Raw genomic sequence first — 137,144 nt, 5'->3', positions numbered from 1 at the left:
GCCCCGACCAGCCAGAGGAAATGCTGGTGAACTTGCTGCCTTCAGTGCAGGGTTGGCTGCTTGGCAGGGCTCCTGGTGCCCTTCCTCCCTCCAGGGGTGCGGGCAGATCCTAGCGAGTAGTCCAGCTCACTGCTCCTACTCAGCCCTTCACATCTCCAGCATGTGGCTGAAAGTGAGGGTGTGGAGTGTGGCGGTGCCCTGTCTATCCATAGGGAATTGCTGTGATTTGATCCCACTGTCGCTCGCATTGCTTCCCTGAGGGCAAACTGGTTCCAAAGCAGCTTTTAGTACAGAGTAGGAGACAAGAACAGACCCCATGCCAGGTCAAGGGGCCAACTAGCTGTGTGCAGCCAGGGCTAGGTGCTTCCCAGGGACGGAACAGACGTGGGCAGTTGAGTGATCCATTTTCTGGCAATCAGAGACAGGCATCCCATTGCCAGGGGGTGGACGCTGCTCAGCTTCACCACGAGCTGCTGTTCTTTCTGAATTCAGTGAGTGGTTTGTCCTTTCCACCATCTGGGGGTGAGTTCTGCTAGTTCTATGGCATGAAAGAATAATTTCTGATATTTGAAATCTGCTGCTTGATGATTCCATGAAGGATCTGGTTTTTTGTGGCACTTCCTTGCTCATTTTCTGCTCCTCTGAGGAGTTTGTGGACCTCTTTCATAGCCCCCGTTAGTCATCTCTTTTTCCAAACTCAATGATCCAGTCTTTTTCATCTTCTCTCACACACTATTCCACCCTCCGTTGGCTTCTGTTGCTCTTCTTTCTGTTTCATACCCACTTAGTTGGGTTTTGAGATGAGCGAGCAGATGATGCAAGTGTACCAGGTTTTAGGTATTGGTCTTATATTTTTGGTTTCATCTTCTCCTTTCCCGGTGGTTCCGAACGGTCAGCTTTTCTGAGATCTAGTCACGTTGACTCCATGATCTTTCCTGAGTGGTAACCTCTAAGCTAGACAGCAGCAGTGCACATGTATATTTCGGAACCCATAATCCCATGTGTGTTGCTTTGCACTTAACATGCAAATTTGTCTGCTGTTTTATTACCCAGTCACTAGTTTGGTGTGATCCATTTGTAACTTCATAGGCGGCTTTGGCCTTATCCTAGAATGCTGGACCTCGAGAGGCCATTGAGTCCTGTCCTCTGCCCCAATGGCAGGACCAAGTACTGTCTAAACTATCCCTGACAGATATTTAAGAACAAGTTAGATAAATATCTCCAGAGATGGAGATAAAACCTTTGCATGGCCAGCATGGGGCTTGAACCCATGACCTTGGCATTATGAGCACCACCCTCTAACCAGCTGAGCTCTCCAGCCTACTGTTTTGTTATAAAGTATAGGGAGATACACCTCTCATAGAGCTGGAAGGGCCCTCAGGAGGTCATTGAGTCCAGTCCCTGCCCTCTTAGCAGGACCAGGCACCATCCCTCTTTTTCCCCCAATCCCTAAATGGCTCCCTCAAGGATTGAGCTTACAACCCTGCATTTAGCAGGCCCATCCTCAAACCACTGAGCTATCCCTCCCCCAAAATATAACCACGCCCAAACCCTTGCCCAGCCTCCACAGGGTTGGGACGCACAACCCTAGATTTACAAGGCTGATGACCAAACCCCTGAGCTGTTCCTTCTCCCGAGGTCTTGGATGCCTTGACTTTTTGGGAGGGACCTTGACAAAGCTTTCTGGAGGTTTATATACACTGGCTCCTGGATCCCCTTGTCCGCATGCTTGTTGCCCCCTGAGAGATCCCTAGTACACTGGTGCCCAAGAGAGATGTAAGGAGTCACCCCAGCACCAGCCCTGATTATTCATGGAAGCTCTGGGGTGTGGTCTGCCCCAGAGCACAGCTGGTGGCTGCTGGGTCTGCAGGAGCTATCGGTGTCACTTGTGCCACGTGATTGTCCTAAGCTGCACTTTGCCTCCTTGAGCTGCCTTGCAGCCATCTGGTGCAGAGGTGGATACAAGTTACACACCACAGTTGTTCTGCAGTTTCACAGGGGAGTTTCTGCTGAACACCTCGGTGAATCCCATCCTGCCCTGCTGCCTTAGTACCATTATTCTTACCCATTTCTTTCCAAAGCACCTTTCCTGCTGCGTCAGGCGGGGACGGTTCCTTAGAGCTGTGGCAATCTCTGTCCCAGCTGCTGCAGTGAAATCCATAGAATGAATTCATTCACTTTAGCAAGAGCGATGCCTTTCAGTTAGCTGCTAGGGCCTGACTCTTGCAGAGCCCTAGCACTTCAGTGGGAGGCTGCCTGCTTCTGCTGGCTTTAAAATAAAAATTGCTGTTGGTTTCTGGGTCTCTCGTGCTCCCTGCCAATTCGTGCTCCCTGCTTGCTGGGGAATGGTGGCTGCAACTGACCTGGATCAGGTATGAGCTGGGAAAGCCCGTGGGGACCCCAGGCCTGAGTGCCTGTGGGAGCTGCTCTCCCTGGGGCTGACCTGAGAGGCAGAGACTGGGACCTTCTCTGTAGCATGTGGCGTTGCTGAGGTGCAACAGCTGCCTGCCAGCCCTAGCAGAGTGGGGTCAGTCCTTGCATCGGGTTCAAGGCCCTGCTGAGCCTGGCTCCTTTGCAGGGGCTTTGCAGACCTTACGTATTCAGGCACGACGGCTGCTGCTCAGGCTGTTGGCTCAGAGGTGGGGGCTGTCCCTGAGTGGCTGTGCTGTACTGGAGCTGGGAGTGCAGCAAAGGGCCTGGGGGCTCCCTAGCCTTTCCCTACTCCATTCGTCAAGTGGATGGCTCTTGGCTCACCCTGGGCTGTTCCTGTGCCTGGGGCATTGCCCCCATTGCTCTGAGGGGTGTAAGCCCAACCTGCAAGGGGCTGGGCCTCTTGCCCCCTTCCGTGTGACTAGGGCACTCAGCCCCAGTGCCAGCAGCTCCTTTTGTGCCCTCCTGCGACCTGTGCTGACAGTGGCAGGAGGGTGCTGTGCGGATGTGACCTGGGGGTGGGAATAGGGAACCAGAGGACCCTGCTGTCCAGGCTCCATGCTGGCAGGCCCAGGGGAGGAACAGATCAGCGAACTCCCTGGGGGCATTGGGGTGACCCGAGCAATAGGAGGAGACTGAGGGACCCTGAATGAAACACAGGGGCTGACAGGGCTTCAACCAGCAGGGGTGCAGCAGGCAAGGGTCAGCGTTTGTTACCGGGGCTCTGGTTCACCCAATGGCCGCCAGGTGGCACCAGCTCTCTGCAGGTTCTTTCCCAGGTGTCCTGGGTACCTCCAACCTTCACTCCCCCACCCCACCCTGCCACGAGAGAGAGAACCCTGGCATCCTGCCATGCTCCTTACCTGCCCCCTATCCCTCCCAGGCATCCTGCTCAGCCCCCAAGCACAAGGCCTTGCTCCTCTCCCAGGGCTGAGCTAGTATACAGGCATTCTTCGCCACCACCCTAAAACACCAGTCCCCACTGCCATCCCAGCGCTGAGGTAGAACCCAGGCATCCAGCGGGTACTGGTCAGTGGCTCAATATCTGCATGGCGGTTGGTTTCAAGCGGAGTGCCACAAGGCTGAGTTCTGGGGCTGGTGTTATTCAGTATCTTTATTAATGACGTGGATGAGGGACTGGGTTGCACCCTCAGCAAGTCTGCAGATGACACAAAACTAGTGGGAGAGGTAGATACGTTGGAGGGTAGAGAGCGAATAAATCGGAGGACTGGGCCAAAAGAAATCTGTTGCGGTTCAACAAGGAGAAGTGTAGAGTCCTGCACCTGGGGCAGAAGAATCCCAAACATTGTTACAGGCTGGGGACCCACTGGCTCAGCAGCAGTACAACGGAACGGGACCTGGAGGTTATGATGGATGAAAGGCTGGATGTAAGTGAACAGTGTGCGCTTGTAGGCAAGAAGGCTAATGTGCATTTGGAGCATTCCCAGTGGATCTAGAGAAGTGGTTGTTCCCCTCTATTTGGCACTGGTGAGGCCACATCTTGAAAATTGTGTCCAGTTTTGGGCCTCCCAGTGTAGAAAGGGTGTGGATTTGCTGGAGCAGGTTCAGTGGAGGGCAACAAAAATGATTAAGGGTCTGGAGCACAAGACCGATGAGAGGCTGAGGGATTTGGGCTTGTTTAGTTTACAGAAGAGAAGACTCAACATTGATTTAATAGCAGCCTTCAACTTCCTGAAGGGGAGCTCTAAAGAGGAGGGTGAGAAACTGTTCTCAGTGGTGACAGGCGGCAGAACAAGGAGCAATGGTCTGAAGTTGAAGAGGGAGAGGTGCAGGTTGGATATTAGGAAAAACTCCTTCCCCAGGCGGGTGGTGAAGCTCTGGAATGCGTTGCCTAGAGAGGTGGTGGATTCTCCATCCCTTGAGGTTTTTAAATCCCGGCTTGACAAGTTCCCGGCTGGGATGACTTAGTGGGGGTTGATCCTGCTTGAAGCAGGGAGCTGGACTAGAGACCTCCTGAGGTCCCTTCCAGCCCTCGGATTATGTGATTCTCCCCCTGCCCAATAGGCCCCACTCCCTTTCCAGAGCTGAGGTGGAACCTGGTGTCCTTGTCTGCTCCATCCCCTGACTAGCTGCTGCTCCCCTCCGAGAGCTGGGAGAGAACCCATCCTGCTCTGCCCTGCCCCTAGCACCCACGCTGCTCCCAGAGCTGAGATATAACTCCGGTGTCCTGCTCCATCCACCCACCAGCCTCTGCTCCCTTCCCAGAGCTGAGGTAGAACCCTGGCATCCTTCGCCGCCCCTGCAACCACTAGCCCTTGCTCCCCTCCCAGAGGTGAGAGAGAACCCAGGCGTCCTGCTCCACACACCCCCTGCATCCCCTCTGTTCCCTATTCCTCTTCCAGAGCTGAGCTGGAACCCTGGCATCTGGCTGTGCCCCCCACACCACTAGTCCCCACTTCCCTTCCAGAGCTCATACAGAACCCAGGTGTCCTCGCCTTACCCCCGCACTGTCCCCACTTTCCTCCCAGAGCTGAGGTAGAAGCTAGGTCTCCTGCTCCCTGCTCAACTCCCACTTCCTGGCTAGAGCTCAGGTAGAACCTAGGCATCCTATTCTGCTGCCCCACCAACCTCCACTCCCTTCCCAGAGTCAAACTAGAACCCAGGTGTTACATACCAGCTCTGTGTGCTCTGGTTCCCCAAACACAACCACCTGTTAGCCCTGTGCTCTTGGAGAGCGAGGGAGTAACACTCATGGGAAACAAGTCTCCTTCATGCAGGCCTCTGCTTGAATCAAAGACCTTTAAAGCACTGAAAGGGGTGGACACACCTAAATTCCCCCCAACAAGGGTGATTGGATTGAGGAAACACCCCCAGCCTTATCTGCATTGAAGATAGAACCAAGACCTCTCACTTAGCATAATGAGTGGAGAACAGCTCTTCCAAAGCAGGAACCCACTGAACTCTGGGATCCTGACAGCAGAGAAGCACTGCCTGATGGGAAATCTCAGCTCCAGGTGCAAATGAATCCAGGCCTGCTCATCCCCAAATGGGTTATCATCAGACCAATTCTAGTTGTGGATCCCATTGGTACCCAAAATACTGAAACTGCCAAGTTGCATTGTGAGCTCCTTAGGGAATATCAGCCATAGCCAGGCATGACCTGTCTCTGTTGTCTTGCTGCTGTTTACCTAAAATCCAATCCAGTCGTCTTCTTGAACTACTGTCCTGTCTCTACAAAAACACCTGCCCTTGCTCAAGAAACTGTTCTGATGCCTGGATGTAAACTCTACGTCAGTTCCACTGAGACCTCATCATCTCCTGCCTGATTGTGCTGGAGGCTTTCCTTGTCTCCTGCCCTCTGGATCTCTGGCTCCCATCACCATCTGGGACCCTGATCAGTGCAAGCTCTATGGAGTGGTGAGGTCACTCTCTTTCTCTCTCTCTAGGTATAGCCTCCTAACCTTGCCTTACCTAATTAGTTCTATGGTTTGCCAGCCCTAACATTTGCAATCAGTTTATTTACTATTGTAACTGTTAAATAGATATTCACTGGTGATAAATAAATAACTTTCATTGTTAAGCTGGTCGCTTCTCTCTCTTTTTCTTCGTCTCTGGCTCCGTCTTCCTCAGGGATGTTGTTTTGGCTTCCCCATTCACTCTGCAACAACACTTCTTGTACCTAAGCTAGAAGATCCCTGTGGTGCCCAGAATTCCTGTGGGGTTTGTCCACCCAGTGGGTCACCAGTAGAACAAATGTGCTGTGAAAGTGGGGATTGGACTGGGGTGGCATGAAGACGGCAGCTGAGAGTGCTGTTTAACCCAGAGCAGCAAGAAGTCCTGTGGCACCTTACAGACTAACATATTTTGGAGCATGAGCTTTCGTGGGCAAAGACCCATTTTGTCAGATGCATGTTTAACCCAGCCACTGAGTTCAAGGGCACATAAACGCCACACGCAGCTTGACACTGCTGTGCAACCAGCCCACTGACTACAGGGACGTATAAGGTGTCAGCTTGTGTGTGTGTGTTCGTGTTTTCACCTGAGTCCAGGCTGGGAAGAACTGAATCCTTGGGACCTGGGTTGGGCAGAAGGGAGAAGTAAAGCTCCTTGAGAACACTAGTGTCACAAGCAGCGCACTGGTAGAATTGCTAACCTGTCAGCCCACCCCCTCCCCCCATAACCCCACATAAATGACTATAGCCCAGAGTAATGGGCAACTGCTCCCGCTGCCACTAGCCCCCAGTCCTTTTCCAGAGCTGAGGTGGAGCCCAGGCCTCCTCCTCCACTGCACTTGCTAGTCACCATTCGCCTCCTGGAGCTGAGCTGGAACCCAGGCATCCTGCTCCCCGCAACCTAGCAGTCCCTGTTTCCCTCCCAGCGCTGACATAGAACAAAGGTATCCTGCCCCCCCAGCCACACTAGCTGCCACTACCTCCCAGGGCTGAGATAGACTCCAGACATCCTCTTCCCCCGCCCCCGCCCCCTGCACTAGTGTCATGTGGTTGGATTTTTATATTAGGCCTGGAAGGCCTTTTAGTGCTCAGTGTGGCTATTTGCCTGAGATATTGTGCGGGGGCCGTGTGAGGTGGCTAAGGAAAGCTGGTGATGCCTAGAAGCTCGGCATGCTACTTACCTCTGTATCATGCTTGTATGTGAAGTTACAGATGTTTAGTTCTGGAGCTGTGTGAGAAAAGTTTCAGTGCTGAGGTTCACAATGGGAGGTGGGGCTCCACCCCAGCCAGGACATTAGACTGAGAAAAGGCCAAACACCCATTTCATGAAGGTGGGGTTCTGCTCCTGGGACTGCAGCGAATGGAAACAGCACAGAGACCCACTGGGGCAGGTGGGGGGCAAGACCTATGGCAGAAAAATGGAATTTTCCCTCTGCATATGAAAAACTGGAAGATGGGCCCAGGTAGGGACTTTCTTCGTTCTTCAGTCCCCAGGAGTTGGGCCTGTCTGGACAAGGGGCCCATCTCTCAAAGGGAGAGAACAATGGTATGCACTTGGCAGGTTCTATCTTGGAGTTTTCGTCTCCAGATGTCCATGTTCCAGCGTGTGGAACCCAGCAGGCTGAATCTCCAATGCTCCAATGACTGAATCCATGTAACCTGAAAGGAATTTTCAGAGACTTTCAAGAATCAGCAAATAATATCACTGGCCTGTACCAGTAGTTATGACTGACGTATGTAACGTATTTCTTTAACAATTCTTCTCTCTAACCCTGTCCTTTCTTTTTTATTAATAAACCCGTAGGTAAGTAGATCTAAAGGATTAGAGAGCATGGTGATTTGGGTAAGGTCCTGCTATAAGATCCAGGCAGAATCTGTGCAGTGTTGGGGTGAAACGGGTTTAATAACTTCACCTTAATTTGGTGGCCGTTCGTCTGGGCTGGGAGAGCCACTGGGAAGTCTGTAGTTTTGCTTGTGTGGCTTCTGGCTGGCAGAAGTGCTGTTGCGGCTAGCTGGATTTGCCTTAGTGAGAAGGAATCCCAGCCTAGGGCTGTGAGCAGCTGGATTTTAAGCAAAGGTACCCTGGGTTGGTTTTTCTAGCTGTGCACAGAAACCCTGTGTAAGGAATGTGCCAGCAGGAGCTCAATACTGCCGCAGGATTTGGGGAATGTCCTTTAGAGCAAATCCCACAATACAGCGGACAAGAGGCTGGAGGAGCATAGTGGGCAGGTGGCTGGCAGGAGTGGGCAGCCAGCAGTGCATCTAGCAGGGGTGGCCCGCGGGCAGCTGGTAGAGCAGCCGGCAGGAGCAAACAGGTCACTGAGCCAACCCAAAGGGGCGTTGCCTCAGGCTCAGTGAGGGGATGCACCAGGCCCTGCAGGGACTGGACAGAGTTCTGAGTGGGGCATTTGAAGGGGGTGCAGAGAAAGTTTGGGTGTGTGAGTGGGACCCTTACAGAATTGGACTGGTGAGTCTGAGAAGCCCCGGATGCTGCTCAATCCATTTGAACTGGGCCGGTTACTTGGGGGCTGGTTATGAGCTCGGGGGTGGGATTTTCCCAGGCTAACGCCATGAGACTTCTGCCTCTTTCATTAAAGGTTTCTTTTCTCCACTCAGAGGCTGTGCTGGCAAGTGGGGAAGCGTTGCCTCTCCGAGGCGCCGGGGGGGTGCATTTCCCAGGCTACTGGGTTGGGGCTTGAGCCAGTTGTGTGAGGTGGATGAAAAGGAGGTGTCAGTACAGCCGGCAGAGACAGCCATTCCAATCCGTCTTGGGGCGAGGAGGCCTGAGGGGTGGCCCCAAGCCGGGGTCTAGCCCCCTCCTTTGTCCCTGTTCCCTCAGCCCAGGCTAACTGCCTTCCAACTCTCCCCACAGTGTAACCTCCAGCCTCTGATTCAAAGCCAGCCGGGCTCCTCCCTGCTCTGTGTGGGGGACAGAGGTGTCACTGCCAGCTTAGGTTGCCACCAGCTGGGGTCATCCCCAGCCCATGGGAGCGGCTCAGCCTGTCGCTCACACACATCACTCACTACGTCACAAGGTAGCACCCAGCATCCTCCTCTTCCCCCACAACACCCGCACACCCTCCCAGAGCTGAGACAGAGCCCCGGCATCCTGCTGCGTACCCCCCAACCACTAGTCCCCACTCCCCTCCCAGAGCTGAGCTAGAACCCTGGTGTCCTGCTCCTCCCGTCTCTAACAACTAGCCTCTGCTCCCCTCCAAGAGCTCATATAAATCCCAGTCATCCTGGCTCCTAGTGCCCCCCCCAACTCTACCCCCTAGCCCCTGGTCTCCCCACAGAGCCAGGATTAAACCCAGCAGTCCTGGCTCCTGGCGTCTCCGCTCTGACCACTACAGTCCCTGAGCTGAGGAGAGAACCCAGAAGTCCTGGTTCCCTGCCAATGTTCCCTCTTACCCTTTCCAGCTCACTGCCAAAGAAATACTTTTGTGCGCATGTGCCCTGCTCCTAGAAACGAAACCGGAGGCAGACGCTCTGCCAAACTGCCAGCCACCCGCGGCGTGTCTCTGAGCAGAGACATGGTGCCCGACTTACAGGGTGCTGCTCCCTGCAGCCCAGCAGCTCCCTTCTTGGGAATCCAGGAGTCCTGGCACCTCCTGTACCCCAGTGAGGGCTGAGGGCTAGATGGGGGCAGGGGCCCAGGACTCCTGGGGTCTCTCCCCAGCTCTGGGAGGGTAGTGGGGTTTGGGGGGGTTAGGTAAATCGGAGGCTGAACTCCTTGCTTGTTATCTTCCTTCAGATAGGGCAAGTGGTGGTAGGGGAAGAGGGTTTCCTTTTCCAGTTTTGCCATCCTAGGTATTTGGTGTTACATGATGGAAGGTGACAGGGGAACATTAACCACCAAAGCATTGCACAGGGAACTGACCCCATCCCCCAGCCTATATTTCGGTGGGGGCAGGGACGGCCTCAAATATGCTCTAGTCGTGTTTGGTTCTTTGCGACTTGATGTTGGATTTTTCCAAGGCCCCCCCCAGGCAGCGGCATGCGCGAGGTGTCTGCCTCCTTTCCAGCAGCGGACGTGACCTGCTGTCTGGTTTTGATTAGCCTGGACACAGGCTCTGCGGTCAGACGCAGGGGCTGGAATGACACACAAAGCAGTAGACATGTCAGAGGCAGGCAGGCTGGGTGTGTGAGGATGAATTAACAGCAAACGAATAGCGAGACCTCAGGAGAGGAAGGCGCCTCCCTGCTGGGGTGGCTTAGGGTTGGGTCCAAAAATTAAGCCTATTTGAGGTGCAGTTTCTTCCCCCCAGGGAAATTATTCTCCTGGTTCTTTCTGGCCTGTTTGCAGTTGGCGGGGGCAGGGGGGGGGCATGGTCTGGGGCTCCATGTTCCTCCTGCAAAACAAATGCTGGGTTTTGACCAGGGCTTGACAAACACAACACAAACATGCTCTGGGCAAAGGCCTGCACTGGTGCAATTTGGCATTTTTCCACCAGTTTCCCTGGAGTGCCACCATAGGCAGACCTGGCTTTACTGTATATGCTGCTCACTGCATTGTGCATCCCCACTTCACTCTCGCTAGATAATAATCCTGAGCACTTTTACATGAGTGTGACATATTTCAAACATGGGGCAGTGGCTGGTTAATTAACCCCAGCCATTCCAAAGTGTGAGTTTGCTCTTTCCAAAATCCTGCATTGAATTCAGTTGTAATTCTCCGTGATATTACTAGTGAGGTTCTTCATGTCCAAACTGTGCTTTGTGCCATCATCTCTGTGGTCAGAGAAAACAGTAAATCTGTGTTGCATGCAGCTCTGAGTCGGTGCAATTAATTTTAATTATTGCATGTAAATTCTTAATGGTCAGAATGCAGACGATGCTACACTGAGTTTATGCCGCATGCAAATAGATTTAAGGCAATTAGTGCAAATGATGCCAAAACTTTGCTACCAATAAGCACAGAAAGATAAATATATAGTACCTGCCATAAGACAACTTCACATCCGTGCCGAACCCTTAATAAATGTCATTCACACATCTCTGGTTTCACCATGCGTTACAACATGCACAAATTTTCAATATCATGTTAAGTAAAATTAATTCTTACTCTCAGAGCACTTGTAGTGAAAGACACATTGTAATATAGCTTGTGCCTCAAATCCAGTATGTGTTGCACCAAGCCCTGCATTTTCAGACACACGCAAACCTGGTCTGTCGTCCACAAAATGATTCCCAAATACAACAATTAATTTTCCAAATGGGGAGGAACCCTTTCTCTTGGTTTTACATATTTTGCAAAAAAATGGAAACACTGATATATTGCGTGCAATGTGCAATTCATTTATAAAGCACTCGTGATCCTACAAGAGTTTATCATAGTCCCAATTATCTTTCAAATAATACCCTAATTCTCAATAGCTCTACATACACTGTATGCTCCATTTATAAATATATACCTCACTAGCCAGCTAGCCCAAAATTTCATCCATTGAGTGGCTACAGGTAAACTGGAAAAGCCATATTTTATAATTGTATTTCACTGACAAAATGTGGCTTTCGGAGCACAACTGCAGACACCCAGGTATAGAATTATTACCTTTAATTTTTGCACATAGTACTTCAAATTCTAACAATGCTGTGAATTAAATATATTTTATATGCTACTCTGAGTGATGGTTACTTTCTCGATACATGTGACAGTCTTTCTTCTTGGGGAGATACGTCTTATACGCTTTTTTCTCAATATTGCCCAAATGCTTTAAAATCTTGGTTCATTTTGTTCTCAACATCTCATATCTACTCCATGCCAATCCCCCCAAACCCAATCTGAATGATTTTGGCATGTCATACTATTTCTTGTCAGTGGAAAATGCCTAAATGGTCTAAATTCTTTTGAAAGATTTCTTGTATACATTGTCACACAAGCCTTTTTATTGTTCTGCAGCTCAATGAAACACGACTGCAGCAACTTCACCTATTGTGTGTAATGTTCTTAATTTCTAACATCCAGTCTGCAATTCTACTCTGATTTTTGACAAATAATTCTATTGGCTCCCATTATTCCCCATATGTAAAACTCTAATAATTTTGGGATACTGCAACCTCATTTCTTCACAGTTCTCTGGGTAATCTTTCCCATTCTTCTAACTCTGAAAATAAGGATCTTAGATTGTATGGAATATTCTTGTTAGTTCTGCATGTAATGCCATTAATTCTTCATACATTTTATATGCAATACTTTTAACATATTTCATATCATATCCTTCTACGTATTTCATATAATAGTCTTCCATCTTCTGAATAGAAAATCCATCACATTTAAGGGGTTAATTGTTGGATATAATGATTTTAAATCTGTATTCACAATAGTATTTTTATTTCTGTGTATTATTAGCACTAATAATAATCTTAAAATCTCACCGCGTTTATTTCCCAGACTTCAATTCTAAATAGAATTTCCACACAACGTTTTTAATTACCAACCATATATCAATTATAAATCTCAAGATGCAATGCATATAATCATTCTGTATGCTACCCATTTTCATATGCATTTACACACACAAATAATATTTTTCATATAAACCCTTCATATCAAATGTACCTTTATATATTCTGCACAGAGCACTCAACAGTTATAGTAATTGGATCTCAGACGTGACTGTTGCATAACATACTTATAATTATAAATATGCATTTCATGCAATTAATTATTTTGCATACAATATTCAATACTAATTTTATCCAGTGTTCTAAAATTTCCCTACACAGCTAGCATGAAATGTTCAGGTCACAGTGCCTAACCTATAAGAGTCTGGGTCACTTTTTGCAAAGAATATGTTGTTTCTCAGGACACATTACTTGAAACAATCTGTTAACGATTTTTGCATATGAAGCTCCAATTTCCCAGTAAAGCTACAACTAATATTCCCAAGCCAAGCACCCAAAGCTCTCCTTTCCAAACACATTTAGCAAACTATGGAATAGGGGGTTTTCAATGGGCAGTATGTATTGCATGCTGTTTTCTTAATTGTTTTGGCATAAACCCCCCCACCACTTTTCCCAATTCTTGGGCATGCAATACTTTGAAATCTTGCCCCAATGCTCCCCATTCCCAACCCATATTGACACAATATGTGGAATGATTGCATGGAAAATTATGAATTATAGATATGCATTTCATACAACAGGCTAATTATTTTGATTCAGAGGCTCAGTGTCAACTTCAGGCAAAATTCTGAACCCTTTCTGTGCTGCACTGTGTACTATCTGAATTATTGCATGCTGCATGTTTAACTCAGAATATGTGTTGCATAAAATGTCTTGAATATTTTAACAGAATACTCTTAATTTCCAAAATCTCCAGTAGGTGATATTGTGAAATATTGCACACAAGGTTTTTCACTCACAGGTATATATTGCTAATTACATAGAGAATTATTGCATATAGCACTTCTAATTCTGAACAGGCAGGGCATAAAAATCCACCTATTTTTGGCATACAAAGCTTAATTTCCAAATGCATGTCGCATTCTCAAATACTGCTCCCATGCCCTCCATTTCCAATGCATATTGCAAATAACCTTTCATTTAATTGCAGATAACACTTTTCATTCTGAATCTGCACTGCATAAAAAGTTCTTGGTTATTTTCGGCATATAAAATTATGGATTTACAATCTATCTTGCGTGCTCCATTCTCAAATACTGTGCACAGGCACCCCACTTCCAATGTATATTTCAAAGAAGTTTTGGAATTACTGCAGGGAGGGGTTCAAACTCTGCATATGCATAGCACCAATGTGGGGGTTAGCTGGTGTGTGCCCTTCTTAATTTCCAAATTAAATCCAGTTTGCAGTGCTCTGAAATACTGCCACTGTGCTGTCCTCCATCGAAACAACAACAACTGCGTTGCAAGGAATGTCACAGTGTCTCCACCACATGCAAACTCCTCACAATTTTGCAAATGATGCAGACATGCCCCGTACCCACCCCCGCAACAGCAGAGCCAGGCGGCCCTGCAGACCCTCTCTCCCTTTTTCCGAAAACTGGCCTCCCTCTTTTCCCTCCCACAAGTCCTGAGATTTCTCCCTTCTTAACCTTCCCTTCACCAAGCCCCTGGCCTCCCACTCCTAACGCTGCCCCCCCCTTGCTCAACTGCCCTCTTCCCCATATCTTCCCCTTCCTCACCCTCCCCCAGCCATGGACTCCCCACGCCTAACCCTGCCCCTCCCCCTTCCTCAGCTGCCCCTCCCCCATATCCAGGATTTCCCCCTTCCCATCCCTCCCTCCCACCCTGTCCTCCCCACTCCTAACCCTGCCCCCTTCCTAACCCACTCCTCCTCCTAGATCTGCCCCTCCCCCCAAGCCCTGGGGCTCCCCCTCCCCCCTTTCCCTTCCCTCCCCATCCCCGGCTATTGCTGCTGCGGCCGCCTTGAGCATCCTTCATGGCTGGTGCTGATGCTGCTGCATCCTCCCCGTTGCCTGGGCAACCGCGGGGGGGGGGCGATGATGGAGAGAAGCCGGCGCGCGCCCCGGCTCGCGCTCCGCCTGCCGCTGCCGCCGCCGCCGCGCTCCCCCCGCCGGCCGTGCGCTGGCTGAGCCGGGCGCGCATGGAGAGTCAGCGGGCGCCCACCGATGGAGGCAGAGGTAGGTGCAGTCTCCACGCAGCGCCCCCCCCCCCGCCCGCTCCTTCCCTCGCGCTCCCATTTAAAAATCTTTAAAACTTTGCATATTAATGCGGGCGCTTTGCATAACCCCCGCGCGCTATTGATTGCCGAGCGCCCGGCCGGCGCACACCGCGCTGCGCTGCGCTGCGCTCTGCTCTGCTCGGCTCCGCTCGGCTCTGCTCGGCTCCGCTCCGCCCGCCGCTGCCGGCCGGGGCTCGCCGGGGCTAGCGGGGCGGCCCGCGGGGGTTCGCCGTGCGCCGGAGCAGAGCAGAGCCGAGCCGAGCCGAGCCCGGGCGGGCAGGCGGAGCTCGGCGGCGGGGCCGTGGAAACCTGTGGGGGGAGCGGAGCGCGGCTGTGGGAAGGGGCTGGGGGTCGTACCTGGGGGGCCTTTCATCGGGCCGAGGCTGAGGGGCTGGGGGGTCGGCTCGGTTCGCTTGGGGGGCGGGGGCGCGGCTGTCGGGGGGCTCGGATCTCTGGGGGGCGCGGCTGTCGGGGGGCTCGGATCTCTGGGGGGCGCGGCTCTCGGGGGGCTCGGATCGGGGGGGCTGTTGCCTCCACGGGGTTCCCTGCGGCTCCGAGGGGGCTGCAGGTGTTGGTGCGGATACTGCTGCTCAGAGCCGTGGCTGTCCGGAGGGGGGAGGGGGCAGCGGCCGGAGGGGGGACGCGCCAGGCTGGGGGGGAGATTATTCAGCCAGAGCTGGACTCGCCTTTTGTCCACGGCGAGGAGGGGGCGCCCGGGGATTATTAACAGCGATGAGCAGCGCTCGGCTGCTCGGGGGAAGGGGGGCTTTGCCCCCTTGTGCATGGCGGATCTGGGGGGCCGGGGGACCGGATGTGCGGGGGGGGAGATGCAAGGGCTGGGGTGCGGGGGGTCGGGGGGGGGCGGAGGGGGATGGGTCCGGAGTGGAAGCGGGAGACGAGCCTGGAGCTTGGGGGCAGAGGCCGTGTCTGGCCTGCGGGGGGGGGGGGGGGCTCAGCCCTCCTGCCCCCGCCCTTTATTTGTCAGTTTAAGATTAAACTGTTTTGAGAGAAAATTAGAAATCAGTGAATCTCCTGAGCCCCGAAATGTCGCTGCCTCCCCAAACCCAGAGTCACCCCCAGCTCTCCGCTCCTGCGTCCCCTTCGCACCCTCCCCTGCTCCTCCATCCCACAGGCCGGGGAGTGGGTGGGATAAAGGGGAAGAGCCCCTCCCCCATCAAGATTTCTTTCAGGTGGGCACTGCTGAGGGAAGCTCACAGCACCAGAGCCCCCCTTCTGGGCGCTGCTGAGGGAAGCTCACAGCACCAGAGCCCCCCTTCTGGGCACTGCTAGGGGAAGCTCACAGCACCAGAGCCCCCCTTCTGGGCGCTGCTGGGGGAAGCTCACAGCACCAGAGCCCCCCTTCTGGGCACTGCTGAGGGAAGCTCACAGCACCAGAGCCCCCCTTCTGGGCACTGCTAGGGGAAGCTCACAGCACCAGAGCCCCCCTTCTGGGTGCTGCTAGGGGAAGCTCACAGCACCAGAGCCCCCCTTCTGGGCACTGCTGGGGGAAGCTCACAGCACCAGAGCCCCCCTTCTGGGCGCTGCTGAGGGAAGCTCACAGCACCAGAGCCCCCCTTCTGGGCACTGCTGAGCATTGGGGTGGGGAGCAGAGGGTCTGTTGTTGGGAGGTGGGCAGGGATCAGTTATGCGTGAATCTGTGGTTCACTTGGCCCCTGGGCCTCCAGCCTAAATGATTCTGTGTGCAACAGGGCAGCCTGTGTGTGACTGTGTGTGGTGTGTGACTGTGTGCTCGTGTCTGTCACTTAACTGGGCGGGACCATTTGGCCAGAGGTCTCAGAGCTGATTCCCATGGGTGTGCATCTGCATCAGCCAGGACGCTGGGGTTCAGCCAGGACACCGGGGTTCAGCCAGGACGCCGGGGCTGTCTCCCAAGCCTACGAGGGGAGCACGCTCTAGTGGGTAGAGTGTTGGGGGGCTGGGAGCTGGGACTCCTCATTTCTGTTCTCTGACTTTCCCTTGGACACTAACCTCTCCTGGAACAGCGCCTGGGGGGGTTGGCCGGGGGAAGGGAGGTGTCAACACGTTGCCCCAGGAGACTTCGCACCCCACTCCTCGTGAGCGCCAGGGAAGGGCAGGGCTGCTCAGGCCCCAGGCCGTGCGCACTGAGTGTGTGTCTGGGGCTGCTTCCAGGCCGATGGTCGTGCCACCGGCGAGTCACGAGCCCATTGTGTGCCATGTTGTGTTACGTGGGTCACTGTGTGGGGTGTGCAGAGGTGATCTTTGTCTGGTGTACGTTGCACTGTGCATGCGTGTGGGGTGGTGTGTCTCCTGTGCGTGTATGGAGTGTGTTACGAGGCAGCGTGTGCATGCATCTCTGTGCGCAGGGTGTGTGTGTGTGGTGTGTCTTGACTCAGTGCAGGGTGTGTGCTGTGCGTCTCTTGCTGGCTTGTGGCTTGTGCTGCTAAGCAAGACCTCGATTCTCTGCAGTGACCTTTTATTGCTGCCTGGAGCCTGTGTGTGTGTGTGTGTGTGTGTGTGTGTGTGGTCTGGTCACTGGTGTCTCTGGTCCGTGTGTGATTGGTGAGTGGGTATGTGACTGTCCCCCATGAGTGACCCTGTCACTGCCAAAGCTGTCCCTTCCACTCACCCCCTAACTGGGGCTGCCCCCTGCTCCAGCTCCATCCAGAGACGACTCCGAGGGACCTGGCCATGGGAGGGGCGTTTGTCTGGGCAGAGGCTGTGTCCATATGGGGGTGTGGGTGTTTTGTCTGGTGGTGGTGGGGATCCGTCTGGGTGGGGGGCTGTGTCCATCTGGGCATCTGACTTTTGGCCCCTGGCCCTTTGCCACCCCTGCTCCATGGGGAAATTTCTGGTCTCCCCACACCTGGCACTGCTCCCTGTCCTGTGCAGGCTGCAGAGCAGTACCCCCCACTCCCAGCACAGGACCTGGCTGGCTTTGCCAAGGACGCAGGCCAGAGAACGCCCCCCACTCCCCCGACACCACCTGTTCCTCATTCTCTCGCTGGGCTCTGTCCCTTCTTTCCTTTGCCACTGCCTCCTGCCCTCTTCCCACCTGGGCTTGACCCAGCTCCTTAACGAAACCCCCTCCCCTGCTCGCCTGTCCACTGCCATCTCCCCTTCCCTCAGGACCACCACCGGCCTTTGCCCACAAGACTCCCATCAGCTGATCAGGGACCCCCCAGTCTTCCCAGCTCCTTTGCGTCCCTTGTGTGCTGGGCCCGGGGCAGCAGCCCTGTGCATTGCCATCATACCTTGGGGGGTCACTGTGGGGCACATAGCCCCCTGCCTGTGCATGCCCCCAGCCTGGCCAGAGCCAGCCAGCTGCCTGACAGCAGCCATTTCCTGGCCAGGAGCCAGCCTCTGCCTTCTCCAGCTCAGTGGGGCATCTCTCCTGCCACTGGGGGCAGGTGGAGGGCAGGTTGGATGCTGGAGAGAAACACACCCACAAGGCTGGTGCTGGGGGGTGAGGCTGCCAGGCCGAGCAGGCAGGGTGGGAGATGAGCGCAGAAGGGCTGCAATCCAGCTGGGCCAAGCCCTGTGCCCCACACAGGACAATGCCTTCTGGGTCACCCCTGCACGTGCGCAGCCCCAGAGGTGCACCTTGAACCAGCCCGGGGCCGTGGAGGGCTGCACCCCACAATGATGTCCTGAAATAACAGGCCAGTTTGACAAGGCCTTAGTGGGCCCACCCTGCCCTCTGCACACCTCCAAGTGTGCCCTTGGCCACAGGCTTGAGCCAAGGGCTGCCCTGCCCCAAAGACTCCCAGGGGTCAGAAGGGGGGGTCTTTGCTCGTCCAGCCCCATGGCTTTAAATAGCTGCTATTTGCATATCTGTCAATGCTACTGTAAAGAGCCGCCCTTTGCATAGCTACCCCAGGCTAGAAACAGCAGCCACGTGGGGGCTGTAGGTCCCAGGCTGTTTGTCTGGAGTGGCAGCCTAGCAGCCCGGAGAGATCGGGGTCACTAGAGCCAGCTCTGGGGTCCAGGTCCCTGGGAATCTTCCAGGGGTGCTGGGCAGCCCCAGCTGCCCCGTTGCCTGCCCCGGTGGTCCCTGATTGTCCTGCTTGGGGCTGGAGCCAGCATGAGGGAGGGGTTTCTGGTTCGCCAGTTGTGTGTCGCGTACCCGGCCTCTGGGAGGGCCTGTGGCAGACCCAGGACAGGGGCTGGCCAAGGTCTGAACTCTGCCACCTGCACCAGCTGGGTGCCAGAGGTGCCCTGAAGCGGGGCCATGGAGCCAGCTGGATTCACTCCTAGCTCAGACTCGGGCAGGGACTCCAGCTTCTCCAGTTTGGTGCAATGGTAATAAGAATACGGTTCATAAATATCTGTCAGCTCTGCTTTCCTCTCTGTCTGTCTGCTCCCTGCTCATCTGCCCCACACCCTGTCTGTCTGTCTGTCCACCCTACAACCCCTCTGTATGTCCATCTGCCCCACACCCCATCTGTCTGTCCACCTCACACCCTGTCTGTGTGTCCATCTGCCCCACACCCCATCTGTCTGTCCACCTCACACCCTGTCTGTGTGTCCATCTGCCCCACACCCCATCTGTCTGTCTACCCCACACCCTGTCTGTCTATGTCATACCCCCAGTCTGGCCATCTACCCCACCCCATCTCTATCCTTCTACCCCACACCCCTGTCTGCCTGTCCACCCCACACTATTGTCTGTCTGTCCAGTTCACACCCTGTCTGTCTATCCATCTACCCCACACCTTGTCTGTGTGTCAGCCCATGCTCCCCATCTGTCTGTCCACCCCTCACCCCAACTGTCTGTCCATCTACCTCAGGCCCCATCTGTCTGTCTGAGGGGGTGGTACTGGAGGTAATATGGGGCAGCTCAGTGCACTCCCAGCCCAGGGGACATGGGTGCAGTAGCTGGCTGGGGCAGAGGGCTCTCTCAGGGGCTCCAGGCTGGACGGCTGGATGGCTTGGCATAAAGAGCCACGTGAATCCAGCAGTCGTTAGTTACCCTAATCCTGGCCAAGATCAGGGCCCTGTTGGCCCGGGCGCTGCCCAGACCCACGTTACAGCCACCTGCTCCCTGTGACAGCTCCTAGTGTAACAGGAAGGGGCCTGGTGGCTGCTGATCTTGGTGCTGAGACTGACTCTGTGGTGAAGGCTCTGGGGTGCGTTGTGGAGGTTCACACAGAGGTTTGATGACCTGGAGGTAGCGTACCAGAACCCATCTTTGCTCCTAGGGCCCAGGAGAGAACCCAGGAGTCCTGGCTCCTGGTCTCCATCCCCAGCTCTCTGCTGAGGCATATGGCTCTGTTGTGTGTGTGTGTGTGGGTCTGATTGGCCAATGCATGCAACCAGCTCTGTGTGGGTGATGGTACAATGTGTGCGCACTGCTCTGTGGGTGTGTAGTTGTACCAGGAGTGTGTACAGTGCTCTGTGTGTATGTGTGGCTGCCTGTCCTGTTGTGTGCTTGTGCTGTGCGTGGGTTATGTGTCCTGCAGTTGTATGAACTCCTTGGGTGTGTTTGTGGCTGTGTCTTTGTGCTGTCACTCAGTCCCAGATCTATCAGAGTTCCACTGCCCCTGCCAGGGACTCTCATGTCACTGTGAGCCCGGGGCCAGCACGGCGAAGGGCCTGTGCACCCCCTCAGCGGCCTTGAGCACCGGGGGACAGAATCCATATTCCCAGAGCCTTGCTCAGCCGGGGGAGGGGGCTGGGGTACGCCGAGTGGGGACCCAGGAGTCCGGGTGGTTAACCCTCTGGGTGTGGGAAAGGGGAAAACACAGGCACTGCACAGCAGCTACAGGGCCCATGGAAAGCACAGCACACAGGGACCCTGCAGCACCTCCTCCATGAGATCAGAGCCTGGGACAGCAGGTGTGGTAGGTAGGGGGCGGCTGGGCCCTGCATTGGAGGGTGGGGGGAAGGGGGGAGCTGGGTCCTGGATGGGGGGTGCGGGGGGTAGGGAGAAGCTGGGCCCTGGATGGGGGGTGTGGGGGGTAGGGAGCAGCTGGGCCCTGGATTGGGGGTGGGGGGGATAGGGTGCAGCTGGGCCCTGGATGGGGGGTGTGGGGGGTAGGGAGCAGCTGGGCCCTGGATTGGGGGTGGGGGGGTAGGGAGCAGCTGGGCCCTGGATGGGGGGTGTGGGGGGGTAGGGAGCAGCTGGGCCCTGGAGGGGGGGTGTGGGGGGGGGTAGGGGGCAGCTGGGCCCTGGATGGGGGGTGGGGGGGGTAGGGGTAGCTGGGCCCTGGATGGGGGGTGTGGGGGGGATAGGGTGCAGCTGGGCCCTGGATGGGGGGGGTTGGGGGGGTAGGGGGCAGCTGGGCCCTGGATGGGGGGGGTGGGGGGTAGGGAGCAGCTGGGCCCTGGATGGGGGGTGTAGGGGGGGTAGGGAGCAGCTGGGCCCTGGATGGGGCGTGGGGGGGTAGGGAGCAGCTGGGCCCTGGATGGGGGTGTGGGGGGGGTAGGGAGCAGCTGGGCCCTGGATGGGGGTGTGTGGGGGGTAGGGAGCAGCTGGGCCCTGGATGGGGCGTGGGGGGGTAGGGAGCAGCTGGGCCCTGGATGGCGGATGTGGGGGGGTAGGGGGCAGCTGGGCCCTGGATGGGGGGTGTGGGGGGGGTAGGGGGCAGCTGGGCCCTGGATTGGGGGGTGTGGGTATAGCTGGCTCTTGCCTTACTCTAGGCCCCCCCACACCACACTGGGGGGGTGTATTTCTGAGCCCCACATTCTTCTGCCCCCCTGGCTCCACCCCTGCAGCAAGGGGGGTCCCAGAGTGCTGCTAGTGCCTCTCTCTGCCCCCACAGCCCAGAGCTCTCCCTGCACCCCCCGTTCGGGGCTGCCCCCGCCTGTCGATAGGTTAAGTGGCAGGGTCAGGGCTATCGACAGGCCGATTAGGCCCTGTCAGCTCCCTGGGCCGGGCTCGCCGCGGCCGCCAGCTCTGACATTGATTTTCGGGGATTCCCAGCGACCCCGGCGCTGACACATCGATTGGGCTGCCGCTTTCAGCTCGCCCCTCCCCCCTGCCAGGAGCTGGGAGAGAACCCAGGAGTCCGGGCTGCAGGGGCTCACTCCTCCCTAGCCTCAGGGCACTGCTGAGGAAGCTCACACCACCGCCTGAGGGCGTCAGGTGGGAACTGCAAGGTGATGGATGCCCCTGCCACAGGCAGAGTCTGCTCCCTCCTGCCTGGGAACCCCTCCCCCAGTCTGCACCCTCCCTCCTGCCTCTATCCCACCTGGGCCCCCCCCCCGCACCCTCCCTGATTGGTCCCATCCCACCTGGGCCCCCCCCACCCCCGCACCCACCCTGCTTGGTCCCATCCCACCTGGGCTGCCCCCCCACACCCTCCCTGCTTGGCCCCATCCCGCCTGGCCCCCCCTGCACCCACCTTGCTTGGTCCCGTCCCGCCTGAGACCCCCCCCACACCCTCTCTGCTTGGTCCCATCCCGCCTGAGACCCCCCCCACACCCTCCCTGCTTGGCCCTGTCCCACCTGGGCCCCTTCCCGCGCGCTACACCCTCCCTGCAACCCCCACCCAGCCTGCCCCTGCGATGCTCACCAGCTCTCCGCCGGCTCCCCTCCCCCACCACCTGGGCCGGCTCCCTGGGGCCCCCATCACTCAGGGCCCGGTGACGCTAACGGCGTGTAGCGGGTTGTAGAACATCCCGGCTCTCTAATTGTTGTGACGGGGATCGGCAGGCCGATTAAAGCCATCGATTTTCTCATACTAACCGCATTGATTTTTAAATTTCCTATTGATTCCTGCCCTAAATCTCTTTAAGCAAAGCCTGCACTCCGCAGATGACATCCTCTGATTAGCAGCCGCTGGGCACGAGCCGGCGTGGTGCACCCAGGGCCCAGGGCAGCCAGGACTCCTGGGTTCTCGCCTGGGCTCTGGGGGCAGGATGCCTGGGTTCTTGCCTAGCTATGGATGGGGGCCAGGACTCCTGGGTTCTCGCCCAGCTGTGGGTAGGGGCTGGGGGCCAGGACTCCTGGGTTCTCACCCAGCTGTGGGTGGGGGTTGGGGGCCAGGACTCCTGGGTTCTCACCTGGCTGTGGCTGGGAGCCAGGACTCCTGGGTTCTTGCCTGGCTGTGGGTGGGGTCTGGGGGCCTGGAATCCTGGGTTCTGACCCGGCTGTGGGTGGGGTCTGGGGGCCGGGACTCCTGGGCTCTCTCCCCAAGTGGGGGGTGCAGGATTTTGTGGATGGTGCATGTGTGGGCAGTGTGCTGTGGGGAGGGGTGTACCAGTAGCCATGTGACTGTGTGGGGTGCCCTGGGCTGCGTCTGCAGGGTGTGGGAGTTCAGGGACAGGTGAGACCTGCAGCCCCATGAGAAGCAGCAGTCTTTCGGAGGTGCCTGGTGTGGGGGCATGCAGTGTAGCTTGGGGGCACAGCGCAGGTTGGGGGGCTGGGGCTATGCGGGCAGTGGGTAGTGACTGTTGCTGGTTGGTGCCAATGACCTTGCTTCCGCTGCATGTGCCTGCGTGTGCATGCCAGGCCCAGGGTGTGCACAAGCCAGCTGGTTCACGTGATTGGTTGAGTGAGCAGATCCCCCAGGAGGGGAACCATTTGGAGTGCACCCCCCTTCATGGCCCTGCCTTGGGCTGGGCTGGGCTGGGCTGTGTGTGCCCCAGTGGGGCGACCTTCCCGGCTGGCTCTGACCAATGGCTCTCTCCCAGGTTCTCAGCTGGACTGGAGTGAATGTTCTACAGCTGTCACTTCTGCCTGAAAGGTCAGTGATTCGGGGGACGGGGGGCAGCCCAGACCGGAGACCCCGGTGGTGGGGAGCAGCCGAGGGGGCTGTGGGGATGGGGGGCAGCCCAGACCAGAGACCTGGCTGGTGGGGAGCAGCCGAGGGGGCTGTGGGGACAGGGGGCAGCCCAGACCAGAGACCTGGCTGGTGGGGAGCAGCCGAGGGGGCTGTGGGGACGGGGGGCAGCCCAGACCGGAGACCTGGCTGATGGGGAGCAGCCGAGGGGGCCGTGGGAGGTGTTAGCATCTCACCTGCCTCAGGACTGCTGTGTTGGCTCCCAGCTCAGAGGAGGGGAGTGGGGTCTAGTGGTCAGAGATGGTGGAAAGCCAGGTTCTCGTGGGGGCTGTGTGCAGAGGCAAGTGGAGAGGCCTGGATGGACTGCTGGTGGGGGGATTGCTGCCCTGTGCTGTGGGGCCGGGGGCTTGGACATCGGGCCTCATGGGAGCAGCAGCAGCTAGGGACTAGGTCTGGGAATTCCCCTGGGGCCCTCTGCCCCCACCCTTCCCAGCCACCCCATACCCCACCCCCTCTCTCCCTCCCTCCGTCCCACAACCCCCATGAACTCTCCATCTGTCCACTCACCCCCAACCTACCTCTGTGTCTGTCCATCCATGTCCCACCCTGTCCCTCTCTTCATCCTGCAATCCCCCATCTAACCATCCATCTGTCCATCCATCTCTCCTTCCCCACCCACCCATCCCGCCACTTAGCAGTCTGTCCATCTGTCCCCGGGCTGGAGTCCATCTCCTGCTTCTTCTGTTGTTTCCTTTACTGGATTCATTTGGTTTCTGGGAGTTTTGCCCCCTTTCTCTGCCAGGCAGGAGAGCTCCATGAGGCCCCTGCCCCCACCCCCTTGCCAAGGGGGTAGCCCATGTTGGGCCAGGGACCATTGGGGCTGAGCTGGGATCCCTCTGGCCTCAGCTGTTCTCAGTTCTGCTGCTCCTCCCTGCCTCAGTTTCCCCATCTGGACACTGGTGACTGGGGAAGGGCAGGACCCTAGGGCGGCAGAACCAATCAGCATCATCCCTGTACCCCCATCTGCCCACAGGGGGTCCTCAGCACGGGGCTGGCCAGGGCAGGCAGCAAGCTGGGAATGGGGCAGGCTCATGGACCTGCCCAGGCTGAAGCAGAAGGAACTGGGGAGCATGGGGGTGAAAGTGAGGAAATCCCAGGAAAACGGCTGGACCATCCCATCGCCAGCGGCAGCGACAGCGACAGCGACAGGCCCTTCTGCCTCCCCCACTGGCTGTGGCTGGATCTGTGCTCTGCAAGGGCAGGGGCATCGGAGCCACTGGCCCCACACCCTGCTAGGGCTTTGGCCCGGCAGCAATAGTCCCACTCATGCCCTAAACCCCCGCCTCCTGCTGCAGACAGTGGCTGTGGGGAGCAGCCAGGGCAGAGCTCAGCAAACTGTGCCCCTCTTTCCCGGCAGGTGGGCCCCTCACTCCTCGGGCATGCAGCCCCCTCTTCTCAGCTCCTGGGGCCCCTTGTTCCTGGCACACGGGCCCCTCATTCTTGGTGTGTGGGTCCCTCGTTTTCTGCTCCTGGGGTCTCTCATTCATGGAGTATGCATCCGTTGTTCCTGGCACATGGACGCCTCATTCCTGGCATGTGGGTCCCTCATTCTCGGCACGTGGGGCCCCTCTTTCCCAGCACGTTGTGCCCCTCATTCTTGACATGTTGTGATGGGGTTCAGGGGCACTGCCCCCGTCTGCAGGCAGGAGTGACTCTCACTGAGCAGGTGGAACGGGAAGTTCATTAGCCGACAGAGGCCCAGCTCAGCACAGAGGTGTCAGTGCAGCCGGCAGAGACAGTGATTCCAACCCAACCTGGGGAGAGGAGCCCGAGGGGTGCCCCAGCTGGGCTCTAACCTCCCCTCAGCCCAGGCTGGCTGCCTTCACCCTCCCCAGCTTCCAACTGCCGCCTCTGATTCAAACCCCCCTGGGCTCCTCCTTGTGGTGTGTTCAGGGCAGAGGTGTTACCTGCCAGCTTAGGGTACCACCCCAGGGGTCATCCTTAGCTGCTGGGACCTCCTCTGCCTGTCACACACATCCAGTCTGAGTCTCACACAGGCACTCCCCCCACTCCATCACATCTCTCCCCCCTTCCAGACTGAACTGAGGGGGGTCACTTAGCCAGTGACCTGGGGAAGTTCGGGGCCCTCCCTGCATGACAGGGCATCGGCTATGGTGGTGTTGTTCTCCTTCACATGGACCACCTCCATGTAGTAGTCCTGCAGGAGCAGACTCCACCGCAGGAGCTTGGCGTTGGCCCTGTCATGTGATGCAGCCAGGTCAGGGGTGAGTGATCGGTGTACACGGTGAAACGCCGTCCAAACAGGTACGGCTGCAGCTTCCCCAGCGCCCACACCATGGCCAGACATTCCTTCTCTATGGCTGCGTAGTTCTGCTCCCGGGGCAGCAGCTTTTTACTCAGGTACACGATGGGGTGTTTCTCCCCTTTGTCATTCACCTGCATTAGCACCGCCCCCAGCCCCACGTCTGAGGCAAGCTGTACACTCACACCAAAATTCAAGTCTACAGAGCCTGCATCCTCAGCACCCTCCTTTATGGCAGCAAGACTTGGACCCTGTATGCCCGCCAGGAAAAGAGGCTGAACGTCTTCCACTTGTGCTGCCTCAGGCGCATCCTTGGAATATCATGGAAGGACAGAGTGACCAACACCGCCGTCCTCGAGCAAGCTGGAATCCCAACCATGCACCCCCTCCTCAGGCAGCGTCGACTCTGCTGGCTTGGCCACGTCCACAGGATGAATGATGGAAGGATTCCAAAAGACATCCTGTATGGTGAGCTAGCCTCTGGCAAAAGACCTCCCGGACGCCCCCAGTTGCGCTACAAAGATGTCTGCAAGAGAGACCTCAGAGAGGTAGACATCGAGCTGGACAACTGGGAAGAACTAGCGGATGACTGCAGCAGATGGAGGCAGGGGTTACACAAGGGCCTTGAGAAGGGTGAGATGAGGATCAGACAGCTAGCAGAGGATAAGCGAGTGCACAGAAAACACACTAAGGACTTGCCAGCCACCCACCACATCTGCAAGAGATGCAGCAAGGACTGTCACTCTCGTGTGGGTCTTCATAGTCACAATAGATGTTGTAAATGAAGTCCTCAATTGAAACTTTAAAGGGCGCGATCCATAGTCTATGCAGACTGAAGGATGCCTACTACTACTACTGTTGGGCCTGATCATCAAGCCAGCTTTCTATCCATCTTAGGCTGTGTCTACACTAGCCAAAAACTTCGAAATGGCCATTCAAATGGCCTTTTCGAAGTTTACTAATGAAGTGCTGAAATACATATTCAGCGCCTCATTAGCATGCAGGCAGCTGCGGCACTTCGAAATTGACGCGGCTCGCAGCCGCGCGGCTCGTCCAGATGGGGCTCCTTTTCGAAAGGACCCCGGCTACTTTGAAGTCCCATTATTCCCATCTGCTCATAGGAATAAGGGGACTTCGAAGTAGGCAGGGTCCTTTCGAAAAGGAGCCCTGTCTGGCCAAGCTGCGCAGTGGCGAGCCGCGTCAATTTCAAAGTGCCGCAGCCGCCCGCATGCTAATGAGGCGCTGAATATGTATTTCAGCACTTCATTAGTAAACTTCGAAATGGCCATTTCAATGGCCATTTCAAAGTTTTTGGCTAGTGTAGACGTAGCCTTATATTACAGGGATCCAATCCAGACTTCCTTAACTTATGGACAAGAACATTGTGGGAGATGGTATCAAAAAAGCTTTGCTGAAGAGAAGGTATATCACATCCACTGACTTTCCCATGTCCACAGAGCCTGTTACCTCGACATAGAAGCTAATCAGATTGGTCAGGCAGGACTCGCCCCTGGTGAATCCATGTTGGCTACTTTTGATCATTTTCCCCTCTTCCAAGTGCTCCAAATTGGATTCCTTGAGGATCCCCTAGATTATTTTCCCAGGGACTGAGGTCAGGTTGACTGGTCTATAGTTCCCTGGATTGTCCTTCTTTTCTTTTTTAAAGATGGGCACCACATTTGCCTTTTTCCAGTCATCCAGTATCGCCCCCAGTCTCCAAGAGTCTTCAAAGATAATGGCCAAAGGCTCAGCAATGACCCCTGCCAGTTCCTTCAGTACCCTTGGGTGCATTAAATCCAGACCCATGGATTTGTGTACATCTGGTTTTTCTAGATAGCTCAGAACTTATTCCTTCCCCACAGATGGCTGCCCTCCACCTTCCCATACTGCATTGTCTAGGACCGTCATGTGGAAGTTGACTTCGTCCATGAAGACTGAGGCAAAAAAAGCATTGAGTACTTCAGCTTTTTCTACATCATCTGTCACTAGGTTACCTCCCTCATCCACTAATGGCCCTACACGTTGTCTGATAACCCGTTTATTGTTAACATGCCTGTAGAAAGCCTACTTGTTACTACCTGGTCCATAACCACTGGTCCGTAAGGACCTCCTTGGGGAACCCCACTCTGCTGAAATGGACAGCAGTGCACCTGCCACAGTGTCAGACTCGATAGAGGTCAGGGCCACTGCTTTGGGGTGTCGCTCGGCAAAATCTACCACCTCCAAGATGTGTTTCTTCCCAGAAGTGGTTGCCTTACTGAAGGGTCTCGCTACGTCCATAGCCACTTTCTGGAAAGGCTCCTCTATGATGGGCAGTGGCCTCAAGGCAGCTTTCCCCTTGTCCTGGGTCTTCCCCACCCTCTGGCAGGGGTCACAGGACAGGCAATACCGACAGGCAGCTGCAAAGATCCCCGGCCAGAAAAAGTTCTGTAACAGCCTCATCCTGGTTCAGTGGATCCCTGGTGTTCTGTGAGTGGCACATTGTGGGGCAGGTACAGCAACCTGCACTGGTACTTTTGGGTAACCACCAGCTGCTTCTGGACCCCCCACGGCTCCACTTTGTGGGTGGGAACCCATTCCCGGTACAGGAATCCCTTCTCCCACAGGAACCTCCCTCCCCCTGCAGCCCTCCCCCAGTGGTGGGGCTGGGCTGAGGCTGGCCAGTTCCCTCAGCTTCTGCAAGGAGGGGTCTCTCTGCAGCTCCCCCTGGAACTCCTTGGCCAGGCATGGGTTGGGAGCCGCTTTCCCCTCCCTGCCTGGCCCCAGGACCACCAGCCAATGAGACCCAGCTCCTGGGGCCCCCTGTCTCCCAAGGTTGGCCCCTGTGGCTCCGGCTGGGTATCCTCCCCTGAATCCAGGGAGAGCCCCCTCGCCTCCTTTGGCTGTGGGTCAGGGTCAGGGCCCGAGGATGTTCACCCGGCCAGTTCTCCAGGTCGCCCCCCATCAGTACATTCGCCAGCAAATGGCTGTGCACACCCACCTCCTTGGGGCCTTCCTTGTCCCCCCATTTCAGGTGCACCCTCGCCATGGGCACCTTGAAAGGGGTCCTGTGAATTCCCATTACAGTCAGGTGGGAATTGGGTATCATCCAGCCCGGTGCCACCACCCCGGACCGGGTCAGAGTCACATCTGCGCCCGTGTCCCAGAACCCCGAGCTGCCCCCACTCTGTAAACTGAGCCCTGTGCATTTGGGCCGCTGAGGAGCTGGTTTGTGGGACTGGGACACACTGTCAGCACTACCTGACTTGGCCTCCAGCCCCTCTGGCTTCTGGGACTCCACCCAGTTAACTCCATGAGCCCCCAGCCTGCTCAACCTGTCTGGGAACTTGGGGCACTGGCCCGTCTATGCCCCTTCCACCCACAGCGATAACAGCCCAGGTCTTGCTGTGTCCCTCAGGCCAGCTGCTCGGTCCGACCCCTGGCTGGCTCTCTGGGGGGTGAATGGCAGGCCACTGTTTCCTAGCATTGCCCCATAGATGATCCCGTCTGTTTCACAGCCAGGAGCTGGTCTCTCCAGGATTCCCGTCCACACCTGGCCCTTCTGTCTGTGAACTCATCCGCCAGCTTCCCCGCACCGTGTGGGCCCTCTGGCTTCCGGTCCTCGAGCCCCAGCCTCAGGGCAGGTGGGCAGGCTCCGTAGAACCGCTCCAGGACCATCAGCTTAGCCAGGTCCTCTGCGGTCTGGGCCCCGTCCCGAGCACCCCCTTGTGGAACTATCGCATTAGGCAGGAGGCCAGGTCTGCACAGGTCTCCTCCGGCCCCTCCTGCGCCTCCTGGAACTTCCTCCTGTGCTCCCTGGGGTTCAGCCCGAACTGACGCAGCAGGGCCTGTTTGACCCATTCGTAGTCCCCGGCCTGCAGCCCCTCCAGCTGGCTGAGCACCGCTGCGGCCTTCTGCCCCAGCCGGGGGTGAGCCGCAGGAGCCATTCGGCTGGGGGATCTGATGCAACTCGCAGACTCTCATAAAAAACCCATCCAGGTCCCCCAGGTCCTTACACTGGTCTGACACACGCATCTCCAAGTGACTGCCGGTCCTGTGCCTCCTGGCCCTCTCCCCAGTCACCGCAGCCAGGGCCTCTTCGCATCTCATCTCCACCACGGTCCACCCATGCTCCCGCTCTCTCTCCCTGTCCTGCTGTCTCTCTTGTTGCCAGTGCTCATGTTCCCGCTCTTGGTCTTGTTCCCTTTCCTGGCGGTCACGCTCTCAGCATTCATGCTCCCTCTGTTTCACCCAGTTCACCAGTTCCTTTAATTGCACCTCCAGCGCCAGCTGTCCTAGCTCTGACATGGGGGATCCCACCTGGGATGGGCCACTGCTAGCAAAGCGCAACTTGGTGGGCACCATGTTTATCTGGTGGAGTCCAGCCCCTCCTCTTGCCTGAGGGGCTGAAATGTTCCTGGGGGTGACCAGCTGCTTCCTGCCGGGACAGGCTCTGGCCCCCAAGTCGGTCATTGTCTTCCAGCTGGGCAATCATCCGGGCCTTGGTCGCCTTCCCGACGGTCAGGCCCCTCTTGGCTCAGCCCCGCAAGGTCTGCCTGCAGGAGTCGGGCATAATCCGTCTCCTGCCATTCCCCGGGTGCCGACTCACCGGCCGCAATTGCAGTGCCCCAAGGTTCCCAAAAATCGCTCTGTTCTACCTCCAGCACCCCTGGCTCTTGTGAGGCTCCTTCCTTCTGCTGCGTCCAGTCAGTCGCTGCTGGAAGCCCATCCGTGGGTGCAGTGCATCCCACTACTGCCACCAGCTGTCATGGGGCTCAGGGAGTCCTCAAGCTCTGCACCCCGTCCTCAGGCAGGAGTGACTCACTCAGCAGGTAGAACAGAACATTCATTAGGCGACAGAGGCCCAGCTCAGTGCAGAGGTGTCAGTGCAGTTGGCAGAACCAGTCATTCCAAACCATCCTGGGGAGAGGAGCCCGAGGGGTGCCCCTCTGGGGTCTAACCTCCCCTCAGCCCAGGCTGGCTGCCTTCCCCCCCGCCCCGGCTTCTAACTGCCGCCTCCGATTCAAACCCCCCTCGGCTCCTCCCTGCTCTGTGTTCAGGGCAGAGGTGTTATCTGCCAGCTTAGGTTACAGCCGCCGGGGTCATCCTTAGCCGCTGGAAGCTGCTCTGCCTGACACACACATCCAGCCTGAGTCTCTCATGCACTCCCCGGACTCCAGCACAGTGGTCCCTCGTTCCCAGCACTTGGGCCCCACAATCCCAGCACACGGGTCCCTTGTTCCCAGCACGTGTCCCTCATTTCCAGCTCCTGAGTCCCTTGTTCTTGGCTCATGGGGCCACTCGTTCCTGAAACGTGGGTTCCTCATTACGGGTGCAGGTGTTCTCTTGTTCCCGGCTCATGGAGCCCCTCATTTCTGGCATGTGGGCCCCTTCTTTCTGGTGCATGGGATCCCTCGTTCCTGGCAGGTTCCCAGCGCATGGGCCCCTCTTTCTCGGTACATTGGTCCAGCATTCCTGGCATGTGGGGTCCTTTGCTTCCAGCATGTGGGCCTCTCATTCCCAGGTCGTGGGTCCCTCATTCCCTGCATGAGGCCCCTTGTTTCCATCATGTGCAGTCTGTCATTTCCAGCACGTGGGCTCCTTGCTCCTGACACATAGGGCCCTTTTTCCTGGCGTGTGGGTCTCTCGTACCGGCATGTGGGTCTCTCATTCCTGGCATGTGGGACCCTCGTTCCCGGTGTGTGGGCACCTCGTACCCAGCCTGTGGGCCCCTCGTTCCCGGTGTGTGGGACCCTCGTTCCTGGCACATTGGGTCTCTCGTTCCTGGCGTGCGGGCACCTCGTACCGGCGTGTGGGCCCCTCGTTCCTGGCACATTGGGCCCCTTTTCCAAGAATGTGGGACTCTTGCTCCTGGCATATGGGGTTCCTCATTCCTACTAGCGCCTGGGTCCCTCACTGCCACTCATTGGGCCCCTCTTTGCCGCTGGTTGGGACCTCGGCCTGTGGCCTTATTGTGACTTCCCATTTGCATGTGTGCCTTTCAGCAATGGCAGGGTCAGCCCATCAGGGCTGCCACAAAAGCCGGCCTCTGCCCTGAGGTTCAACTTTAGGAGGTGACAGGCATTGGGGGGTGGGTTCCAAGGGGTGGGGTGTCAGGGGTTGGGTTACTGGGAGCATTGGAGGTTGGGTTCCAAGGGGTGGGGTGTTGGGGGGTTCGGTTTAAGGGGGTGGGGGTGTCGAGGGAGTTTGGTTACAGGGGGTGGGATGTCAGGGGGTGGGTTCAAGAGGGTGGGGGTGTTGGGTTACTGGGGGGATGGGGCGTCGGGCTTGGGTTCCAGGGGTGGGATTGTTAGGGGGTGGGTTGAAGGGGTCAGGGCGGGGTGTTGGGTCACAGGGGGAGGTGCTGTTGGTGAGGGGTTACAGGAAGTGGGGTGTCAGGGGTGTGTTGGGGTGTTGGGTCACACGGTGGAGGTGGTGGTGGTGACGGGTTACAGGAAGTGGGGCATCGGGGGTGTGTTGGGGTGTTGGGTCACAGGGGGAGGTGCTGTTGGTGACGGGTTACAGGAAGTGGGGTGTCGGGGGTGTGTTGGGGTGTTGGGTCACGGGGGGAGGTGGTGTTGGTGAGGGGTTACAGGTAGTGGGGCATCGGGGGTGTGTTGGGGTGTTGGGTCACGGGGGGAGGTGCTGTTGGGGACGGGTTACAGGAAGTGGGGCATCGGGGGTGTGTTGGGTCACATGGGGAGGTGGTGTTGGGGACGGGTTACAGGAAGTGGGGCATCGGGGGTGTGTTGGGGTGTTGGGTCATGGGGGGAGGTGGTGTTGGGGACAGGTTACAGGAAGTGGGATGTCGGGGGTGTGTTGGGATGTTGGGTCACAGAGTGGAGGTGGTGTTGGTGACGGGTTACAGGAAGTGGGGCACCGGGGGTGTGTTGGGGTGTTGGGTCATGGGGGGAGGTGGTGTTGGGGACGGGTTACAGGAAGTGGGGCACCGGAGGTGTGTTGGGGTGTTGGGTCACAGGGGGAGGTGGTGTTGGGGACGGGTTACAGGAAGTGGGGCACCGGAGGTGTGTTGGGGTGTTGGGTCACAGGGGGAGGTGCAGTTGGGGACGGGTTACAGGAAGTGGGGCACCGGAGGTGTGTTGGGGTGTTGGGTCACAGGGGGAGGTGCAGTTGGGGACGGGTTACAGGAAGTGGGGCATCGGGGGTGTGTTGGGGTGTTGGGGGATGGTTACAGGAAGTGAGGGAGTCGGGGGGTGGGTTGCAGGGAGTGGGGTGTTGGGGGTGGGGCCAGGAGGGGGAAGTGTGTGGGGGCCGAGCCCCCAGGCACAAGGAGAGGTGTGGTGAGGTGGGGGGCTACAGGGCACTGCCCCTCCCCTCAGTGGATGAAGTGGGGCTCCCAAGGCTTGCGCCCTGTCAGCTGAGGGGCCATCTTGCTCCTCCCACCTCCCCAGCCAGCCTTGGGCTGTGCCCCATGCCCAGGGCCCAGAGCTGTCAGGGGGTCGCTAGGACAGGAGAGGGAAGGTGGGGCTGGTGATTAGCCAGGGGGCCTGGGAGTTGGCTCCTGGTGGGTTCAGTCACTTGAGCAGGGGGCCCAGAGGGGCTGGCTGGGCAGGTACGGAGGCCATGGGCTTCCCCCCAGGGGGTGTGCCAAGCCCCCAGCCATTGCCCCTCGGGGGGGGTGCTCTCCAGTCCTGGCCCCTCTCTGGCCACGCACACAGGCCCCAGCTTTCACTTCCAGGGAGGCTGGGGCAGCAAGTCCTGCTCTCTGGCAGCTGCCCCCCTTACAGCCCTGGCCTGTGATTGGCCAAGCCTGGGCTGAGTGCAGTGGTGGGGTGGCCTAGAGGGAAGCCGTGACCCCGAGGCTGGGGGGTTCAGAGCTTCCCCTGCTGCAGGGAGCCCCGGGGTGTGTATGTATTTAATTATAGATAACTGGAGACACACGTCTCCTAGCGCTGGAAGGGAGCGCTAGTCCAGTCCCCTGCCCTCTTGGCAGGGCCAAGCCCCATCCCTGACACCTATTTGACCCAGTCCCTAAATGGCCCCCCAGGGGTTGTACTCACAGCCTGGGTTTAGGCAGGCCACTGCTCAAACCACTGAGCTACCCCTCCCCCGTTGGGTGATGTGACTATGTGGTCTCCTGCTCCTGTTGTGCTGGTTCCTTGCTGGCACGGGGGGCTAAACCCACAGAGTCTCACCGCCTCCTAGCGTCCCCCATCCTGGCCTGCCCCTGCTGCCCTGTGGGGGGAGGTTCACAGAGAGTGGGGTGGGGCAACAAGGGCAGATGACACTGGGGACTGCCCCAGCCGCTCTCCCCATCCTCATGAATCGCCCTCCCACATCTGGGGTGGGGCTGTGGGCTGGTTCCTCTGGGTCCCCATTAACTGAATTCTCCCTGGGCAGAGGCTGGCAGAGACAGAGCGAGTGGGCCATGGGGGAGGCTGGATGGGGGGCAAACGAGAGAAGTTCTGGCCCATGGGGGGGGCAGGAAGGGGACGGGCACAGGCTGGGATCCCAGATGAGAATGGGTGCTGGTGGGTGGAACATTGGGGGTGGGAGGGTTCTGGGCCTGGAATGTTGGGAGTGGGAAGGTTCCAAGGATGGAATGCTGGGGATGGGAAGATTCTGGGGCGGGAATGTTTTGGTCACTGGATGCTGTCAGAATGAGGGACTGAGCTGTTTGCACTTTGGGGTGCCCCTTCCTCAGCCAATCACCTTGCTCTTCGGCTGCTCCCCCCTTCAGCTCCAGGCCCACGTGGCTGAGCAGCCTGGCAGGCAGGTGGCTCCGGACAGTTCATGGGGTCAAAGAGGAGCCACTTAATGAAGTGTAATGCAGTTGTCAGTAGTGAGCGATGGGCAGGGCTGTCTCCCTTTCTGCACTGCTCCCCCAGCCTCCAAGCCTGCCGGCGGCGGGGTACAGGGCCTGGGCATCTCCCCTCTAGGGGACACCAGCTCTGATCTGCCCCAAGGCTAGGGCCTGGCTTGCTCAGGTGGGGGATGGGACAGAAGGCCAGGCCACCCCAGGGTGCCAGCTCCTGTATGACCTCATTCAGTGCCCGTTCATTGGCTTGCCTGTGTTGGGGGCTCCCCAGAACTCAGGGTAGCACTTTCCCCTATCTCCCCACAGCCTCCAAAGCAGCAGGCCAAGCTGTGGCCCCTCCATGCCTGCAGCCTTGTGTCAATAAGGGAGGGCTGCAGTGACCCCCTGGCCCTACTCCCAGCCCCCTGATGGGACAGTGCCCAGTCTAACAGCAGGGAGGCGAGGCTGAGCTTGGAGCAATCCAGAGCCAGGTGTGGGAGGGGGGACACCAGTTGTGGGGCTAAAGAGGGATGGCTGTGGGTGGGAGTGGCTCTCACTGCAGCCCCATTGATCTTCCCATCCCAGCTCAGCCACAGGCCTTTGTGCTGCAAGCTTCCCAACAGCAGTGCCCTGCCAGGATTGTGGTTGCAGGGTATTGGCAGAGCACAGGGGTGTAGTGGGCCAGAGCGGGTGGGGCGGGCCTGGGAGTCAGGACTCCTGGGTTCTCTCCAGGCAAGGCCCTTCCTGCTGCCTCTTTCACCATCTCATCCCAGGAGGCTGGTGTGCACGTGTGGGTTTGTGTTTTCATGCTCACGTGCGCATGTGTATCTGTGTTCCAGCAGGGCGCCTGCTTCTCTCCTGGTGTGTATTTGGGAGGGGAATGTTTCCCTAGTTCTGGGCCCTGGTGGGAAGGAGACATATGAGCGTTCAGCCGGTCGTTCGCCTGCTGTTGTCTTTCCCTCTGTCCACCTTGTAGTCCTGTTTCCTAGTGTTTGCACCCTCCCATTACTGATGAAAACTATTCACGCTGGAAATGCATCAGAAGGAAGTCACAAGGCACCTGCAGTGCAAAGAGCATTATCGTGGGGCCACAGGATTGGTTCTCTTGCACATTATGGAGGGATGGGAAGGGAGAGCTGGTGTGAGAAAGGGGGATGCAGATGAATGTGCAAGCGCACAGGAAGGGCAGGTCAGTGTGCAAGATGAGGTAAAATGCAGATGAGTGTGCAGGGGCAGGGACAGGGCAAGAACTGGGGAGTGTGTGGGGAGGAGTTCAGTGTGTAAGACCAGGGGAAAGTGCCAAGGCAGCACAAGAGGTGTGCAAAAGCAAGCTCGTGTGCAAGCGGATGCAGACAGGCGTGCAAAGGGGAGAAGTCTGTCCACCTTCCCCAGGACCCCATGAGGCCTGGCATTGACACCTGCCCTGCGTGTCTCTCCTGCTTGGGGTGAGGCGGGCGCCAGGTCTCACTCACGTCCACAGTTCACCTCCCGCACCTGGGCCTCGGCGGCCTGAGGAGCGGGAGCAGCAGGTTGGCAGGTGGGGGGCGGGGCAGGTGCAGTGCCCTTCCCCCGCACTGCATTCCTCTGCTCCCCGTACTGGTAGGTGTGTTCCCTTCCCCCCCCCCCCTGCAGCCCCCATGGACCCCTGGAGCAGAGCCACAGGCCACGGAGCGCCTCCCCCAGCCCCTCACCCCCCCCGCCCCATACTCTGGACAGCCTGGCAGCCCCGCACCACCTGTCCCAGCCCCCTGCGGCCGCCCGCAGCGGTAGGGGAACGGGCAGCCTCGGAGCCCCTCACTCCCGAGCCGCAGTGCCCGGCGCTGGGCGTGAATTTCACGGGGCTCTGCTGCCCCCTGGCGGACCACGGCTGAGGCGCAGGTGCAGGCTCCGCAGTTGCTCTGTGTGTGTGTGTGTATACACACGGGACCTCTGGTATATGCCTTCAGTTTGTCAGTGCCAGGGAACTCTTGCACGGCCTCACTGGATTCACGCGTCTGTGCCAGGTGCTCAGTAACACAGCAGGTGCACGTCACACGCCTGATGTGTGTTTGTCTGTGCTAGGGGCTCTGTCATGAACCAGCTGTGCATAGATCTGCGCCAGAAGCTTGTCGCACACCAAATGTGCTTGTGTCTGTGCCAGAAGCTCTGTAACACAGCAGGAGTGTGCGTGCACATCGGGGTTCTGTCACATGACAAGTGCATGTGTCTGTGCCAGGAGCTCTGTCACATGCCCAGTGAGCGTGTATCTGCGATGGGGTCTCTTTCACATGCTGAGTGTGCATGTTTCTGTGCTAGGGGCTCCGTTGCATGCCGAGTGTGTGTGTGTGTGTGTCTGTGCTGGGGTCTCTGTCACACGCTGAGTGTGCATGTTTCTGTGCTAGGGGCTCCGTTGCATGCTGAGTGTGTGTGTGTGTGTGTCTGTGCTGGGGTCTCTGTCACATGCTGTGCGCATGTTTCTGTGCTAGGAGCTCTACTGCACGCCGAGTGTGCGTGTGGCTGCACTGGGAGCTTTGTTGCACGCTGAGTGTCCGTGTCTGTGCCAGGAGCTCTGTTGCAGGCTGTGTGAATGTTTCTGTTCCAGAAACATTTTTGCATAGTGAGTGTGTTTGTGCTAGAAGCTCCGTTGCATGCTGCGTGTGCATTTCTGTTCGGGGAGCTCTGTCACACGCTGAGTGTCTGTGCTGAGAGCTTTGTCGCACGTTGAGTGTGTGTGTGTGTCTGATCTGGGAGCTCTGTCACACGCTGTGTCTGTGCTGGGAGCTTTGTTGCACATTGAGTGTGTGTGTCTGATCTGGGAGCTCTGTCACACGCTGAGTGTCTGTGCTGGGAGCTTCGTCGCATGCCAAGTGTGCACGTGTCTGTACCAGGCGCTTTGTCTCACACGTGTGTGTCTGTACTGGAAGCTCTGTCACCTGCTGAGAGTGCTTTTGTCTGTGCCAGGAACTCTGTTGCACACCAAGTGTGCATGCGTCTGTGCTGGTATCTCAGTTGCACGCCAAGTGTGGATGTGGCTGTGCTGGGAGCATTGTTGCTGGCCGAGTGTGTGTGTGTGTGAGTCTGTGCTGGGAGTTCTCTCACATGCTGAATGTGCGTGTGTCTGTGTTGGGAGCTGTCGCATGCCGAGTGTGCATTTGTCTGTGCCAGGAGGACTATTGCCCACTGACAGTGGGTGTGTCTGTGCCAGGAGGTCTGTCGTATGCTGAGTGTGCATACGTGTGTGTCAGGAGCTCTGTTGCATGATGCGTGTGCATGTGTCTGTGCTGGGAACTTTGTCGCACAGTACATGTGTGTTTCTGTGCTGGGAGCTCTGTCACACACTGTGTGTTGTGTGTGTGTGTGTGTGAGAGAGAGAGAGCTGGGAGTGCTGTCACACACTGTGTGTGTGTGTGAGAGAGAGAGCTGGGAGTGCTGTCACACACTGTGTGTGTGTGTGAGAGAGAGAGAGAGAGCTGGGAGTGCTGTCACACACTGTGTGTGTGTGAGAGAGAGAGCTGGGAGTGCTGTCACACACTGTGTGTGTGTGAGAGAGAGAGAGAGAGAGCTGGGAGTGCTGTCACACACTGTGTGTGTGTGAGAGAGAGAGCTGGGAGTGCTGTCACACACTGTGTGTGTGTGTGAGAGAGAGAGCTGGGAGTGCTGTCACACACTGTGTGTGTGTGAGAGAGAGAGAGCTGGGAGTGCTGTCCCACTGTGTGTGTCTGTGCTGGGAGCTCTGTTGCACACTCTGTGTGTGTATGTCTGTGTCAGGAGGTCTGTTGCACACTGAGTGTGCATGTGTCTGTGCTGGGAGCTCTGTTGCACACTCTGTGTGTGTGTGTCTGTGCCGGGAGCTCTGTTGCACACTGAGTGTGCATGTGTCTGTGCTGGGAGCTCTGTTGCACAATGTGTGTGTGTGTGTCTGTGCTGCAGGCCCTGTTGCACGCTGGGTGTTTTCCTCACCCTTCTCCTCCCCTGCAGTTTCCTCCCAGCTGCTTCCTGCTGCGCCCCCCCCCCCCGCGCTCCTTCCCTCTCTCCTCCCCGGGGGGGTGCTGGGATCTCTGCCTGCTCTGCCCCTCCTCAGTCACTCACGCCCCATCCTTGCCCCGCCGAGCACCATGCAGCCAAGCCCCCCCCGCCATGGTGAACCCCAACAGGTGGCTGTCAGGTAGGGATGGGGGGGCTCCTCGCAAGTCCAGCCCACCCTTACTCAGCAGGGATGGCTCTGGGCCCACGGGTGGGGATGCTTGCGGGGGGGGGGGATCTGGCTGGGGGGAGGGGCTGTCCGGGGGGGCATTGGCCATGGGGGCCCTGGCTGTAGGGTTGGGACTGGCCTTGGGATGGGGGCTAGCCATGAAGGTGGCCAGGTAGTGAGTCACTGGCCCTGGGGAGAGGGGCATTGGCTGTGGTGTAAAGGGGCTGGCGGTGGGGAGGGGGGCTGGCTGTGGGGGGCCTGGCTGTGAGGAGGGGGGCTGGCCAAGGGGGGGGCTGGCTGGGGTGGGGGGGCTTGGCAGTGGGCAGGGGAAAATGGCTGGGCAGGGTTGGCTGTTGGGGGACTGGCTGTGAGGAGGGGGCTGGTGGGGGGGCTGGCCGAGGAGGGGCTGGCTATGGGGAAGGGGGCTGGCTGAGGGTGGCTGGCTGTGGGGAGGGGGCTGGCTGGTGGGACTGGCTATGGCAGGGGTGACCCTGGGGGAGTCCAGCAGGTTGGGGGGTATTTTTAGCCCTGAGTTTCAGTAAATCTGAGGCTGTTTTTAAATCAGCTAAAATGCGAAAGGGAAACAGATAGGGGAAGTGAAAGTGCTGGGGGGTAGAGGGGGTGTGGGGCCTTGCCCTGCCCCCCAACCTGGCCTTGGCTGTTCACACACAGGTCCCCCCAGCAGGCCAGCCAGTCTCTGGCAAGAGGTGAGGGGGAACTGCCCCCCCCACTCGGTCCCACAGTGCTGGGGCTATGGGGCTGGGCACTGCCAATGCCTGTGTGGGGCCTGGACTCTGGGATGGGGTGTTGCGGGGGGGGGCGGGGCTGGGCCTCAGGCAGCCCCACGTGAGGAGAATGCTGCCGGGCCGAGAATGCCGGGTGAGGGGGCTTGGTCCCCCAGCCCTCTGTGTACCCCATCCTCACTGTAGCCCCGTCCTCTGCCCCCAGCCCTCAGCCAGGGCCCCATCCTTTCTCTGGCCCTGAGCCCCCACCGGCTGAGCCCTGCCTCCCAACCCAGGAGCCCCCCCCCCGCCCCCCCTCCATTTCGGGGGTTGTGCCGCTGACTCAGGCCCTCATGCAAATGAGGAGCAGGCGGCTCTCGGCAGCTCTGGGCTAGAGGCCCACTGCTCCTGGGGCCCGGGGCTGGGCTGGGGGCCGGGACCCCACTGGGCGCTGGAGGGAGAGCAGGCAGCCCAGAGGAAGGGGCGATTCCTTGGGGTGAGCAGGGCAGGACGGGGGCTGGCCTTTGGGTCACCCCAACTTTGAGTCGGTGGGGGAGGGGCTGGGGGAGGAGCCTGTTGGGGGGTTGGGCTGACAGTTTCCATCTGTGGGTGGGGGGGCGCCCCAGCATGACAGTACCGAGCAGGGGGGGTGGAAGGGCCTAGGTCCCGTTCCCGCAGCTGGGCCAGGTCTGGGCTGGCGCCCCCTGGAGGGGACAGGCCCATGTCCCATTCCCTGCCCCCCAGAGCCACACAGCCCACCCCCAGGCTGGACTGACTGCCCCCCGGCCACTTGCTGAGTCCCAGGCCTTCTCACGGAGCTCTGGGGGCAGTGGGGCCCAGTGGTCAGTCGGGGGAGCCGGGGAGGCCTGGGTCCCAGTCCCAGGTGTTGATGGTGCCCCATCCCTCTCTCCAGAACTAAGAATGTCTAAAGCCCTGGAGCTGGAGAAGGCGCGAGTGGAGCTGCATGGTGAGCGCACAGGGACCCTCTTGCCTCCCTGGGGCTGCCCCCGACACCCTGCTTGGGGCACCCAGCTGGCCTGGGGTCTCTTCCCTCCAGCAGTGCTGGTGACAGGGGTCAGGAACGAGGCCCTTGGAAGAGGGGGGCAATGCTGGGGGCTGCGAGCCTGCAGCAGGAGGGTTGGGGGGGTTGAGGTCCTTGGGTGGGGGGCAGCCCTGGGGTGGGAGGGGGACGGCTCTGGGACAGGGGCAGAGAGTGGATCGCTGCTGGTGGGGGTTGGTCCCTGCGGGTGGCAAGGGGAGAGGGACGCAGGGTCATTTTCTCTCTTGTTCCAGACACAGAACGAAATGGCCCCGACACAAACCACCAGGTAAGTCGGGGTGGGGGGGGAGGTGATGGGGGAGAGCCTGTGGGGGGAGCATGGCAGGTGGCGTGGGGCTGGGGAAGAAGCTGTGGGGTGGAGGGGGAGTCGCTGGGTCATAGTGAGGGCAGAGCAGTTCTGGAGCACGGGGGGGGCACAGAAGGGTTCCCAGCCCTCCACTGACTCCGGGGTTCCCCGTCTGTCGTAGACCCAGCAGAGCAAAGCAGCCCCGTTTTCACTGGCCCCCACTGGCCCCAGCCCCAAGGTAACAGCAGGGCCTGGTGGGAGAAAACTGGGGGTCCAGTGCCTTACAGTGGGGAGTGCTAAGGGGCCGGGCCAATCAAGGGCAGGCAGGGCTGGGGGGCTGTGCCTGGAGGGTGGGCGCTGGGCTGTTGGGGACAGGCTGGGCTGGGGGGCTGTGCCTGGGGGGTGGGCACTGGGCGGCTGGGGGCAGGCTGGGCAGGGGGCTGGGCGGTTGGGGGCAGGTGGCACCGGGGGGGCTGCGCCTGGGGGGTGGGTGCTGGGCAGCTGGGGGTTGGGCGGCTGGGGGCTGGGTGGTTGGGGGCGGGCTGGGCAGGGGGCTGGGCAGTTGGGGGTGGGTGGCTCCGGGGGGCTGCGCCTGGGGGGTGGGCGCTGGGCAGCTGGGAGCAGGCGGCGCTGGGGGGTGCGCTGGTTCCCGGGGGTTCCCCGTTCCTGTTTGCCCGCGGCCGGTGGCCGCCTGCGGGTGATGACTCAAGGGTGGGGGTGGGGGGAAGTCCCGGAGCCCCCGGGGCGGCAGCAAAACAGGAAGCAGCTCAGCAGGGAGGGGGTGAGAGAGAGCACAAGTGAGCGCCCCGCCCCCTGGCCCCACATCAGCCCCCGTCTGGGAGCTGAAGCCCCTCCCCTCAGCCCTGCCCCCGACACCCAGCCCCCCTGTGGGGAAGCGTCTCCCTCCAAGCCCAGGGGGAGGTCGAGTTTGACTGGCCTGGTGCCAAACACTCCCCCTGCCCGGCCCCCCACCCACCCTCCGGGGAGCAAGTCCATGCCAGGGCCCCTCTGCCCCGAACCATTGGGCCCCACCATGACCCTTGAACTCCTCTGACCCCCACCAGCCCCCTTCTGTTCCCTGATCCCCACACTGCCCACCTGTGTGGCCTTCCTCTGCCCCCGTCACCTTCTGTCCCCGCCAGGCCCCCTCAGCCCCCCACTCTGTGCCCCCCAGGCCCCCTCAGCCCCACATTCTATCCCCCCTAGGCCCCCTCAGCCACCCACTCTGTGCCCCCCAGGCCCCCTCAGCCCCACATTCTATCCCCCTAGGCCCCCTCAGCCCCCCACTCTGTGCCCCCCAGGCCCCCTCAGCTCCACATTCTATCCCCCTAGGCCCCCTCAGCCCCCCACTCTGTGCCCCCCAGGCCCCCTCAGCCCCACATTCTATCCCCCCTAGGCCCCCTCAGCCCCCCACTCTGTGCCCCCCAGGCCCCCTCAGTCCCACATTCTGTCCCCAACCGGCCCCCTCTGGCTCCTGTGCCCACATGTTCTAACTCCCATACGCCCCACTCTGAGCCCCCACTGGGTTCCTTTCTGATCTCAGACCCCCACTCGGCCTCCCCACTCCCTGGCTTCTCTCCCCCAGATCAAGGCGGAGGACTCCACGGCCCTGCCTCCAGCTCCAGCACCCGGCCCCCCTGCCCAGCAGCCGCAACTGCCCCAGGCCCAGCTCATGTTGGCTGGCAGCCAGCTGGCTGGGGTGAGTGGGGGCCCCGGCGGTGGGGGGTGCGAGGGCATTGCGCCCAATTTGGCCCCAGGGTGGAGACTGGCTGGCCTGGGGGGGGTGCATGGGGCCTGTCTCCCTAGGGTCTGCCAGCCCAGGGCGGGAGGAGTGGGGCTGGGGCATAGGATTGCTCTGGTGGGGGGGGCCCAGGCTGGTTCTCCTGCACTGAGGGGGGCTGGCGGGGGCTGCTTTGCTGCTTGCTGGTGCTGCTGGGGGGGGTGCTGGGACTAACCTGCTGCTTCCTGTCTCTGCGCCTCTCCCCCCCCGCCCCGCCCCGCCGGCCCCCAGCTCACGGCCCTGATGCCTGCCCAGCAGCAGCTCCTCCTGCAGCAGGCCCAGGCGCAGCTCCTGGCTGCAGCGGTGCAGCAATCCAATGCAGCTGCCGCAGCCAATGCAGCTGCCAGCCAGCCGCCAGGGGGAGAGACGCCCCAGAGCCAGCCGCAAACACCGCAGCTTGCGCTCTCGCAGCCTATCCAGCTCACTGCACAGGTAAGGGGCAAAGCCAGTGGGCGTCACTGCACTGGGCACTGGGGGGTCACTGCACCAGCGCCGTGTGTGGGGACTCACCACCATGCTGGGCACTGCAGTGGGCACTGCGGGGACGTGTGTGTTCACTGCACCATGGTGGGCACCACAGGTGGGGGAGCTGGCACTGGCCAGGTGCTGGGGCTGCATTTGCCCTCTGGGCACCACCCCTGACACTCCCCTGCCCCTCAGGACATCCAGCAGCTCCTGCAGCTCCAGCAGCTGGTGCTCGTTCCTGGGCATCACCTCCAGCCGCCCACCCAGTTCCTGCTGCCGCAGGCCCAGCAAGGACAGCAAGGTGAGCCTGCCCCTCCCCCGCCCTGCCTGCCCCCGCCCTCCTTCCATGCCCTGCCCTGCCCCCCCGCCTCCTGCCCCCTGCCCTCCCCCCACCCTCCCTTCATGTCCTGCACCCTGCCCTGCCCCCGCCCTCCCCACACGTCCTGCCCCCTGCCCTCTCCCCACCCTCCCCACACGTCCTGCCCCCTGCCCTCCCCCCGCCCTCCCTTCATGTCCTGCCCCCTGCCCTGCCCCCGCCCTCCCTCCGCGTTATGCCCCACCTGCCCTGTTCCCACGTCCTGCCCCCCTCCGTACCCATTGCCATGTCCCACCAGCGATCTCCCCCAAGTACCCTATGCCCTGACCCACGGCCTGCCCCTGCGCCCAGCCTTGGTGCCCTGATCGACAGCGATCTCCACCCATCCCCTGCCCCCCACCACCCTGGCCTGCACACCCTGTGCCGAGCTACCTGCTGGCCCTGCTTCCCTGCCCTGCACTGGCCTGTGCCCACCATCGTCTTCCTGCTGTATTCGGCCAGGGCCCAGCGGTGCCGCTCTCTGCCCAGGTGAGGGGCCCTGAGGCGGGCGCGTGGGGGGTGTTGGGCTGACTGTCTCTCCTCCCACAGGGCTGCTTCCGACACCAAATCTCTTTCAGCTACCTCAGCAAAGCCCCGGGGGGCTCCTGCCGCCCCCCCCCCGTGCCGGGCTGCCTGCACAGGTGAGCCAGACCGCGGCCGGGAGGGGTCGGGATTCGCACCCATCTGTCCGTCTGTCCATCCTCCCACTCCCAGGTGTCCTTCCCTGCTACGGCACCCAAGTGAAACCCTGGGGGTTCCTCTCGCCCTCGGCCCCCTGGGACCAGCCCTTTGAGCCTGCAGCCCCTGGACCATGCTGGGAGCCCCCCGGGTCGGACCCCTTGGGAGCCGGGCCCCAGGCACTGCAGAGCTCAGCCCGTGGGGCGCAGGCCAGAGGGACTGGGGGTCAGTGGGCACAGATGGCAAATACAGCCCAGCCCAGCTGGGGTGGCCCCAAGGCCCAGGGACTTCTCCTGCCCCCCTGCCAGCCCTTGTCCTCTGTCACCACCGTGTCCCAGCCTTTGTCTTCTGGGCTTGCACCTGGGTGGGGCCAGACCCACAGCTGCCTCCCTCCCACCTGGAGAAAATGCCCCTCCCCCCCAGTCACCACATGGGGAAACTGAGGCACGACAGTGTGTAAAAGTCCCACTCCACCACTCTCCATCTGCCATTTGTCCATTTGCCACTCTCCAAACCCTGCTGTCTGTCTGTCCATCCATCTCCCCCAGGCATCTGTCACCGACTCCCATGCTTGGCTCATACAGTCTCTGGGGACTCAGCCGGCCACACACAGGAGGTTACTGAGCACTGAGCCCAGCACAGAGCTTTCCAGCCTATGGCCTGGCCCCCCAGCACTGTCCGGCTGAGTCTGCCCTGCAGCCGGGGGGCTCTGCCTGGGCTCTGCCCCACCCCATCCCACAGCCCCTCCTTCTAGCAGAGCCTCTGAGACCCCCCAGCAGCCCCTCCCCTGTCCTTCGTCCTCTGCCAGGTAACCAGGGGCGCCTGGGCCCCTCTCCTCCGCCTCACCTCTCCTCCGGCCTTTGTCCCCCACCCTGGCTGGGACCTGCTGGGCAGGGCACCGGGATCCTCTCTCTGCAGCCCCTTGTCCTCCCCCTGGCCAGGCCCGGCTGTGCCACCCGCACGCGGTCTGCCGGGCAACCGTCTCTGGGGTCTCTCTTCTCCGGCTGCTGCTGGCTAGGGCCCCCGTTCTGTGGTGGTTCTGCAACAACCACCTCCCTGTCCCCTCCCGCCTTACACCAGGGACCCGAGTGCCCCCCGCAGGCGAAAGCGCCGAGCCCCCCAAGTCCCCCACTTCCTCACACCTGCCCCTGCTTTGAGTCTGCCCACAGCGGGGTCATGTAGCCGGGGACCTGGGGCCGTTCCGGGGTAAAGCACCAGTGCCCCCCGTAGCACAGATGCCCTCCACGTGGCAGCCCTGCAGGTGCAGCTTCCCCCAGGAGCTGGGTGTTGGCGCCGCCCTGGGATGCAGCCAGCTCAGGGCAGAGTGATGGGAGTACACCACGAAGCGCCACCCAGACTGATCTGGCTGCAGCTTCCCCAGAGCCCACCCCACGGCCAGGGCCTTGGAGCTCTGCTCCGGTGTGCACAGGGCGTCTCTCCCCCTTGTCGTCCAGGGAGGGTTGCCAGAACCGGGCCGTGGCTCAGAGCAGAGAGTCCCCGGCACTGCTCAATCCAGAGCTCCCCGTCCAGCTCGTCCTTCTTGCCCAGCTCCCTTGGGGGCTGCCAGGGAGCTGCAGTGGGGCACAACCCGCTGGCATTGCCCCCCCATGAGAGCCAGGACCTGCTGATAGGTCTGGGCATGGCCCATCCCTCACAGCCTCCACGTCAGCTGGCTCTGGGCTCAGCTGGACCCTCCCCACCTCCTGGCCCAGACCTGACTCCTCTGCCCCCCACCCCCTGTACTTCCCGGCTCTCATGGTCTGTCCAGCATCTGGGAGGGGCCCTGGCCCCTCTTCCCTGGGAGACAGGGTCCCTCCAGGTCTGGCCAATGACACAGGTACCTCAATGCAGGCTCAGCAGAGTCCTGTGCCCTGCTCAGTCACCAACCCACCGGCGCTGGAGGGGGCCTGCGTCCCTGGAGGGCGAACGGAAGCTCCCAGAGCCTTGGGGGTTGGTGATGGTGGCTCTGCCCTGGCCTCAGGCCCCAAGGCATTCCCAGGAGCCCTGGGAGGTCCGTAGTCATGACTATTGGCCTCCCAGCCCGTCTAGGTCCTGCCCAGCCTAGGCTGGGGTGGGCATCGCACACGCCAATGGCATTGAGCGTGCAACAGCCCCCACTCAACCGGACTGTTCCATCCTGCAAGGAGATCAGCCCCCCAGGGAGGCTGGAAGGAGGAGCTGGAGGAGGCTGGAGGAGGCCCAGGGGCCAGGCCATAGGCTGGAGAGCTCTGACCTCTCTGCATGGCCTGGGCTTCTTTCCCAGGAACCCTGATGGGGGGCACCTGAGGGGACCTGGGCTCCCCTCTCCACCCAGTGGACAGCCAGGTTGGCTGGAGAACAGCTGCTGGTGTGAAGGCAGCTCCCCTCTGCGCTCTGCCTGCCGGCCAGAGCAACAAGGAGTCTGGCAGGGCCTTACAGATGAGCCCGGGCACGAGGCCACTCACTCCCGCTGCTGCCTGCGGGGAAGGGGCCAGGGCCCAGTGATGGCTGTAGCTGAGCTCTCTGGATGGAACCTGCCTGGCTCTGCTCCACACGCAGCCCCTCAGTGTCAGCACTCGGGCACCGCGCCAGCCCAGGCTGGGCAGGGCTGCACCTGGGGACACAAAGGTCTGGCTGCTGCTCTCAGGCCCCTGCGGAGCGGTGCTCCCTTCTCGCTGGGCCAGAGCAGTGGGAGCAGCTCGGGCTTCCGGCAGGGCCAACCCAGCACTGTGGCCAGGCCAGGGCCGCCCACCCTGCAGCCACAGCACATGCCAGAAGGGAAGCCGGCCGTGGCTGCCTCTGGGGAGACACCGCTTAGGCCCCATGGCAGTGGCACAAGGGTCATAGAGCACAGGCCCCTCAGGCAGGAGCGCAGGTGTTCAGAGCCCCAGCTCCATACAGTCCTGTGAGGGTCTGTAGCGCTCTGGGCTGTACTACTTCCACACTCGTACCGCTTCCTACGCCTGTACCGCTCCCACACTCGTACCGCTTCCTACGCCTGTACTGCTTCCTACGCCTGTACCGCTCCCACACTCGTACCGCTCCTCGCCTGTACTGCTCCCTATGCCTGAACCACTCCCACACTCGTACCGCTTCCTACACCTGTACTGCTTCCTACGCCTGTACCGCTCCCACACTCGTACCGCTCCCTCGCCTGTACCACTCCCTATGCCGGTACCGCTTCCTACGCCTGTACTGCTTCCTACGCCTGTACCGCTCCCACACTCGTACCGCTTCCTACGCCTGTACCGCTCCCACACTCGTACCGCTTCCTACGCCTGTACCGCTCCCACACTCGTACCGCTTCCTACGCCTGTACTGCTTCCTACGCCTGTACCGCTCCCACACTCGTACCGCTCCCTCGCCTGTACCACTCCCTATGCCGGTACCGCTTCCTACGCCTGTACCGCTCCCATACTCGTACCATTCCCTTGCCTGTACCACTCCCTACGCCTGTACCACTTCCACACTCGTACCGCTCCTCGCCTGTACTGCTCCCTATGCCTGTACCACTTCCTACGCCTGTACCGCTCCCACACTCGTACCGCTCCCTCGCCTATACCACTCCCTATGCCGGTACCACTTCCTACGCCTGTACCGCTCCCACACTCGTACCGCTTCCTACGCCTGTACCGCTCCCACACTCGTACCGCTTCCTACACCTGTACTGCTTCCTACGCCTGTACCGCTCCCACACTCATACCGCTTCCTACACCTGTACTGCTTCCTACGCCTGTACCGCTCCCACACTCGTACCGCTCCCTCGCCTGTACCACTCCCTATGCCGGTACCGCTTCCTACGCCTGTACCGCTCCCACACTCGTACCATTCCCTTGCCTGTACCGCTCCCTATGCCTGTACCACTTCCTACACCTGTACCGCTCCCACACTTGTACCGCTCCTCGCCTGTACCACTCCCTACGCCTGTACCACTTCCACACTCGTACCGCTCCTCGCCTGTACTGCTCCCTATGCCTGTACCACTTCCTACGCCTGTACCGCTCCCACACTCGTACCGCTCCCTCGCCTATACCACTCCCTATGCCGGTACCACTTCCTACGCCTGTACCGCTCCCACACTCGTACCGCTTCCTACGCCTGTACCGCTCCCACACTCGTACCGCTTCCTACACCTGTACTGCTTCCTACGCCTGTACCGCTCCCACACTCATACCGCTTCCTACGCCTGTACCGCTCCCACACTCGTACCGCTTCCTACGCCTGTACCGCTCCCACACTCGTACCGCTTCCTACACCTGTACTGCTTCCTACGCCTGTACCGCTCCCACACTCATACCGCTCCCTCTCCTGTACCACTCCCTACGCCTGTACCACTTCCACACTCGTACCGCTCCTCGCCTGTACTGCTCCCTATGCCTGTACCACTTCCTACGCCTGTACCGCTCCCACACTCGTACCGCTCCCTTGCCTGTACCACTCCCTATGCCGTAACCACTTTCTACGCCTGTACCGCTCCCACACTCGTACCACTCCCTCGCCTGTACCACTCCCTATGCCGGTACCGCTTCCTACGCCTGTACCGCTTCCTACGCCTGTACCGCTCCCACACTCGTACCGCTCCCTCGCCTGCACCGCTTCATACGCCTGTACTGCTTCCTACACCTGTACCGCTCCCACACTTGTCCCGCTCCTCGCCTGTACCACTCCCTATGCCGGTACCACTTCCTACGCCTGTACTGCTTCCTACGCCTGTACCGCTCCCACACTCATACCGCTCCCTCTCCTGTACCACTCCCTACGCCTGTACCACTTCCACACTCGTACCGCTCCTCGCCTGTACTGCTCCCTATGCCTGTACCACTTCCTACGCCTGTACCGCTCCCACACTCGTACCGCTCCCTTGCCTGTACCACTCCCTATGCCGTAACCACTTTCTACGCCTGTACCGCTCCCACACTCGTACCACTCCCTCGCCTGTACCACTCCCTATGCCGGTACCGCTTCCTACGCCTGTACCGCTTCCTACGCCTGTACCGCTCCCACACTCATACCGCTCCCTCGCCTGCACCGCTTCATACGCCTGTACTGCTTCCTACACCTGTACCGCTCCCACACTTGTCCCGCTCCTCGCCTGTACCACTCCCTATGCCGGTACCACTTCCTACGCCTGTACTGCTTCCTACGCCTGTACCGCTCCCACACTCGTACCGCTCCCTTGCCTGTACCACTCCCTATGCCGTAACCACTTTCTACGCCTGTACCGCTCCCACACTCGTACCACTCCCTCGCCTGTACCACTCCCTATGCCGGTACCGCTTCCTACGCCTGTACCGCTTCCTACGCCTGTACCGCTCCCACATTCGTACCGCTCCCTCGCCTGCACCGCTTCATACGCCTGTACTGCTTCCTACACCTGTACCGCTCCCACACTCATACCGCTCCCTCGCCTGTACTGCTTCCTATGCCTGTACTGCTTCCTCACCTGTACCGCTTCCTATGCCTGTACCGCTCCCACACTCGTACCGCTCCCTCGCCTGCACTGCTTCATACGCCTGTATTGCTTCCTACGCCTGTACCGCTCCCACACTTGTACCACTCCCTCGCCTGTAACGCTCCCTCACCTGTACCGCTCCCTATGCCTGTACCGCTTCCTATGCCTGTACTGCTCCCACACTTGTACCGCTCCCTCGCCTGTACTGCTTCCTACGCCTGTACCGCTCCCACACTCATACTGCTCCCTCGCCTGTACCGCTTCCTACACCTGTACTGCTCCCACACTCGAACCGCTCCCTCGCCTGCACCGCTTCATACGCCTGTACCGCTTCCTACACCTGTACCACTCCCACACTTGTACCGCTCCCTCGCCTGTAACACTCCCTCACCTGTACCGTTCCCTATGCCTGTACCACTTCCTATGCCTGTACTGCTCCCACACTTGTACCACTCCCTCGCCTGTACCGCTTCCTACACCTGTACTGCTCCCACACTTGTACCGCTCCCTCGCCTGTACCAATTCCTATGCCTGTACGACTTCCTACGCCTGTACCGCTCCCACACTCATACTGCTCCTACGCCTGTACTGCTTCCTCACCTGTACCGCTTCCTATGCCTGTACCGCTCCCACACTTGTACCGCTCCCTCGCCTGTACCGCTTCATACACCTGTACTGCTTCCTACAGCTGTACCGCTCCCACACTCGTACCGCTCCCTCGCCTGTACCACTCCCTATGCCTGTACCACTTCCTACACCTGTACCACTCCCACACTTGTACCACTCCCTCACCTGTACTGCTTCCTATGCCTGTACCGCTCCCACACTCATACCACTCCCTCACCTGTACCACTTCCAACGCCTGTACTGCTTCCTCGCCTGTACCACTTCCTATGCCTGTACTGCTTCCTCGCCTGTACCGCTTCCTACTCCTGTACCACTCACACACTCGTACCGCTCCCTCACCTGTACTGCTCTCTTCCCTGTACCACTTCCTACGCCTGTACTGCTTCCTCGCCTGTACTGCTTCCTATGCCTGCACTGCTTCCTCACCTGTACCGCTTCCTATGCCTGTAGTGCTCTGTCGCCTGTACCGCTTCCTACACCTGCACTGCTTCCTCGCCTGTACCGCTTCCTACGCCTGCAGTGCTCTCTCGCCTGTACCTCTCCCTATGCCTGTACCACTTCCTACACCTGTAGCACTCCCTCGCCTGTACCGCTCCAACACTCATACTGATCCCTCGCCTGTACCGCTTCCTACGCCTGTAGCGCTCCCTCGCCTGTAGCGCTCTCACATCTGTACCACTCCCTACACCTGTCCCTTTCCCAGCACCCATACTACTCCCATGTCTGTACTGCTCCCTTGCCTGTACTACTCCCTACGTCTGTCCCTTTCCCAACACCCATACCGCTCCCACATCTGTACCACTCCCTCGCCTGTACCACTCATAGAATCCGAGGGCTGGAAGGGACCTGAGGAGGTCATCTAGTCCATCCCCCTGCTTCAAGCAGGATCAACCCCCACTAAGTCATCCCAGCCAGGACCTTGTCCACCCAAGACTTAAAAACCCCAAAGGATGGAGAAACCACCACCTCTCTAGGCAACACATTCCAATGCTTCACCTCCCTCCTGGGGAAGTAGTTTTTCCTAACATCCAACTTGCACCTCTCCCTCTTCAACTTCGGACCATTGCTCCTTGTTCTGCCATCTGACACCACTGAGAACAGTTTCTCACCCTCCTCTTTAGAGCTCCCCTTCAGGAAGTTGAAGGCCGCTATTAAATCACCCTCAGTCTTCTCTTCTGTAAACTAAACAAGCCCAAATCCCTCAGCCTCTCCTCATAGGTCTTGTGCTCCAGCCCCTTAATCATTTTTGTTGCCCTCCACTGAACCTGCTCAAGCAAATCCACGTCCTTTCTACACTGGGGGGCCCAAAACTGGACACAATATTCCAGATGTGGCCTCACCAGTGCCAAATAGAGGGGAACAACCACTTCTCTAGATCCACTGGGAATGCTCCAAATGCACATTAGCCTTCTTGCCTACAAGCGCACACTGTTCACTTACATCCAGCCTTTCATCCATCATAACCTCCAGGTCCCGTTCCGCTGTACTGCTGCTGAGCCAGGCGGTCCCCAGCCTGTAACAATGTTTGGGATTCTTCCGCCCCAGGTGCAGGACTCTACACTTCTCCTTGTTGAACCGCATCAGATTTCTTTTGGCCCAGTCCTCCGATTTATCCAGGTCCCTCTGGATTCTCTCTCTACCCTCCAACATATCTACCTCTCCCCCTAGTTTTGTGTCATCTGCAAACTTGCTGAGGGTGCAATCCAGTCCCTCATCCAGGTCATTAATAAAGATGTTGAATAACACCGGCCCCAGAACCGAGCCTTGCGGCACTCTGCTTGAAACAGACCGCCATCCAGATATTGAGCCATTGACCACTACCCATTGGGCCTGACCATCAAGCCAGCTTTCTATCCATCTTATAGTCCAAGGATCCAATCCATATTTCCTTAACTTATGGACAACAATGTTGTGGGAGACTGTATCAAAAGCCTTGCTGAAATCAAGGTATATCACATCCACTGACTTCCCCATGTCCACAGAGCTTGTTACCTCGTCATAGAAGCTGATCAGATTGGTCAGGCAGGACTTGCCCCTGGTGAATCCATGTTGGCTACTTTTGATCACTTTCCCCTCTTCCTAGTGCTCCAAAACAGATTCCTTGAGGATCCCCTCCATTATTTTCCCAGGGATTGAGGTAAGGCTGACGGGTCTATAGTTTCCTGGATTGTCCTTTTTTTCCTTTTTTAAAGATGGGCACTACGTTTGCTTTCTTCCAGTCATCCGGGATCTCCCCTGATCTCCAAGAGTCTTCAAGGATAATGGCCAAAGGTTCAGAAATGACATCTGTCAGTTCCTTCAGTACCCTTGGGTGCATTAAATCCAGACTCATGGACTTGTGCACATCTAATTTTTCTAGATAGCTCAGAACTTGTTCCTTCCCCACAGATGGCTGCCCTCCATCTTCCCATACCGCATTGTCTAGGACTGTCATGTGGAATTGACTTTGTCCGTGAAGACTGAGGCAAAAAAGCATTGAGTACTTCAGCTTTTCCTGCATCATCTGTCACTAGGTTACCTCCCTCATCCAGTAATGGCCCCACACCTTCTCTGATAACCCGTTTATTGTTAACATGCCTGTAGGAACCCTTCTTGTTACTCTTCACCTCCCTTGCCAGCTGCAGTTCCAACTGTGCTTTTGCTTTCCTGATTACTCTCCAGCGTTCTCCAGCCGTATGTTTATATTCCTGCTTAGTCAACTGTCCACATTTCCATTTCTTCTATGCATCCTTTTTGAGTTTAAGCTGACTAAGGATTTTCCTGTTGAGCCAAGCTGGTTGCCCACCATGTTTGCATTTCTTACTATGCAGCGGGATGGTTTGTTCCTGTGCCTTCAGCAAGACTTCTTTAAAATATTGCTCGTTCTCTTCAAGTCTTTTCCCCTTAATTTCCCAAGGGATCCTGCTCATCCATTCTCTCCGGGATGAGAAGTCTGCTCTCCTGAAATCAAGGGTCTGTAGTTTACTACTCACCTTTCTTCCTTTTGTCTGGATCCTGAAATCTACGATCTCATGGTTGCTGCAGCCCAGGTTTCCTCCCACTTCTGTTTCTCCTACTAGTTCTTCCCTGTTTGTGAGCAGCAGGTCAGGTTGCGCACAGCTCCTGGTTGGTTCCTTCAGCACTTGTACCAAGATGTTATCCCCAACATTCTCCAAAAACTTCCTGGATTGTCTGTGTGCTGCTGTGTTGGTCTCCCAACAAATGTCCAGATGATTAAAGTCTCCCATGAGAACCAGGGCCTGTGATTTGGAAGCTTCACTTAGCTGCCTGAAGAAATCCTCATCTACTTCATGTCCCTGATCTGGGGGTCTATAACAGACACCAACTACAACATCACCTCTGTTACTCCCACCTCTAAACTTCACCCAAAGACACTCAGCTGGATTTTCTCCTTCCCCATACTGGAGCTCTGAGCAATCACACTGCTCCCTCACGCACAGCGCAACTCCTCCTCCTTTCTCCCGTCTGTCCTTCCTGAACAGTTTATAACCTTCCATGACCTGCTCCAGTTATGCGAATCGTCCCACCAAGTCTACGTTATTCCAACCACCTCGTACTTGTGTGACTGTGCCAGGGCCTCTAATTCTTCCTGGTTGTTCCCCAGGCTCCTGGTATTTGTGTACAAGCATCTTAGAGAAGGGGCCGATTGGCCCACTTTCTCCTCTTCACCCGGGAAACCCACTTGATTGTTCCCTCCTCCTTCCCCACTTACCTCAGGGCTTGTGTCACCTCCCCCCGACGAACCTAGTTTAAAGCCTTCTCATTAGGTTTCCAAGCCTGCCCGCAAAGATGCTGTTTCCTCTCTTCATTAGGAGGATCCCGTCTCTTCCCAACAATCCCTGTTCAGGAAAGAGAATCCCGTGGTCAAAGAAACCAAATCCTTCCCTGCTACACCATGTACGCAACCACGCGTTTACCGCTGTGATTCGACGATCCCTACGCAGACCCCCTCCTTCCACAGGGAGCACAGACAAGAACACCACTTGTGCACCGTATTCCTTCCTAGGGTTACGTAATCTGCTGTGATCTCCCTACGCCTGTCCCATTCCAACACCCATACCGCTCCCACATCCGTACTGCTCCACTTGCCTGCACCATTCCCACACCCATACCGCTCCCACATCCGTACTGCTCCCCTTGCCTGTCCCATTCCAACACCCATACCGCTCCCACATCCGTACTGCTCCCCTTGCCTGTCCCATTCCAACACCCATACCGCTCCCACATCCGTACTGCTCCCCTTGCCTGTCCCATTCCAACACCCATACCGCTCCCACATCCGTACTGCTCCCCTTGCCTGCACCATTCCCACACCCATACCGCTCCCACATCCGTACTGCTCCCCTTGCCTGCACCATTCCCAACACCCATACCGCTCCCACATCCGTACTGCTCCCCTTCCTGTCCCATTCCCACACCCCTACCGCTCCCACATCCGTACTGCTCCCCTTCCTGTCCCATTCCCACACCCATACCGCTCCCACATCTGTACTGCTCCCCTTGCCTGTCCCATTCCCACACCCATACCGCTCCCACATCCGTACTGCTCCCCTTCCTGTCCCATTCCCACACCCATACCGCTCCCACATCCGTACTGCTCCCCTTGCCTGCACCATTCCCAACACCCATACCGCTCCCACATCCGTACTGCTCCCCTTCCTGTCCCATTCCAACACCCATACCGCTCCCACATCCGTACTGCTCCCCTTCCTGTCCCATTCCCACACCCATACCGCTCCCACATCCGTACTGCTCCCCTTGCCTGCACCATTCCCACACCCATACCGCTCCCACATCCGTACTGCTCCCCTTGCCTGTCCCTTTCCAACACCCATACCGCTCCCACATCCGTACTGCTCCCCTTGCCTGTCCCATTACCACACCCATACCGCTCCCACATCCGTACTGCTCCCCTTGCCTGTCCCATTCCCACACCCATACCGCTCCCACATCCGTACTGCTCCCCTTCCTGTCCCATTCCCACACCCATACCGCTCCCACATCCGTACTGCTCCCCTTGCCTGCACCATTCCCACACCCATACCGCTCCCACATCCGTAGTGCTCCCCTTGCCTGTCCCATTCCCACACCCATACCGCTCCCACATCCGTACTGCTCCCCTTGCCTGTCCCTTTCCAACACCCATACCGCTCCCACATCCGTACTGCTCCCCTTGCCTGTCCCATTCCCACACCCATACCGCTCCCACATCCGTACTGCTCCCCTTGCCTGTCCCATTCCCACACCCATACCGCTCCCACATCCGTACTGCTCCCCTTCCTGTCCCATTCCCACACCCATACCGCTCCCACATCCGTACTGCTCCCCTTGCCTGCACCATTCCCACACCCATACCGCTCCCACATCCGTACTGCTCCCCTTGCCTGTCCCATTCCCACACCCATACCGCTCCCAAATCCGTACTGCTCCCCTTGCCTGCACCATTCCCAACACCCATACCGCTCCCACATCCATACTGCTCCCCTTGCCTGTCCCATTCCAACACCCATACCGCTCCCACATCCGTACTGCTCCCCTTGCCTGTCCCATTCCAACACCCATACCGCTCCCACATCCGTACTGCTCCCCTTGCCTGCACCATTCCCACACCCATACCGCTCCCACATCCATACTGCTCCCCTTGCCTGTCCCATTCCCACACCCATACCGCTCCCACATCCGTACTGCTCCCCTTGCCTGTCCCATTCCCACACCCATACCGCTCCCACATCCGTACTGCTCCCCTTGCCTGTCCCATTCCCACACCCCTACCGCTCCCACATCCGTACTGCTCCCCTTCCTGTCCCATTCCCACACCCATACCGCTCCCACATCCGTACTGCTCCCCTTCCTGTCCCATTCCCACACCCATACCGCTCCCACATCCGTACTGCTCCCCTTGCCTGCACCATTCCCAACACCCATACCGCACCCACATCCTTACTGCTCCCCTTGCCTGTCCCATTCCAACACCCATACCGCTCCCACATCCGTACTGCTCCCCTTGCCTGTCCCATTCCAACACCCATACCGCTCCCACATCCGTACTGCTCCCCTTGCCTGTCCCATTCCAACACCCATACCGCTCCCACATCCGTACTGCTCCCCTTGCCTGTCCCATTCCCAACACCCATACCGCTCCCACATCCGTCCTGCTCCCCTTCCTGTCCCATTCCCACACCCATACCGCTCCCACATCCGTACTGCTCCCCTTGCCTGCACCATTCCCACACCCATACCGCTCCCACATCCGTACTGCTCCCCTTGCCTGTCCCTTTCCAACACCCATACCGCTCCCACATCCGTACTGCTCCCCTTGCCTGTCCCATTCCAACACCCATACCGCTCCCACATCCGTACTGCTCCCCTTGCCTGCACCATTCCCAACACCCATACCGCTCCCACATCCGTACTGCTCACCTTGCCTGCACCATTCCCACACCCATACCGCTCCCACATCCGTACTGCTCCCCTTGCCTGCACCATTCCCACACCCATACCGCTCCCACATCCGTACTGCTCCCCTTGCCTGTCCCATTCCCACACCCATACCGCTCCCACATCCGTACTGCTCCCCTTGCCTGCCCCATTCCCACACCCATACCGCTCCCACATCCATACCGCTCCCACATCCGTACTGCTCCCCTTGCCTGTCCCATTCCCACACCCCTACCGCTCCCACATCCATACCGCTCCCATATCCGTACTGCTCCCCTTGCCTGTCCCATTCCCAACACCCCTACCGCTCCCACATCCGTACTGCTCCCCTTCCTGTCCCATTCCCACACCCATACCGCTCCCACATCCGTACTGCTCCCCTTGCCTGCACCATTCCCACACCCATACCGCTCCCACATCCGTACTGCTCCCCTTGCCTGTCCCATTCCCACACCCCTACCGCTCCCACATCCATACCGCTCCCATATCCGTACTGCTCCCCTTGCCTGTCCCATTCCCAACACCCCTACTGCTCCCACATCCGTACTGCTCCCCTTCCTGTCCCATTCCCACACCCATACCGCTCCCACATCCGTACTGCTCCCCTTGCCTGTCCCATTCCAACACCCATACCGCTCCCAAATCCGTACTGCTCCCCCTGCCTGCACCATTCCCAACACCCATACCGCTCCCACATCCATACTGCTCCCCTTGCCTGTCCCATTCCAACACCCATACCGCTCCCACATCCGTACTGCTCCCCTTGCCTGTCCCATTCCAGCACCCACACCGCTCCCACATCCGTACTGCTCCCCTTGCCTGCACCATTCCCACACCCATACCGCTCCCACATCCGTACTGCTCCCCTTGCCTGCACCATTCCCAACACCCATACCGCTCCCACATCCGTACTGCTCCCCTTGCCTGTCCCATTCCCACACCCATACCGCTCCCACATCCGTACTGCTCCCCTTGCCTGTCCCATTCCAACACCCATACCGCTCCCACATCCGTACTGCTCCCCTTGCCTGTCCCATTCCAACACCCACACCGCTCCCACATCCGTACTGCTCCCCTTGCCTGCACCATTCCCACACCCATACCGCTGCCACATCCATACTGCTCCCCTTGCCTGTCCCATTCCAAGACCCATACCGCTCCCACATCCGTACTGCTCCCCTTGCCTGTCCCATTCCCACACCCATACCGCTCCCACATCCGTACTGCTCCCCTTGCCTGTCCCATTCCAACACCCATACCGCTCCCACATCCGTACTGCTCCCCTTGCCTGTCCCATTCCCACACCCATACCGCTCCCACATCCGTACTGCTCCCCTTGCCTGTCCCATTCCCAACACCCATACCGCTCCCACATCCGTACTGCTCCCCTTGCCTGTCCCATTCCAACACCCATACCGCTCCCACATCCGTACTGCTCCCCTTGCCTGTCCCATTCCCACACCCATACCGCTCCCACATCCGTACTGCTCCCCTTGCCTGTCCCATTCCCACACCCATACCGCTCCCACATCCGTACTGCTCCCCTTGCCTGCACCATTCCCAACACCCATACCGCTCCCACATCCGTACTGCTCCCCTTGCCTGTCCCATTCCAACACCCATACCGCTCCCACATCCGTACTGCTCCCCTTGCCTGCACCATTCCCAACACCCATACCGCTCCCACATCCATACTGCTCCCCTTGCCTGTCCCATTCCAACACCCATACCGCTCCCACATCCGTACTGCTCCCCTTGCCTGTCCCATTCCAACACCCATACCGCTCCCACATCCGTACTGCTCCCCTTGCCTGTCCCATTCCAACACCCATACCGCTCCCACATCCGTACTGCTCACCTTGCCTGCACCATTCCCACACCCATACCGCTCCCACATCCGTACTGCTCCCCTTGCCTGTCCCATTCCCACACCCATACCGCTCCCACATCCGTACTGCTCCCCTTGCCTGTCCCATTCCCACACCCATACCGCTCCCACATCCGTACTGCTCCCCTTGCCTGTCCCATTCCAACACCCATACCGCTCCCACATCCGTACTGCTCCCCTTGCCTGTCCCTTTCCAACACCCATACCGCTCCCACATCCGTACTGCTCCCCTTGCCTGTCCCATTCCCACACCCATACCGCTCCCACATCCATACTGCTCCCCTTGCCTATCCCATTCCAACACCCATACCGCTCCCACATCCGTACTGCTCCCCTTGCCTGTCCCATTCCAACACCCATACCGCTCCCACATCCGTACTGCTCCCCTTGCCTGTCCCATTCCCACACCCATACCGCTCCCACATCCGTACTGCTCCCCTTGCCTGCACCATTCCCAACACCCATACCGCTCCCACATCCGTACTGCTCCCCTTGCCTGTCCCATTCCCAACACCCATACCGCTCCCACATCCGTACTGCTCCCCTTGCCTGTCCCATTCCCACACCCATACCGCTCCCACATCCGTACTGCTCCCCTTGCCTGTCCCATTCCCAACACCCATACCGCTCCCACATCCGTACTGCTCCCCTTGCCTGTCCCATTCCCACACCCATACCGCTCCCACATCCATACCGCTCCCATATCCGTACTGCTCCCCTTGCCTGTCCCATTCCCAACACCCCTACCGCTCCCACATCCGTCCTGCTCCCCTTGCCTGTCCCATTCCCAACACCCATACCGCTCCCACATCCATACTGCTCCCCTTGCCTGTCCCATTCCCACACCCATACCGCTCCCACATCCGTACTGCTCCCCTTGCCTGTCCCATTCCCACACCCATACCGCTCCCACATCCGTACTGCTCCCCTTGCCTGTCCCATTCCCACACCCCTACCGCTCCCACATCCGTACTGCTCCCCTTCCTGTCCCATTCCCACACCCATACCGCTCCCACATCCGTACTGCTCCCCTTCCTGTCCCATTCCCACACCCATACCGCTCCCACATCCGTACTGCTCCCCTTGCCTGCACCATTCCCAACACCCATACCGCACCCACATCCTTACTGCTCCCCTTGCCTGTCCCATTCCAACACCCATACCGCTCCCACATCCGTACTGCTCCCCTTGCCTGTCCCATTCCAACACCCATACCGCTCCCACATCCGTACTGCTCCCCTTGCCTGTCCCATTCCAACACCCATACCGCTCCCACATCCGTACTGCTCCCCTTGCCTGTCCCATTCCCAACACCCATACCGCTCCCACATCCGTCCTGCTCCCCTTCCTGTCCCATTCCCACACCCATACCGCTCCCACATCCGTACTGCTCCCCTTGCCTGCACCATTCCCACACCCATACCGCTCCCACATCCGTACTGCTCCCCTTGCCTGTCCCTTTCCAACACCCATACCGCTCCCACATCCGTACTGCTCCCCTTGCCTGTCCCATTCCAACACCCATACCGCTCCCACATCCGTACTGCTCCCCTTGCCTGCACCATTCCCAACACCCATACCGCTCCCACATCCGTACTGCTCACCTTGCCTGCACCATTCCCACACCCATACCGCTCCCACATCCGTACTGCTCCCCTTGCCTGCACCATTCCCACACCCATACCGCTCCCACATCCGTACTGCTCCCCTTGCCTGTCCCATTCCCACACCCATACCGCTCCCACATCCGTACTGCTCCCCTTGCCTGCCCCATTCCCACACCCATACCGCTCCCACATCCATACCGCTCCCACATCCGTACTGCTCCCCTTGCCTGTCCCATTTCCACACCCCTACCGCTCCCACATCCATACCGCTCCCATATCCGTACTGCTCCCCTTGCCTGTCCCATTCCCAACACCCCTACCGCTCCCACATCCGTACTGCTCCCCTTCCTGTCCCATTCCCACACCCATACCGCTCCCACATCCGTACTGCTCCCCTTGCCTGCACCATTCCCACACCCATACCGCTCCCACATCCGTACTGCTCCCCTTGCCTGTCCCATTCCCACACCCCTACCGCTCCCACATCCATACCGCTCCCATATCCGTACTGCTCCCCTTGCCTGTCCCATTCCCAACACCCCTACTGCTCCCACATCCGTACTGCTCCCCTTCCTGTCCCATTCCCACACCCATACCGCTCCCACATCCGTACTGCTCCCCTTGCCTGTCCCATTCCAACACCCATACCGCTCCCAAATCCGTACTGCTCCCCCTGCCTGCACCATTCCCAACACCCATACCGCTCCCACATCCATACTGCTCCCCTTGCCTGTCCCATTCCAACACCCATACCGCTCCCACATCCGTACTGCTCCCCTTGCCTGTCCCATTCCAGCACCCACACCGCTCCCACATCCGTACTGCTCCCCTTGCCTGCACCATTCCCACACCCATACCGCTCCCACATCCGTACTGCTCCCCTTGCCTGCACCATTCCCAACACCCATACCGCTCCCACATCCGTACTGCTCCCCTTGCCTGTCCCATTCCCACACCCATACCGCTCCCACATCCGTACTGCTCCCCTTGCCTGTCCCATTCCAACACCCATACCGCTCCCACATCCGTACTGCTCCCCTTGCCTGTCCCATTCCAACACCCACACCGCTCCCACATCCGTACTGCTCCCCTTGCCTGCACCATTCCCACACCCATACCGCTGCCACATCCATACTGCTCCCCTTGCCTGTCCCATTCCAAGACCCATACCGCTCCCACATCCGTACTGCTCCCCTTGCCTGTCCCATTCCCACACCCATACCGCTCCCACATCCGTACTGCTCCCCTTGCCTGTCCCATTCCAACACCCATACCGCTCCCACATCCGTACTGCTCCCCTTGCCTGTCCCATTCCCACACCCATACCGCTCCCACATCCGTACTGCTCCCCTTGCCTGTCCCATTCCCAACACCCATACCGCTCCCACATCCGTACTGCTCCCCTTGCCTGTCCCATTCCAACACCCATACCGCTCCCACATCCGTACTGCTCCCCTTGCCTGTCCCATTCCCACACCCATACCGCTCCCACATCCGTACTGCTCCCCTTGCCTGTCCCATTCCCACACCCATACCGCTCCCACATCCGTACTGCTCCCCTTGCCTGCACCATTCCCAACACCCATACCGCTCCCACATCCGTACTGCTCCCCTTGCCTGTCCCATTCCAACACCCATACCGCTCCCACATCCGTACTGCTCCCCTTGCCTGCACCATTCCCAACACCCATACCGCTCCCACATCCATACTGCTCCCCTTGCCTGTCCCATTCCAACACCCATACCGCTCCCACATCCGTACTGCTCCCCTTGCCTGTCCCATTCCAACACCCATACCGCTCCCACATCCGTACTGCTCCCCTTGCCTGTCCCATTCCAACACCCATACCGCTCCCACATCCGTACTGCTCACCTTGCCTGCACCATTCCCACACCCATACCGCTCCCACATCCGTACTGCTCCCCTTGCCTGTCCCATTCCCACACCCATACCGCTCCCACATCCGTACTGCTCCCCTTGCCTGTCCCATTCCCACACCCATACCGCTCCCACATCCGTACTGCTCCCCTTGCCTGTCCCATTCCAACACCCATACCGCTCCCACATCCGTACTGCTCCCCTTGCCTGTCCCTTTCCAACACCCATACCGCTCCCACATCCGTACTGCTCCCCTTGCCTGTCCCATTCCCACACCCATACCGCTCCCACATCCATACTGCTCCCCTTGCCTATCCCATTCCAACACCCATACCGCTCCCACATCCGTACTGCTCCCCTTGCCTGTCCCATTCCAACACCCATACCGCTCCCACATCCGTACTGCTCCCCTTGCCTGTCCCATTCCCACACCCATACCGCTCCCACATCCGTACTGCTCCCCTTGCCTGCACCATTCCCAACACCCATACCGCTCCCACATCCGTACTGCTCCCCTTGCCTGTCCCATTCCCAACACCCATACCGCTCCCACATCCGTACTGCTCCCCTTGCCTGTCCCATTCCCACACCCATACCGCTCCCACATCCGTACTGCTCCCCTTGCCTGTCCCATTCCCAACACCCATACCGCTCCCACATCCGTACTGCTCCCCTTGCCTGTCCCATTCCCACACCCATACCGCTCCCACATCCATACCGCTCCCATATCCGTACTGCTCCCCTTGCCTGTCCCATTCCCAACACCCCTACCGCTCCCACATCCGTCCTGCTCCCCTTGCCTGTCCCATTCCCAACACCCATACCGCTCCCACATCCGTCCTGCTCCCCTTCCTGTCCCATTCCCACACCCATACCGCTCCCACATCCGTACTGCTCCCCTTGCCTGTCCCATTCCAACACCCATACCGCTCCCACATCCGTACTGCTCCCCTTGCCTGTCCCATTCCCAACACCCATACCGCTCCCATATCCGTACTGCTCCCCTTGCCTGCACCATTCCCACACCCATACCGCTCCCACATCCGTACTGCTCCCCTTGCCTGTCCCTTTCCCACACCCATACCGCTCCCACATCCGTACTGCTCCCCTTGCCTGTCCCATTCCCACACCCATACCGCTCCCACATCCGTACTGCTCCCCTTGCCTGCCCCATTCCAACACCCATACCGCTCCCACATCCGTACTGCTCCCCTTGCCTGCACCATTCCCAACACCCATACCGCTCCCACATCCGTACTGCTCACCTTGCCTGCACCATTCCCACACCCATACCGCTCCCACATCCGTACTGCTCCCCTTGCCTGCACCATTTCCAACACCCATACCGCTCCCACATCCGTACTGCTCCCCTTGCCTGCACCATTCCCACACCCATACCGCTCCCACATCCGTACTGCTCCCCTTTCCTGCACCATTCCCAACACCCATACCGCTCCCACATCCGTACTGCTCCCCTTGCCTGCACCATTCCCACACCCATACCGCTCCCACATCCATACTGCTCCCCTTGCCTGTCCCATTCCCACACCCATACCGCTCCCACATCCGTACTGCTCCCCTTGCCTGTCCCATTCCCACACCCATACCGCTCCCACATCCGTACTGCTCCCCTTGCCTGTCCCATTCCCACACCCCTACCGCTCCCACATCCGTACTGCTCCCCTTCCTGTCCCATTCCCACACCCATACCGCTCCCACATCCGTACTGCTCCCCTTCCTGTCCCATTCCCACACCCATACCGCTCCCACATCCGTACTGCTCCCCTTGCCTGCACCATTCCCAACACCCATACCGCTCCCACATCCATACTGCTCCCCTTGCCTGTCCCATTCCAACACCCATACCGCTCCCACATCCGTACTGCTCCCCTTGCCTGTCCCATTCCAACACCCATACCGCTCCCACATCCGTACTGCTCCCCTTGCCTGTCCCATTCCCAACACCCATACCGCTCCCACATCCGTACTGCTCCCCTTGCCTGTCCCATTCCAACACCCATACCGCTCCCACATCCGTACTGCTCCCCTTGCCTGTCCCATTCCCACACCCATACCGCTCCCACATCCGTCCTGCTCCCCTTCCTGTCCCATTCCCACACCCATACCGCTCCCACATCCGTACTGCTCCCCTTGCCTGCACCATTCCCACACCCATACCGCTCCCACATCCGTACTGCTCCCCTTGCCTGTCCCTTTCCAACACCCATACCGCTCCCACATCCGTACTGCTCCCCTTGCCTGTCCCATTCCAACACCCATACCGCTCCCACATCCGTACTGCTCCCCTTGCCTGCACCATTCCCAACACCCATACCGCTCCCACATCCGTACTGCTCACCTTGCCTGCACCATTCCCACACCCATAACGCTCCCACATCCGTACTGCTCCCCTTGCCTGCACCATTCCCACACCCATACCGCTCCCACATCCGTACTGCTCCCCTTGCCTGTCCCATTCCCACACCCATACCGCTCCCACATCCGTACTGCTCCCCTTGCCTGTCCCATTCCCACACCCCTACCGCTCCCACATCCATACCGCTCCCATATCCGTACTGCTCCCCTTGCCTGTCCCATTCCCAACACCCCTACCGCTCCCACATCCGTACTGCTCCCCTTCCTGTCCCATTCCCACACCCATACCGCTCCCACATCCGTACTGCTCCCCTTGCCTGCACCATTCCCACACCCATACCGCTCCCACATCCGTACTGCTCCCCTTGCCTGTCCCATTCCAACACCCATACCGCTCCCAAATCCGTACTGCTCCCCCTGCCTGCACCATTCCCAACACCCATACCGCTCCCACATCCGTACTGCTCCCCTTGCCTGCACCATTCCCAACACCCATACCGCTCCCACATCCATACTGCTCCCCTTGCCTGTCCCATTCCAACACCCATACCGCTCCCACATCCGTACTGCTCCCCTTGCCTGTCCCATTCCAGCACCCACACCGCTCCCACATCCGTACTGCTCCCCTTGCCTGCACCATTCCCACACCCATACCGCTCCCACATCCGTACTGCTCCCCTTGCCTGCACCATTCCCAACACCCATACCGCTCCCACATCCGTACTGCTCCCCTTGCCTGTCCCATTCCCACACCCATACCGCTCCCACATCCGTACTGCTCCCCTTGCCTGTCCCATTCCAACACCCATACCGCTCCCACATCCGTACTGCTCCCCTTGCCTGTCCCATTCCAACACCCACACCGCTCCCACATCCGTACTGCTCCCCTTGCCTGTCCCATTCCAACACCCATACCGCTCCCACATCCGTACTGCTCCCCTTGCCTGCACCATTCCCAACACCCATACCGCTCCCACATCCGTACTGCTCCCCTTGCCTGTCCCATTCCCAACACCCATACCGCTCCCACATCCGTACTGCTCCCCTTGCCTGCACCATTCCCACACCCATACCGCTCCCACATCCGTACTGCTCCCCTTGCCTGCACCATTCCCAACACCCATACCGCTGCCACATCCATACTGCTCCCCTTGCCTGTCCCATTCCAAGACCCATACCGCTCCCACATCCGTACTGCTCCCCTTGCCTGTCCCATTCCCACACCCATACCGCTCCCACATCCGTACTGCTCCCCTTGCCTGTCCCATTCCAACACCCATACCGCTCCCACATCCGTACTGCTCCCCTTGCCTGTCCCATTCCCACACCCATACCGCTCCCACATCCGTACTGCTCCCCTTGCCTGTCCCATTCCCAACACCAACACCGCTCCCACATCCGTACTGCTCCCCTTGCCTGTCCCATTCCCACACCCATACCACTCCCACATCCGTACTGCTCCCCTTGCCTGTCCCATTCCCACACCCATACCGCTCCCACATCCGTACTGCTCCCCTTGCCTGCACCATTCCCAACACCCATACCGCTCCCACATCCGTACTGCTCCCCTTGCCTGCACCATTCCAACACCCATACCGCTCCCACATCCATACTGCTCCCCTTGCCTGTCCCATTCCAACACCCACACCGCTCCCACATCCGTACTGCTCCCCTTGCCTGTCCCATTCCCACACCCATACCGCTCCCACATCCGTACTGCTCCCCTTGCCTGCACCATTCCCAACACCCATACCGCTCCCACATCCGTACTGCTCCCCTTGCCTGTCCCATTCCCAACACCCATACCGCTCCCACATCCGTACTGCTCACCTTGCCTGTCCCATTCCCACACCCATACCGCTCCCACATCCGTACTGCTCCCCTTGCCTGTCCCATTCCCAACACCCATACCGCTCCCACATCCGTACTGCTCCCCTTGCCTGTCCCATTCCCACACCCATACCGCTCCCACATACATACCGCTCCCATATCCGTACTGCTCCCCTTGCCTGTCCCATTCCCAACACCCCTACCGCTCCCACATCCGTCCTGCTCCCCTTGCCTGTCCCATTCCCAACACCCATACCGCTCCCACATCCGTCCTGCTCCCCTTCCTGTCCCATTCCCACACCCATACCGCTCCCACATCCGTACTGCTCCCCTTGCCTGTCCCATTCCAACACCCATACCGCTCCCACATCCGTACTGCTCCCCTTGCCTGTCCCATTCCCAACACCCATACCGCTCCCATATCCGTACTGCTCCCCTTGCCTGCACCATTCCCACACCCATACCGCTCCCACATCCGTACTGCTCCCCTTGCCTGTCCCTTTCCCACACCCACACCGCTCCCACATCCGTACTGCTCCCCTTGCCTGTCCCATTCCCAACACCCATACCGCTCCCACATCCGTACTGCTCCCCTTGCCTGTCCCATTCCCACACCCCTACCGCTCCCACATCCATACCGCTCCCACATCCATACTGCTCCCCTTGCCTATCCCATTCCAACACCCATACCGCTCCCACATCCGTACTGCTCCCCTTGCCTGTCCCATTCCAACACCCATACCGCTCCCACATCCGTACTGCTCCCCTTGCCTGTCCCATTCCCACACCCATACCGCTCCCACATCCGTACTGCTCCCCTTGCCTGCACCATTCCCAACACCCATACCGCTCCCACATCCGTACTGCTCCCCTTGCCTGTCCCATTCCCAACACCCATACCGCTCCCACATCCGTACTGCTCCCCTTGCCTGTCCCATTCCCACACCCATACCGCTCCCACATCCGTACTGCTCCCCTTGCCTGTCCCATTCCCAACACCCATACCGCTCCCACATCCGTACTGCTCCCCTTGCCTGTCCCATTCCCACACCCATACCGCTCCCACATCCATACCGCTCCCATATCCGTACTGCTCCCCTTGCCTGTCCCATTCCCAACACCCCTACCGCTCCCACATCCGTCCTGCTCCCCTTGCCTGTCCCATTCCCAACACCCATACCGCTCCCACATCCGTCCTGCTCCCCTTCCTGTCCCATTCCCACACCCATACCGCTCCCACATCCGTACTGCTCCCCTTGCCTGTCCCATTCCCAACACCCATACCGCTCCCACATCCGTACTGCTCCCCTTGCCTGTCCCATTCCCACACCCCTACCGCTCCCACATCCATACCGCTCCCATATCCGTAATGCTCCCCTTGTCTGTCCCATTCCCAACACCCCTACCGCTCCCACATCCGTACTGCTCCCCTTCCTGTCCCATTCCCACACCCATACCGCTCCCACATCCGTACTGCTCCCCTTGCCTGCACCATTCCCACACCCATACCGCTCCCACATCCGTACTGCTCCCCTTGCCTGCACCATTCCCAACACCCATACCGCTCCCACATCCGTACTGCTCCCCTTGCCTGTCCCATTCCAACACCCATACCGCTCCCACATCCGTACTGCTCCCCTTGCCTGCACCATTCCCAACACCCATACCGCTCCCACATCCATACTGCTCCCCTTGCCTGTCCCATTCCCACACCCATACCGCTCCCACATCCGTACTGCTCCCCTTGCCTGCACCATTCCCAACACCCATACCGCTCCCACATCCGTACTGCTCACCTTGCCTGCACCATTCCCACACCCATACCGCTCCCACATCCGTACTGCTCCCCTTGCCTGCACCATTCCCACACCCATACCGCTCCCACATCCGTACTGCTCCCCTTGCCTGCACCATTCCCAACACCCATACCGCTCCCACATCCGTACTGCTCCCCTTGCCTGCACCATTCCCACACCCATACCGCTCCCACATCCGTACTGCTCCCCTTGCCTGCACCATTCCCAACACCCATACCGCTCCCACATCCATACTGCTCCCCTTGCCTGTCCCATTCCCACACCCATACCGCTCCCACATCCGTACTGCTCCCCTTGCCTGTCCCATTCCCACACCCATACCGCTCCCACATCCGTACTGCTCCCCTTGCCTGTCCCATTCCCACACCCCTACCGCTCCCACATCCGTACTGCTCCCCTTCCTGTCCCATTCCCACACCCATACCGCTCCCACATCCGTACTGCTCCCCTTCCTGTCCCATTCCCACACCCATACCGCTCCCACATCCGTACTGCTCCCCTTGCCTGCACCATTCCCAACACCCATACCGCTCCCACATCCGTACTGCTCCCCTTGCCTGTCCCATTCCAACACCCATACCGCTCCCACATCCGTACTGCTCCCCTTGCCTGCACCATTCCCAACACCCATACCGCTCCCACATCCATACTGCTCCCCTTGCCTGTCCCATTCCCACACCCATACCGCTCCCACATCCGTACTGCTCCCCTTGCCTGCACCATTCCCAACACCCATACCGCTCCCACATCCGTACTGCTCACCTTGCCTGCACCATTCCCACACCCATACCGCTCCCACATCCGTACTGCTCCCCTTGCCTGCACCATTCCCACACCCATACCGCTCCCACATCCGTACTGCTCCCCTTGCCTGCACCATTCCCAACACCCATACCGCTCCCACATCCGTACTGCTCCCCTTGCCTGCACCATTCCCACACCCATACCGCTCCCACATCCGTACTGCTCCCCTTGCCTGCACCATTCCCAACACCCATACCGCTCCCACATCCATACTGCTCCCCTTGCCTGTCCCATTCCCACACCCATACCGCTCCCACATCCGTACTGCTCCCCTTGCCTGTCCCATTCCCACACCCATACCGCTCCCACATCCGTACTGCTCCCCTTGCCTGTCCCATTCCCACACCCCTACCGCTCCCACATCCGTACTGCTCCCCTTCCTGTCCCATTCCCACACCCATACCGCTCCCACATCCGTACTGCTCCCCTTCCTGTCCCATTCCCACACCCATACCGCTCCCACATCCGTACTGCTCCCCTTGCCTGCACCATTCCCAACACCCATACCGCTCCCACATCCATACTGCTCCCCTTGCCTGTCCCATTCCAACACCCATACCGCTCCCACATCCGTACTGCTCCCCTTGCCTGTCCCATTCCAACACCCATACCGCTCCCACATCCGTACTGCTCCCCTTGCCTGTCCCATTCCAACACCCATACCGCTCCCACATCCGTCCTGCTCCCCTTGCCTGTCCCATTCCAACACCCATACCGCTCCCACATCCGTACTGCTCCCCTTGCCTGTCCCATTCCCAACACCCATACCGCTCCCACATCCGTACTGCTCCCCTTGCCTGTCCCATTCCCACACCCATACCGCTCCCACATCCGTCCTGCTCCCCTTCCTGTCCCATTCCCACACCCATACCGCTCCCACATCCGTACTGCTCCCCTTGCCTGCACCATTCCCACACCCATACCGCTCCCACATCCGTACTGCTCCCCTTGCCTGTCCCTTTCCAACACCCATACCGCTCCCACATCCGTACTGCTCCCCTTGCCTGTCCCATTCCCACACCCATACCGCTCCCACATCCGTACTGCTCCCCTTGCCTGTCCCATTCCAACACCCATACCGCTCCCACATCCCTACTGCTCCCCTTGCCTGCACCATTCCCAACACCCATACCGCTCCCACATCCGTACTGCTCACCTTGCCTGCACCATTCCCACACCCATACCGCTCCCACATCCGTACTGCTCCCCTTGCCTGCACCATTCCCACACCCATACCGCTCCCACATCCGTACTGCTCCCCTTGCCTGTCCCATTCCCACACCCATACCGCTCCCACATCCGTACTGCTCCCCTTGCCTGCCCCATTCCCACACCCATACCGCTCCCACATCCGTACTGCTCCCCTTGCCTGTCCCATTCCCACACCCCTACCGCTCCCACATCCATACCGCTCCCATATCCGTACTGCTCCCCTTGCCTGTCCCATTCCCAACACCCCTACCGCTCCCACATCCGTACTGCTCCCCTTCCTGTCCCATTCCCACACCCATACCGCTCCCACATCCGTACTGCTCCCCTTGCCTGCACCATTCCCACACCCATACCGCTCCCACATCCGTACTGCTCCCCTTGCCTGCACCATTCCCAACACCCATACCGCTCCCACATCCGTACTGCTCCCCTTGCCTGTCCCATTCCAACACCCATACCGCTCCCAAATCCGTACTGCTCCCCTTGCCTGCACCATTCCCAACACCCATACCGCTCCCACATCCATACTGCTCCCCTTGCCTGTCCCATTCCAACACCCATACCGCTCCCACATCCGTACTGCTCCCCTTGCCTGTCCCATTCCAACACCCATACCGCTCCCACATCCGTACTGCTCCCCTTGCCTGTCCCATTCCAACACCCACACCGCTCCCACATCCGTACTGCTCCCCTTGCCTGCACCATTCCCACACCCATACCGCTCCCACATCCGTACTGCTCCCCTTGCCTGCACCATTCCCAACACCCATACCGCTCCCACATCCGTACTGCTCCCCTTGCCTGTCCCATTCCAACACCCATACCGCTCCCACATCCGTACTGCTCCCCTTGCCTGCACCATTCCCAACACCCATACCGCTCCCACATCCATACTGCTCCCCTTGCCTGTCCCATTCCAACACCCATACCGCTCCCACATCCGTACTGCTCCCCTTGCCTGTCCCATTCCAACACCCATACCGCTCCCACATCCGTACTGCTCCCCTTGCCTGTCCCATTCCAACACCCATACCGCTCCCACATCCGTACTGCTCCCCTTGCCTGTCCCATTCCCAACACCCATACCGCTCCCACATCCGTACTGCTCCCCTTGCCTGCACCATTCCCACACCCATACCGCTCCCACATCCGTACTGCTCCCCTTGCCTGTCCCATTCCAACACCCATACCGCTCCCACATCCGTACTGCTCCCCTTGCCTGTCCCATTCCAACACCCATACCGCTCCCACATCCGTACTGCTCCCCTTGCCTGTCCCATTCCCAACACCCATACCGCTCCCACATCCGTACTGCTCCCCTTGCCTGCACCATTCCCACACCCATACCGCTCCCACATCCATACTGCTCCCCTTGCCTGTCCCATTCCCACACCCATACCGCTCCCACATCCATACTGCTCCCCTTGCCTGTCCCATTCCCACACCCATACCGCTCCCACATCCATACTGCTCCCCTTGCCTGTCCCATTCCCACACCCATACCGCTCCCACATCCGTACTGCTCCCCTTGCCTGTCCCTTTCCAACACCCATACCGCTCCCACATCCGTACTGCTCCCCTTGCCTGTCCCATTCCCACACCCATACCGCTCCCACATCCATACTGCTCCCCTTGCCTATCCCATTCCAACACCCATACCGCTCCCACATCCGTACTGCTCCCCTTGCCTGTCCCATTCCAACACCCATACCGCTCCCACATCCGTACTGCTCCCCTTGCCTGTCCCATTCCCACACCCATACCGCTCCCACATCCGTACTGCTCCCCTTGCCTGTCCCATTCCCACACCCATACCACTCCCACATCCGTACTGCTCCCCTTGCCTGTCCCATTCCCACACCCATACCGCTCCCACATCCGTACTGCTCCCCTTGCCTGTCCCATTCCCACACCCCTACCGTTCCCACATCCGTACTGCTCCCCTTCCTGTCCCATTCCCACACCCATACCGCTCCCACATCCGTACTGCTCCCCTTCCTGTCCCATTCCCACACCCATACCGCTCCCACATCCGTACTGCTCCCCTTGCCAGCACCATTCCCAACACCCATACCGCTCCCACATCCATACTGCTCCCCTTGCCTGTCCCATTCCAACACCCATACCGCTCCCACATCCGTACTGCTCCCCTTGCCTGTCCCATTCCAACACCCATACCGCTCCCACATCCGTACTGCTCCCCTTGCCTGTCCCATTCCAACACCCATACCGCTCCCACATCCGTACTGCTCCCCTTGCCTGTCCCATTCCCAACACCCATACCGCTCCCACATCCGTACTGCTCCCCTTGCCTGTCCCATTCCAACACCCATACCGCTCCCACATCCGTACTGCTCCCCTTGCCTGTCCCATTCCCACACCCATACCGCTCCCACATCCGTCCTGCTCCCCTTCCTGTCCCATTCCCACACCCATACCGCTCCCACATCCGTACTGCTCCCCTTGCCTGCACCATTCCCACACCCATACCGCTCCCACATCCGTACTGCTCCCCTTGCCTGTCCCTTTCCAACACCCATACCGCTCCCACATCCGTACTGCTCCCCTTGCCTGTCCCATTCCCACACCCATACCGCTCCCACATCCGTACTGCTCCCCTTGCCTGTCCCATTCCAACACCCATACCGCTCCCACATCCGTACTGCTCCCCTTGCCTGCACCATTCCCAACACCCATACCGCTCCCACATCCGTACTGCTCACCTTGCCTGCACCATTCCCACACCCATACCGCTCCCACATCCGTACTGCTCCCCTTGCCTGCCCCATTCCCACACCCATACCGCTCCCACATCCGTACTGCTCCCCTTGCCTGTCCCATTCCCACACCCCTACCGCTCCCACATCCATACCGCTCCCATATCCGTACTGCTCCCCTTGCCTGTCCCATTCCCAACACCCCTACCGCTCCCACATCCGTACTGCTCCCCCTCCTGTCCCATTCCCACACCCATACCGCTCCCACATCCGTACTGCTCCCCTTGCCTGCACCATTCCCACACCCATACCGCTCCCACATCCGTACTGCTCCCCTTGCCTGCACCATTCCCAACACCCATACCGCTCCCACATCCGTACTGCTCCCCTTGCCTGTCCCATTCCAACACCCATACCGCTCCCAAATCCGTACTGCTCCCCTTGCCTGCACCATTCCCAACACCCATACCGCTCCCACATCCATACTGCTCCCCTTGCCTGTCCCATTCCAACACCCATACCGCTCCCACATCCGCACTGCTCCCCTTGCCTGTCCCATTCCAACACCCATACCGCTCCCACATCCGTACTGCTCCCCTTGCCTGTCCCATTCCAACACCCACACCGCTCCCACATCCGTACTGCTCCCCTTGCCTGCACCATTCCCACACCCATACCGCTCCCACATCCGTACTGCTCCCCTTGCCTGCACCATTCCCACACCCATACCGCTCCCACATCCGTACTGCTCCCCTTGCCTGCACCATTCCCAACACCCATACCGCTCCCACATCCGTACTGCTCCCCTTGCCTGTCCCATTCCAACACCCATACCGCTCCCACATCCGTACTGCTCCCCTTGCCTGCACCATTCCCAACACCCATACCGCTCCCACATCCATACTGCTCCCCTTGCCTGTCCCATTCCAACACCCATACCGCTCCCACATCCGTACTGCTCCCCTTGCCTGTCCCATTCCAACACCCATACCGCTCCCACATCCGTACTGCTCCCCTTGCCTCTCCCATTCCAACACCCACACCGCTCCCACATCCGTACTGCTCACCTTGCCTGCACCATTCCCACACCCATACCGCTCCCACATCCATACTGCTCCCCTTGCCTGTCCCATTCCCACACCCATACCGCTCCCACATCCGTACTGCTCACCTTGCCTGCACCATTCCCACACCCATACCGCTCCCACATCCATACTGCTCCCCTTGCCTGTCCCATTCCCACACCCATACCGCTCCCACATCCGTACTGCTCCCCTTGCCTGTCCCTTTCCAACACCCATACCGCTCCCACATCCGTACTGCTCCCCTTGCCTGTCCCATTCCCACACCCATACCGCTCCCACATCCATACTGCTCCCCTTGCCTATCCCATTCCAACACCCATACCGCTCCCACATCCGTACTGCTCCCCTTGCCTGTCCCATTCCAACACCCATACCGCTCCCACATCCGTACTGCGCCCCTTGCCTGTCCCATTCCCACACCCATACCGCTCCCACATCCGTACTGCTCCCCTTGCCTGCACCATTCCCAAAACCCATACCGCTCCCACATCCGTACTGCTCCCCTTGCCTGTCCCATTCCCAACACCCATACCGCTCCCACATCCGTACTGCTCCCCTTGCCTGTCCCATTCCCACACCCATACCGCTCCCACATCCGTACTGCTCCCCTTGCCTGTCCCATTCCCACACCCATACCGCTCCCACATCCGTACTGCTCCCCTTGCCTGTCCCATTCCCAACACCCATACCGCTCCCACATCCGTACTGCTCCCCTTGCCTGTCCCATTCCCACACCCATACCGCTCCCACATCCATACCGCTCCCATATCCGTACTGCTCCCCTTGCCTGTCCCATTCCCAACCCCCCTACCGCTCCCACATCCGTCCTGCTCCCCTTGCCTGTCCCATTCCCAACACCCATACCGCTCCCACATCCGTCCTGCTCCCCTTCCTGTCCCATTCCCACACCCATACCGCTCCCACATCCATACTGCTCCCCTTGCCTGTCCCATTCCAACACCCATACCGCTCCCACATCCGTACTGCTCCCCTTGCCTGTCCCATTCCAACACCCATACCGCTCCCACATCCGTACTGCTCCCCTTGCCTGTCCCATTCCAACACCCATACCGCTCCCACATCCGTACTGCTCCCCTTGCCTGTCCCATTCCCAACACCCATACCGCTCCCACATCCGTACTGCTCCCCTTGCCTGCACCATTCCCACACCCATACCGCTCCCACATCCGTACTGCTCCCCTTGCCTGTCCCATTCCAACACCCATACCGCTCCCACATCCGTACTGCTCCCCTTGCCTGTCCCATTCCAACACCCATACCGCTCCCACATCCGTACTGCTCCCCTTGCCTGTCCCATTCCCAACACCCATACCGCTCCCACATCCGTACTGCTCCCCTTGCCTGCACCATTCCCACACCCATACCGCTCCCACATCCATACTGCTCCCCTTGCCTGTCCCATTCCCACACCCATACCGCTCCCACATCCGTACTGCTCCCCTTGCCTGTCCCTTTCCAACACCCATACCGCTCCCACATCCGTACTGCTCCCCTTGCCTGTCCCATTCCCACACCCATACCGCTCCCACATCCATACTGCTCCCCTTGCCTATCCCATTCCAACACCCATACCGCTCCCACATCCGTACTGCTCCCCTTGCCTGTCCCATTCCAACACCCATACCGCTCCCACATCCGTACTGCTCCCCTTGCCTGTCCCATTCCCACACCCATACCGCTCCCACATCCGTACTGCTCCCCTTGCCTGTCCCATTCCCACACCCATACCACTCCCACATCCGTACTGCTCCCCTTGCCTGTCCCATTCCCACACCCATACCGCTCCCACATCCGTACTGCTCCCCTTGCCTGTCCCATTCCCACACCCCTACCGTTCCCACATCCGTACTGCTCCCCTTCCTGTCCCATTCCCACACCCATACCGCTCCCACATCCGTACTGCTCCCCTTCCTGTCCCATTCCCACACCCATACCGCTCCCACATCCGTACTGCTCCCCTTGCCAGCACCATTCCCAACACCCATACCGCTCCCACATCCATACTGCTCCCCTTGCCTGTCCCATTCCAACACCCATACCGCTCCCACATCCGTACTGCTCCCCTTGCCTGTCCCATTCCAACACCCATACCGCTCCCACATCCGTACTGCTCCCCTTGCCTGTCCCATTCCAACACCCATACCGCTCCCACATCCGTACTGCTCCCCTTGCCTGTCCCATTCCCAACACCCATACCGCTCCCACATCCGTACTGCTCCCCTTGCCTGTCCCATTCCAACACCCATACCGCTCCCACATCCGTACTGCTCCCCTTGCCTGTCCCATTCCCACACCCATACCGCTCCCACATCCGTCCTGCTCCCCTTCCTGTCCCATTCCCACACCCATACCGCTCCCACATCCGTACTGCTCCCCTTGCCTGCACCATTCCCACACCCATACCGCTCCCACATCCGTACTGCTCCCCTTGCCTGTCCCTTTCCAACACCCATACCGCTCCCACATCCGTACTGCTCCCCTTGCCTGTCCCATTCCCACACCCATACCGCTCCCACATCCGTACTGCTCCCCTTGCCTGTCCCATTCCAACACCCATACCGCTCCCACATCCGTACTGCTCCCCTTGCCTGCACCATTCCCAACACCCATACCGCTCCCACATCCGTACTGCTCACCTTGCCTGCACCATTCCCACACCCATACCGCTCCCACATCCGTACTGCTCCCCTTGCCTGCCCCATTCCCACACCCATACCGCTCCCACATCCGTACTGCTCCCCTTGCCTGTCCCATTCCCACACCCCTACCGCTCCCACATCCATACCGCTCCCATATCCGTACTGCTCCCCTTGCCTGTCCCATTCCCAACACCCCTACCGCTCCCACATCCGTACTGCTCCCCTTCCTGTCCCATTCCCACACCCATACCGCTCCCACATCCGTACTGCTCCCCTTGCCTGCACCATTCCCACACCCATACCGCTCCCACATCCGTACTGCTCCCCTTGCCTGCACCATTCCCAACACCCATACCGCTCCCACATCCGTACTGCTCCCCTTGCCTGTCCCATTCCAACACCCATACCGCTCCCAAATCCGTACTGCTCCCCTTGCCTGCACCATTCCCAACACCCATACCGCTCCCACATCCATACTGCTCCCCTTGCCTGTCCCATTCCAACACCCATACCGCTCCCACATCCGCACTGCTCCCCTTGCCTGTCCCATTCCAACACCCATACCGCTCCCACATCCGTACTGCTCCCCTTGCCTGTCCCATTCCAACACCCACACCGCTCCCACATCCGTACTGCTCCCCTTGCCTGCACCATTCCCACACCCATACCGCTCCCACATCCGTACTGCTCCCCTTGCCTGCACCATTCCCACACCCATACCGCTCCCACATCCGTACTGCTCCCCTTGCCTGCACCATTCCCAACACCCATACCGCTCCCACATCCGTACTGCTCCCCTTGCCTGTCCCATTCCAACACCCATACCGCTCCCACATCCGCACTGCTCCCCTTGCCTGTCCCATTCCCACACCCATACCGCTCCCACATCCATACTGCTCCCCTTGCCTATCCCATTCCAACACCCATACCGCTCCCACATCCGTACTGCTCCCCTTGCCTGTCCCATTCCAACACCCATACCGCTCCCACATCCGTACTGCGCCCCTTGCCTGTCCCATTCCCACACCCATACCGCTCCCACATCCGTACTGCTCCCCTTGCCTGCACCATTCCCAACACCCATACCGCTCCCACATCCGTACTGCTCCCCTTGCCTGTCCCATTCCCAACACCCATACCGCTCCCACATCCGTACTGCTCCCCTTGCCTGTCCCATTCCCACACCCATACCGCTCCCACATCCGTACTGCTCCCCTTGCCTGTCCCATTCCCACACCCATACCGCTCCCACATCCGTACTGCTCCCCTTGCCTGTCCCATTCCCAACACCCATACCGCTCCCACATCCGTACTGCTCCCCTTGCCTGTCCCATTCCCACACCCATACCGCTCCCACATCCATACCGCTCCCATATCCGTACTGCTCCCCTTGCCTGTCCCATTCCCAACCCCCCTACCGCTCCCACATCCGTCCTGCTCCCCTTGCCTGTCCCATTCCCAACACCCATACCGCTCCCACATCCGTCCTGCTCCCCTTCCTGTCCCATTCCCACACCCATACCGCTCCCACATCCGTACTGCTCCCCTTGCCTGTCCCATTCCCAACACCCATACCGCTCCCACATCCGTACTGCTCCCCTTGCCTGTCCCATTCCCACACCCATACCGCTCCCACATCCGTCCTGCTCCCCTTCCTGTCCCATTCCCACACCCATACCGCTCCCACATCCGTACTGCTCCCCTTGCCTGCACCATTCCCACACCCATACCGCTCCCACATCCGTACTGCTCCCCTTGCCTGTCCCTTTCCAACACCCATACCGCTCCCACATCCGTACTGCTCCCCTTGCCTGTCCCATTCCCACACCCATACCGCTCCCACATCCGTACTGCTCCCCTTGCCTGTCCCATTCCAACACCCATACCGCTCCCACATCCGTACTGCTCCCCTTGCCTGCACCATTCCCAACACCCATACCGCTCCCACATCCGTACTGCTCACCTTGCCTGCACCATTCCCACACCCATACCGCTCCCACATCCGTACTGCTCCCCTTGCCTGCACCATTCCCACACCCATACCGCTCCCACATCCGTACTGCTCCCCTTGCCTGTCCCATTCCCACACCCATACCGCTCCCACATCCGTACTGCTCCCCTTGCCTGCCCCATTCCCACACCCATACCGCTCCCACATCCGTACTGCTCCCCTTGCCTGTCCCATTCCCACACCCCTACCGCTCCCACATCCATACCGCTCCCATATCCGTACTGCTCCCCTTGCCTGTCCCATTCCCAACACCCCTACCGCTCCCACATCCGTACTGCTCCCCTTCCTGTCCCATTCCCACACCCATACCGCTCCCACATCCGTACTGCTCCCCTTGCCTGCACCATTCCCACACCCATACCGCTCCCACATCCGTACTGCTCCCCTTGCCTGCACCATTCCCAACACCCATACCGCTCCCACATCCGTACTGCTCCCCTTGCCTGTCCCATTCCAACACCCATACCGCTCCCAAATCCGTACTGCTCCCCTTGCCTGCACCATTCCCAACACCCATACCGCTCCCACATCCATACTGCTCCCCTTGCCTGTCCCATTCCAACACCCATACCGCTCCCACATCCGTACTGCTCCCCTTGCCTGTCCCATTCCAACACCCATACCGCTCCCACATCCGTACTGCTCCCCTTGCCTGTCCCATTCCAACACCCACACCGCTCCCACATCCGTACTGCTCCCCTTGCCTGCACCATTCCCACACCCATACCGCTCCCACATCCGTACTGCTCCCCTTGCCTGCACCATTCCCAACACCCATACCGCTCCCACATCCGTACTGCTCCCCTTGCCTGTCCCATTCCAACACCCATACCGCTCCCACATCCGTACTGCTCCCCTTGCCTGCACCATTCCCAACACCCATACCGCTCCCACATCCATACTGCTCCCCTTGCCTGTCCCATTCCAACACCCATACCGCTCCCACATCCGTACTGCTCCCCTTGCCTGTCCCATTCCAACACCCATACCGCTCCCACATCCGTACTGCTCCCCTTGCCTGTCCCATTCCAACACCCATACCGCTCCCACATCCGTACTGCTCACCTTGCCTGCACCATTCCCACACCCATACCGCTCCCACATCCATACTGCTCCCCTTGCCTGTCCCATTCCCACACCCCTACCGCTCCCACATCCGTACTGCTCCCCTTGCCTGTCCCTTTCCAACACCCATACCGCTCCCACATCCGTACTGCTCCCCTTGCCTGTCCCATTCCCACACCCATACCGCTCCCACATCCATACTGCTCCCCTTGCCTATCCCATTCCAACACCCATACCGCTCCCACATCCGTACTGCTCCCCTTGCCTGTCCCATTCCAACACCCATACCGCTCCCACATCCGTACTGCTCCCCTTGCCTGTCCCATTCCCACACCCATACCGCTCCCACATCCGTACTGCTCCCCTTGCCTGTCCCATTCCCACACCCATACCGCTCCCACATCCGTACTGCTCCCCTTGCCTGTCCCATTCCCACACCCATACCGCTCCCACATCCGTACTGCTCCCCTTGCCTGTCCCATTCCCACACCCCTACCGCTCCCACATCCGTACTGCTCCCCTTCCTGTCCCATTCCCACACCCATACCGCTCCCACATCCGTACTGCTCCCCTTCCTGTCCCATTCCCACACCCATACCGCTCCCACATCCGTACTGCTCCCCTTGCCTGCACCATTCCCACACCCATACCGCTCCCACATCCGTCCTGCTCCCCTTCCTGTCCCATTCCCACACCCATACCGCTCCCACATCCGTACTGCTCCCCTTGCCTGCACCATTCCCACACCCATACCGCTCCCACATCCGTACTGCTCCCCTTGCCTGTCCCTTTCCAACACCCATACCGCTCCCACATCCGTACTGCTCCCCTTGCCTGTCCCATTCCCACACCCATACCGCTCCCACATCCGTACTGCTCCCCTTGCCTGTCCCATTCCAACACCCATACCGCTCCCACATCCGTACTGCTCCCCTTGCCTGCACCATTCCCAACACCCATACCGCTCCCACATCCATACTGCTCCCCTTGCCTGTCCCATTCCAACACCCATACCGCTCCCACATCCGTACTGCTCCCCTTGCCTGTCCCATTCCAACACCCATACCGCTCCCACATCCGTACTGCTCCCCTTGCCTGTCCCATTCCAACACCCACACCGCTCCCACATCCGTACTGCTCCCCTTGCCTGCACCATTCCCACACCCATACCGCTCCCACATCCGTACTGCTCCCCTTGCCTGCACCATTCCCAACACCCATACCGCTCCCACATCCGTACTGCTCCCCTTGCCTGTCCCATTCCAACACCCATACCGCTCCCACATCCGTACTGCTCCCCTTGCCTGTCCCATTCCAACACCCATACCGCTCCCACATCCGTACTGCTCCCCTTGCCTGTCCCATTCCAACACCCATACCGCTCCCACATCCGTACTGCGCCCCTTGCCTGTCCCATTCCCACACCCATACCGCTCCCACATCCGTACTGCTCCCCTTGCCTGCACCATTCCCACACCCATACCGCTCCCACATCCATACTGCTCCCCTTGCCTATCCCATTCCAACACCCATACCGCTCCCACATCCATACTGCTCCCCTTGCCTGTCCCATTCCCACACCCATACCGCTCCCACATCCGTACTGCTCCCCTTGCCTGTCCCTTTCCAACACCCATACCGCTCCCACATCCGTACTGCTCCCCTTGCCTGTCCCATTCCCACACCCATACCGCTCCCACATCCATACTGCTCCCCTTGCCTATCCCATTCCAACACCCATACCGCTCCCACATCCGTACTGCTCCCCTTGCCTGTCTCATTCCAACACCCATACCGCTCCCACATCCGTACTGCTCCCCTTGCCTGTCCCTTTCCAACACCAATACCGCTCCCACATCCGTACTGCGCCCCTTGCCTGTCCCATTCCCACACCCATACCGCTCCCACATCCGTACTGCTCCCCTTGCCTGCACCATTCCCAACACCCATACCGCTCCCACATCCGTACTGCTCCCCTTGCCTGTCCCATTCCCAACACCCATACCGCTCCCACATCCGTACTGCTCCCCTTGCCTGTCCCATTCCCACACCCATACCGCTCCCACATCCGTACTGCTCCCCTTGCCTGTCCCATTCCCAACACCCATACCGCTCCCACATCCGTACTGCTCCCCTTGCCTGTCCCATTCCCACACCCATACCGCTCCCACATCCATACCGCTCCCATATCCGTACTGCTCCCCTTGCCTGTCCCATTCCCAACACCCCTACCGCTCCCACATCCGTCCTGCTCCCCTTGCCTGTCCCATTCCCAACACCCCTACCGCTCCCACATCCGTACTGCTCCCCTTGCCTGTCCCATTCCCAACACCCCTACCGCTCCCACATCCGTCCTGCTCCCCTTGCCTGTCCCATTCCCAACACCCCTACCGCTCCCACATCCGTACTGCTCCCCTTGCCTGTCCCATTCCCAACACCCCTACCGCTCCCACATCCGTACTGCTCCCCTTGCCTGTCCCATTCCCAACACCCATACCGCTCCCACATCCGTACTGCTCCCCTTGCCTGTCCCATTCCCAACACCCACACCGCTCCCACATCCGTACTGCTCCCCTTGTCTGTCCCATTCCCACACCCATACCGCTCCCACATCCGTACTGCTCCCCTTGCCTGTCCCTTTCCCACACCCACACCGCTCCCACATCCGTCCTGCTCCCCTTGCCTGTCCCATTCCCAACACCCACACCGCTCCCACATCCGTACTGCTCCCCTTGTCTGTCCCATTCCCACACCCATACCGCTCCCACATCCGTACTGCTCCCCTTGCCTGTCCCTTTCCCACACCCACACCGCTCCCACATCCGTACTGCTCCCCTTGCCTGTCCCATTCCCAACACCCATACCGCTCCCACATCCGTACTGCTCCCCTTGCCTGTCCCTTTCCCACACCCACACCGCTCCCACATCCGTACTGCTCCCCTTGCCTGTCCCATTCCCAACACCCATACCGCTCCCACATCCGTACTGCTCCCCTTGCCTGTCCTATTCCCAACACCCACACCGCTCCCACATCCGTACTGCTCCCCTTGTCTGTCCCATTCCCACACCCATACCACTCCCACATCCGTACTGCTCCCCTTTCCTGTCCCTTTCCCACACCCACACCGCTCCCACATCCGTACTGCTCCCCTTGCCTGTCCCATTCCCACACCCATACCGCTCCCACATTCGTACTGCTCCCCTTGCCTGTCCCTTTCCAACACCCCTACTGCTCCCACATCCGTACTGCTCCCCTTGCCTGTCCCATTCCAACAGCCATACCGCTCCCACATCCGTCCTGCTCCCCTTGCCTGTCCCATTCCAACACCCATACCGCTCCCACATCCGTACTGCTCCCCTTGCCTGTCCCATTCCCAACACCCATACCGCTCCCACATCCGTACTGCTCCCCTTGCCTGTCCCATTCCCACACCCATACCGCTCCCACATCCATACCACTCCCATATCCGTACTGCTCCCCTTGCCTGTCCCATTCCCAACACCCCTACCGCTCCCACATCCGTCCTGCTCCCCTTGCCTGTCCCATTCCCACACCCATACCGCTCCCACATCCGTACTGCTCCCCTTCCTGTCCCATTCCCACACCCATACCGCTCCCACATCCGTACTGCTCCCCTTGCCTGCACCATTCCAACACCCATACCGCTCCCACATCCGTACTGCTCCCCTTGCCTGTCCCATTCCCAACACCAACACCGCTCCCACATCCGTACTGCTCCCCTTGCCTGTCCCATTCCCACACCCATACCGCTCCCACATCCATACCGCTCCCATATCCGTACTGCTCCCCTTGCCTGTCCCATTCCCACACCCCTACCGCTCCCACATCCGTACTGCTCCCCTTGCCTGTCCCATTCCAACACCCATACCGCTCCCACATCCATACTCCTCCCCTTGCCTGTCCCATTCCCACACCCCTACAGCTCCCACATCCGTACTGCTCCCCTTGCCTGTCCCTTTCCCAACACCCATACCGCTCCCACATCCGTACTGCTCCCCTTGCCTGACCCATTCCCACACCCACACCGCTCCCACATCCGTACTGCTCCCCTTGCCTGTCCCTTTCCAACACCCACACCGCTCCCACATCCGTACTGCTCCCCTTGCCTGCACCATTCCAACACCCATACCGCTCCCACATCCGTACTGCTCCCCTTGCCTGTCCCATTCCCAACACCCATACCGCTCCCACATCCGTACTGCTCCCCTTGCCTGTCCCATTCCCAACACCCATACCGCTCCCACATTCGTACTGCTCCCCTTGCCTGTCCCATTCCCACACCCACACCGCTCCCACATCCGTACTGCTCCCCTTGCCTGTCCCTTTCCCAACACCCATACCGCTCCCACATCCGTACTGCTCCCCTTGCCTGCCCCATTCCCAACACCCATACCGCTCCCACATCCGTACTGCTCCCCTTGCCTGTCCCTTTCCAACACCCACACCGCTCCCACATCCGTACTGCTCCCCTTGCCTGCACCATTCCCAACACCCATACCGCTCCCACATCCGTACTGCTCCGCTTGCCTGTCCCTTTCAGAACACCCATACCGCTCCCACATCCGTACTGCTCTCCTTGCCTGTCCCATTCCCAACACCCATACCGCTCCCACATCCGTACTGCTCCCCTTGCCTGCACCATTCCCACACCCATACAGCTCCCACATCCGTACTGCTCCCCTTGCCTGTCCCATTCCAACACCCATACCGCTCCCACATCCGTACTGCTCCCCTTGCCTGTCCCTTTCCCAACACCCATACCGCTCCCACATCCGTACTGCTCCCCTTGCCTGTCCCATTCCAACACCCATACCGCTCCCACATCCGTACTGCTCCCCTTGCCTGTCCCTTTCCAACACCCATACCGCTCCCACATCCGTCCTGCTCCCCTTGCCTGTCCCTTTCCAACACCCATACCGCTGCCAAATCCGTACTGCTCCCCTTGCCTGTCCCTTTCCCAACACCAATACCGCTCCCACATCCGTACTGCTCCCCTTGCCTGTCCCATTCCAACACCCCTACCGCTCCCACATCCGTACTGCTCCCCTTGCCTGCACCATTCCCAACACCCATACCGCTCCCACATCCGTACTGCTCCCCTTGCCTGTCCCTTTCCAACACCCCAACCGCTCCCACATCCGTACTGCTCCCCTTGCCTGCACCATTCGAACACCCCTACCGCTCCCACATCCGTACTGCTCCCCTTGCCTGTCCCATTCCAACACCCATACCGCTCCCACATCCGTACTGCTCCCCTTTCCTGTCCCTTTCCCACACCCACACCGCTCCCACATCCGTACTGCTCCCCTTGCCTGTCCCATTCCCACACCCATACCGCTCCCACATTCGTACTGCTCCCCTTGCCTGTCCCTTTCCAACACCCCTACTGCTCCCACATCCGTACTGCTCCCCTTGCCTGTCCCATTCCAACAGCCATACCGCTCCCACATCCGTCCTGCTCCCCTTGCCTGTCCCATTCCAACACCCATACCGCTCCCACATCCGTACTGCTCCCCTTGCCTGTCCCATTCCCAACACCCATACCGCTCCCACATCCGTACTGCTCCCCTTGCCTGTCCCATTCCCACACCCATACCGCTCCCACATCCATACCACTCCCATATCCGTACTGCTCCCCTTGCCTGTCCCATTCCCAACACCCCTACCGCTCCCACATCCGTCCTGCTCCCCTTGCCTGTCCCATTCCCACACCCATACCGCTCCCACATCCGTACTGCTCCCCTTCCTGTCCCATTCCCACACCCATACCGCTCCCACATCCGTACTGCTCCCCTTGCCTGCACCATTCCAACACCCATACCGCTCCCACATCCGTACTGCTCCCCTTGCCTGTCCCATTCCCAACACCAACACCGCTCCCACATCCGTACTGCTCCCCTTGCCTGTCCCATTCCCACACCCATACCGCTCCCAGGCTACGTCTACACGTGCACCCAACTTCGAAATAGCTTATTTCGATGTTGCGACATCGAAATAGGCTATTTCGATGAATAACGTCTACACGTCCTCCAGGGCTGGCAACGTCGATGTTCAACTTCGACGTTGCTCAGCCCAACATCGAAATAGGCACAGCGAGGGAACGTCTACACGGCAAAGTAGCACACATCGAAATAAGGGAGCCAGGCACAGCTGCAGACAGGGTCACGGGGCGGACTCAACAGCAAGTCGCTCCCTTAAAGGGCCCCTCCCAGACACACTTTCATTAAACAGTGCAAGATACACAGAGCCAACAACTAGTTGCAGACCCTGTATATGCAGCACGGACCCCCAGCTGCAGCAGCAGCAGCCAGAAGCCCTGGGCTAAGGGCTGCTGCCCACGGTGACCACAGAGCCCCGCAAGGGCTGGAGAGAGAGTATCTCTCAACCCCCCAGCTGATGGCCGCCATGGAGGACCCCGCTATTTCGATGTTGCGGGACGCGGATCGTCTACACGTCCCTACTTCGATGTTGAACGTCGAAGTAGGGCGCTATTCCCATCCGCTCATGGGGTTAGCGACTTCGACGTCTCGCCGCCTAACGTCGATTTCAACTTCGAAATAGCGCCCAACACGTGTAGACGTGACGGGCGCTATTTCGAAGTTACTGCCGCTACTTCGAAGTAGCGTGCACGTGTAGACGCAGCCCCACATCCATACCGCTCCCATATCCGTACTGCTCCCCTTGCCTGTCCCATTCCCACACCCCTACCGCTCCCACATCCGTACTGCTCCCCTTGCCTGTCCCATTCCAACACCCATACCGCTCCCACATCCATACTCCTCCCCTTGCCTGTCCCATTCCCACACCCCTACAGCTCCCACATCCGTACTGCTCCCCTTGCCTGTCCCTTTCCCAACACCCATACCGCTCCCACATCCGTACTGCTCCCCTTGCCTGACCCATTCCCACACCCACACCGCTCCCACATCCGTACTGCTCCCCTTGCCTGTCCCTTTCCAACACCCACACCGCTCCCACATCCGTACTGCTCCCCTTGCCTGCACCATTCCAACACCCATACCGCTCCCACATCCGTACTGCTCCCCTTGCCTGTCCCATTCCCAACACCCATACCGCTCCCACATCCGTACTGCTCCCCTTGCCTGTCCCATTCCCAACACCCATACCGCTCCCACATTCGTACTGCTCCCCTTGCCTGTCCCATTCCCACACCCACACCGCTCCCACATCCGTACTGCTCCCCTTGCCTGTCCCTTTCCCAACACCCATACCGCTCCCACATCCGTACTGCTCCCCTTGCCTGCCCCATTCCCAACACCCATACCGCTCCCACATCCGTACTGCTCCCCTTGCCTGTCCCTTTCCAACACCCACACCGCTCCCACATCCGTACTGCTCCCCTTGCCTGCACCATTCCCAACACCCATACCGCTCCCACATCCGTACTGCTCCGCTTGCCTGTCCCTTTCAGAACACCCATACCGCTCCCACATCCGTACTGCTCTCCTTGCCTGTCCCATTCCCAACACCCATACCGCTCCCACATCCGTACTGCTCCCCTTGCCTGCACCATTCCCACACCCATACAGCTCCCACATCCGTACTGCTCCCCTTGCCTGTCCCATTCCAACACCCATACCGCTCCCACATCCGTACTGCTCCCCTTGCCTGTCCCTTTCCCAACACCCATACCGCTCCCACATCCGTACTGCTCCCCTTGCCTGTCCCATTCCAACACCCATACCGCTCCCACATCCGTACTGCTCCCCTTGCCTGTCCCTTTCCAACACCCATACCGCTCCCACATCCGTCCTGCTCCCCTTGCCTGTCCCTTTCCAACACCCATACCGCTGCCAAATCCGTACTGCTCCCCTTGCCTGTCCCTTTCCCAACACCAATACCGCTCCCACATCCGTACTGCTCCCCTTGCCTGTCCCATTCCAACACCCCTACCGCTCCCACATCCGTACTGCTCCCCTTGCCTGCACCATTCCCAACACCCATACCGCTCCCACATCCGTACTGCTCCCCTTGCCTGTCCCTTTCCAACACCCCAACCGCTCCCACATCCGTACTGCTCCCCTTGCCTGCACCATTCGAACACCCCTACCGCTCCCACATCCGTACTGCTCCCCTTGCCTGTCCCATTCCAACACCCATACCGCTCCCACATCCGTACTGCTCCCCTTGCCTGTCCCATTCCCAACACCCATACCGCTCCCACATCCGTACTGCTCCCCTTGCCTGTCCCATTCCAACACCCATACCGCTCCCACATCCGTACTGCTCCCCTTGTCTGTCCCATTCCCACACCCCTACCGCTCCCACATCCGTACTGCTCCCCTTGCCTGTCCCATTCCAACACCCATACCGCTCCCACATCCGTACTGCTCCCCTTGCCTGTCCCATTCCCACACCCATACCGCTCCCACATCCGTACTGCTCCCCTTGCCTGTCCCATTCCAACACCCCTACCGCTCCCACATCCGTACTGCTCCCCTTGCCTGTCCCATTCCCACACCCATACCGCTCCCACATCCGTACTGCTCCCCTTGCCTGTCCCATTCCAACACCCATACCGCTCCCACATCCGTACTGCTCCCCTTGCCTGCACCATTCCCAACACCCATACCGCTCCCACATCCGTACTGCTCCCCTTGCCTGTCCCATTCCAACACCCATACCGCTCCCACATCCGTACTGCTCCCCTTGTCTGTCCCATTCCAACACCCATACCGCTCCCACATCCGTACTGCTCCCCTTCCTGTCCCATTCCCACACCCATACCGCTCCCACATCCGTACTGCTCCCCTTGCCTGCACCATTCCCAACACCCATACCGCTCCCACATCCGTACTGCTCCCCTTGTCTGTCCCATTCCAACACCCATACCGCTCCCACATCCGTACTGCTCCCCTTGCCTGTCCCATTCCAACAAACATACCGCTCCCACATCCGTACTGCTCCCCTTGCCTGTCCCATTTCCACACCCCTACCGCTCCCACATCCGTACTGCTCCCCTTGCCTGTCCCATTCCCAACACCCATACCGCTCCCACATCCGTACTGCTCCCCTTGCCTGTCCCATTCCCAACACCCATACCGCTCCCACATCCGTACTGCTCCCCTTGTCTGTCCCATTCCAACACCCATACAGCTCCCACATCCGTACTGCTTCCCTTGACTGTCCCATTCCCGCACCCATACCGCTCCCACATCCGTACTGCTCCCCTTGCCTGCACCATTCCAACACCCATACCGCTCCCACATCCGTACTGCTCCTCTTGCCTGTCCCATTCCCAACACCCATACCGCTCCCACATCCGTACTGCTCCCCTTGCCTGTCCCATTCCAACACCCATACCGCTCCCACATCCGTACTGCTCCCCTTGCCTGTCCCATTCCCACACCCATACCGCTCCCACATCCGTACTGCTCCCCTTGCCTGTCCCATTCCAACACCCATACCGCTCCCACATCCGTACTGCTCCCCTTGCCTGTCCCATTCCCAACACCCATACCGCTCCCACATCCGTACTGCTCCCCTTGCCCGTCCCATTCCCACACCCATACCGCTCCCACATCCGTACTGCTCCCCTTGCCTGCACCATTCCCAACACCCATACCGCTCCCACATCCGTAGTGCTCCCCTTGCCTGTCCCTTTCCAACACCCATACCGCTCCCACATCCGTACTGCTCCCCTTGCCTGCACCATTCCCAACACCCATACCGCTCCCACATCCGTACTGCTCCCCTTGTCTGTCCCTTTCCAACACCCATACCGCTCCCACATCCGTACTGCTCCCCTTGCCTGTCCCATTCCCACACCCATACCGCTCCCACATCCGTACTGCTCCCCTTGCCTGTCCCTTTCCAACACCCCAACCGCTCCCACATCCGTACTGCTCCCCTTGCCTGCACCATTCGAACACCCCTACCGCTCCCACATCCGTACTGCTCCCCTTGTCTGTCCCATTCCAACACCCATACCGCTCCCACATCCGTACTGCTCCCCTTGCCTGTCCCATTCCCACACCCATACCGCTCCCACATCCGTACTGCTCCCCTTGCCTGTCCCATTCCCGCACCCATACCGCTCCCACATCCGTACTGCTCCCCTTGCCTGTCCCATTCCCACACCCATACCGCTCCCACATCCGTACTGCTCCTCTTGCCTGTCCCATTCCCAACACCCATACCGCTCCCACATCCGTACTGCTCCCCTTGCCTGTCCCATTCCAACACCCATACCGCTCCCACATCCGTACTGCTCCCCTTGCCTGTCCCATTCCCACACCCATACCGCTCCCACATCCGTACTGCTCCCCTTGCCTGTCCCATTCCAACACCCATACCGCTCCCACATCCGTACTGCTCCCCTTGCCTGTCCCATTCCCAACACCCATACCGCTCCCACATCCGTACTGCTCCCCTTGCCCGTCCCATTCCCACACCCATACCGCTCCCACATCCGTACTGCTCCCCTTGCCTGCACCATTCCCAACACCCATACCGCTCCCACATCCGTAGTGCTCCCCTTGCCTGTCCTATTCCAACACCCATACCGCTCCCACATCCGTACTGCTCCCCTTGCCTGTCCCTTTCCAACACCCATACCGCTCCCACATCCGTACTGCTCCCCTTGCCTGCACCATTCCCAACACCCATACCGCTCCCACATCCGTACTGCTCCCCTTGTCTGTCCCTTTCCAACACCCATACCGCTCCCACATCCGTACTGCTCCCCTTGCCTGTCCCATTCCCACACCCATACCGCTCCCACATCCGTACTGCTCCCCTTGCCTGTCCCATTCCCAACACCCATACCGCTCCCACATCCGTACTGCTCCCCTTGCCTGTCCCTTTCCAACACCCATACCGCTCCCTCATCCGTACTGCTCCCCTTGCCTGCACCATTCCCAACACCCACACCGCTCCCACATCCGTCCTGCTCCCCTTGTCTGTCCCTTTCCCAACACCCATACCGCTCCCACATCCGTCCTGCTCCCCTTGTCTGTCCCTTTCCCAACACCCATACCGCTCCCACATCCGTACTGCTCCCCTTGCCTGTCCCTTTCCCACACCCATACCGCTCCCACATCCGTACTGCTCCCCTTGCCTGCACCATTCCAACACCCATACCGCTCCCACATCCGTACTGCTCCCCTTGCCTGTCCCATTCCCACACCCCTACCGCTCCCACATCCGTACTGCTCCCCTTGCCTGTCCCTTTGCCACACCCATACCGCTCCCACATCCGTCCTGCTCCCCTTGCCTGTCCCTTTCCAACACCCATACCGCTCCCACATCCGTACTGCTCCCCTTGCCTGTCCCTTTCCCAACACCCGTACCGCTCCCACATCCGTACTGCTCCCCTTGCCTGTCCCATTCCAACACCCCTACCGCTCCCACATCCGTACTGCTCCCCTTGCCTGTCCCATTCCAACACCCATACCGCTCCCACATCCGTACTGCTCCCCTTGCCTGTCCCATTCCCACACCCCTACCGCTCCCACATCCGTACTGCTCCCCTTGCCTGTCCCATTCCAACACCCATACCGCTCCCACATCCGTACTGCTCCCCTTGCCTGTCCCATTCCAACACCCATACCGCTCCCACATCCGTACTGCTCCCCTTGCCTGTCCCATTCCAACACCCCTACCGCTCCCACATCCGTACTGCTCCCCTTGCCTGTACCATTCCAACACCCATACCGCTCCCACATCCGTACTGCTCCCCTTGCCTGTCCCATTCCCAACACCCATACCGCTCCCACATCCGTACTGCTCCCCTTGCCTGTCCCTTTCCAACACCCATACCGCTCCCACATCCGTACTGCTCCCCTTGCCTGTACCATTCCCACACCCGTACCGCTCCCAGATCCGTACTGCTCCCCTTGCCTGCCCTATTCCCACACCCATACCGCTCCCACATCCGTACTGCTCCCCTTGCCTGTCCCATTCCAACACCCATACCGCTCCCACATCCGTACTGCTCCCCTTGCCTGTCCCATTCCCACACCCATACCGCTCCCACATCCGTACTGCTCCCCTTTCCTGTTCCTTTCCCACACCCATACCGCTCCCACATCCGTACTGCTCCCCTTGCCTTTCCCATTCCAACACCCATACCGCTCCCACATCCGTACTGCTCCCCTTGCCTGTCCCTTCCCAACACCCATACCGCTCCCACATCCGTACTGCTCCCCTTGCCTGTTCCTTTCCCACACCCATACCGCTCCCACATCCGTACTGCTCCCCTTGCCTGTCCCTTCCCAACACCCATACCGCTCCCACATCCGTACTGCTCCCCTTGCCTGTTCCTTTCCCACACCCATACCGCTCCCACATCCGTACTGCTCCCCTTGCCTATCCCATTCCAACACCCATACCGCTCCCACATCCGTACTGCTCCCCTTGCCTGTCCCTTCCCAACACCCATACCACTCCCACATCCGTACTGCTCCCCTTGCCTGTGCCTTTCCAACACCCATACCGCTCCCACATCCGTACTGCTCCCCTTGCCTGTCCCATTCCCACACCCATACCGCTCCCACATCCGTACTGCTCCCCTTGCCTGTCCCATTCCCACACCCATACCGCTCCCACATCCGTACTGCTCCCCTTGCCTGTCCCATTCCCACACCCATACCGCTCCCACATCCGTACTGCTCCCCTTGCCTGTCCCATTCCAACACCCATACCGCTCCCACATCCGTACTGCTCTCTTTGCCTGTCCCTTTCCAACACCCATACCGCTCCCACATCCGTACTGCTCCCCTTGCCTGTCCCATTCCCAACACCCATACCGCTCCCACATCCGTACTGCTCCCCTTGCCTGTCCCATTCCAACACCCATACCGCTCCCACATCCGTACTGCTCCCCTTGCCTGTCCCTTTCCCAACACCCATACCGCTCCCACATCTGTACTGCTCCCCTTGCCTGCCCCATTCCAACACCCCTACTGCTCCCACATCCGTACTGCTCCCCTTGCCTGTCCCATTCCCACACCCATACCGCTCCCTTGCTTGTACAGCTCCCTGTGCCTGTCCCTTTCCCAACACCTATACGGCTCTTACATCTGTACTGCTCCCTTGCCTGCACCACTCCCTACACCTGTCCCTTTCCCAACACCCATACCGCTCCCACGTCTGTACCACTCCTTCACCTATACCGCTCCCTACCCCTGTCCCTTTCCCAACACCTGTACTGCTCCCACATCTGTACCACTCCCCTTGCCTGTACCACTCCCAACACCCATACTGCTCCCTCGCCAGTACCATTCCCTATGCCTCTCCCTTTCCCAACACTCATACTGCTCCCACATCTGTACCGCTCCCTCACCTGTACCACTCCCTACACCTGCACCGCTACCAACACCCATACCGCTCCCTCGCCTGTACCCCTCCCTCATCTGTACCACTCCCTACACCTGTACTGCTCCCTCGCCTGTACCACTTCCTATTCCTGTAGTGTTCCCAACACCCATACTGCTCCCTCCCCTGTACCACTCCCTACGCCTGTACAATTCCCAACACCCATACCGCTCCCATATCTGTACTGATTCCTTGCCTGTACCGCTCCCTGCACCTGTACTGTTTCCAACACCTGTACCGCTCCCTCACCTGTATCACTCCCTATGCTGGTACTGTTCCCAAAACCCATACCCCTCCCTTGCTGGTACCACTCCCACATCTGTACCACTCCCACACCTGTACTGCTCCCTACACCTGTACCGTTCGCAACACCCATACCGCTCCCATGTCTGTATCACTCCCAACACCCATACCGCTTCCTCAGTGGTACCACTCCCAATGCCTGTACCGCTCCCCACACATGTACCGCTCCTTTGCTGGCACCACTCCCCACACCTGTGCCACTACCACGCCGGTACTGCTCCTCACACCCGTACTGCTTCCTTGCCAGTACCACTTCCCACACCTGTACCACTCCCTGCATTTGTACTACTCCCAGCACCCATACCTCCCCCTCATCTGTACTTCTCCCACATCGGTACTGCTCCCCTTCCTGTACCCCTCCCAGCACCCATACTGGTAGCCTGCTTGTACTGCTCCCCGTGCCTGTACAGCTCCCAACACCCATACCGCTTCCCCACCTTTACTGCTCCTCACAACTGTACCGCTCCTCCACTTGTACCCCTCCCTGCCTGTACTGCTTCTCACGTGTATTGCTCCCTACACCCGTACTGCTCCTCTGCCTGTACCAGTCCCTGTTCCCGTCCTGCTCCCTGTGTGGCCCTGCTCCTGCAGCAGCGGTATGACAGACACACAATCGCCTGGCTTCACCATCTCCCGCCCCACTCTCTGTGCTGGGGTTATGTGTCCTGTGACCCACACACAAAGGCTACGTCTACACGTGCAGCCAACATCGAAATAGGCTATTTCGATGAGTAACGTCTACACGTCCTCCAGGGCCGGCAACGTCGATGTTCAACTTCAACGTTGCTCAGCCCAACATCGAAATAGGCGCTGCGAGGGAACGTCTACACGTCAAAGTAGCACACATCGAAATAAGGGTGCCAGGCACAGCTGCAGACAGGGTCACAGGGCGGACTCAACAGCAAGTCGCTCCCTTAAAGGGCCCCTCCCAGACACAGTTGCACTAAACAACACAAGATCCACAGAGCTGACAACTGGTTGCAGACCCTGTGCCTGCAGCATGGATCCCCAGCTGCCGCAGAAGCAGCCAGAAGCCCTGGGCTAAGGGCTGCTGCCCACGGTGACCATAGAGCCCCGCAGGGCCTGGAGAGAGAGCGTCTCTCAACCTCCCAGCTGATGGCCACCATGGAGGACCCAGCAATTTCGACGTTGCGGGACGCGGATCGTCTACACGGTCCCTACTTCGACGTTCAACGTCGAAGTAGGGCGCTATTCCCATCCCCTCATGAGGTTAGCGACTTCGACATCTCGCCGCCTAATGTCGAAGTTAACTTCGAAATAGCGCCCGACGCGTGTAGACGCGACGGGCGCTATTTCGAAGTTGGTGCCGCTACTTCGAAGTAGCGTGCACGTGTAGACGCAGCTAAAGTGTGTAAGTGGCAACCACCTGGCCGTGGGGACGAGCAGGGCCCAGAGGCTCACAAAGAGATGGACCAGTAGCCTCCATTTTCCTCCCACCAAAGAGCACACCCAAGCACCACTTTGGGGTGCGCCCAAGGTCAACGCAGCTCCCTGGCCACTGCATCCTGCCCCTGCATTTGTGCCCCTTTTCCCCTAACTACGCCCCTGTGCCTCTATCCCTCCTGCTGGTTCACTGGGGCCCTGCTCACAGGCACTGCTCTGGCAGAAGCTCAAGTGGTGCCTGTGAGTGAGGGTGGGGGAGCAGGTCCTGCACTGCTACAGGAACCAGGCAGCTTGTTCCTGCCACATTTTGACCGCAAAGTCAAGGTCAGCCTCTGACCCATTCCGGATCTCTGTGGCCAGAAGCACCACCTGGGGAGGCTCATGTTCCATGTGGGCTCCCTGGGCTTTCTCATCTTCTCTCTGGATCAGAGCGAGTGGCAGCTGCCCTTGCTCCCAAGGATGCCTCATTTCACATTGTGATAGTTGAGGGGCAGAGACACTTCCTGGGGTTTGTGGTAAGTGCCGTCCACAACCAGATGAGGTTCTCTGGTCAGCCTGACCATGGCCCAGGTGTTTGCCAGGTACATGGTGGTGGCCACCTGCCTTGAGCCCCAGTGGGGGCAGATCTTCCCATACCTGCACGATTGGCTCATCAAAAGCAACTCCAGCTCTCTGGGCCATAGGGAGCCATGTGGCTGCATCACTGCCTCAGCCTGCTGGAGACCCAGACATCCCAGTTTGAGCCACTCCATCGCAGAGTGTGGGCCTCGACTTGACCTCGGCAGGCTCCCCTGGCCAGGATCCTGCAGGGCCTTCTCTGACAGCCACAGCCAGCATCTGCCTTCAGCTGCGTGGGCACATGGTGGCATCCACCTCTATGGTCAAGCACCCTCACTGGCTGGCGTCAGTATTCGCACCCTCCAGACACTCCCTGGATACCCCCTGCACGTGACCGACCCCTGACTCTTGCCTGGCGGCCCAGCCATGGGAGTGCTGAGCTGAGCCAACCCAGTCCAGGTCATGTCAGACCTGGGATGGAGCATCCAGTAGGAGATCTCCAAGCCCCAGGAACCTGCCCTGCAGCGGAGGCAGCTCTCCACAGACCTGTCAAGGAGCTGCAGGCAGGTCACAGTGCGGATGGGGTCTCCCTCCCTCGCCTGGCAGGCATTGTGGTCTGGGTTCTCACGCACGACACAGCCGTGATGGTCCATGTCCCCCATAAGGGGAAGCACGGTTTGGCCCACGGCCAGCTGGCTGGGGTGTCTGCCTCCAGCCCGGCATTCCTCGGGGGGCTGGCCAGCTCCCAGCCCCTGTGGCTGCCTGGCTGAGCATGAGTGGGCTCTCCAGTGGGCCAGCCACTGCCCTGCTCTTCCAGCTGTGGGGCACACCCTGGGCAGAGTGCTGCCCCTGAGCAGAACACACCGTGCCACAGCAGCTGCACAGGACAAGGCACAAGCACTGGGTCCCTGGAAATACCTTCCTGCTCCCATGGTCCCTCGGTCTGTTCTGTGGCTGCCCCTCCTTGCTCCCTGCTGAGGTCCTGGAGCTCAGGCAGGACAGAGCCAGGAGCCTTTTTGCTGCACTGGTTCACCACTCTGACAAGCCTTGCAGGGCTTTCTCCATGGCCTGGCCACTCCACCCAGGCTCCTCGCTGCTCTGTGGCCGCAGCCTGGCGTGGCTGCCTTGCTGGGGACGGAGGAGCTGTCATTCTGGGGGGCATTTTGGGGTGGTCTCTTGGAAGTTGCAAGCCATGGACCAGGCGAAGGGCCAGTGGAGGAGGTTCTACATGCACTGTGCAGAGCAGGACCTCCTAAGTGGGGGCTGCTGTTCAGACCACCCTGGATGAGCATTTTCATCGAAAGAAGGATGGCCTGGCACTGAGCTTGGCTGCCTCACTGCCACAGGCCCAGGTCAGGTTCCCGAGGGGGCTTGAGAGGCTCTTCCCACGTCTGGCCTTAACCTAGTTCTCTCTGACGTCGCAGGGTGCCCGTGGGCCCAGGGTCACGCGCTCCTTCTGCACCCAGGGGAAGGTGGCCTTCCTGGTGATGCTCAGGTCAGCTAGGAGGGTCCCTGATGGGCTATTCTCTGCATGCCGAGTTGGTAGCTGCTCCTTGATGAGCCCCTCTCCCTGCCCAGCAGCCCCCTGCTTCACCCCAGCTCCGTCTCATCTCCCTCAGCAGCTCCTGCATTGTCCCTTGCCAGGTAACCAGGGTCACTGGGCCCCTCTCCTCTCCTCTGGCCTGTTCCCCACCCCTGGCTGGGACCAGCTGCGCAGGACACCAGGCTCTTCTCTCCACAGCCCCTGTTTGCCCACTGCAGAGACGTGGCTGGGCCAGGATGACCATCCGTCCCCTTTCAGTGGGACAGGCCCAGACTAAAGGAATTTGTCCCACATTTTCAGCGCCAGTGCTCCCCTGCCGGGCTCAGAGGCAGCCAGACACGCAGCCAGTCGGAGGAGAGGCAGCCTGTGTGTGACAGAGGGTGTATGTGTCACCCCTCTCCCTGTGCACCCTACAACCAGCATTTCTCCACCGGGGGGGTGGGCTCTGGCAGCCGCTCAGCCTGGGGGGCTGATGCCCGGGTTAGTGAGCCCATGCGGCTGAGGATAGGAATTGAGGGCTCGCTCCCCAGTGCACTGTTCCTCCCCACCCCCCAGTCCCTAGCAGGCCCCTCCCCTAGGCTGAAGCCCTGATCTGTGCTTTCCCCCTCCTGCCAATGAAGCTGGGAGCTGGCGATCTGTGCCCCCCCCTTCAGTAAAAGTGCAGAGCAGTGCGAGGGACAAAGCCCCTCTTCCTCTTCCCTTCCCTCTGGCAGCTCCCAGCCCCCTTTCTCACATGGCCAGGTAATGCTGCAGAGGAGGGGACACGGCTCAGTAGCTGGCAGAGCCCTCAGAGAGCTGGGGCAGCAGGGGAGCCCTCCTGGAACACACAAAGCCCACGTTATCCTGTCCCTGCTCCCTGAGGTATCCCAAGTCCACACACAATCTCTAGCACGTGGCCTGCAACAGCCCTTAACTACCCCTTCCCTGCACCTGAGCTACCCCCACATGCAACAGCCCCTAACTACCCCTTCCCTGCACCTGAGCTACCCCCTCCTGCAAACAGCCCCAAACTACCCCTTCCCTGCACCTGAGCTACCCCCACCTGCAAACAGCCCCTAACTACCCCTTCCCTGCACCTGAGCTACCCCCGCCTGCAACAGCCCTTCACTACCCCTTCCCTGCACCTGAGCTACCCCCACATGCAACAGCCCCGAACGACCCCTTCCCTGCACCTGAGCTATCCCCACATGCAACAGCCCCTAACTACCCCTTCCCTGCACCTGAGCTACCCCCACCTGCAACAGCCCCTAACTACCCCTTCCCTGCACCTGAGCTACCCCCGCCTGCAAACAGCCCCGAACGACCCCTTCCCTGCACCTGAGCTACCCCCGCCTGCAACAGCCCCTAACTACCCCTTCCCTGCACCTGAGCTACCCCCGCCTGCAAACAGCCCCTAACTACCCCTTCCCTGCACCTGAGCTACCCCCGCCTACAACTGCCCCTAACTACCCCTTCCCTGCACTTGAGCTACCCCCGCCTGCAACAGCCCCTAACTACCCCTTCCCTGCACCTGAGCTACCCCCGCCTGCAACAGCCCCTAACTACCCCTTCCCTGCACCTGAGCTACCCCCGCCTGCAACTGCCCCTAACTACCCCTTCCCTGCACCTGAGCTACCCCCGCCTGCAACTGCCCCTAACTACCCCTTCCCTGCACCTGAGCTACCCCCGCCTGCAACAGCCCCTAACTACCCCTTCCCTGCACCTGAGCTACCCCCGCCTGCAACAGCCCCTAACTACCCCTTCCCTGCACCTGAGCTACCCCCGCCTGCAAACAGCCCCGAACGACCCCTTCCCTGCACCTGAGCTACCCACACCTGCAACAGCCCCTAACTACCCCTTCCCTGCACCTGAGCTACCCCCACCTGCAACAGCCCCTAACTACCCCTTCCCTGCACCTGAGCTACCCCCGCCTGCAACAGCCCCTAACTACCCCTTCCCTGCACCTGAGCCACCCCCGCCTGCAAACAGCCCCTAACTACCCCTTCCCTGCACCTGAGCTACCCCCGCCTGCAACAGCCCCTAACTACCCCTTCCCTGCACCTCAGCTACCCCCTGCCTGCAAGCAGCCCCGAACTACCCCTTCCCTGCACCTGAGCTACCCCCGCCTGCAACAGCCCCTAACTACCCCTTCCCTGCACCTGAGCTACCCCCGCCTGCAACAGCCCCTAACTACCCCTTCCCTGCACCTGAGCTACCCCCACCTGCAACAGCCCCTAACTACCCCTTCCCTGCACCTGAGCTACCCCCTCCTGCAACAGCCCCTAACTACCCCTTCCCTGCACCTGAGCTACCCCCACCTGCAACAGCCCCTAACTACCCCTTCCCTGCACCTGAGCTACCCCCTCCTGCAACAGCCCTTAACTACCCCTTCCCTGCACCTGAGCTACCCCCACCTGCAACAGCCCCTAACTACCCCTTCCCTGCACCTGAGCTACCCCCGCCTGCAAACAGCCCCTAACTACCCCTTCCCTGCACCTGAGCTACCCCCGCCTGCAAACAGCCCCAACAACCCCTTCCCTGCACCTGAGCTACCCCTGCCTGCAACAGCCCCTAACTACCCCTTCCCTGCACCTGAGCTACCCCCGCCTGCAAACAGCCCCTAACTACCCCTTCCCTGCACATGAGCTACCCCCGCCTGCAACAGCCCCTAACTACCCCTTCCCTGCACCTGAGCTACCCCCGCCTGCAACAGCCCCTAACTACCCCTTCCCTGCACCTCAGCTACCCCCTGCCTGCAAGCAGCCCCGAACTACCCCTTCCCTGCACCTGAGCTACCCCCGCCTGCAACAGCCCCTAACTACCCCTTCCCTGCACCTGAGCTACCCCCGCCTGCAACAGCCCTTAACTACCCCTTCCCTGCACCTGAGCTACCCCCACCTGCAACAGCCCCTAACTACCCCTTCCCTGCACCTGAGCTACCCCCTCCTGCAACAGCCCCTAACTACCCCTTCCCTGCACCTGAGCTACCCCCACCTGCAACAGCCCCTAACTACCCCTTCCCTGCACCTGAGCTACCCCCTCCTGCAACAGCCCTTAACTACCCCTTCCCTGCACCTGAGCTACCCCCACCTGCAACAGCCCCTAACTACCCCTTCCCTGCACCTGAGCTACCCCCGCCTGCAAACAGCCCCTAACTACCCCTTCCCTGCACCTGAGCTACCCCCGCCTGCAAACAGCCCCAACAACCCCTTCCCTGCACCTGAGCTACCCCCGCCTGCAAACAGCCCCGAACTACCCCTTCCCTGCACCGGAGCTACCCCCGCCTGCAACAGCCCCTAACTACCCCTTCCCTGCACCTGAGCTACCCCCGCCTGCAAACAGCCCCGAACTACCCCTTCCCTGCACCAGAGCTACCCCCTCCTGCAACAGCCCCTAACTACCCCTTCCCTGCACCTGAGCCACCCCCGCCTGCAAACAGCCCCTAACTACCCCTTCCCTGCACCTGAGCTACCCCCGCCTGCAAACAGCCCCTAACTACCCCTTCCCTGCACCTGAGCCACCCCTGCCTGCAAACAGCCCCTAACTACCCCTTCCCTGCACCTGAGCTACCCCCACATGCAACAGCCCCGAACTACCCCTTCCCTGCACCTGAGCCACCCCTGCCTGCAAACAGCCCCTAACTACCCCTTCCCTGCACCTGAGCTACCCCCACCTGCAACAGCCCCTAACTACCCCTTCCCTGCACCTGAGCTACCCCCGCCTGCAACAGCCCCTAACTACCCCTTCCCTGCACCTGAGCTACCCCCACCTGCAACAGCCCCGAACTACCCCTTCCCTGCACCGGAGCTACCCCCGCCTGCAACAGCCCCTAACTACCCCTTCCCTGCACCTGAGCTACCCCCGCCTGCAACAGCCCCTAACTACCCCTTCCCTGCACCTGAGCCACCCCTGCCTGCAAACAGCCCCTAACTACCCCTTCCCTGCACCTGAGCTACCCCCGCCTGCAAACAGCCCCGAACTACCCCTTCCCTGCACCGGAGCTACCCCCTCCTGCAACAGCCCCTAACTACCCCTTCCCTGCACCTGAGCTACCCCCGCCTGCAAACAGCCCCTAACTACCCCTTCCCTGCACCTGAGCTACCCCCGCCTGCAACAGCCCCTAACTACCCCTTCCCTGCACCGGAGCTACCCCCTCCTGCAACAGCCCCTAACTACCCCTTCCCTGCACCGGAGCTACCCCCTCCTGCAAACAGCCCCTAACTACCCCTTCCCTGCACCTGAGCTACCCCTGCCTGCAACAGCCCCTAACTACCCCTTCCCTGCACATGAGCTACCCCCGCCTGCAACAGCCCCTAACTACCCCTTCCCTGCACCGGAGCTACCCCCACCTGCAACAGCCCCTAACTACCCCTTCCCTGCACCTGAGCTACCCCCTCCTGCAACAGCCCCTAACTACCCCTTCCCTGCACCTGAGCCACCCCCGCCTGCAACAGCCCCTAACTACCCCTTCCCTGCACCTGAGCTACCCCCGCCTGCAACAGCCCCTAACTACCCCTTCCCTGCACCTGAGCTACCCCCGCCTGCAACAGCCCCTAACTACCCCTTCCCTGCACCTGAGCTACCCCCGCCTGCAACAGCCCCTAACTACCCCTTCCCTGCACCTGAGCCACCCCCGCCTGCAAACAGCCCCTTGCTACCTCTGCACTGTGGTGTACCCCCAGCTGCACATAACCGCAAGGTACCCTCTGCTTGTCCCGTGAGCTGTGTCCCATTTCTCTGTGCAGCCAGCCCCTCTCTATCCTTCCCTGAACCTTGAGCCGCCTGCACACATCCGCTAGCTGCTTCCTGCCCACACACAGCCCCTGGCCACTCCTCTTCCACACCCTGGAGCTTTTCAAGCCTGTGGGGAGCAGGGGGCCCAGAGAGGCCCCGGCCATCCTCAGCTTTTGAGGCCTCTCATCACGGCACACGTTAAAAAGCCAAGTGCTGGTTGGGGGAGCAACTTGGGAGCTCCCGGAGCCTGTCAGATGCAGAAACTGAGCAAGGGTGTAACTCTGACGCCCCCTTGGACTCGCAGTCAGGTGCCCCCGTTGGCACTGCTGGGGCAGTGCTGAGTGAGCCCCACTGAGCTCGCTTGACCTGGAGCCGTTTTACCAGGCCTCCTTCACACTGGGAAATCTGGTTCCTCTAGGCCGCCTGCCCGCCCTGGCTCTGCTGGGTCTCCACTCTGTGCCTGTCCCTCCCGCCCTCTGCCCTCCATACAACCCGCAGCCCCCAGGAGCACCGCCTCCCAAAAGTGGTCTGTGCGTCCATCCATCCCCCCACCATCCGTCTGTCCATCCATCCATCCCCATCCACAGGGGGTGCATGGATCCCCCTGTCTCCTGTGACCCCCCCATGGCTGCCTGTGCCCCCAGCCAGTGACCCGGCCTGAGTCCCACCTCGCACACTCCCAGCCCCCGAAATGCCTGGAGCCACCGGTGCCCCCCGAGGAGCCCAGCGACCTGGAGGAGTTGGAGCAGTTCGCCCGCACCTTCAAACAGCGCCGCATCAAGCTGGGCTTCACACAGGTACAGTCCTGCGGGGGCAGCCGAGACACCTGGGTCCTGCCCAGCCGAGAGAAGGGAAGGGAAGCAGGGTTGGGAGCCCGGACTCCTGGGTTCTCTCCTGGCTCTGGAGTGGGAGTGGAGCCTAATGGTTGGGGGAGGGGCGCCCGGACTCCTGGGTTCTCTCCTGGCTCTGGGGTGGTGGCTCGTGCTTAGGGCAGGGGAGCTGGGAGCCAGGACTCTCTTGGAGGGGGGCCCTGCTGTGACTCTCTCCCCACCCCAGGGCGATGTGGGGCTGGCCATGGGGAAGCTCTACGGGAACGATTTCAGCCAGACAACCATCTCCCGCTTCGAGGCCCTGAACCTCAGCTTCAAGAACATGTGCAAGCTCAAGCCCCTGCTGGAGAAGTGGCTCAACGACGCCGGTGAGTGGCGGGGGCTGGTGGCCCTGGGGGGGGCTGGGAGCTCTGGGGGGGCTGTTGGCTCTGGGGGGGGGCAGGAGGCCCTGGGGGGTGGCTGGGAGCTCTGCGGGGGGTTGGAGGCCCTGGGGGGCGGCTGGGAACTCTGGGGGGGGCAGGAGGCCCTGGGGGGCGGCTGGGAGCTCTGCGGGGGGTTGGAGGCCCTGGGGGGGGTTGGAGGCCCTGGGGGGTGGCTGGGAGCTCTGGGGGGGGCTGGAGGCCCTGGGGGGTGGCTGGGAGCTCGGGGCGGGGGTTGGAGGCCCTGGGGGGGGTTGGAGGCCCTGGGGGGCGGCTGGGAGCTCTGCGGGGGGCTGGAGGCCCTGGGGGGTGGCTGGGAACTCTGGGGGGGGCAGGAGGCCCTGGGGGGCGGCTGGGAGCTCTGCGGGGGGTTGGAGGCCCTGGGGGGCGGCTGGGAGCTCTGGGGGGGGCAGGAGGCCCTGGGGGGCGGCTGGGAGCTCTGGGGGGGTTGGAGGCCCTGGGGGGCGGCTGGGAGCTCTGCGGGGGGTTGGAGGCCCTGGTGGGGGTTGGAGGCCCTGGGGGGCGGCTGGGAGCTCTGCGGGGGGTTGGAGGCCCTGGGGGGTGGCTGGGAGCTCTGGGGGGGGCAGGAGGCCCTGGGGGGTGGCTGGGAGCTCTGGGGGGGCAGGAGGCCCTGGGGGGTGGCTGGGAGCTCGGGGCGGGGGTTGGAGGCCCTGGTGGGGGTTGGAGGCCCTGGGGGGCGGCTGGGAGCTCTGCGCGGGGTTGGAGGCCCTGGGGGGTGGCTGGGAGCTCTGGGGGGGGCAGGAGGCCCTGGGGGGTGGCTGGGAGCTCTGGGGGGGCAGGAGGCCCTGGGGGGTGGCTGGGAGCTCGGGGCGGGGGTTGGAGGCCCTGGTGGGGGTTGGAGGCCCTGGGGGGCGGCTGGGAGCTCTGGGGGGGTTGGAGGCTCTGGGGGGCGGCTGGGAGCTCTGCGGGGGGTTGGAGGCCCTGGGGGGCGGCTGGGAGCTCTGTGGGGGGCAGGAGGCCCTGGGGGGTGGCTGGGAGCTCTGGGGGGGGCAGGAGGCCCTGGGGGGCGGCTGGGAGCTCTGCGGGGGGTTGGAGGCCCTGGGGGGCGGCTGGGAGCTCTGGGGGGGGCAGGAGGCCCTGGGGGGTGGCTGGGAACTCTGGGGGGGGCAGGAGGCCCTGGGGGGCGGCTGGGAGCTCTGCGGGGGGTTGGAGGCCCTGGGGGGTGGCTGGGAGCTCTGGGGGGGGCAGGAGGCCCTGGGGGGTGGCTGGGAGCTCGGGGCGGGGGTTGGAGGCCCTGGTGGGGGTTGGAGGCCCTGGGGGGCGGCTGGGAGCTCTGCGGGGGGTTGGAGGCCCTGGGGGGGGTTGGAGGCCCTGGGGGGCGGCTGGGAGCTCTGGGGGGGGCAGGAGGCCCTGGGGGGCGGCTGGGAGCTCTGGGGGGGGCAGGAGGCCCTGGGGGGTGCTGGCCATGCCTGGCACTGTGTGGATGAGGGGGCACCGGGACAGGCAGGGTGTTCGCTGTGGGCTTGGGGCCCAGGCGGTGGGCTGGAGCTGGGATTCTGGGACTTTTGGCCCCAGGAAGGGAGTGAGGTCTGCTGGCTTGTGAGTAGGATGGCGTAGTGGGGGCAGGGCAGTCGGGCAGCCTGAGTGACTGCTCTGTCCCCCTCCCAGAGACTATGTCCGTGGACTCGACCCTCCCCAGCCCCAACCAGCTAAGCAGCCCCAGCCTGGGCTTCGACGGGCTACCCGGCCGGCGCCGCAAGAAACGGACCAGCATCGAGACCAACGTGCGCTTTGCCTTGGAGAAGAGCTTTCTCGCGGTGAGCCCCCCGAGGGACCCAGTCCTGGGGAGCCCCTGCATCCCCTGAGGGGCCAGTAGGGGGCAGGGCTGGGGCGGAGCAGGGCCAGTAAGGGGCAGAGCTGGGGCGGAGCAGGGCCAGTAAGGGGCGGGGCTGGGGCGGAGCAGGGCCAGTAAGGGGCGGGGCTGGGGCAGAGCTGGGGCGGAGCAGGGCCAGTAAGGGGTGGGGCTGGGGCGGAGTGGGGCCAGTAAGGGGCGGGGCTGGGGTGGAGTGGGGCCAGTAAGGGGCGGGGCTGGGGTGGAGTGGGGCCAGTAAGGGGCGGGGCTGGGGCGGAGCGGGGCCAGTAAGGGGCGGGGCTGGGGCGGAGCAGGGCCAGTAAGGGGCAGGGCTGGGGCTGAGCAGGGCCAGTAAGGGGCAGGGCTGGGGCGGAGCAGGGCCAGTAAGAGGCGGGGCTGGGGCGGAGCAGGGCCAGTAAGGGGCGGGGCTGGGGCGGAGCAGGGCCAGTAAGGGGCGGGGCTGGGGCGGAGCAGGGCCAGTAAGGGGCGGGGCTGGGGCGGAGCAGGGCCAGTAAGGGGCGGGGCTGGGGCGGAGCAGGGCCAGTAAGGGGCGGGGCTGGGGTGGAGTGGGGCCAGTAAGGGGCGGGGCTGGGGCGGAGCAGGGCCAGTAAGGGGCGGGGCTGGGGCGGAGCAGGGCCAGTAAGGGGCAGGGCTGGGGCGGAGCAGGGCCAGTAAGGGGCGGGGCTGGGGCGGAGCAGGGCCAGTAAGGGGCGGGGCTGGGGCGGAGCAGGGCCAGTAAGGGGCGGGGCTGGGGCGGAGCAGGGCCAGTAAGGGGCGGGGCTGGGGTGGAGTGGGGCTGTAGCAGTCTTTCTCCAGGCTGGTGGGGGTCAGGTGGCAGTGGCCCCCCCACCAGTCAGCCTGGTGTGGTGGGTAGCAGGGACAGTCACTCACGCGTCAGGCGGGAGATGGTACCGATGCATGGCCTGTTCTCACCTGGGGCTGCCTGGGGCCATAAGCTGCCTGGACACGGAGGGGGGGGAACCGCCTGTCCCAGTCTCCCAGCCCGCCGGGCTGACCTGCCCCCCTCCGGCCCCAGTGGGACAGCCCTTGGCACTCCCTGAGAAAACTGCTCAGAAAACAGCCCTTTTCCACCCTGATTGGCCGGCGATTGTGGGGAGTCCTGGGCCCTCAGCCTGGGCATGGCATTGGCTGGGCCACTAGCAACCCCTTAGCATGAGCCCTCGCCCCTCGGTCTGGAGGATCAGACCCCACTGCAGGGGCCTGGCGTGGGCCCTGTCAGCCGGGCAAGGGGTCCGTGTGCAGGGAGGTGCTGCCCACGCTGATCTGACTGCAGCTTTTTCAGGGCCTGCCTCAGGGTCAGCGTTGCTCCTCCGTGGCTGTGTGGCCCTAGCAGCAACCGGGGGTCTCTCCCTCACTGGATGCACCTTCACCGCACCACATGCCCGGAAGGGCTCGTCACAGTCTGCATTCACCAGACCCAGGTCTGTGACTTGAGCCCCCAGCTCCAGCCACTCCCCAAAAAGGCTCCTCTGTGACAGGCTGGGCCCCAAGGCAGCTTTCCCTTGGCCCCCTCCTGCCCACGTCTCAGCCCCACAGCAGCTGCCAGGGCCGCGCTCCACCGACAGGAATCTCTCATGCCCAGGACTTTCCCCGCCACTCAAAGGTCTCTCTGTTGATCCCACCTGCCCTGCCTGGCTTCAGCAGAGCCGCAGCCCCAGGGCACATGCAGGCGTACTGGCCTGGTGTGGGGTGGGAGCCGCTCTGCCTCCCGCTCCCTATTGGCCAGCTCTGCTCCAGACAGCCCCTCTGCTGCCTGCCCTCCACTGCGTTAACCCTTCGACGGGTCTCCTGGGGCTCGGTGATGCCTCCCCCCGACCAGCTGCTCCTCTTCCTCTGGCTTCCAGTCCCACCCGGGGGTGTGCAGCCCCTTGCTCTCTGCCCCCAGGCCAGCCCTGTGTGGGTGGGGGCGCTGTCCCTCCGGCTGATCCCCTCCTTTGCTGCAGCCCTGAGCCCAGCAGCCAGGCTCTGCCCATGCCCCTGGGGGAGTCCCCTGGCTCTGGCCCCTGGACCCCACCATGACGAGCGCACCCCAGGAGGCGCTGCAGGCTGGGAGCCATGGTGGTGGGCTAGTGCCGTAGCACCCTCTGGTGGGCAAAGGGAGGAACTACAGCAGCTCTTCGGTGGTAGCATTTTTTGCACAGCAAGTTAAAAATCAAAACAGAAAAGCAGTCAAGTAGCACTTTAAAGACTAACAAAATAGTTTATTAGGCGAGCTTTCGTGGGGCCATATGGCTCTGGCCTGAAGCAGTGGGTCTGTCCCACGAAAGCTCATCACCTAATAAATTATTTTGTTAGTCTTTAAAGTGCTACTTGACTGTTTTTCTGTTTTGACAGTATATAGACTAGCACGGCTTCCTCTCTGTTACAAATTGAAAATGTGTGCAGCTCCTTAATTATGCACATGTGCAGGAGTGCAGCATCCCCCCAGAATTGTCCTTTGCTCCCCCTCTGGCTGGAAGTGGCTGGGCAGGTCACCAAGCCCCTGTCTCCTCAGCCCATTCTCTCTCCAGTGGCCAGAATCAGCTGCCTCCTGAGCTGGGCTGGGCCTCCTGGGTTACAGACACTAGGTCCCCAATCACCAAGTCATTGTCTATAGTCCCTGTTGCTAGGTGAGGTCACACCTCGTCTGGGGCAGCACACAGGGAAATTTAGGCACTCACTGTATTCATGCAAACTGTTAAGAAAATCTCCTGCATCGTCTCATAGTGAGGCAACAGAATTTGCAGATGATCTGAAACTGCTTCATATAATTAAGTCCAAAGCTGCCTGCCAAAGGGATCTCACAGAATTGGGTGTCAGTCCAACAGCATGAGAGATGAAACTCACTGTTCATAAGTGCAAGGAAAATACATTGGAAAAAATAATCCCAACGTCTACATGAGCTGTTGCCACTCAAGAAGGAGACCTGGGAGTTATTGTGAGTAGTTCTCTGAAAACATCCACTCAGTTTGCAGAGGCAGGCAAAAAGCAGACATTGGGAGTCTGGAAAGGGACAGATAGTAAGACAGAAAGTATCGTATTGTCTCTACAGAGATCCCTGGCACACCCCCATGCTGGGCAGATGTGGCCGGCCTCCCCTCCAAAGCCATACATTGGAATTGGAAAAGGGCAACAAAAAAGATTAGGGTTGTGTGTGGGGAGTAGGTGAAGCTGCTGCTCGGGAAGGCAAGCTCCCCAGCCTTTGGCCCCTGTTCTGGCCAGGTCCTGCCCGGACTCTGACCAGGCCCCGCCCCTTTCCCACTGCCACCCCTTCCAGCCAAATCCCTGACCCCAAATGTAGCCAATTATATTTGAAAAAACACTCTTCTAAAATTTCTCTCTGAAGTCAGTGGTGCCCCACAGCGGCTGCCAGGGCCACCCCCAGCGACAAGAGTCTCTTGTGCCCAGGGCTTCTCCAACCCCTGTAACAGGCTCTCTGTCGATCCCACCTGTCCTCCCCCAGGATCAGCAGGTATCTGCTTCCCATTGCAAGCCAGGGTGTGAAGCCTGGCGATGCAGATGGCACATAATTAGAAGCGCTAGCTTTGGGAATAAGAAATGCCAGTTACGGGTTTTTTTAATACGCCCTGAAATTTGCCAGAGATTTATGTGCAAAATCTTGATAAGAGCAAGTCAGCTGTCCCGCTGAAGAACCCTGAGGCAGTATGGAACACATGATGCAGGTCATTCGTCTTTGTTTGACATGCTCTTAACATTTTTTCTAAGCTGGTTTTATGTTTTAAATGTACTCTCACCCCTGCCTGAAGGAATCATTCCAGATTACTCCAGATTGGATACTGAAGGAACAAAGGTTTGACTCGGTGTAGATTCAGTTACAAGGCCTTCATTAGGTACAGCGGGTGGAATGGGAGGAGCTTGTTATACTCTGTGGAACTCACAAAACGCTGATTGCAATGGGTGCCAATGGGCAGAGGGAAGCAAAGGGGCTGTGTGTTCCCCCAAACCCCTGGAGAGATGCTGGCAGCAAGACACAATGAGCACAAATAAGCCAATCATCTAAAAGATCACATAAATCCTCTGCCCATAGCTCAGGTTTACCTGTGAATATAAAGGTGTTATCCCTTAAGTGTTCTCCAGTAGAAGATAGGCTACATTCAGTAGGAATGTCAGGGAACACCTTCAGGGAACACCATAGGTACGTTCCTATCTGGTCTTGAGACATAAAGGAACAAATATCAGAGAGGTCACCATGTTAGTCTGTCTTCAAAAACACCAAGAAGTCCTGTGGCACCTAATAGACTAACAGATATTTTGAAGCATGAGCTTTTGTAGACAGAGACCCACTTTGTCAGATGCACGAGTTGGTGGGGGGGAGGTTCAGAGGGGTATTTAAAGAGGGGGGTCCCAGTAAAAGGGAGGGCCAGAGCTGACAAGGTCTCTTCAGTCAGGGTAGAAATGGCCCATTATCAGTATCGGAGAGGGAGCCGTGTTAGTCTGTAGCTTTGAGAACAACAAAAAGTCCTGTGGCACCTTACAGACTAACAGATATTTTGGAGCATGAGCTTCCATGGGCGAAGACCAACTTCACCCCCTACTCCTGCATCTGATGAAGTGGGTCTTTACCCACGAAAGCTCATGCTCCAAAATATCTGCTAGTCTATAAGGTGCCACAGGACTTCTTGTCATTATCAGTAGTATACATCAAGAGAGGAGAAACGAAGTCAGATCAGTCAGGGGGAATGTGGCCCATTGTCAGATTCTGATGTGGAGGTGTGAACATCAAGAGCAGAGACACTGCATTTGTAAGGGGCCAACCACTGCCACTCTCTGTTTCATCCTTGGTTGATGGAGTCAAATTTGCAAATAAACTGAAGCCAGAGATTTCTCTCTCCATTTTATTTTTGAAATATTTTTGATGTAGAACTGCTACTTTTAAATCTGCTGCTGAGTGTCCAGGGAGATTGAAGTGTTCTCTTACAGGTTTTTGTTATGTTACCATTCCTGATGTCTGATTTATGTCCATTTATTCTGTTGTGTAGAGACTGTCCAGTTTGGCCAATGTAAATTGCAGTGGGGCATTGCTGGCACATAATGGCATATGTTGTATTAGTAGATGTGCAGGTAAAGGAGCCCCTGATGGTATGGTTGATGGTAGGTCTTGTGATGAAATCGCTGGTGTAGATATGTGAGCAGAGTTGGCAGCGAGGTTTGTTCCAGGGATTGGTTCCAGGTTTAGAGTTATTGTGTTGTGGTCTATAGTTGCTGGTTAGAATTTGTTTAAGGTTGGCGGCTGTCTGTAGGTAAGGACAGGACGCCTGCCTCCCAAGGTCTGTGAGAGTGAAGGATCATTGTCCAGGATGGGTTGCAGATCGCTGATGATGTGCTGGAGAGGCCTTAGGTGGGGGCTGTATGTGATGGCCAGTGATGTTCTCTTGTTTTCCTTGTGAGGCCTGTTTTGTAGCAGGTGGCTTCTGGGTGCATGTCTGGCTCTGTCAATACACTATTGGTACAATTATAAATGCTACACACGCGCGCGCGTGCGCCCTTTTCTGGGCTCAGATTGGCATGTGTGACGGGTAAGCACTGTTACTCATGTTGACATGTTAGAACTTTTCTTGAACTGGCTGAGGAAGAGGATGTTATTTCTTCCTTCTCAGCTAGCGAGTAGACTTTCAGGCATCTTTTCAATGAATTGCTATGCAATAATTCAAGATAAACCCCAATTACTGCTTTCACACAGAAGGCTTACACTGAATTAGCTCTTGGTTATGGCTGCTTAAACAAACGTATCTGTTTCTTGTTTATCTCAACCTTTCTTTAGCCATTGTTAACTAGGCCTCATGCCTCAGGCCAGGCCTGTGGAGTTTGGGCATATGTGAAAGATGCTTAACAGAGTCTGTGGTCAAGACCTTACACGCCGAAACAAAGACATTATTTTAAATTAAACAGAGTAGTTTAATCATAGAATCAAAGACTCCTAGGGCTGGAAGGGACCTCAAGAGGTCTCTAGTCCAGCCCCCTGCCCAAAGCAGGATCAACACCAACAAAGTCATCCCAGCCAGGACCTTGTCAAGCCGGGATTTAAAACTTCTAGGGATGGAGATTCCACCACCTCTCTAGGGAACACATTCCAATGCTTCCCCACCCTCCTGGGGAAATAATTTTTCCTGATATCCAACCTACACCTCCTCCTCTGTAACTTCAGACCATTGCTCCTTGTTCTGCCATCCGTCACTACTGAGATCCTCCTTTCAGGAAGTTGAAGGCTGCTATCAAATCGCCCCTCAGTCTTCTCTTCTGAAAACTAAATAAGCCCAAATCCCTCGGCCTCTCCTCATAGGTCATGTGCTCCAGCCCCCTAATCATCTTCATTGCCGTCCACTGCCGGCATCTTCATTGCCGCTCAGCACATCCATATCCTTGCTATACTGCGGGCCTGAGAACTGGACGTTATAGTGCAGATGAGGTCTCACCAGTGCCGAGTAGAGGGGAATAATAACTTGCCTAGATCTGCTGGAAACGCTCCTCCTAAGGCACCCCAATATGCCATTAGCCTTCTTGGCTACCAGGGCACGCTCTTGACTCATATCCAGCCTCCCATCCACTGTAAGCCCCAGGTCCTTTTCTGCTGCACTGCTACTTAGCCAGTCGGTCCCCAGCCTGTAACAGTGCTTGGGATTCTTCCGTCCCAAGCGCAGGACTCGGCACTTCTCCTTGTTGAATCTCATCAATATTTTTGGTCCAATCTTCCAATTTATCCAGGTCACTCTGGACCCCATCCCTACCCTCCAATGTATCTTCCTCTCCCCACCAGCTTGGTGTCATGTGCAGATTTGCTGAGGGTACAATCCAGTCCCTCATCCAAGTCATTAATAGAGATGTTGAACAGTACTGGCCCTATAACCAGTCCCTGGGGCACCTCACTTAACACTGCCTGCCTACCAGACATTGAGCCACTGCTTTTTTATCAATTTTACTGAAAAAGGAAACGCTTCATTTACTTTCGTGATCTCCTTAGTGACAGACATGTTTGTGAAGTTTCACTGTATGTTTAAGTTAAAAATTTGTTTAAAAGATTTTAGGCATAAAAAAAGGTTTTATATCTTACTAAAGTATTGATGGTGGTGGAGGTTTCTCTCCGAGGATCCAAGCAGTTAAGGCTAAAGTTGAATACTCATATTTTGCATCTATGTGATTTTATAATCTTCAGCAACAAACTAGTGAAACACATAAAGTAAATTTCAAACTACTTCAGGAATGCACAACTGGTTTCGTCAGGGAGCTGGGAAACTGGCAGCACACGCCTCTGGGTTGGCACATTCCTCTTGAATGATTCTTTTGTACTTAATGAACAGCAAGAAGTCCTGTGGCACCTTATAGACTAACAGATATTTTGGAGCACACAAAAGCTCATGTTCCAAAATATCTGTCAGTCTTTTAGGTGCCCCAGGACTTCTTGTTCTCGAAGATACAGACTAACACCGCTCCTCTCTGATCCTTTAGTACTTAATGACTCTCACACAGGCTCAGTGTTCTGCTGATAGGGTTGACTTTTATGTGAATAGATCCACCGGGGGAGGGGAGACTCAAGGCTGAAGCAGCCTGGTGTGGGTCAGTGTGAACAGGGACAGCAAGGTGTGTGGTTGAGCACTAGGAGCTGGGGGAGGCCTTGCCCTTTGCCTCCACTGTGTGCTGGGGTATGGAGGGCTGCTGTACAGGGGAGACTAACGGGCTTGGGAAAGTGAGGGAGAGATCGCCATGTCAGCCTGTACTCTGACAGAACAAACCAGCAGTCCTGTTAAAGACCAACAAAATAATGTATTAGGTGATAAGCTTTGGTGGGACAGCCCCATTTCTTCAGATCCCCGACCTGTTGAGGAGCGGAGGGGTGTGTGTGACGGAGGCTGTCAAATCACAGCTGGTATGCAGGAGGTAATCTGGACAGGGTACTGACACCATCCCAGAAGAAAGGAACTAGGGTTCACCCGGTGAAATGAGCAGGCAGCAGGGTTACACCAAATAACAGGACATCCCTTGACACGGCACCTGCGCAACTCCCTGCCGCCAGGTGTGCGGCGAAGGCTTGGGCTGTTGGGGTGCAGGTGAGAGCTGGATAACACAGGGAGGAGAGGCCCCTCGCTGGCCACTAGCCAGGCTGGGCAGGGCTGGGGCTTGCCAGAACCTGGGAATGATGATCACTGGCGCTGTCTGGAGGCAGGGCCCAGAGCCATGTGGACCTTAGCACCGACCCCACCGTGGGGCTGGACTTATAGAATCACAGAACACTAGGTCTGGAAGGGACCTTGAGAGGTCACCAAGTAGAGCCCCTGCCCCAATGGCAGGACCAAGTACAGTCTAGACCATCCCGGATAGACACTTGTCTAACCTGTTCTTAGACATCGCCAGCCATGGAGCTTCCACAGCCTCCCAGGCAATTTATTCCAGTGTCTGACGACCCTGACAGTTAGGAATTTTTTCCTAATGTCCAACCTAAACCTCCCTTGCTGCAGTTTAAGTCCATTGCCTCTTGTTCTATCCTCAGAGGCCAAGAAGAACAAGTTTTCTCCCTTCTCCTTATGACACCCGTTTAGATACCTGAAAACCGCTATCATGTCCCCCCCCGCTCCCAGTCTTCTTTTTTCCAAACTAAACAAGCCCAGTTTTTTCAGCCTTTTGTCATAGGTCATGTTCTCCAGACCTTTGATCATTTTTGTCTCTCTTTTCTCGACCCTTTCCAATTTCTCCACATCTTTCTTGAACTGCGGCGCCCAGAACTGGACACAACACTCCAGCTGAGGCCTAACCAGCGCAGAATAGAACAGAAGAATGACTTCTCACGTCTTGTTCACAACACACCTGTTAATGCGTCCCAGAATCACGTTTGCCTTTTTTGCAACAGCATCAACTATTGACTCATATTTAACTTGTGGTTCACTATAACCCCTAGATCCCTTTCAGCCATACTCCTTCCTAGACAGTCACCTCCCATTCTGTATGCATGAAACTGATCGTTCCTTCCCAAGTGGAGCACTTTGCATTTGTCTTTGTTAAACTTCATCCTGTTTACCTCAGGGCATTTCTCCAATTTGTCCAGATCATTTTGAATTTTGACCCTGTCCTCCAAAGCAGTTGCAACCCCTCCCAGCTTGATATCATCTGCAAACTTAATAAGCGTACTGTCTATGCCAATATCTAAATCGTTGATGAAGATATTGAACAGAACCGGTCCCAAAACAGACCCCTGCGGAACCCCACTTGTTATACCTTTCCAGCAGGATTGAGAACCATTAATAACTACTCTCATGGTCTGTTCCTGCCTCCCAGAACCAGAAGCCTACCTCAGAGGAGATCCTGCTGATTGCTGAGCAGCTGAACATGGAGAAGGAGGTGATCCGCGTCTGGTTCTGCAACCGCCGCCAGAAGGAGAAACGCATCAATCCCTGCAGCAGCACCCCCATGCTGCCCACCCAGAGCAAGCCCCCTGGCTATGGCCCACATGTGGTATGTACCGACCCCTGGGCATGGCCCCCCACGTGGTACGTACCGACCCCTGGGCATGGCCCCCACGCGGTACGTACCGACCCCTCGGCATGGCCCCCATGCGGTACGTACCAACCCCTGGGCATGGCCCCCATGCGATACGTACAGACCCCTGGGCATGGCCCCCACGCGGTACGTACCGACCCCCAAATACAGCTCCCATATGGTACCTACCCCCCAGTATGGTCCCCACATGGTACACACTGATCTCTCAGGAACAGCCTCCAGGCGGTGTTTCCTAGCCCCGCCATGGTGCATACCAACCCTTCGGGTACGACTCCCGTGTGGTACATACCAGCCCTCACGTGGTACACACCACCACTTCCAGTTTTCCCTTAATATGCACCTCCCCCATGGTACAGTCTGCACATGGAGCCCCCATGCAGCCATCACCTGGTACGTACCTCTGTAGAGCCCCCCACCTGGTTCCACCTGCCCCTTACAGCCCTTACATGGTACGTACCTCAGCAGTACCCTCACAGTACGACCCCCCGCCGCTGCCCTCTCATGGTATGTTCTGCCCCTGCACATGTGTGGCAGCTCCCTGTGCCCCACCCCAGAGGTGGCTGCCTGGCATCCCATGACCCTGACTCTCTGTCTCTCTGCCCAGGTGACAAGTCCAGGCCCCGGCGTGAGTCTCCCGCTCTCCCAGGCTTCTAGCAGTCTGAGCACAACAGGTGTGTCCTTCCCTCATGTTCATGTAGAACATACACAAACAGGAGCCCACTCAGCCAGTGTGGGAAACTGAGGCACTGTATTTGCATCCGACCAACAGCAATGGGACCTATTCAGTGGAGGAGACTCGAGCAGTGAGGCCCTTATGTTTACATAGGATCTGCACTCACTGCACCTGACCTACAGGAATGAGACAGAAGAAATATGTGAAAGCCTGTGTTTACCTAGGACCTACCTAAACTCAACTGGCAGGATGAGCCCAAGACAGTCTGTTTGCCTAGATGAGCTGCTCGCTCCCCTGATCCCCTGTCCCCCCTTCTCTCTTGCAGTGACTACCTTGTCCTCAGCAGTCGGCCCCTTGACTCCCAGCCGGACAGGGGCAGGCGGGGGACCCTCTGGCCTCAATTCTGCCACGCCACCTCCCTGCAACAGCACCAACCCCAGCCCCCAGAGCAGCAGCCACTCGGCCATCAGCCTCTCGGGCCTGAATCCTAGCACAGGGTGAGCAGTGGGGCGGCCGTGTGGGGCTACGGCAGAGGGAAGGGGTCAACCATGTCCCAGGGTCTTCCGGTGCTGGGGGGGAGGGGGGCAGCACTCTTAGCGAGAGGCTGGGAGCTGAGGCCAGCAGCATAGGTGGTGATGTGGGGCACTGGTGCCCTCTGGCCGTGGGGGCCCAGTGCCACAGTGGGGCGGGGCGGGGGGTGGATGTTGGCGGTTTCCCCAGCCTAACCTGCCGCATCTGGTTTGATTTTCAGAAGCACAGTGCTAGGGGTGAACGCAGGGTTAAACCCAGCGCTAATGGCCACCAACCCACTGGCCACCATCCAAGGTGCGTGGCATGAGCAGCCTGCTGCCATCTGCTCTGCCCACTGGCCGGTGTGGCGCGGCCTGGGCCTGTGTGAGGGGCGTGAGTGGGGGCTCACAGCATGTCTGGAGCCAGGTTTGTCCGAGGCAAATGGGCACAAGTGCGATGGCCCAGACGTGAGTGTGAATCTTGCCTGTGTGAGTGTGTGCGGGCGCCTGCAGGCAGAGTGTGTTTGCTGAGACCAGCGATGTGCAGAGATCTGTGTTTGGAGAGTCGGGAGGGTGTGTGTGTCAACAAGGTGTGGGGAGGTCACTGGGCCCTCCCCCATCTCCGCAGGGAGCTGCAGCTCTCAGCAGCAGGGAGGCCAGGCGGGTTATCAGGGGACGGGGACACAGGCCAGGCCAGACTTGTCAGCACAGGAGCCATCAGTATGAGCCATCCTGGGGGGAGGGGGCCCTGAGCCAGGGCCCTGGACCTCCCCTCGTACACACGGCCCTGCCAAGTCTGACTCACGCCCAGACCCTCCTCCCTCTGGCCTTTGTCCTGCTTCCTAGGCAAACAGGGTTACCTGGTCGCCCCCCTTGGGCCTAGGGTACACAGGGCATCAGCCTTTGGGGACATCAGGGAGGCTGTCGCATGGGCATTCCCACCACCATGCAGGCATTTGTGCAGCGCCCCAGTGGAGTTACTGCCAATGCAACCGAGCCAGGGACGTAAAGTCCCCACATGCCCCCTTTGTCACATCACACCCCTTTGAGTCCCACCGCAGGGAGCAGCATCTGGCACAAGGGTCAGCAACCCTAGAGCGACGTGCAGCCGGGTGCTTGCTCGAAGCCAGATTAACAAGTGACCAGCCAATGCCACCAACCACCCCCTGACTGGTGACACTCCACATCTGAATGTATCTATGCATGCAGCTGCTGTCGGTAGGACTAGTGGTGACTTTATCACTGGCACTTGGACCATATATAGAAGTCAGAGGTCAAATTTCAGCCCTCCACCTTGGAAAGGTTGCTGACCCCTGGGCTATAACATTGTTGCTCCCCTTAACACAACATAAGACCATCTTCATGTGGCAGTCCTGCAGGAGCAGTTCCACAGCCGGAGCTGGTGCTGGTCCCTCTCATGTGGTGCAGCCAGGTCAGGGGTGAGTGATCAGTGTACACAGCGAAACGCCGTCCAAACAGCTACAGCTGCAGCTTCCCCAGAGCCCACCCCATGGCCAGACATCCCTTCTCTATGGCCGCGGAGTTCTGCTTGTGGCCCAGCAGCTTCCTCCTCAGGTACATAGCGGGGTGTCTCTCCCACTTGTCATTCACCTGCGTTAGCACAGTGCCCAGCCCCGTGTCTGACACATCATTGAACACCATGAAGGGCTTGTCAAAGTCTGGGTTTGCCGGCACTGGGACCCTGCCCAGGGCCTCCTTCAATGCTCAGAGAGCCTCCTGGCATTGCTTGGTCCAGACCACCTTGTCTGGCTTCCCCTTCTCACACAGCAATAGAGCTAATTGTGGCCCAAACCTCCAGCAGTTACCTGCACCACTGGAGAGGCCCAAGGGCTGGAAGAAGGCTGGATCACCCCTAGGGCCAGCATGTCTTGGCCCTCTCATTCCACGTCCTGGGATGTTCTCCCCAGGGCTCTGAATGGGGCACTCTTTATGGGGAGTGGGTGCCTGTCTCTATTTGGTGGTCAGTTTCTGTATCCAGTGACTGGGAGATAGCTATGTAACACCAATATTTAAAAAGGGCTCTAGAGATGATCCTGGCAATTATGGACCAGTAAGTCTAACATCAGTACTGGGCGAATCAGTTGAAACCATAGTCAAGAATAAAATTATCAGACACGTAGAAGAACATAGTTTGTTGGGCAAAAGCCAGCATGGTTTCTGTAAGGGGAATCATGTCTTACTCTTCTATAAGGCTGTGGCCAAACTTGGCCAAAATTTTGAAATGGACGTGCTAATGGCCAAATCGGAGACTACTAATGAGGCGCTGAAATGACTATTGCTGAGGGAGGTGGTAGACTCTCCATCCCTGGAGGTTTATATGTCGCAGATTGACATAGTCCTGGCTGGGGGATGACTTAGTTGGGGTTGATCCTGCTTCAGGCAGGGGGCTGGACTTGACCTCCTGAGGTCCCTTCCAGCCCTAGGATTCTATGAAGTTGAAGGCTGCTATCAAATCATCCCTCAGTCTTCTCTTCTGCAAACTAAACAAGCCCAAATCTCTCAGCCTCTCCTCACAGGTCATTTGCTCCAGCTCCTCAATCATTTTAATTGCCCTCCACTGAACCTGCTCTACTATGTCCACATCCTTTCTATACTGGGAAGCCAGAACTAGACGCAATGTGTCCACACCAGTGCTGAGTAGAGGGGAATAATAACTTCTCTAGATCTGCCTGAAATGCTTCTCCTAATGCACCCCAATAAGCCATTAGCCTTCTTGTCTACCAGGGCACACTGTTGACTCATATCCAGCCTCTCATCCACTGCAATCCCCAGGTCCTTTTCTGCTGCACTGCTACTTAGCCAGTCGTTCCCCAGCCTGAAACAGGGGTTGGGATTCTTCCGTCCCAAGTGCAGAACTCTACACTTCTACTTGTTGAACCTCATCGGATGTCTTTTGGCCCAAACCTTCAATTTCTCTAGGTCCCTCTGGACCCCATCCCTACCCTCCAGTGTATCTACCTGACCCCCTAGCTTAGTGTCATCTGCAGACTTGCTGAGGGTGCAATCCATCCCCTCATCCAGGTCATTAATAAAGATGTTGAACTACACCAGCCCTGGAACTGATCCTTGGGGCACTCCATGTGAAAACCGACAGCCAGCCAGACACTGAGGCATTGATCACTACCCGTTGGGCCCAGCCATCCAACCAGCTTTCTATCCACCTCACAGTCCGTGTATCCAACCCAGACTTCCTTAACTTATGGGCAAGAATGTTGTGGGAGATGGTATCAAAAGCTTTGCTGAAGTCGAGAGAAATCACATCTACTGACTTCCCCATGTCCACAGAGCCAGTTACCTCCTCATAGAAGTTAATCAGATTGGTCAGGCACAACTTGCCCTTGGTGAATCCAGGGTGACATCTCTTGATCACTTTCACCCCTTCCCAGTGCTCCAGAATGGATTCCTTGAGGATCCCCTCCATGATTTTTCTGGGGACTGAGGTCAGGTTGACTGGTCTATAGTTCCCTGGATTGTTCTTCTTTTCTTTTTTAAAGATGGGCTCTACATTTGCCTTTCTCCAGTCAACTGGGATCTCTCCCAATCTCCACAAGTTTTCAGATAATGGCCAAAGGCTCTGCAATGATGTCTGCAAATTCCCTCAGTCCCCTTGGGTGCATGGAATCTGGACCCATGGATTAACGTGCATCTAGCTGTTCTTTCCCAGTGAGGGCTGCACACCTCCTTCTCATATAGAATCATAGAACCATAGAGCTGGAAGAGACCTAAAGAAGCCATCAAGTCCAGCCCCCTGCTCTAAGCAGGACCAAACCCATCAGATCAGCCCAGCCAGGGCTTTGTTGAGCTGAGATTTTAACAAATTTTAACAAATAGGGAGGAAATTATTGAGAATTTGAAAGTGGAAGGATGCTTGGGTGAAAGTGATCATGAAATCATAGAGTTCACAATTCTAAGGAAGGGTAGAAGGGAAAACAGTACAATAGAGATAATGGATTTCAGGAAGGCAGATTTTGGTAAACTCAGACAGCTGGTAGGTAAGGTCCCATGGGAAGCTAAACTGAGGGGAAAAATGGCTGAGGAGAGTTGGCAGTTTTTCAAAGGGACATTATTAAGGGCCCAAAAGCAAGCTATCCCGCTGCGTAGGAAAGGTAGAAAACATGGCAAAAGACTGCCTTGGCTTAACCAGGAGATCTTGCATGATCTGAAAATAAAAAAGGAATCGCATAAGAAATGGAAACTAGGACAAATTACAAAGGACGAATATAGGCAAACAACACGAGCATGCAGGAGCAAGGTTAGAAAGGCTAAGGCACAAAATGAGCTCAAACTAGCTACAAGCATAAAGGGAAACAAAAAGGCTTTTTACAAATATATTGGTAACAAGAGGAAGACCAAGGAGAGGGTAGGACCATTGGTCCATGAGGAGGGAGAAACAGTAACAGGGAATTTGGAAATGGCAGAGGTATTTAATGATTTCTTTGTTTCGGTCTTCACTGAGAAATCTGAAGGAATGCCTGACATAGAGACTGCTAGTGGAAAAGGGGTAGGTTTAGAAGTTGAAATAAGAAAAGAACAAATTAAAATTTACTTAGAAAAATTAGATGTCTGCAAATCACCAGGGCCTGATGAAATGCATCCTAGAATCCTCAAGGAGCTGATAGAAGAGGTATCTGAGCCTGTAGCAATCATTTTTGGAAAATCATGGGAGACGGGAGAGATTCCAGAAGACTGGAAAAGGGCAAATATAGTACCCATTTATAAAAAGGGGAACAAGAATAACCTGGGAAACTACAGGCCAGTCAGCTTAACTTCTGTGCCAGGAAAGATAATGGAGCAGGTAATTAAAGAAATCATCTGCAAGCATTTGGAAGGTGGTAAGGTGATAGGGAACAGCCAGCATGGTTTTGTTAAAAACAGATCGTGTCAAACCAATCTAATAGCTTTCTTTGATAGAATAACGAGTCTTGTGGATAAGGGAGAAGCGGTGGATGTGATATACCTAGAGTTCAGTAAAGCATTTGACATGGTCTCACATAATATACTTATCAATAAACTAGGCAAATACAACTTAGATGGGGCTACTATAAGGTGGGTGAACAACTGGCTGGATAACAGTACCCAGAGAGTAGTTATTTATGGTTTTCAATCCTGCTGAAAAAGTATAACTAGTGGGGTTCCGCAGGGGTCTGTTTTAGGACCGGTTCTGTTCAATATCTTCATTAACGATTTAGATATTGACATAGAAAGTACACTTATTAAGTTTGCAGATGATACCAAGCTGGGAGGGATTGCAACTGCTTTGGAGGATAGGATCATAATTCAAAAGGATCTGGATAAACTGGAGAAATGGGCTGAGGTAAACAGGATGAAGTTTAATAAGGACAAATGCAAAGTGCTCCACTTAGGAAGGAACAATCAGTGTCACACATACAGAATGGGAAAGGACTGCCTAGGAATGAGTACAGCAGAAAGGGATGTAGGGGTTATACTGGACCACAAGCTAAATATGAGTCAACAGTGTGATGCTGTTGCAAAAAAAGCAAACATGATTCTAGGATGCATTAACAGGTGTGTTGTGAACAAGACACAAGAAATCATTCTCCCTCTCTACTCTGCGCTGGTTTGGCCTCAGCTGGAGTATTGTGTCGAGTTCTGGGCACCGCAGTTCAGGAAGGATGTGGAGAAATTGGAGAGGGTCCAGAGGAGAGCAACGAGAATGATCAGAGGTCTAGAGAACATGACCTGTGAAGAAAGGGTGAAAGAATTGGGCTTGTTTAGTTTGGAAAAGAGAAGATTGAGGGGGGACATGATAGCAGTTTTCAGGTATCTAAAAGGGTGTCATAAGGCAGAGGGAGGGAACTTGTTCTTCCTTGCCTCTGAGGATAGAACAAGAGGCAATGGACTTAAATTGCAGCAGGGGAGGTTCAGGTTGGACATTAGGAAAAAGTTCCTAACTGTCAGGGTGATCAAACACTGGAACGAATTGCCAAGGGAGGTGGTGGAATCTCCATCACTGGAGCTATTTAAGAAGAGGTTAGAGAGGTGGCTTTCAGGGATGGACTAGAAAGTGCTTGGTCCTGCCATGAGGGCAGGGGCCTGGACTTGATGGCCTCTCGAGGTCCCTTCCAGTCCTACTCTTCTATGATTCTATGAGACTTAAACACCTACAGGGATGGAGACTCCACTACTTCCCGGGGTAGAACATTCCAATGCTTCACCACCCTCCTAGTGAAAAAGTTTTCCTAGTGTTCAACCTGGACCTTCCCAACTGCAACTTGAGGCCATTTTTCCGTGTTCTGCCATCTGTGACCACTGCAGCCTCCCTTCAGTAAGTTGAAGGCTGTTATCAAGTCCTCCCCTCAGTCTTCTCTTCTGCAGACTAAACAGTCCCAATTCCCTCACCCTTTCTTCATGTCATACGCTCCAGCCCCCTAATTATTTTGGTCGCCCTCCGGTGGACCCTGTCCAGTGTATCCACATCCTTCCTATAATTGGGGGCCCAGAACTGGACACACTACTCCAGATACGGCCTCACCAAAGCCGAATAAATAGCAATATGACATTGCCTAGTGCCGTAGGCTGGGACCTGATCTTGTCCATGAAGACAAAGACAAAAAAAGCAACGAGTAGTTCATCTCTTCCTGCATCATCTGTCACTAGGTTACCTCCCACATCCAGCAATGGCCCCACACCCTCTCTGATAACCCTCCTGTTGTTAACATGCCTGTAGAAACCTGTCTTATTGCCATTCACATGTCTTGCCAGCTGGAGTTCCAATTGTGCTTTCGCTTTCCTGATTGTCCCCTGGCATTCTCCAGCCCTGTACTTATACTCCTCCTTAAGCAACTGTCCTCATTTCCACTTCTCATACACACCCTTTTGGAGTTTGAGCTTGCCCAGGATTTTCCTCGTAAGCCAAGCTGGTTGCCTACCATATTTGCCTGTCTTACTGCACTGGGATGGTTTGTTCCTGTGCCTTTAATAAGACTTCTTCAAAATGCCGGCAGTTCTCTTGAACTCCTTTCCCTTTCATATCTATCAGTTCTCTCAGGAGTCAAGTCTGCTCTTCTGAACTCAAGGGCCTGTATGTTACTGCTCACTCTTCTTCCTTGTGTCAGGTGCCTGAAATCTACCATCTTGTGGTCGCTGCAGCCCAGGTTGCCACCTGCTTCTATTTCTCCTACTAATTCTTCCCTGTTTGTGAGCAGCAGGTCAAATTGCGCACGGCCCCTGGTCAATTCTTTCAGCACTTGTACCAGGAAGTTATCTCCAACTTCAAAAACTTCTTGGATTGTCTGTGTGCTGCTGTATTGGTCACCCAACAAATGTCTGGGTGGTTAATGTCTTCCTTGAGAACCAGAGAAGAGTTTGTAGATCTGGTCCAACACCAACAGCTCAACCACGGCCTCCTTCTCCTTCGTTCTCTGGTGCGCCAGTCGCTTCCTGCCGGCTGCTCCAGCCATGGGGTGCAGTGCATCCCACCCCTGCCACCAGTATCCCCGAGGTGGGAGGGTCACCAGGCCCTGCACCCCTTGGCAGGGAGCTGTGCTTTCACCAGCAGGGAGGCCAGACGGGTTGTCAGACGACGGGGACATGGCCTAGACCAGACTTGTCATCACAAGAGCCATCTCTGCACTCCATCTTGGGGAAGGGGGACCCTGAGCCAGGTCCTAGCTCTCCCGCTGCAGCCCCGAGTCAGCGGAGACTGACCCACGGCCAGCTGCTGGTCCCAGTCCTCCAACCAGCCCCTCCTGCTTCCCAGGCAAAACATGTCACCTCGTCACATACCCTTCCAGGCTCAGGTTACCAAGGGCTGGGGCAGCCTCCCTCAGTGGGAGTCACACCCGAAATTCTGATCACCACCTATGGATTGGTGCAGAGCCCAGGAAACTGAAGCACCCCTCCGGGGTGAGGACAGGACAGTAGAATGGTGAATGATGCCCCCAGTTGTTCCCCGAGTGCATGGGCAGTGAGTGTGTGATGTGGCGTGTGTCCGAGGGTTGGGGATGCTGAGATCTGTGTGCGTGTGGGGATCAGGCAGCAGTGTGCAAGGAGAGTGGATGTGCAGAGATCCGCTTGTGGGTGCAGATCAGGAGGAAGTAGGGCTGTGAGGCCTGGTGCATGTGTCATCCTGCCAGGTGAGTGTGCAAGGAGTGTGCAAGGCCGGCCGGTGACACCCCAGACACCCCCACCTACTCATTCAGTCTGGGCCCCCCTCATCCCATCCATGGCCTGTAGCTGACACCATAGTGCCCAGTAACCATCCATCCCATCCGCTCACTAACCGGCCCTCATGCACCGTGTCTGTTCTGTGTCCTACACGTCACCTCACAGGGGGGTGCCTGCTTGGGGGGCAGGGATGAGGCAGGTGCCTGTCCGCTGTGGCACTGATGGCACTGATCTGGTCCCAGGGCAGGGACTGGCTGGCTTGGGGGGCAGGGGCCTGTCCCCTCCAGGAGGTGCCGACCAAAGGGCAGGGAATCTGACTGCTGGAGGGCGGGGGGGACCAGGATGCAGAGCCTGTCCCCACCAGGGGCACCAGCCCCCATCTGGCCTCCAGGCGGGGGGCTGCTGGACTCGGGGCAGGGAATGGACGCCGTCTGCAGCTAAGCCGCCTGTCTCTCCGCAGCGCTGGCCAGTGGTGGAACCCTGCCCATTACCAGCCTTGATGCCAGCGGTAACTTGGTCCTGGGTACTACAGCCGGCACCACGGGGAGCCAGAGCATTGTTACCTCACCGCTCTTCCTCAACCACGCCGGGCTGCCGCTGCTGAGCGCCACCCCGGGGAGCATGGGGCTGGTCTCGGCTGCCGTGGCCGCCTCCCTGTCCAGCAAATCCCCCAGCCTCAGCGCCGCCTCCTCTTCCTCCTCGTCCTCCTCCTGCTCCTCTTGCAGCTCCTCCAGTGAGGCGGCCGGGCCTTCCCCAGGCCAGGCCGGGCTGGCAGCTTGCGAGCCGGATGCCAAGACGGAGTGAGGGGCGGCGGGGAGCTGCCCACCACTGCTGCAGGGGGAGGGAAGGCAGCAAGAGACGAGTGAAAGCAAAACAAAACTGTCAGCATCAGCCAAACGAAGAAATCAACCAAAAATAACCCAAAGCACCAAACCAAGGGCCGAGAGATGGAGAAAGCAACCCTGAGCCCCCGGCGCTGGCGCCCCCAGACGTGCTTTGCAGTTCTGATGCCCCCCGCCACATGCCCAAGAAGCAGTCCCCACCACAGCGGTCCTGGCTCCAGGGGGCCCCACGCTGGGCAGCACCCGGAGCAGCAGAGCCGGACTCTCCAGCTCGGAGGGGCCTGGAGAAAACCTTGTGGCTTGTGACCCTGAAGGCGCTGAAAGCAGAGTGCAGCGAACCCCCCGGTGGGTTGTGAGTGTTTTTGTTTAATTTGAAATCTCGAGATTTTCAAGCGCAATCTCGCGTGTTTTGGATGTTCATTGGAAGCGGGGGCCGGCCAGAGGGTGACAAGACTCGCTCTGCAGCCAGTGGAATTCCTTTGGTCTGATTTTTCGCTGAGTGTTTCTTGGACATTTTTTTGGGGTAAACATGAAAAAAAATACGCAGTTGTTTTTTAATTGCACAGGAAGAAGAAATAGGGGAAAGAAGTTAAACAATCTCGCACCAAAAACTCCCAACCCATCACCAGTCCTAGCTTCGCCCAAAGGCTTTTTACAGACTTTTCTAACCTCTCTGTCTGGTCAAATATCTTTTGAACCCTTTTATTTATTGTGACTTGATTTTTCTTTGCCAGCCAGGAGGGGGCTCGTGGGGCGGGCAGGAGCCTGCTCGCAGCACAGTCACTCTTTCCAACATGCTTTTGCTTTTGCTTTGATAAATGTCTATTTTTTCAACTTGCTTTTATTTTTGTAAAGAACTAACTGGGTGCAGAGGTGGCTTCTCTGCTGCACTCGGTAAGAATTGTCCCAAGGAGGTTTCAGCTCTGCCCGCTGGATTTCCTAGGCCAGGCCTGCCTGGGGACTGCTCCAATTTAACCCATCTTACCGCAGCACCAGCAGCCTCTCCGGAAGAAGCCAGGGAGATGATGTGATAGGTGTGGCTGAGCACGTCCACAGGAAGGAAATCTTGACCCTAGTGGAGAAAGGCAAAGCAAGAGCTGCATTAAAGCTGGTCAAATTTGGGCTGGAAATAAGGCCCAATGGTTAGTGGCACAAGGAATTACCTTTGGGGAGTGCCCCACCGGCAGCGACCCAGCTGAATTGCCACTTTCCTGAGATCGGCTGGAGCTGCTGGCGCCTCTGCCCATGTGGAGCTCAGCACAGCTTCAAGCTGCTCCGAATTGAGTGAAACCCAGACACGCCTGGTTTAGCCTGGGACCAAGGAGGCCTTCGGGGCTCTGTGGCCGCCTGGTTAAATCGCATTAAACTCCCCCTTAAACTGCTGAAACTGCTGCATGGTCTTGGGGCAGATGCGGGGCTCCCAGCCTCGCAAAGACCCTGCCGTGCTTTGCCAGTAGGGCCACACTGAGCGCTGCACTTTGCAGGACGGGGTGGAGCCGCTCTCCGCCCGGGACAGGCCGCAATGAAGCCGAGATTGGTTTTTAAAGGGAAGGAACTTTGCTTTCTTCATTTCAGTTTTTCTACCAGACCTTTTCCATTCCGGTTCTCAGTTCTCAGTTCAGCGTGGGAACCTCTGGGGTTATTTTTCTGAACTAGGGGAAGGACATATAACGGTTTATTCTTATTTTTATATCTACATTCTGAAAAAAAATCATATTCCAGTGCCTGACAAAATGACAAAGGAAGGAAAAACGGGATTTCAGCTTTCTTTACATTTTCCAAAAGAAACCAAAAAAAGAAAACAAACAAAAAAAAACAAAACCAAAACCAAAACCAAAACCAAACAAAGAACTCTAGATCTGTGTACAGGAAAACATTGGCATGAAGACTTCTGCTCTCACGGCAAAGACTCGGGATGTGATGGAAAGTTTTGAACCAAAAAAATTCGGAACTAAGTGATATAAGAAAACGCAAATACAAACCTTTAGTTGAAGAAGAAAGGGTTGTAAAACCTGGAACTCAAGGGGCGTGTTGACTTTTTTGACTAGCCTGATGGCCTAACGCTCTTTCTCTGTCTTGAAAAAAATACCTCATGGACTTTGCGTTGAGAAGCCCTGGTTTATGTCACAAAGGACAAAACCAAACCAACCAGTTTCAAATAAACCAAATGGCCAGAATGTGAAAGGGGCTGAGTTCTGAATGCCCCTCTCTGATGCCGGAAAAAGCTTTACAAATGGCTTCTCAAAACGCTGAGATCTTGTCTGGTTGTGTTTAAACACAAAGACGACTTTTTCTTTGGTTGGATGAACTCTTGTGCGTGATTTTTTCATTTTGTTTTTTCAACGCCTGCAAACCAAAGTCTTGCTCCTTTCAGAGAAGGAAGTTAGCCATGAGAAAACGCCATTCGGCAATTAAAGAACAGAATGGGAAAGTTAAAAAAAAAAAAAAGAAAACTTTGACAACAAACCAACCTTTCTTTAAAGGAAAGAAAAAGAATTTTGACCTCATTTTAGCTCCTGCTTTTAGCTGTGTTCATAGAGTTCAGGTGGGTTTGAGAACACAAAACAAACATACTGTGAAACTTTGCTTTACAAAGAAACTGACCGAAACACCTAGTTTTAAACACAGAAGATACCAAAAAAACCAACAACCAAACAAAAACCCAGACTTGAAACGGCTGTTTTTTCACCCTGCGAGGTGCGTGAGAGGAGCTGGGGTTCTCCTCGGGCTGGGAGAGAGGAGCAGCAGGCGTGATGGCCGGTCTCTCCTGGACGTGCTGCCTGAACAAGTTTCCTAGGTGGAATGTAACTGTTTTAGTGAACTCTCTTCTTCTTTCTTTTGGGAATATTTTTGTTTCGGGGGCGGGAGAAAGAGGGAGCGGGAACTCTTCCTTTTTTTTTATAGAGAGAAATTCTATGTTCTGCTTTATCGCTTCTTACTGTATATATAAAAATGACAAAAATGAAAAAAACCAAAAAATTAACAAAAATAACCCCAAACGCAAAAAGTTTGAGATGACAAAAAGCAAACAAAAAAAAAACAAAAAAACCCCAAAAAACCAAAAAAAAAACCAAAAAAACCAAAAATTGTTTAAAAAAAAAAGGATTTTAGACCAAAAATGCCCCTATCTCCAGGAGGGGAACAGGGAGTGCTGGGCACTCAGCACTGGCTGGGGCAGCCCCTGCACCTAACAGGGAAGAGGTGTGAGAGAGGCCAGGTGGGATCACTGTGGGGGCCATTGGCTTTCTATGGTGTCCATGGCTAACCCAGGCCATGGGGTATCCACTGCACTGGGGCTGCATTTCCTAGGGAGTCCAGTATCTTAGCACCAGGGCTGGACTCTTGGGTTACATCTACACTGCAGCCCTATTTGAAAAGAAGATGTTTTGAAAAGCTCTTTGGAAGAACACAACTGCACACAAGAATGCGTTACCACAGAGCACCACCTATTTGGAAGCAGCATTTCTGGCTCCCCAGCACTGTTTCGAATTCGTGCTGTTGTGCCATGGCTTATTTCAAAGTAGCGCTGGTCCATGTCTTAACAGCGCCAATTTCAAAACAGGCCTTGCTCCTCCTGTAGCGGGGTTACCAATTTCAAACTCACGCACCGCTACGTAGATGTAGCCCTGGGCTCTAACCCCAGCTCTCTGCGAGATGGCTCGGAGGGGCCAGATACCAGAAATGGTGCGTGTGTGCATGTGTGATGGGCAAGTCGTGAGTCCCTAAGAAATGCACCGGTGGGCCCCCACACTCCCTGAGCCAGCACCCCTCACCAGAGAGGGGTTCCGAATAAATACCCAAACAAGCTTTAAACTACAGCTGTGAAACCAAATATTTACGTAACGCCTCCTGGGGAGCGGCAGGGAGGGGGCTGGGCTGGGCTGGGCTGGGCTGGGGATCCCCTCCCCCCCACGGTGCCGTGAAACCCAGCACCAGGTTCTCCAGAGATAGCCTGCCATATACCTCATCTACTTTAAAGAGAAACCAAATAGAAAAGCTTTATTCGGGTGCGTGCTGGGCGGGGGGGGGAGTGGCACCCTCCCCTGTTGTTCGGCGGAGCGACCCTCCATTTCCTTTCCTTCGTGGGTTTTCCTTTTCGTTTCAGGGGCTGGAGGAGCCTTGGGGAGGGAGGAGGTCCCTTCTGGTCTTGGCACCACAAGGGCGCGGCACCATCCCGCATTTGGATGGCCCCTCTCCAAACTCAGCCTCACGTCAGGCTGGGAAGCCCAAGTAGCACCTCAGGGTGACAGTGCTTTGCTGTGCATCCCCCGTGTGGCTTGGGGGAAGCGTCTGCCCTGGGTGCTGAGCCAGGGGGATGCTCCAGAGAGGGCCGTGCCAGCATCTGCCCCTTCCCTGAAGCTGCCCTGTCAGTGAGTGACCAGGAGGGGTGGAGAATCGCGGTAACTTTGCCAAAGGTAGTCCGTTCCTAGTGTTTGAACGCTTTACGTTTGAATCTTCCAGGGTCTGAGCCTGTCTTGTTAATTTATTTGTAACTGTGGGACTTAGAAGTGACTTGAAAAATGAATAATAACAATGTAACAGATGCTCTGAGTGACCTTGTATGTTCTGTTCAGTGGGGGGGCATTTCTCCTGTCATCGTTTAACACAATGTTTTAATTAACAAAACTTTTGCAACCCAAGACGAGTTGAAGGGAATCAGAAGCCTGTCCATAGGTGCCGGGGGAGGAGCGGGAGCTACATTCACAATGGAACCCCCCTCGCCCATAAGACAACTCTTTCCCCTCCATCTCTCTCACTTCCTCTGTGTGAGGAGGAAGAACGGGACAATGGTGGCCTGTCTACAGTTCTCATGCTAAGGCTGGGGCAGTGGAGCCATCAGGGACTCAGTGTCTGTGGGCACAAGATGTCTGCTACACTGAGGGATTCTCGCTTGCTCTGTGATGTTCCACGTGCTGGAGTCTGGCACGATCTCGCCCCCCTGCTGAATGCTCCAAGCGACTCTTGGTGTCCTAACTATTCCCACGTTGTCTGTGTTTTATTGGAGACTCTAGTCTCTCTAGCTGTCTTGGGCCATGTTAGGCATTCTAGGTGACTCATCATATTGCAGACTGTACCTGAGTTCTCTAAGCAGAACTGCAGCGTATATGTCATTCCCGAAGTTCCAAATCTTTCTGGCTGTTTTAGGGCAACACTTGATTTTTATAAGTAGCTCTCCAAGGTTATCTAGCTGTTCTTGGCTATGTGCTTGAAGTTCTAGGTGATGCTTAGTGTTCTAGATTACTATGGAATCTTTAAGCAGTTCAGAGCTCTTTGAGTGTAGTTTTGTGTCTCAGCTTGGACTTTCTAGGTGACTCATCATTCTCAGTTATGCCTCAGTCTCTAAGTACCAGCCGAACATCTGAATCGCATCACATGTTCCCAGAGATGCTGGATGGTACCAGGTGACGCTTGCCATTTCAAGTGGCCTTCAGGTAACACCGAGGCTGCAGGGTTTTCCCAAGCTGCTCCAAGTCCTCCTGGCTGTAGGTAATTGGGAGTTTTCCTGGCTGACCTAGCTTTCCCAGCTCACTGTACGGATTTTTTTAGCTTTCATGCTTGTGGTTGTAATGCACTCTCCTGTTCACCTTGGGTGTGGGGCTGGGCCTTGGAGGGTGTTGGTCTGAAGGAGTTGCATCCAAAGTGGGGTGTTGGAGAAAATAGCTTGCATGTTGGGGGACAGCCACCAGCATTTATTGTGTGGGGGGAAAGCTGGGAGGGGACAGAGAAGGTGCCTTTGGGCAACATGATTGTGAACTAGGGAGGGAGGGTAACAGCAAAGAAAGAGTGGCAGGATGGGACCTCCTCTTTGGCACAGCAACTCAGATTTCTTGGCATGCTAAGGCTCCCTGTTCCACAGTGGCAAGCACGCCCTGTTGGCCGAGTGGAGACCTTCCTTTTCCATACAGGGTAGCACTTCTTTGCATCAGGGCTGGACTTCCTGTTCTCTTAGGACTGGGACTCCCTGGTCTTTGCAGGGCAGGGCTTCCTCTTTGTATCAGGGAGGAGCTACCTGTTTTCTGTGGGGTGGGACTTACTGCTGCCTGAGGGGTAGTACTTCCTGTTCTCTTGGGGCGGGGGACTTCTTTTTCATAGCAGGGGCAGAAGAGATACCAAAGTCTTATACCATAGTAGCCTCCTAGATGTTGGCAGGGGGGACAACCTCCACCCCAATTCTTTACCCTACAGCTGCACTGAGTGGGGGGCTTTTCTACCTGGCAGGAGGATTCCAGCACCACGAGCTTTTTTATGGGGTGGGAAGTTGCTTCCCCTGCATGCCCTCAGTTGATGGCAATTGAAAAGATCCCTGACAAACAGCCCCACCCCCGAGTCCTTGTTTTATAGACAAAAACACCAAGCATGCAGGTGAGGCTGGCCGCAGCGGTGCTCTGAGAGCTGCTTGGTGGGGGTCTCCTGCTGCAAGCTGAGCTTCAGGCAGGCCAACGCGGGTCTTTCTCGAGCCCTTGAGTGAGACACAACCCGTATTTCTGTTCACAGCCTGGTGTAACTCGCACCACGTCCCATATCTCCATTCACAGCCCGGTGTAACTCACACCACATCCCATATCTCCATTCACCACCCGGTATAACTCACACCACATCCCATATTTCTGTTCACAGCCCAGTGTAAGTAGCACCACATCCCATATCTCCATTCACGGCCTGGTGTAACTCGCACCACGTCCCATATCGCCATTCACAACCCGGTGTAACTCACACCACATTCCATATTGCCATTCACCACCCGGTATAACTCACACCACATCCCATATTTCTGTTCACAGCCCAGTGTAAGTAGCACAACATCCCATATCTCCATTCACAGCCTGGTGTAACTCGCACCACGTCCCATATCTCCATTCACAACCCGGTGTAACTTGCACCACATCCCGTATCTCCAGTCACAGCCTGGTGTAACTCACACTGGCTACGTCTACACGTGCAGCCAACATCAAAATAGGCTATTTTGATGAATAACGTCTACACATCCTCCAGGGCCGGCAACGTCGATGTTCAACTTCGACGTTGCTCAGCCCAACATCGAAATAGGCACAGCGAGGGAACGTCTACACGTCAAAGTAGCACACATTGAAATAGGGATGCCAGGCACAGCTGCAGACAGGGTCACAGGGCGGACTCAACAGCCAGCCGCTCCCTTAAAGGGCCCCTCCCAGACACAGTTGCACTAAACAACACAAGATACACAGAGCTGACAACTGGTTGCAGACCCTGTGCCTGCAGCATAGATCCCCAGCTGCCGCAGAAGAAGCCAGAAGCCCTGGGCTAAGGGCTGCTGCCCACGGTGACCATAGAGCCCCGCAGGGGCTGGAGAGAGAGCATCTCTCAACCCCGCAGCTGATGGCCGCCATGGAGGACCCAGCAATTTCGACGTTGCGGGACGCGGATCGTCTACACGGTCCCTACTTCGACGTTGAACGTCGAAGTAGGGCGCTATTCCTGGCTGCGTCTACACGTGCACGCTACTTCGAAGTAGCGGCAGTAACTTCGAAATAGCGCCCGTCACGTCTACACGTGTTGGGCGCTATTTCGAAGTTGAAATCGACGTTAGGCGGCGAGACGTCGAAGTCGCTAACCCCATGAGCGGATGGGAATAGCGCCCTACTTCGACGTTCAACATCGAAGTAGGGACGTGTAGACGATCCGCGTCCCGCAACATCGAAATAGCGGGGTCCTCCATGGCGGCCATCAGCTGGGGGGTTAAGAGATACTCTCTCTCCAGCCCTTGCGGGGCTCTGTGGTCACCGTGGGCAGCAGCCCTTAGCCCAGGGCTTCTGGCTGCTGCTGCGGCAGCTGGGGGTCCGTGCTGCATATACAGGGTCTGCAACTAGTTGTTGGCTCTGTGTATCTTGCACTGTTTAATGAAAGTGTGTCTGGGAGGGGCCCTTTAAGGGAGCGACTTGCTGTTGAGTCCGCCCCGTGACCCTGTCTGCAGCTGTGCCTGGCTCCCTTATTTCGATGTGTGCTACTTTGGCGTGTAGACGTTCCCTCGCTGTGCCTATTTCGATGTTGGGCTGAGCAACGTCGAAGTTGAACATCGACGTTGCCAGCCCTGGAGGACGTGTAGACGTTATTCATCGAAATAGCCTATTTCGATGTTGCAACATCGAAATAAGCTATTTCGAAGTTGGGTGCACGTGTAGACGTAGCCCCTATCTCCTCATGAGGTTAGCGACTTCGACGTCTCGCCGCCTAACGTCGAAGTTAACTTCGAAATAGCGCCCGACGCGTGTAGACGCGACGGGCGCTATTTCGAAGTTGGTGCTGCTACTTCGAAGTAGCGTGCACGTGTAGACGCAGCTACTATGTCCCATATCTCCATTCACAGCCCGGTGTAACTCATACCACATCCCATATTTCCATTCACAGCCCAGTGTAACTCACACCACATCCCATATCTCCATTCACCGCCCGCTGTAACTCTCACCACATCCCGTATTTCCATTCACAGCCCAGTGTCACACGTCACAACCCATGTGTACGTTCACAGCCTGTTGTAGCTCACCCCGTAACCCGTTTTTCCATTCACAGCCCAGTGTAACTCATGCCCCAACCCATGTGTCCATTCACAGCTCAGTGTAACACACTAAATCCCATATTTCCATTCACAGCCTGGTATAACTCACCCCCCCACAATCCATTATTCAATTCACAGCCTGGTGTATCGCACACCACAACGTTTCCATTCACAGCGTGGTATAACTTGCACTAAAACCCGTGTTTCCATTCACAGGCTGGTGTAACTCACACCACAACCCATGTTTCCATTCACAGCCTGGTGTAACTCATGTCACATCCCGTATTTCCAATCACAGCCTGGTGTAATTCTCACTACAATCCGTGTTTCCATTTAGAGCCCTGTGAAACTCACACCAGATCCATTATTTCCATTCACAGCCATGTGTAACTCACCCCACAACCCGAGTTTCCATTCAGATCCTGACGTAACTCTTGCCACATCCCATGTTTTCATTCACAGAACTATGTAACTCACCCCACAACCCGTGTTTCTATTCACAGCCCATTATACTCACCCCACAACCCATATTTCCATTCACAGCCTGGTGTAAGTCACACTACAACCTGTGTTTTCATTCACAGACCGGTGTAACTCACCCCAAATCCTGTATTGCCATTCACAGCCCATTATAACTCACCCTACAACCTGTGTTTCCATTCACATTCCGGTGTAACTCACACTACAACCCATGTTTCAATTCACAGCTCGGGCTAACTCACACCAAGTCCCGTATTTCCATTCACAGCCTGGCGTAACTCTCGCCACATCCCGTGTTTCCATTCACAGCCCGGTGTAACGCACACCAAATCCCATATTTCCATACACAGCCCGGTGTAACTTGCGTCACATCCCGTAATTCCAATCACAGCCCCGTGTAATTCACACCACAGCCCATGTTTCCCTTCAGACCTGTTGTAACACACCAGAACCTGTGTTTCCATTCACAACCTGGAGTAACTCACACCACAACCCGTACTTCCATTCACAGCCTGGTATAACTCACCCAACAACCCGTGTTTCCATTCAGATCCTGGTGTAACACACGCCACATCCCATGTTTTCATTCACAGGCTGGTGTAACTCACCCCACAACCCGTGTTTCCATTCACAGCCCAGTGTACTCATCCAAAAACCCATATTTCCATTCACAGCCTGGTGTAACTGGCACCATATCCCGTGTTGTCATTCAGAGCCCGGTGTCACTCAACCCACAACCCGTGTTTTCATTCACAACCCGGTGTCACACCCCACAACCCGTGTTTTCATTCACAGCCTGGTGTAACTCACCCCACAACACGTATTTCCATTCACAGCCCAGTGTATCTCACTCCACAACCCATGTTTCCATTCACTTTCTGGTGAAACTCGCACTACAACCCATGTTTCCATTCTCAGCCCAGTGTAACTCACACCACAACCCATGTTTCCCATCACAGCCCGGTATAACTCACACTAAAACCCGTGTTTCCATTCACAGGCTGGCGTAACTCACACCACAACCCGTGTTTCCATTCACAGCCCGGTGTAACTCACACCAAAACCCGTATTTCCATTCACGGCCCGGTATAACTCGCGTCACATCCCATAGTTGCAATCACAGCTCGGTGTAACTCAAACCACATCCCATATTTCCATTATCAGCAAAGTATAATTCACACCACAGCCAGTGTTTCCATTGACAGGTTTGTGTAACTCACACTACAACCTGTGTTTCCATTCATAGCCCGGTGTACCTTGCACCACAACCCATGTTTCCATTTAGAGCCCACTGAAACTCACACCAAATCCCATATTTCCAATCACAGCCCGGTGTAACTCACACCAAGTCCCGTGTTTTCATTCACAGTCCGGTGTAACTCAAATCACAACCCATGTTTCCATTCACAATCCGGTGTAACTAACACCACAACCTGTATTTCCATTCACAGACTGGTGTAACTCACCCCATAACCCATGTTTCCATTCAGATCCCAGTGTAACTCTCACCCATCCGATGTTTCATTCACAGACCAGTGTAACTCACCCCACAACCCATGTTTCCATTCACAGCCCCATGTAAGTCACACCACAACCCGTTTTCTTTTTTTATTCACAGCCCGTTGTAACTCACCCCACGACCCGTATTTCCATTCACAGCCTGGTGTAAGTCACACCACAACCTGTGTTTCCATTCACAGCCCTGCGTAACTCATGCCACAACTCATATTTCCATTCATAGCCCAGTGTAACTCGCCCCACAACCCATTTCCATTCACAGTCCAGTGTAACTCACCCCACAATGCATGTTTCTATTCACAGCCCGGTTGTAAGTCACACCACAACCTTTATTTCCATTCACAGCCCATTGTACTCACCCCCACAACCTGTGTTTCTATTCACAGCTGGGTGTAACACACCCCACAACCCATGTTTCCATTCTCAGCCAGGTGTAACTCTCCCATCGATTGATCGATCACCCTGGCCGAGCTCGGGAGACACCAAGCTGCATGGGGGTACCCATGACAATGGAAGGATGGACAGAGATAGGACTGTGAAATGAATTGAGTGCAGCAGGTTAGTTTTGGAAGTTAGGACGTCACACAAGGGGCATCCTGGAACTCATCTAATTCCCTTTAAAACTGCACACACATTGGAGCACGTGGCCCCTCAGATCAGTGTTCATCTCTGCGTAGCTTGACCCAGAAGGCTGGAGGCAAAGAGGAGTGAAGCCCACGTTGGGGCACCCGCTCTGGGCATGCCTGTTTGAACCCCGGCTCGTGGACTGGGCTGGTCTGTGAGGTGCCCTAAGACTGCCAGCGACTGCTGCCCTCTCTTACCCCGGGGGAGGTCAAACCCCCACAGCCCACAGAGAAAACGATTCTCTGGGACAGCTGGTGTGGTGCTGAGCTCAGCTGGGCCTGTTCCGGGCAGAGCCAGGAGGAGCTGAGCTCCGCTAACTCCTGTGCCAGGCTGAGTCCGTGCCCCCGTGCCAGGTGTGGCAAGCGGAAGGGAAGGGGGGGCTGGGGGCTCTGCAGGGCCAGCCAGGCGGCCGCCCCGACTTCCAGGCAGTGGCACTTGAAGGCAGGTTCGTGCACTCCCAGGGCGGGATGCTGCAAGTGTGGCTGAATCCCTGGGCCGCGCTGGGGGCAGCTCTGGGGTGGGGCAGACGGGCTCTTGGTGGCTTTGCAATGGCCCCAGCAGGGTTCGGGTCCTCTGAGTCAGGGGGGACACACCAGGGATGGGGCCAAAACCAGGTGGCTTAGGATTCAACCCCACCACTGGGCAGGCCGGGGACTCGGCAAGAGTTCGGCCCCGAGTCCTCGCAGGGCTGGACACTGGGTGGGCGGGGGAAGGGCAGCCGCTCGGCCGTCCCCGATGCAAATCGTTGGCACAACACGGACGGTGGAATTCGCACAGCCCCCTTCGTGGAACTAGGCACCGTCCAGACGAGCCCCACGCTCGAAAGCAGCAGCTAGGCTGAGCTAGCCACTGGCCCTCCCTGCGGCCACTGGGGCCCATCCCCCCGTTCACTGCGCAGTGGCACCAGCCCCTCCCTGCGGCCACTGGGGCCCATCCCCCCATTCACTGCGCAGTGGCACCAGCCCCTCCCTGCGGCCACTGGGGCCCATCCCCCCATTCACTGCGCAGTGGCACCAGCCCCTCCCTGTGGCCACTAGGGCCCATCCCCCCATTCACTGCGCAGTGGCACCAGCCCCTCCCTGCGGCCACTGGGGCCCATCCCCCCATTCACTGCGCAGTGGCACCAGCCCCTCCCTGCGGCCACTGGGGCCCAGCCCCCCATTCACTGCGCAGTGGCACCAGCCCCTCCCTGTGGCCACTGGGGCCCATCCCCCCCCATTCACTGCACAGTGGCACCAGCCCCTCCCTGTGGCCACTGGGGCCCATCCCCCCATTCACTGCGCAGTGGCACCAGCCCCTCCCTGCGGCCACTGGGGCCCATCCCCCCATTCACTGCGCAGTGGCACCAGCCCCTCCCTGCGGCCACTGGGGCCCAGCCCCCCATTCACTGCGCAGTGGCACCAGCCCCTCCCTGTGGCCACTGGGGCCCATCCCCCCCCATTCACTGCACAGTGGCACCAGCCCCTCCCTGCGGCCACTGGGGCCCATCCCCCCATTCACTGCGCAGTGGCACCAGCCCCTCCCTGCGGCCACTGGGGCCCATCCCCTCCATTCACTGCGCAGTGGCACCAGCCCCTCCCTGTGGCCACTGGGGCCCATCCCCCCCCATTCACTGCACAGTGGCACCAGCCCCTCCCTGTGGCCACTGGGGCCCATCCCCCCCATTCACTGCACAGTGGCACCAGCCCCTCCCTGCGGCCACTGGGGCCCATCCCCCCCCATTCACTGCTCAGTGGCACCAGCCCCTCCCTGCGGCCACTGGGGCCCATCCCTCCCCCTTCACTGCACAGTGGCACCAGCCCCTCCCTCTGGACATTGCCTTATGGGCCAGTGAGGCTGAGCCTGGGGGGCTGTATAACACTGGGGTGCTGGCCATCACTCACACAGTGTGGGAAAGGGCAAGTCGGGGGCGGGGCTCCCTCGGCCTCACCTTTCTCTGCCCCCTTCCTCATGCTGTGTGGGACTCAGGCCTCCTCGCCCTCTTCCCTTGTGTGCTCCCACAACTATCCGCCCTGCCCCCCAACGCCTGCTCCCCCCTGCCAGTCCCACCCTCCTTGGCGATGTGCCCTGCCCCTCCCCAGACAATGGGCTCCACCCGGCCAGGGTGCCCCGGATGGTGCGTGGAGAGGGGCTGGGACCCCAGGCTCC

The 137,144-nt window shown here is 58.2% G+C and overlaps 1 protein-coding gene across 1 annotated transcript; it reads left to right on the top strand.

Moving 5' to 3' along the window:
* Positions 1-38,256: 38,256 nt before the first annotated feature.
* Positions 38,257-123,620, top strand: POU2F2 (POU class 2 homeobox 2). Its single transcript, XM_074980657.1, has 15 exons — positions 38,257-38,399; positions 40,062-40,124; positions 40,439-40,476; positions 40,676-40,732; positions 42,080-42,193; positions 42,506-42,706; positions 42,935-43,040; positions 43,644-43,735; positions 101,745-101,897; positions 102,157-102,298; positions 103,979-104,127; positions 113,448-113,624; positions 114,274-114,340; positions 114,668-114,839; positions 123,460-123,620. The coding sequence occupies exons 1-15, from the start codon at positions 38,372-38,374 to the stop codon at positions 123,497-123,499; spliced, it is 1,599 nt and encodes a 532-aa protein (XP_074836758.1). The 5' UTR covers positions 38,257-38,371; the 3' UTR covers positions 123,500-123,620.
* The last annotated feature ends 13,524 nt before the right edge of the window (positions 123,621-137,144 follow it).

This window comes from Carettochelys insculpta, chromosome 30 (assembly GCF_033958435.1).
Source record: "Carettochelys insculpta isolate YL-2023 chromosome 30, ASM3395843v1, whole genome shotgun sequence".
Classification (NCBI taxonomy): domain Eukaryota; kingdom Metazoa; phylum Chordata; order Testudines; family Carettochelyidae; genus Carettochelys; species Carettochelys insculpta.
Note: the sequence above shows the minus strand (reverse complement) of the source record. Positions and strands in the feature narration are given on the sequence as shown.

Coding starts and splice junctions, on each gene's coding strand:
- POU2F2 (XM_074980657.1), top strand. CDS start 38,372: ATGGTGAACCCCAACAGGTGGCTGTCAG. Junction 43,736..101,744: donor GTGCCGGGCTGCCTGCACAG/GTGAGCCAGACC, acceptor CTGTGCCCCCAG/CCAGTGACCCGGCCTGAGTC. Junction 101,898..102,156: donor TCAAGCTGGGCTTCACACAG/GTACAGTCCTGC, acceptor TCCCCACCCCAG/GGCGATGTGGGGCTGGCCAT.